Source organism: Brachyhypopomus gauderio, unplaced genomic scaffold (genome assembly GCF_052324685.1).
Source record: "Brachyhypopomus gauderio isolate BG-103 unplaced genomic scaffold, BGAUD_0.2 sc90, whole genome shotgun sequence".
In the NCBI taxonomy this organism is placed as follows: Eukaryota; Metazoa; Chordata; class Actinopteri; order Gymnotiformes; family Hypopomidae; genus Brachyhypopomus; species Brachyhypopomus gauderio.
The window spans coordinates 738,467-873,426 of record NW_027506911.1 but is presented as its reverse complement, the minus strand read 5'-3'; the positions used below and the strand labels follow the sequence as shown (position 1 = coordinate 873,426).

Below are 134,960 nucleotides of genomic sequence, written 5' to 3'. Positions count from 1 at the left end.
GTCTATAAGGTGGGGATACTGCGATATCGCCCACGCGAGATAGGACTTAGCCAAGCGCCCGTCAGTCTGGCCAGAGATCCAGCTGGGCAGAAGCGCACTGATTAGATGTAGTCCAGTGTCGGCTAGCTCCGGAGCGGCAGAGATATCCGATAGGGGCGGGGGGAACTGTTTGCTACGTTGGTATGCAGAGCGGATCTAAATTTTGAGGACTTTTTCTGACGTGTTTAATTGATTGGACCTCTCACAAAAAAAAAAAAAAAAAAAAAAAAAAGTGTGAAGGGATTATCTCTGGGATTATTTAGAATCATGGGTAAAACACAAAGTAAACCACAAAGTAAACCATTACTTAGAATTATGGGTAAAACACAAAATAAACCTTCGGAGGCTCAGACCCATAGTAGTATTACCTATCAAATGACAAGAGATTATGGGGAAGATATAACTCGACATGTGGGTTTTTGGACTAAGCATTATGGTTTTGGTTTAAAGGGAACATTGAGTATAGACTATCTACGCCGACTAGTTGAGAGAGTTAAAACAGAGCCCAAAGGCGCAGATAGAAAAACACGCAAGTATTTTGTTAAACATAAAGCAGATATGGAAGAAAAAGCAAAATGTTGGCTTGAAGAAGCAGAGAAAAGGCAAGCACGACAGGTAGGGATTAAAAAGTGTAGTAACAAAGACTCTCAGTGTGTCGTAACCGATCCAGATCTAGACTCCGCCCCGCCGAAGCCAGTCATCACAGCACAGCAGCTGCACGCTCAGGTGCCACCACAGCCACAACCTCTGCCTGCTGCACTTCCACCAGTCCAACAGCTACCACCGTACCCAGGTCCATCAGCCCCATATGAAGAAGCCCGCCAGGTGATGGAAAGCGCCACCTTCCAAATACCACCACCACCTCCGCCACATTTCTCACCCGTGGCAGCACACACAAGAAGTCGTGAGCTGAGGGAGAAGTCTACCACAGAAAGCAAAGGTCAGGTGATGCTTGAAATAACCACCCCAGGGGGTGCAGCGACCTTCCCAATGGTTGAGGTCGCAGGCCCTGAAGGAGTCATCATGGTCCACCGTCACTGGACAGGAGATGACATCATGAAGGCGGCGGAGGGTCTGGGTAAACCGACAGAGATGGGAGGTAAGCGCTTCGCTGAAGAACTAACAGCTTTTGTTCAGTCTTGTCGTCCAACGCAGTCAGAGCTGAGACGTCTGCTGATGATGAAGTTGGGGCCCCAGTACAACAAGATAGACAGAGACTGGACACCAGGCGACATCCGACTCCACAACACTGAGTGGGAACCACCTGCAGCTGGACAAGAAGATCCAAACTGGCCGTACAGAGAGATGATAGGACGCCTGGTCGCAAGGCTGGAGGCTGCATACCCAGCCACTATCAACACATCTAAAATAGCTGCATGCAAGCAAGAAGACGGAGAGCCTGTCAGCGACTTCCTTGTGAGACTGACCAGAGTTCACAACGACTACAGCGGTCTTGTAGCACCAGCACAACGAGCTAATGGACCGGCGGATGTCACTCCGTGGGAAGCCCACCTGAGAAACAGCTTCCTGATGAGTATGAGAAGAGACATCAGTGACCTCATCAGAGCCCAGTGCATCGGGTACAACAGCGCCACCCTGCAAACCATAGAAGATCATGCCAAACACCACGAGGCACAGCTGGCACAGAGAATGAACAAGAAAATCCAGAAGCAAGCTGAGACGCAAAACCAGGCTCTGCTGACCATGGTGCAAACAACCCAGCACGTGCTCACTCACAGAGAACGCGGGAGGGGCCGCGCTAGAGGCAGAGGACGAGGTGGAGAGGGACGAGAGAATTACCCCAGAGGCAGAGGTGGTGAATGTTACAACTGTGGAAAACTAGGACACTTTGCAAGAGATTGTCCTGAGAATGAAGAAAATGCTGAGCAGAGAAACAGAAATTTTAGGGATTGACGGGCAGCGGAGGGGCTGGACGGTACAAAAACACTGGAAGACAGCAAAAGGAAAGTAACTGGTTTAAATTCTCATTTAAATTATCAACGCTTGCAGAAGATTAGTGAAGGGCCAAAGGGCCTACCTAACATAACATTGACTGTAAACGGCACTAAAATAAAGTTTTTGGTTGATAGCGGTGCCACCCATTCAGTTATTAAAAAAGGGATTGTTAAATGTGATGTTAATTCAGGAAAGGGAATAATTGTTGTGGGGGTAGGAGGTAGCCCTATTAAAGAAAAAGTGTCTGAGCCTCTCCGATGTGAATTAAATGATATCATATTTGATCATGAATTTTTTATCTCAACAACATGTCCATAAAATTTAATGGGTCGTGATTTAATGTGTAAATTGGGGTGTAACATCAGTAGAAGGCCTGAGGGGTTATTTGTAGAATGGGAGCCAGCTATGTTGGTTCAGTTATCAGCAGGAGTTCCACTGTATGTATATGTGCTGCAGAGCGCAGGGGGAGAGTGTTGGGGGCACTTCATGCGTGAAGTGCGTAGTGTGTTGCCAGGTGATTTAATGTTGAGACCGCAGGGGTCACTGCACTGCACACTGCATGTGAGTGAGGGCCCCGATAGAGGTTTTGAGGATAGATTTGATGTTGGAAAACATGATTGCTTGGTTGTCACTGCTATTGTGTGGGATTGTATGTGGGCTGCGGCAATGGTGCAAGCCACATTAGAACAGGAAGACCTGTTCTTAGTTCCTCGATCTAAACCACACGTGTCACTAGCAAGCGTGTGCGAGGAGCCACAATGGCAGGACATCTGTGAATGGATGACAGAGATGTCTGACATTACTGATTGGGAGAGAGTTCCTGGCAGGAACACCATGCTTAGCCCTAGCAGGAGGGCGTGGATGCAGCCAGCACCGTATCGGCTCCCCTGCAGGCGGGGAGTGGAATTGATTGACCCCTTTGGTATTTTTTTAGCAGCCTCCCTTACCCTCTCAGAGGAAGAGGAACTTAGAACTGTTCCTGCAGTTTTATGGGCACAAGGTAAAAGCGATGTCGGGCTCATCCGTGGGTGTGAGCCCATACACATCACCCCAAAATCTGATTATAGGCCAAAGCAACATCAGTACCCTTAGAAGCCTGAGGCGCTTGAGGGCATTAGACCAGTTTTTCAATCACTTAGGCGAGCTGGAGTGATCGTACCGTGCCCTGACTCACCCGTGCGCACTCCAATTTTTCCAGTTAAGAAACCAGGGCGGGAAGAATGGCGGTTTGTGTAGGATTTGCAGGCTGTCAATGCGGCAGTTCATGCTAGAGCCCCAGAAGTACCGAATCCTCACACCATTCTCTCTCAGATTCCCCCAGATAGCCAGTGGTTCAGTGTAGTGAACCTAGCAAATGCATTCTTTAGTGTCCCTGTACATCCAGATAGCCAGTACTGGTTTGCATTTTCCTTCGAAGGAAAAACATACACATTTACCCGTTTGTGTCAAGGCTATTGTGAGTCGCCTACCATCTACAATGCAGCGCTGCGAGACAGCCTGGCCTCTCTGGAGCTCCCAGAGGGGACTGCACTGTTGCAATACGTTGACGATATTCTTATTTGTGGGAACACAAAAAAAGGGTGCAAAGAGGCCACAGTGGCATTGCTACATCATCTAGCAAGGGAAGGCCACAAGGTCCCTAAGCAAAAATTGCAATACTGTCGACAAAAAGTGCACTTCTTGGGTCATGACATTTCAAAAGAAACTCGCTCTCTGTTTAGAGATCGGATAGAGGCTATTTTAAAGATACCTAGACCTATAACTAAAAAACAACTCTTATCCTTTTTAGGTATGTGCTCATATTGCCGAACGTTCATCCCGTCATATGCTGAACATGAGGGCCCACTAAGACAGATTTTGCCCACAAAAGAGTCTAATTCAACTAGGTTAAAATGGACTGAGGAGGCCCATTCAGCATTTGAATCACTTAACACTAGAGCTCCTAGAGAAGTGAAAAATTTCACAGGGCTTGGTAGGGTCCATGTAGCCCACTCCCCTGCTGTGAAGGGATTAACGCCCATTGTCTTGGTAATGCGGTGGAAGCGGCTCACCCCCAGCTCATACGTCTGCCAGAGCACAAGCTGGCTCACCCCCAAGCTCATATGACCAAAACACCAAACGTGATACTTCACGAAAAAGTTGAAGTTACAAGCAGACTGTATGTTACCGATACTACAACAAACGGCAGAAAATTTGTAGACTCGTGTTTCAAAAGTTACAATTCAATCGCACGTAGAGACGACAGTTTCTCTAATGAGTCCCGTCAAACAATAAAAATAAATAAAAATGTTTGAATCTTGCTCTTTGTATATTTCATATACTATACTATATAATATTTGTTGTAATCAAACACTTTCTGTTTCCGCGTTTGAATTCGCGTTTGAAAAGCTAAGAAATTATATGGCGCAATTAGCTTGATGCTAATGTTATATAGGAAATCCCATATCATTGCTAGCGAAAATTAGCATGGTCGCGTTGCATCACTGCATCACTGATAAATGTTGTGATCTAAACAGCAGGCTGGAAAAGGAGAGGAAAAGACAGGAAAACAAATTCATGTGCTCTCTATCTATCTATCTATCTATCTATCTATCTATCTATCTATCTATCTATCTATCTATCTATATATATTTGTTAGAAGCATTTGATAGAAGCATTTGTGTTTCTGCTTGTTTGTGATCTAAACAGCAGGCTTGAATCTTGCTCTTTGTACATTTCTTATACTATCTATCTATCTATCTATCTATCTATCTATCTATCTATCTATCTATCTATCTATCTATATTTGTGTTAGAAGCATTTGATAGAAGCATTTGTGTTTCTGCTTGTTTGTGATCTAAACAGCAGGCTTGAATCTTGCTCTTTGTACATTTCTTATACTATCTATCTATCTATCTATCTATCTATCTATCTATCTATCTATCTATATTTGTGTTAGAAGCATTTGATAGAAGCATTTGTGTTTCTGCTTGTTTATGATCTAAACAGCAGGCTTGAATCTTGCTCTTTGTACATTTCTTATACTATCTATCTATCTATCTATCTATCTATCTATCTATCTATCTATCTATCTATCTATCTATCTATATTTGTGTTAGAAGCATTTGATAGAAGCATTTGTGTTTCTGCTTGTTTGTGATGTGTGATCTCTGTGATCAGAGACTTTCTGGGTGAGGCTGCTGCCTCAGTCTTGCTCTGTGAATTAACATAATAAAGGGTGATGTTTGGCTTTGCTAATTGCTGGCAAGAAGGTGAAGAAGGAGGGGTGATGTCCTCAGAATCCTGAATTCTCAGGAGCTCTAGTGTTAAAGAATTACTTCAGGTCATGCCTGCTCTGGGGATACCAGACCCCCAAAAGCCATTTGAACAGACAGTTGATGTAAAGGGAGCATACATGACAAGCGTTTTGACTCAAGCTCACGGTGACAGGCAAAGGCCTGTAGCCTACTTTTCAGGGAAATTAGACCCCGTGGCAGCTGGGCTGCCCCTTTGTGTGTGTGCGATAGCTGCTGCAGAAAAAGCACTGATAGCATCTAGAGACATTGTGGGGTATGCTCAACTCACATTATTGGTCCCTCATGCTGTTTCTCGAATCTTACAGGACCAGAGAGTAGCACATTTATCCACACAGAGGTGGTTAAGGTATCACACAGCATTACTGGACATGCCAAACATTACTGTGAAGCGGTGTACAATTTTAAACCCGTCCACTCTACTTCCCACAGAGGAGGAGGGAGAGCCTTATGACTGCCAGCAGGTGCTGGAAACAGCTGTGACACCACGAATAGATCTTAAAGAGGAGCCTTTGCACAATGCTGAGTTAGAACTGTTTGTTGACGGCTCTGCTAAGAGAGACGATCAAGGTGTTAACGGAGTAGCCTATGCTATAGTCACACACACAGAGGTTTTGGAAACAAATTTGCTCCCCTCTCACTACTCCGCACAAGCAGCTGAACTGATAGCCCTCACTAGAGCGTGTCGGCTAGCTGAGGGGCAAACTGTAAACATCTGGACCGACTCCAGGTATGCATGGGGGGTAGTGCATGATTTTGGAGCCATTTGGAAGCATAGGCAGTTCCTGACCAGCTCAGGGTCAAATATAAAAAACCACCAATTAGTCTCAGACCTGTTAGAGGCCGTGCAACTACCATCACAAATTGCTATTATTAAATGTGCCGCACACACCAGAACAGGCGACACAGTAGCAAGGGGCAATGCCCTTGCTGATGCTACAGCTCAACACACAGCCTCACAGGCTCCACACACACAAATGATGGTGGCAGATCACAGCGATGCTGAAGACACACCTCTCACAACTAGAGCTATTCAAACACAAGCTACAGTAAAAGAGAAGCAAAAGTGGGCAAAGGGAGGGTGCAAAACAGTGGGGGGAGTGTGGATACACACAGGAACAGGTAAGCCGTGTCTCCCTACAGCCTACATGAGAGGCCTGATTGAAATTGCACATGGGAGAGCTCACATGTGCAAGGGAGGGATTGTATCACTGATAACGAGACATTGGCACGCACCAGGAATAACCTCACTAACCCAAAATTTTTGTTCACGATGTCTGGTTTGTGCAGAGAACACTCCACAGAGGGATAACAGGACGAAGCATGCACCTGCCGGACACCCGCCTCCCACCGAACCGTTTCAACACTGGCAAATTGATTTTGTTGAACTAACACCTGTTGAAGGGAAGAAATACATGCTTGTGTGTGTGTATGTTTAGCAAATGGACGGAGGCTTTCCCCACTTCGAAGCAGGATTCAGAAACTGTAGCAAGGTTGTTACTGAGAGAAATTATTCCACGCTGGGGTTTACCCAGGAGGGTGTCAAGTGACAATGGCACTCCTTTCGTACACGAAGGGTTAAAAGAATTAACTAAGTACTTGGGTGTAGACATGAGAAAGCATTGCAGTTATCACCCATCTACGCAGGTGCAGTGGAGAGAGCTAATGGCACAATTAAAATGGGGCTTTCTAAATTAACTCAGGAAACAGGGTTGAACTGGGTAAAGTGTCTGCCCCTGGTTTTGTGGCAGAACCGCACTAGGCCCCAAGTTCGCACAGGCTTATCAGCCTTTGAGATTGTGTTTGGAAGGCCTCCAAACACGGGGGTTGGGCCGCCCGACTGGGACACACACTTGATAAATGAGCCACTGCTGCAGTACTGTGTGATTCTGCACAAGTCTCTTTCTGATGTGTCTAAGCAGGTGAAGGCGGTGCTGCCTGAGGTGTCAGAGAACCCACTGCTCGAGTTCCAGCCGGGAGACTGGGTGCTGATCAAAGACTTCCGCCGACGGAGGTGGAACCAACCCAGGTGGCTGGGACCCTTCCAAGTGTTGCTAACAACCAATACAGCTGTGAAGACCAGCGAGCGACGTGGACACATTACACCCACTGCAAAAGAGCTCCAGAACAGCCACCAGAATTAATGTTATGCTGTTGTTTTTGTACATGTTGTTTTTCTCAACAGGAGAGTCAACTGTCATCTTCCCCACACCGGAGGAGAGGTGTGAGGAAAACTTAGCATGTGCGATGTCCGTTGTCACTGCTGCTGCAGTGAAACCGAACCAGCCTAGTCTGGTTTGCCATCCTTTCCATGTGCCGTGGACACCAACACCGATCACTTATGAAATGGCTACAATGTTAATTAACAGGCCCATATGTGAGATTGACAGGTTAACAGGTCAATTTTACAACATGTCTTACACTATCATTCATAGTGGTAAGGTTCCAGCTTGGGTAGGTGATAATGTTGCAAGTATAGATCATAGGAATGACAACTGTGAACCGAATGATGAGGTGTCACGAGCCGGCATTCGCAACATGACATTTGACACCACCCCTGTTGAGGGAGAGTGGTGCCTCTGCTCAGAGGGGGCTTTGAAAGGTGATCCATGGATAGGACACACCAAGTGTCAGGTTGATTTTGTAGCGACATCCAGAGATGGATCAACATGTACCATTAGATTAAATAACTCCTCTGCAAAATGGAGTTTCACCTCTTGTAATGGCATCGTAAACCCAGTAACAGAAGGGGCGATGATGTGGGCATGCGGAGAGAAGACCTATTCTGCTCTACCTGAGAGAAGATATCATTCAACAGGAGTCAGTTTTCAGTTCGCCTGGGGAGGGTGTTGTACTCCTGTTTTTCTTACTCCCCCAGTGTTAATTTATAGTATGCCAAATCGTGTCCCACGGGATGCCTCACTGGAGGGGATCCCTGGTAAGTTTAAAGGTTACACGTTAGCAGACCCGTGGTCTACCCCAGCGGTTGCTGTGGGTTGGTCATTGTTCCTTGGGGAAGGATCTGCTGCGACTATAAATAGGGTCAATGGACTTGCATGGCAAGTTCTGACTTTGGCTTCTCGTACTGAGACAGACTGAGGATGTTTAATGAAGATAACTGGGATGACCTGGTGCCTGGATGGCCTTGAGCAGCTTAACTGACTCTAGGACCTGACTTAAGTTGATATTCTATAGAATTGATGATTTATTCTCTCTTTTTGATGATTACACAGAATCAAAGGGGGGAAGTGTGACAGAAATTATTGATTATTGATTAATTATCATTGATTAGATTATGTTTAGAGATTATTATAATACTTATGAGTTAGTATTTGTCCATTTTGGTTAAGCAGAAGGACTACATACTGACTTAGTGTGATTCAGTGTAACCAGGTTTAGCTCATGTGTTCCATACTATGGCCAAGGTCAGGCAAAGTGCAGAAGGTCAGAGCACTTTGTCAACTGAGTGTCACTAGTCCACTATCCTGGGATTCAGCTGTCTTTGCATTCTATTGATACACCAGTTTCTTCCACTAACTCTAGGAGAGTCCATATTAGGAGATACACACACGTTAGGTAAAAGTAGCCTGCTGGATACCTGTGTTTTGGTACATGCTGTGCTAATAATAACTTGCCTGTTAGAACTGTTGAACTGTGTATAAAAGGGAAGAGGACTGCCCTCTTCCTTCAGAGTGTCATGCTTGAATGAGACTCTCATGTCTGCGTGATTTTTGTCTTATTAAATCAATCATTTTAACCACGTCTGAGTCCTCATCCATTTATTAGAAAATTTCCACGACACGCCTCATCCAACAAACAAAAAGAACGTGGTGGTGGCACGCAATCGTAAGTGAATAAAAAAAACTTGTTTGTAGTTTTCCACGGAATAGGCGTCCCTGCCTGCATTGAAATAGGAAAGGAATATTACTCTGGGAGTAATAAAGAGCCTATTAAGAGAATAGGCCTATTTAGACGCCTAACTAGAGAAAAGGCCATTCTTGTAGACGTACATTAACGTATAAGGACCCGGGTTGATTCAGTGCGAGGCTATAGGAGGGACCTATTCACGGCCATTGTTGGAACTAAATTGAGATCCAATATATGTTAAGCAGTAAATAAGTGTTTTTGATAGCAATTTGTATTTTTAATAGCAATTTGTATTTTGATTATTTAAAGGATGGGTTTAAGTAACAGTAAAAAATATGCCTTTGATGTCAGCCAACATCCCAATAGCATTTTTGAACAGATGAATAGACTTTATGGTACTGACTGCTGCAAACATGTTCCATACTGGATAGAAAATTGTGGGTTTGCGCCAAGTGGCTCACTGAGTGTGGTGTATTTGGGAAAGTTGATACAAAGGGTTCAAGAGAGACCTAAAAAGGATAATAAGAAAGTATTTTGATGACAATAAAGAAGATATGTTGCACAAGGCAAAGTGTTGGTTAGAGGAGGCTCAAAAGAGAGCTAATATGCAAAAGAAGGTTATGCAGGTAGGGCTTGGAGAAAATACTAATAAGGTGTCCCAGTGTGTCTCCTTAGCTGATCCTGACCTCGATGCCACCCCAACGAGATGTCGCCCACCACCCGGAGTACCTGGGGGAGAGGGAGCCGCTGCAGCTGCACCACTCCCACACCCGCCTCACAACAGATACCCACCGTTGTGGATACCCGCCGCCAATCAGACAGCCCACCAGATGATGATAACCACGCCCGAACCAGTGGTCACACAGTTCCCGATGGTAAAAGTCTCCGGCCTGGACGGAGTTATCATGGTGCACAGACACTGGACTTCTGATGACATCATGAAAGCAGGCGAGGGTATGGGCAAACCATCTGACATAGGAGGACGGCGCTTTGGAGAAGAACTTGTGGCTTTTGTTCGGTCCTGTAGACCGACCCAATCAGAACTGAAACGTACTGGTGGTCAAACTCGGACCTCAGTTCAACAAGATCGAACATAACTGGAATCCAGGTGATGTCCGTCTCCACCTACCTGAGTGGGACGCCCCTGATGGAGGGGGAGCTGATCTGAACGGACCATACAGAGACATGATAAGACGTCTGGTGGAAAGAGTGGAAGCTGCCTATCCAGTCTCCGTCAACACAGACAAGATAGCAGTTTGCAAACAAGAAGATGGAGAGTCTATCAGTGGCTTCCTCGTTCGACTGACCAGAGTCCATACAGACCACTGCGGAATCGAAGCACCAGCACAACGTGCCAACGGCCCGGCAGACGTTGGCTCGTGGGAAGCCCATCTGAGAAACACTTTCCTGGAGAACATGACAAAAGACATCAGCAACCTCATCAGAGCCAACTGCATTGCATACAACAGAGCTCCTCTGTCGGTGATAGAAGATCACTCTAAATACCACGAGGCACAGCTCATAAATAAGGAGAAGAAGAAAACTCAGAAACAGAGCGACATACAGCAGCAAGCTATGCTGACTATGGTCCAGACCAGCCAAGATTACATCAGTAGCAGAGGAAGAGGCCGAGGCAGAGGCGGAGAAGATGGAGGAGGTGGTGGACAGAGAAACAAAGACAAAGACACATGCTACAATTGCGGCAAACAAGGACATTTTGCTAGAGACTGTCCAGAGTCCAAAGATGGCCATCTGACCACTGAGGAAAGAGGCCAGGACTGACGGGTGGCGGGGAGGCAGGACAGCGACGGGCCACTGAGGGTAGAATACAGCAAAAGGAAAGTACCAAATTTAGATTACTCTTTTGTCCAGCTAATTAGTAAAAACCCAGCAGCACTCCCACAGGTAGAAATAATGGTTGAAAAACGAAAACTTAAATTTTTGGTAGACAGTGGAGCAACACACTCCGTTATAATGGTTGACCAGATAAATTGTGAAATGAAGCATGATAAAACTGTCAGAGTAATGGGTGTGGGAGGGCTAACTGTCTTAGAGAGAGTGTCTGTGTTTATACAGTGTAATGTAGATAATAATGATTTGAACATAGCTTCCTGATCTCCGCTACGTGCCCAGCTAATGTAATGTTTTGAGATTTGATGTGTAAATTGCAATACACACTCCAAAGTGGCCAGAATGGGCTATTTTTGTTTTGGGGAGAGCCCCAATTAATTCAATTGGCATCAGGACAACCAGGTTATGCCTATAAATGGCAGTACAGGGGCACCGAAGGGGGAATCAGAAAGCATTTCATGGCATAAGTGACTTATGTGTTACCAGCAGATTTTTTACATTAAACCAAGTGACACATTTCATTGCACATACATATCTGACGGACCAGATACAGAGTATGAGACCAGGTTCTATGCAGAGCTGCATGACTTTATGACCATGACTGACTTGAACGACACATGAGCAGCAGGCCTAGTGAGATTGAGTGAAGGACAAATGAATCTCTATTGTGTTCCATGGGCCACGCCCCACATATCACTACCTAACACACTGGAATTATTTGACCAAAATGACAAAACACAAACAAAGGCCATACGTATGACACACCTCCCAGCGGAAGAATTAGAATTGGCAAAAGTTCCGCAAGCTCTGTTGGTTAAGGGAAAGAACGATGTGGGCCTCATTAAAAGATGTGTGCATCGTTCCCAAATCTGATTACAGACCCAAATAACACCCATACCCATTGAAACCTGAAGCCATGAAAGGCATCAGGTCCGTTTTCCAATTACTACGAGAGGCTGGCGTGATAGTGCCATGCAAAACCTCACCAGTAAGAATTCCCAGTTTTCCCAGTTAAGAAGCCAGGGCGAGAGGAATGGAGGTTTGTTCAGGATTTGCAAGCTGTCAAGTGGCAGCACACCCTAGATCTCCAGAAGTCCCAAATCCTTAGGCTACACCATTCTCTCTCAGGTTCCCCCAGACAGCTAGTGGTTCAGTGTAGTGGATCTTGCCAATGCATTTTTCTTTTTTTTAGCATTCCAGTTCATCCAGATAGCCAGATTGGTTTGCCTTTTCAAAAAAAAAAAAATGATTGGGGAGTAGTGCACGATTTTGGCGCCATATAGAAAGACAGAGATTTCCTAACTAGTTCTGGCAGCAAAATTAAGAACCACAAACTAGTAGCGCAACTACTAGATGCTGTCCAGCTACCAGCGCAAGTAGCAATCATTAAATGCACAGCGCACACCTCATCCCAAGATGAGGTAGCGAGAGGTGATGCTTTTACAGATGCCACTGCAAAAGCCACAGCGCATGCGACGCCTAACTTACAAGCCACCCAACAAGAACATGCATTCACCCCAATAACTACAATTGATATCCAACAAATGGCCTCCTCAGAGGAGAAGGCCCAGTGGAAACGGGCGGGCTGTGTTAAAACAGGAGGCGTGTGGGTACACCCTGATACTGCTAGACCTTGCCTACCAAAGGCTTACATGCGAGGCCTAGTTAGGATTGCTCATGGGAGGAGTCACATGAGCAAAGGGGGAATAGACCAGGTATCACTACTTATACTCAAAAGTTTTGTTAAAAATGTTTGATCTGTACACAGAACTCCACTAGAAGAGACACCAACACAATACCAGCCCCATCAGGACACCTGACAGAACCGTTTCAAAATTGGCAAATAGACTTTGTGGAACTAACACCATCTGAAGGAAAGAAGTTCCTTCTAGTATGTGTATGCATGTTCAGTAAGTGGGTGGAAGCTTTTCCAACAGGGAAACAGGACAGTGATGCGGTTTCTAAGGTGTTCCTGAGAGAGATCATTCCCCGGTGGGGTCTGCCACAGAGAATTTCCAGTGATAACGGGGCACCCTTTGTCCACGCAGGACTTCAAAATCAGACTAAATATGTAGGTATAGACATGCGCAAGCATTACAGCTACCACCCTGCAGGCGCAGTGCAAAGAGCAAACTGCACAATAAAAGCAGGTCTTGTCAAGACCAGCCAGGAAACAAAGATGTTCTGGACAAAATGTTTGCCATTAGTGTTGTGGCAGTGTAGGACCAGACCACAAGCTAAGACAGAGCTGTCAGCATTTGAAATTGTCTTTGGCAGGCCTCCCAACACAGGTCTCGGACCAGCAGAGCTGGAGATGCACCTGTTGAATAAACAACTAATTCAAAAGTTTGTCTTTGTACAAGTCTATGTACTGTGTCTAAGCAGGTGAAAGCAGTGTTGCTAGAACCAGCAGACCATCTGCTCCACTCCTTCATTCCTGGCGACTGGGTTGCAGAACCAGATGATTCCTAAAGCTTTCTGAAAGAATGACTACTGAAAGAATGATATTGATTATATTCATGTGTGATTCATGTTAATCATGTCCATGCAGACACTATAGCACGGTCTGTGTGAAAAGTACTGCTTAGTAATTAACTGTAACCATATTGAAGATGTTTTTCTGTAAGACTGAAGTTTTCTGTGCAGCAGCAGAGTTGGTGATAATATTGCTTATCCGTTTCTAAGCACCCAAGGTTGAATCCCAGGGAAACTGATAACTGCTCCTGGGAAGCAGGCATCCTTAGTTTTTTCTACACACACACTTTGACTATAAGAATCTGGACTGAGAGAGACAGTTCAGAGTTACTGCATGAAGTGTAAGCTTCACATCATACTTTTATACTTTTATATTTTGTAACTCTCTTGCTATCAAATAAATACTGCTTAATATATTATAAGACCTCAAATTCTGTGCCATCAATTCCACCACACACTACAGGAAAAGGACATTTTAACATATTAGTTCATTACGTTTTCCTGTTTCTGTAACTGTTGTATAGTGTTATATAAAATTATATGTATATAAATGAATGTATATAAATTAAACATTCATTCATTCATATGTACTTGAATGCTTACTTGACTGACATGTTACACTATCACCATCTCTTGGTAACCAGTATCACTCTTTTTTAGCTAATGTTCCACTTACACATTCCAGTTCAGAACGAATAAAGTGTGATTTAAAGCCCAAGACATTCCTTTCAATGGGACAAAATCTGTCTATTCAGTGACTAAATGAGAAAAACATCAGCTGGGAAACGTTAGAGTCTTTACAGATTCAACTGAAAAATCTTAAAATCGACATGTGTGACGACCTTCTCATTAATTCCGTATAGAATTAAAATAAGGGTGGTAGGGTACGTTACCTGTTGCTTTTTTTTTTCGTACTGTTTGTTGATAAAGACAGAAAGAAATAGCACAAATAGCACACTCAAGAGAAAAAAACTAACTTATGAACAGAACAGAGAAGAAAATTCTAGGGGGATCAAGATCATAAGAAAACATTCAAAGCCGTACATTCCTCAATGGTTCGAAGTGCCTTTTGTGTGTCTGAGTCTTTGATTGTCCGAATGTATTGCTTGATCTCATTGTGAAAAGCAATAAAATCACATTGCGGTCCCCGACCCCTTTTGGGCGTGTGTTTACGTTGTCTGCGTCTACTCGTCGGATATGGAGGGAGCAACACCCCTCTCCTTCCCGGGACCTCTTGCCCCTGAGGGTTGGCTCGCTCAAACTCTGCTCCATGGAGAAGACCCCTGAGAGTGAGTTTGAGGGGAAGGAATCAGAGGGCGAGGAGGAAGAGGAGACCGAGGACTATCCCCCCTCTGTATGCTCCGCTCCAGTACCAGTACCAGTACTATGGTGAGGGCGAGGAGGAAGAAGAGGGCGAGGAGGATGAAGATCAGGCTCCCTCGGTTTGTTCCGCCCCACCGTTGACTACGGTGAGGGTGAAGGGGAAGAAGAGGAAGCTTATCCCCCCTCTATGCTCCGCCCCCACCGAGTACTACGGTGAGGGCGAGGAGGAAGAAGACCATCCACCTTGGGTCTGAATGGGTCTGAGTGGGTCTGAGGACACTCACTCTCCTCTCTCCTCGACCCCTCTCGGGAAACTCCACCTCCTCCTGGCGCTCGCCCCACGGACCTGGCAGTGGGAGCGTCTTCCTCGACCTCCATCTCCTCCTCGCTGCCCAGGCTCCAGCTCAGGCTCCATTTGTAGAATTCTGGGACCAGCCCTTCAGTGCCAGGTGACTTATTATTTTTTAATTGATTGATTGCATCTATAACCTCCTCAAGTCTAATAGGACCATCACACAGAGCCATCTCATCTTCGGAGATGTAGTCTAAACCAATGTAGTCTATGTAGACCATGTAGTCTAAACCAAGTGTGAAACGTGAGGTAGTGTTGGGTAGTCAAGGTTACAGATGTCTCTATACTGTGTTGTGAGTTTTGAGGTTCAGAGTTCTGTCCAAAACCTGGTTGCTGTAATTCTACCTGCATGTTCCATACACTGAAAAAAATGTGGAGTAGGGTTTACTTAAAAAAACTTAGGAAAGTTTTTCCACGTAAGAACAGCAAGTAACAAAGCATATAATTCAAGTAACTCATAATTTTCAGTGTATTTAACTACAAATGTTTCAGTAAATGTTGCAACACATTATGTACACTAATTATACAATTAGATTTTACTACAACAATGTAGCAACACATTCTCCCATGGCCTTTATTATTTACGTAATAGTAGTCATTTTTTTAGTTCTTTAGTAATGTTCCCATCTTATGTTACTTAGTATCTGTTAATCATAGTAGACACATACTTAGAGATGTGATTCATAAATGTGTTAACCATATAGAAGGGACACTGAACCTGTTTGGTGTCCCATACGTCTTAGTAAGGCCTTAGAAAACTGTATTGTCCACCATGGACGTCCTCGGCCCATTCCGGGACTGAGGTGTACCTAAACCGACCTCGCTGGAGACGCCAGATGGCCTCCTAGTCTCAACATGGAAGTGGTCATGTCGGCTCTCAGACCATCATGAGAACAACAAGCGTGGAGGGGGCGTGTGGGGAGGAGCCAATATACAATTGTCAAATCATGTGTGTATTCATGTTCATCCAATCATATGCTTTAATCACCTCATGTTCACCTCATGGATATCTTTTGTGCTTATGAACTAGATGTAGTGTGTGGCAGAAACCAGGAAGTAACTTCGACTATGCCACCCCCAGGGGTATAAGCTCCCGAGGGAAAGTGAAGTTATGGTCACAAACACCTCAAATTGATCCCAATTACCAGGGTTCCCACTCAATTAGGTTCGTGCAATCAAGACAGAGACAAGGTTATCATAGAAATGTTTATTTACTATAAAATATATTCGATTGTATTTTTTTATCAATCTTCTAGTAAAATGGTTGCACCGACACACTCACACCTACTCACTCGCTCACTCACACAAACTGTGGGTATGGTCAGGATAGACCCACAAAATAACAACCAACCTTACACAAATACAAAGAAATGAATCAAAACAGACAAGGAATGGTTTACCAGAGGTAGGACCATCGCCACGGTTCAACAGAACCACACGTAATATATGCTGCCTTCATACCCCGGTGACATTAGAAATATAATTATTGGCCTTGTACAATACCCCCAAAGAATGGCTGAGCACACCAGGCCAGCAGTAAGACAATTCCCAAAATACAGTGATCACACACACACGTGAAGTTGTACACCCAACTAAAATATCACATCCCAGAGGGCACAGCAAATATTGCATTCCCAAGAAGGGCACCACAAACGCCCCAACCACCCCCCCAGGAGGAATCCAAGGCCCAAAGAAACCAAATGAAACAAGAGAAATATCTAACCAACTCAAAACACAAACAAGGAAATAAACAAACCAAATAACCAAACAATAAATTCAATAACAAGGAATTAATACCAGTGGTGGACTGGGGAGAAAAAGTGGCCCGAATACTCAAAACAAACATGGGAAAACGCATACAAACTAGGATAACCAGGTACAGAGCACACGAATGACTAAGCAGGAAACTTACAGATCAGGAACACTAAACAAAACAACCGATACAGACATGGGAGACACAGGGACTAATATACATGGAACTAAACTAGACACAGGTGAGGACGATGATAACGAGGCGTGGCAGACAGACAGAAACCGGGGCAACAGACAAGCAAGGCGGGGCTAACGGGCAAGCAACAACAGAGACACAAGGAACAGAGACACTGGAGTGACCGTGAGGAGAGGGGGGCGGATCCCTACGTGACATATATATATATATATTATATATATATACATAATGTGTAACGAATCAAGGGGGCAGGTGTGACGCAAAAGCAAGCGCTCAAATAATTTATTCAATAAAACAGGCAACAGACTACACTCAGTAGTCTATCAGTGAGCTCCAACTGCTGAACCCGCCCACAGATCTTTTTAATGGATATTTCAAAGTACAGATTTGGCACGTCACGTGGTTAATATACTGCCACAATTTTACAATACTGTCATCATACTGCCCAATCCTAATAGGTGCTATTATTAGCTAAGCTCAGCAAGTTTTAAAATAAATATATATTAAAACACACATATGCTCCTCTGTTCATTGCAGATGCACTTTTGAAATAATAACAATGTTGCAGTAGGCAAATTGCCCTGATTTGCACTGGTGGTAGTTGTTGTTTTTATTTTTTTAAATTTATTATTAATATTTAAAAGTTGTTCTCTACACTACTTTATGTAAAATATGCCCTGCAAATCAGGGCAATTTGCCTGATCAATCAACCCCGAGAGGTAACAGTGCCACCTGCTCCATTTTTAAGTAAACCTCTCCAATGAATGAATTCACTTCAGCATTTTATATGAATGAACGATGAATTAACTTGTAGCCTAACTTGAAAAAGGATATGGATCAGTCCATTTGTTTTTATTGATTCATCAGGCCTCATAGTCTTTCAGCCATTCGGGAGGCCTCCGCTCTCTGGCCAGATGCACTCGGTCAGCAGGCTGGTTCCTCTCAGGTGCACCTGCTTCAGCTGCTGCAGTCGTAGTTGCTCTGAAGACGTTGTCACAGTGTCCTTGTTATCGGTGTGCTGATCTGGTGGCTTCACAGCTGCATCAGGCACTCGTGTAAGCTGAGAAGAATACCTGTTCTTTCCGTCTGCAAGTTTGAACGTTCATGGTCCCACTGGTTTTTGTATTTGAACTGGTTGAGTGAATTTGGGATGACCTTTGGGAACATGAGTCTGTTTTCTCACCCGAACTTTGTCTCCTACTTTGAAGGCCGGTGTGTGCGCCCCCGTCTTTTCATCACAGTATGTCTTCACCTGTGACTGGCGGTTTGACACCCGGTGGTGCACTTCCCCATCCTGGTCAGAGCAGGGCGGCAGTGGCATGACGGCCATCTTGGTACGCATCTTACCACGAAACATCAGTTCAAAAGGTGACACACCTGACATGGCATGTGGTGTTGAACAGTAAGTGTGCAGAAAGTTTGTCACTGTCGCTTTCCATTGTGCATTTTGGACAATTGCAGCTTGCACCACACTTTTCAGCACTCGATTAAATCTTTCCACAGCACCATTGGATGCAGGGTGGTACACAGACACTCTGGTGTGTTTGATGTTGCGTTCAACAAGGAATGTAGACAGTGCAGTGGAGATCAGTTGTGGACCGTTGTCTGTCACTACATACTCAGGGTTGCCATAGCGACTAAAGGTTGTATTGAGAAAGCTAATCACAGTCTCTGTAGTGATAGAGGGTGTGAATGCAACTTCTGGCCATTTTGTGTAATAGTCAGTTAAGGTGATGGCATATCTGCAGTCCCATGTGGCTGTTTCGAATGGTCCCACGATATCAAGGCCTAACTTGATCCACAGAGGGGAAGGTAGAGATACAGGCTGTAGTGGTGTGGTGAAGGTCTTTGCTGTACGATCCAGGCTCTGGCAGAGTGTGCATGCAGACATGTAGGATTGGGTCAGTGCATCCATTCCAGGGAACCAATACAACTCACGCAGCTGTTGTTTTGTTCACACTCTGCCCTGGTGGTTCTCATGTGCAGCACAACTAGTGTTTTCCACAGGGAACGAGGCAGCAGGAAGCGAGAGCCACGGAGCACTAGGTACCATGTACGCTCAGTTCATAGTGCATTTTGAAGCAGGGCTGAAGGTCAGAGCTCAGGGCTTTTTGCCACGCAGCCTTTTTGAATTTGTAAGCGTAAGGCTGAGAGCTCTGTGCATGACACGGAAGCAGACTGGAACTCAGCAGGTGTGACGGTTGCTCTGGCTGTGGAGAGTAGGGCAACAACCTCAGGCTCTGTCTCAGGTTCATCAGCATCAGGTGTAGACAAGGGTAAGAACCACAGACAGTCTGCAGTTTGGTTCTGTGCACCAGCGCGGTAGACAACGTTGTAATTGAAGCAGAGCAGTCGTGCTGACCACCTGGTGATGCTCATTCCAGCCCTGTCAGTGTCTTTGGTGCAGAGGAGTGTAGTGAGGGCCTGATGGTGGGTGCGTAGGGTGAACTATGACCCCACAGGTACCTTCTCCATTTCTCCACCCAAACACACGCTAAGGCTTCTTTCTCCACAGTCACATACTTCCTTTCAGCCTGTGTAAGTGTCCTAGACGCAAAAGCAACAGTGCGCTCACTGTCATCAGGGTGAATCTGTGTAAACACAGCGCCTGTGCCGTAGTCAGAGGCATCTGTAGAAATGACACAGGGCAGCACAGGGTCGTACAGGGCAAGTGCAGAGCTGTGCACCAGCAGTTGTTTCACCTCATTAAAGCATTTGTCAGCCTCGTCAGTCCAGCTGTACTCTGTGTCAGTGCACAAGCACGCAGTGTCTCCACCACGGTAGCGTAGTTGGGTATGAATTTGTTGTACCATGAAAGCATCCCAAGGAATGAACGTAAGGTAGCTGCATCATTTGGTGGAGGTGCTTGTTTGATGGCTTGGACGTGTTCTTTGTCCGGCTCAATGCCCTTTGCAGTCACTAAGTGTCCCAAGAAGCGCAGGCTGGTCTGTCTGAACTGGCACTTTTTCTCGTTCACGCGCAGGTCTACCTTCCTCAGACGCTGCAACACTGTATCCAGTGCAGCATCACGCTCGGCTTGTGTGCGCCCATGACATATGACATCATCTAGGTAGTTCTGAACGTTGGACACTCCCGCCAGCACAGTAGACATCATCTTTTGAAATGCAGCAGGAGCAGAAGCCGCCTGTAGGGCACACGGCAGTACCTGAATAAGCCTTCGTGGGTTATGAAGGCGGTGAGATCCCTGCTGTCTGGGTGTAGTGGTAACTGGTGATAGGCACTTTCCAGGTCGATTGTTGAGAAGTGTGTCGATCCGGCGAGTGTTGTGAGTAGTTCCTCCATGTGCGGTAGAGGATGACTGTCCACCACTATGGCTTTGTTGGGCTCTCGTAGATCAGCACACATCCTGATGCCACCCGTCTTCTTTTGTGTCACTACAATGTTTGACACCCAGGGTGACGCGTCAACTCACTCGATCACCCCTGCGGAGAGCAATCGTTTCAGTTCATCAGACACCACAGATCGTACGGCGAGGGGTAGACGGTGCAGCTTCTGATGAACAACTACATAACTGCTGCTTACATTTTCTTAGTCCTGCTTTGAGTCTGATCTTCCCTGCATGATCCACCCTAAAAAATTCTGAAGGCTCTGTCCTGAGAGAAATAGATTAAATTAGATTAGATTCAACTTTATTGTCATTATGCAGAGTACAAGTACAGAGCCAATGAAATGCAGTTAGCATCCAACCAGAAGTGCAAAGGGAAAACAGTGTTATATACATAAAGTGCAGAGTAAGCGCAGCATGGATGCTGTAGATACAATATATGTGGCAATATGTATGTATATATATATATATATATATATGTGATGAGATAGATATAGTGTGTACACTATACACAGTACAACATATAGTGTAATATAATATATGATATTCGGGGGGGGGGGGGGGGGGGTATAAAAAAGAATGTAAATGAGTGTAGGAGTATTTGCAGTATGCCCGGTAAATTAAATTAGTGCAAAAGAAAGTTCAGTGTGTAAAGTACATAGAGTGCAGGTGCAGTTAAGTCTCTATGAGGAATTCAGCAGTATCACAGCTTCAGGGAAGAAGCTCTTCCTGAATCTGCTGGTGCGTGTACGGAGGCTCCTGTAGCGCCTACCGGATGGGAGGAGTGTGAAAAGATTGTGATTGGGGTGAGAAGTGTCCTTTATAATGTTACCAGCCCTGCTCAGGCAGCGCTTATGGTAGATGTCCTCAATACTGGGTAGCTGAGTGCCTGTGATGCGTTGGGCGGTTTTAACCACCCGCTGGAGAGCTTTGCGGTCTAATGCAGAGCAGTTGCCGTACCACACGGAGATGCAGTTTGTCAGTACGCTCTCAATGGTGCTACGGTAGAAGTCCACCAATATCCTTGGACAAAGAAAAGCTTTCCTGAGTCTCCGCAGGAAGTAGAGACGCTGTTGTGCCTTTTTCACTATCCTGGAGGTGTTCAGAGACCAGGTGAGATCGTCCGAGATGTTGATACCAAGGAACTTAAAATCCAATACACTTTCAACTGCAGATCCACAGATGAGGATGGGGGCGTGTGTCTGGTCTTTGTGCTTCCTGAAGTCAATGATGATCTCCTTGGTTTTCTGCGTGTTGAGCACCAGGTTGTTGTCATCACACCATACAGCCAGGCGCTGCACCTCGTCCCTATAGGCTGTCTCACAGTGTTAATTTCGTTGACGAATAATTTTCGTCATAGTTTTCGTCAACGAACCTTTTTTCATGACGAAAACGAGACGATAACTAAATTAAAACTATACGAAGGGATAAAAACGATGACGAAATTAAAGGACATTTTCGTCAACGAATAAAAACGAGACGAAAATATTGGCCAGCGACGACATTCAATCAGACCTGATTTATTTTTGTGAAAGGTAGGGATAAGTTAAGAAGAGATCCAACCGTAACTACTTTAGCGTACACGGAGAGGCGGGACAAACCGGGTAACCATCCAATCAGAACTAACGTCTTCACATCGCGCAGAACCCGTTAGGACAAAACTAGCCCGTGAACTGTGGTCACTCATGAAATTAAACTCGACGTTAACTCGACAATGTCAGCAGGGAGATAGATGAGCGGCGATATATGGACACATTTCTCCTTTGACTTTGAGAAAAACAAGATGCTGTGTAAACCATGAGGAATGATGATGTCGGGACAAATACGACAAATGAAACGACATCTGCGGGCTATGGCATTGTTTTACGGCGCACAGTTTTATATAGAATCTAATATGCATTGTTCATAAACTCCATATGTTTTCAGGTAGAGCGGACCTACTGGTCATCAATGTTTTGTTATTGTTATGCTCAATAACTATAAGTTCAGGTCAATAGAGTTGTTTGGAAATTTGTTTTTGTATATATTGCACATACAAAAAATAATATTCTGTAACTGGTTAATAAATGTTTCATTTTGTGCAAGTGTATATAATGACTACTACACCATTTATATTTTAGTCAACTAAATTATTTTGATATTATTCGACTAAATTCTAATGATAATTAGTCGACTAAAACTAGACTAAGACTAAAAACAAATCAATGACTAAATTATGACTAAAACTAAATTACATTTTAGTCAAAAGACTAAGACTAAAACTAAATCAAAAATTTCTGTCAAAATTAACACTGCTGTCTCATCATCACCGCTGATCAGACCTATCACCGAGATATCATCTGCAAACTTAATAACGGAGTTACATCCGTGAGTGGGAATGCAGTCATGGGTGAACAGGGAATAGAGAAGGGGGCTCAACACACAGCCTTGTGGCACACCAGTGTTCAGGGTGATGGAGGAAGAGGACGCCGCGCCTATCTTGACGGACTGAGGTCTGCCAATCAGGAAGTCCCTGATCCAGTTGCAGAGAGATGTGCTGATGCCAAGTTGGAGGAGCTTGGAGATCAACTTTGAAGGATTCACAGTGTTAAATGCTGAACTGAAGTCTATGAACAGCATTCTAACGTATGAGTTGCGACAGTCCAGGTGTGACAGGGTAGTATGAAGTGCAGTAGAGATAGCATCCTCTGTTGATCTGTTGAGGCGATAAGCAAATTGGTGTGGGTCAAGTGACACAGGGAGGCAGGACTTCAAATGAGAGAGCACTAGTCTTTCAAAGCACTTGGAGATGACAGGTGTGAGTGCAACAGGACGGAAGTCATTCAGGTCTGAGGCAGATGGATGTTTAGGCACTGGCACAATGGTTGCAGTCTTAAAGATGGTAGGGACAACTGCTTGTGTCATTGACAGGTTGAAAATGTCAGTGAAGACCCCTGCCAACTGCTTAGCACAGGCTCTGAGCACCCGACCAGGTACTCCATCAGGGCCAGCTGCTTTCCTCGGATTCACCTTGCTCAGTGTATGATATACATCCATGATGGAAAACGCAAGTGGCTGTTGACCAAAAGGTGTGACTGGTCTCGTGAGGGGGTACACGTTGATGTTCCCATCAAAGCGAGCATAGAAATGATTGAGCTTGTCTGGAAGTGAGGCATGGTTGGTAGTTGGTAGCAGTACTGCGAGGTTTGAAGTCAGTGAGTGAGCGTAAACCACACCACATGCGCCGGGGGTCGGAGGAGTTGAAGTGCTCTTCAATCCGGAGTTTGTAATTGTATTTAGCTTTAGCAATGCCCTTCCTGAGGTTGGATCTAGCAGAGCTGTAAGCTGTCTGGTCGCCAGACCTGAAGGCAGAATCTCTAGTTTTGAGTAGGAGGCGAACCTCTCTATTCATCCAGGGCTTCTGGTTGGGGAAGGTTTTTATTGTCCTGTGCATGGTCACGCTATCCACGCAGCTGTTGATGTGGTCCAAAACAGATTTGGTATAGGTGTCGATATTGATCTGGGAGTCTGTGGTGGCCTGGGCTGCAAATACACTCCAGTCTGTGTGCTGGAACTCATGCTGAAGAGAAGAGTCAGCCCCTTCTGACCAGATCTTGACTGTCTTAGTTGTGGGTTTAGAACGTTTGATGACTGGGATATACATGGGGAGCAGGAACAAAGAAAGGTGATCAGAAAGTCCTAGGTGGGGGAGGGGGGTGGCTCTGTAAGCATTAGCCACACTGGTGTAAACCTGGTCTAAAGTTCTTTGTTCTCTTGTAGTGCAGAAAACGTTTAGATGAAACTTAGGAAGCACAGATCTCAGTTTGCAGTGATTAAAGTCCCCAGCAATAATAAAGCATCCATCCGGGTGTACTGATTGCAGTTTGCTAACAGCAGCAGCAAGCTCTTTCATAGCTACAGGAATACAGGAAAATATAGGAATAGAGGAAGAAAACTCTATTACTCACACACACAACTCTCAACTTCCCTCCCTCTGTCTGTCTCTCTCACACATGCACCAAGGTAACAGAACTGTCTTTTTTTGGAGACACACACACACACCTAGATAACAGGACTGTCTCTCTAACACACACATGGACCTAGATAACAGGCCTGTCTGTCTGTCTTTCTCTCTCTCACACACACCCACACACATGCACCTAGATAACAGGTTTGTCTGTCACACACACACACACACACACACACACACACACACACACACACACACACACACACACACACACCTATATAACAGGACTCTGTCTCTCTTTCGCTCCCTCTCTCTCCCTCAATAAGCATTGTAACACTAACATCAGATCAGCTGTTATTTAGGATCTCTGTCGTCCAACATGCCTGATGTCTTTCTCTTCCTTGTAACTGTGGTTAAGTTGGTTTCATGTTCACATATTCAGAATTAGACACGTTATTTAAATGTACCGGTGCTACTGTCACCATCTACAAATTACCTTAACATGGACTGTGGTCGTAAAGGCCCCAGAGCACTGCGCACTCTCTTTTTCTGCAATAATTTAAATTGTTTTTAAATTATCCTTCATAAGAGCATAAACAAGTTATAGTACATTAAGTGCATCCTAATCAACAACCTTGTTTTGTGGACTTATGATGGACCGTTTAAAAGCTATTGAAATATTTGACAACTGACCACCACAAATTGGTGCAAGGTATAAATACCCATCTTTTAGTTGTAGGTTGTTATTTAGGATCCACTTAATGTAATACAATTTCTTTGGTGGTCTTAGATGGAGCGTTTACAAGTTATTAAAATTATTGCAAAAAACGCAGAGTGCGCAAATCTCTGGGGCCTTTACAACCACCACTTGCGTCCGTGTTAAGGTCATTTGTAGACGGTGCCTTAGACGTTGCAGCGGTGACAGCAGTATATTTAAAAGAATACGTTTTTAAAATACATCTATTCCTGTTTTGGTTGGTTTTGGTTGACGTAAACAAAGTTGTAGGTGTTTGTTTTGGTTGCTAGAAATAAGAATTTGCATATTTTGGCACTTTTAACTTGAAGAAAGAATTCCGATTATGCGAACGGAAAACGAACTTTACCAAGTTTCCTAGTATGCATATGAGTGACCTTTGATCCTATTAAAATTAACTTAAAACTATGTAGTTATAAAGGAGTGTGTCCTCTTATGGTCCGACAGAGATGTAGACTGTGTGAATATATTTTTCGCTTCACTATTTTCAACAAGCTAACGCTTAGTGCGAAAGTTTAAGGTCGGCTCTGCTGCTTTGCGAGTCACACGATCAGATTCCCGCATTTGTTGATGGGCAGAGACGAACATGTGAGTGGGAGATGCAGCATAGCCTATCGTTTAACTTTTAAAATACAAACTCAAAAGAAAATGGTGGATATTTTTCCAATGACAAAAAATCCTCACCCATAAAAAAATAATGTTGTTGTATCACCTGTCGCCACAGGCGAGTGAAATAATTATATTACTCGCAAATTAATATTCATGATCGCGATTGAGAATCACTCGTGAGGTGAACATGAGGTGATTAAAGCATATGATTGGATGAACATGACATAAATCACACATGATTTGACAAATGTATATTGGCCTCTCCCCTCACGCCCAATCCTCACACTCAGTAGGCTACATGGTCCAGAAGAGATTGAGGTTATGAAAGCCAGAGCAGTTCAGGAGATGTAATCTTATCTGTCAGAGCAGAGTGGCACCTCTGACTTTGAAACACCTCAGCAAGCTTCAGCATCAGCAGAAGACACAGCAAGTGATGCAAAGAGACTAAAGAAGACTCTTGGAAGCTTTTCAAGAGGACAGTCCCTGACAAGGGAGTACACACAATGTAAGCAGAGCTAAACAGCTACTTACAGTGTTCTCCAGCAGACAGTGAAAGCGATCCTCTTGCATGGTGGACGCTGCATGAAATTAACTTTCCTCGGGTTAATCGTTTAGCAAGAAAATACCAGCTACCAGTGCAGCCTCGGAAAGGCTTTTTAGCACAGGAGGCAATATTGTAACATGCCAGCGGTCAGCACTGAAGGCTGCTACAGTGAACATGCTGGTCTTTTTAACAAAGAACTGAATTATTTCAGAAATTAGGGTGAACATTTGCATATGTTTGTGGAAGAACGCTGGAGTGAGCAGGTAATTCTTCATCTTCCACCTTTCTCTGATCCTTGGTCTTCAGTGGTGTCTGTATCAGTTACTGGGACACAATGTCCTGCTCTTCTTTTATCTGTTGTTCTGTCTTGGTCAGTGTGTCCACTGTAAAGAAGACATGAGGATATAACGAGGATCCAGCAGTGTCACTAGCACCAAACATTTTCTCTCCTCCATCCCTGCAAACCTTTTCTGCAGCAGGTTTCCCTGAGTGTTTCCATCCTCCTCGTGTTATGACCCTCTGCCTGAAGCTCCATCTTCAGCACAGCAATGCTTGGGATGACACTGGAGATGGAGCCTCTGAACTGTTGATCTCAAGAGGAACTTCCTCAACAGGTTCCAGCATGTCAATCAAACTGGAAATTATGTCCCATTGATCAGCAGTTGGTGTAGCAAATGTTCCCTAATCACCAGTGTAGATGTTAAGTGTTTCTGTTCCAGCATTTCTGCATCATCGCTGGTCTGACCAATCAGACGCTATACTGCAGGACTGTTTCGAGCATGTGGATTGGGAAATGTTCTGTGATTGGTCGAGCAGCGTTGACGAGTACGCAGACACAGTCTCCGCCTTCATACGCAAGTGTGCCCTGTTGACAAGTCCACGTATTGCCCAATCAGAAGCCCTGGCTGAACTGTGAGGTCCGCTAGGCCCTTAGCACACGCAGCGCTGCTTTCACATATGGAAATACGCAAGAGTACAAGAAAACCAACTACGCTCTGCGTAAATCCATCAGATCAGCTAAACGGGTGTACAGGGAGAAAGTGGAAGCACAGTTTAACACCAACAATACACTGAGTTTATGGCGGGGACTAAACACAATCACGGACTATAAATCTGCCTCTCACACTCTGCCTATTAACAGCAGTGATTTACCGGATGAGCTAAACCACTTCTACGCTCGTTTTGATAGTAACCTCACTGCCCCGCTGGAGAACGCCCCGCCCACCATTGATCCCAACCCCCCCTCCGTCAGTGATGTGCGCAGAGCCTTCAGACGGGTGAACCTGCGCAAGGCAGCAGGACCAGACGGCACACCAGGTAGAGTGCTGAAAGCTTGCTACAGGGTTGCCAACTTTTGACGTTCGCTTGGAGTGAGATTTTAACGAAACGAAAGCTGTTGAGCGGGGGGGGCGAACGTAAAATGGACACAGATTCAGTGTTATATCGCCGGTGGATGGCGCCAGAGCTAGCGAACTAGTAACATATTGAATCATATATGTGGATCTGAGGTAAATAAACTGGATATTTTTTTTCGGCATGAGATATCGGAAGTGTGGCGTGAGAGCATGTGAAAACGGTCAAATGCATGTGTCTCACGCTCAATGCGTGAGAGTTGGCAACCCTGCTGCTACAGAAAATTAGCAGGTGTTTATGCAGACATCTACAACACCTCACTGTCTCTCTCTATCGTGCCAGCTAGCTTCAAACTAGCCACCATTGTGCCAGTCCCAAAGTCATCCAGCATTACCTGTCTGAATGACTGGCGACCTGTTGCCCTGACCTCCATCATGACCTCAATGCTTTGAGACGCTGGTCAAAGACATCATCTGTTCCTCACTGCCTGCCACCCTGGACCCTCTGTAATTTGCGTATAGGAGAAATAGATCCACTGATGATGCAATCGCGCTGACGCTGCACACTGTCCTCTCCCACCTGGACAAGAAGGACACGTATGTGAGAATGCTGTTTGTAGACTACAGTTCAGCATTCAACACCATCGTTCCTTCGAAGCTCGACAGCAAACTCCGGGATCTGGGTCTGAACAGCACACTGTGCAGCTGGATCCTGAACTTCCTGACGGACCGACGGCAGGTGGTAAGGATGGGCAGCATCACATCCTCCTCTCTGACCCTCAACATCGGAGTCCCCCAGGGTTGTGTGCTCAGCCCGCTCCTGTACTCTCTGTACACCCACCACTGCACTGCTACACACAGCTCCAATGACATCATAAAGTTTGCTGACGACACAACGGTTGTGGGCCTGATCTCCAATAATGATGAATCGGCCTACAGGGAGGAGGTAAAAATCCTGGAAGACTGGTGCTGGGAGAATAACCTCTCTCTAAACGTCAGTAAGACCAAGGAGCTCATCGTGGACTACAGGAGGCGGGAGAGAGTACACCCAGAGATCCACATCAATGGGACTGCGGTAGAGAGGGTCAGCAGCTTTAAGTTTCTGGGTGTTAACATCAGCGAGGACCTAACATGGGCAGTGCACACCACACAGGTACTGAAGAAGGCCCAGCAGCACCTCTACTTCCTCAGAAGGCTGAGGAGGTTTGGTCTGAAGCCCAGCATCCTCAAGACCTTCTACACCTGCACTGTGGAAAGCATTCTGACTGGCAGCATTACCACCTGGTACGGGAACTGCACTGATCTTGAGAGGAAATCTCTGCAGAGAGTAGTACGAACAGCACAGTCCATCACCGGGGTTCAGCTCCCTAACCTGCTGGACTTATACACCAGCTGCTGCCTGAGGAAGTCCAGAATGATCATAAAGGACCCCTCCCATCCTAGCAGGACCCCTCCCATCCTAGCTGGACTCCTCCCATCCTAGCTGGACTCCTCCCATCCTAGCTGGACTCCTCCCATCCTAGCCACTGTCTGTTCTCTCAGCTGCCGAGTGGTAGGAGGCTCAGAAGCTTTAAAGCCAGAACCAGTGGGCTCAGAGACAGCTTCTTCCCCCATGCCACCAGGCTCCTGAACAGCCAGTAATCTCGGCTCTGACCAACCCACACCCTCCATTACATGAATGAGCACCAAAGCACTTTATTTCACACTACACCTCTGCACTGCTGGACTATTGGACTTAATAATACCAACCCGAGACAATACTCCACCCCTGCGCTCCCATATACTCACTCCATACCTTAATAATACCAACCCGAGACAATACTCTAGCCCTGCGCTCCCATATACTCACTCCATACCTTGCTCTGACATCAATACAGCATCATACTCACTGGGATTACAGGCACCTCTATACAACAGTATAATCTCCATAACCTGTTACATTCATCTCCATTTTCTGTGCAATATCACATGTATATTTAATATATTGTAGATATCAAAAATTGGAACAATACTTATTTTTAAGACATACAGAGTAAGCTTTAAATGTACATAGTTTAAATTGTTTGTAATTTATACATCTTTGTAATATTGTTGCTGCAAATTGTGGAACATGCACACAAGTTTTTCACTCACCGGGGTACCTGTACTCTGGTGATGTGACAATAAATCTGATTTTGATTTGATTTTGATTCATGTGGTGCGTGGAGCTCCAGTGAGTGGGTTCAGACTGAATGATGTTGTGCTGGAGGAGGCCAAGTTCTTTTACAACTGTTCTCAGATTCTGCTTTGCAAGCACAAAGTGGTTGAAATGTTTATCAATGTTCTTTAGCTTGGCATTAATGTCCAAATGACGTTAAAATTCAAATAAAATGTCTGTGTGGTAGTTTTAGAAGTGAGCAAAAAACTGAAAAGTGCACTGAAAACAGAGAATCAAGCAAAAACAAACGTGTGCTTAAAACAGTGAAACAAACACACTTAACTGTGTGATTCTTGTTTCTCTGCTCTCACTGTCACTGGTTTTGCTCGGTTGTTTTGCTCAGTGTGTCTTACTTGCTCAATTGAACCTCATCTTTGCTCTCTTGTATTAAAGACAGTAATCTCACTCCATAGGACTGGAGTAAATTTCAGTGTTTCTCTTTAATGGACAGAAGTATGCAAATGTACATCACACCAAAACATAAAACACTTTACATAAGTTGCAATTTAACCAACAAAATCACACACAAAATCCTATACTTTGCCCAGTTATGATACTGTATATCAATATGTGGTTGTCTGCTACCATCTACTGGACACATACCGGAACTGCAGGGAAATTTCTGCATAAATGTAAAATACTGGATAAAACAGTAAAATGTAGAAGCAGGTTCTACACTGCACGGTTAACTACTCTGTATGTAATCACAGGACTTTATTTACCCCTAAACCTAGAAATGCAGAGAAGACTGTTGAGGCAAGAAAAAGAGGAGGGAGAGAGAGAGAGAGAGAGAGAGAGAGAGAGAGATTTTGTTCTCCAGTTGTGTGTAGAGGAGTGTGTGTTTCCATGGAGACCCAGGTGTTGCTCCGGTACACAGGAGGTTATTCTAGCTCACACACACACACTGAGGAGTCAAAATAATAAAACCTAAACCCTGCATAGAGGGGCTCAGTGAATGTGGAGTGGAGTGTGTGTAAGTGTGTGAGTGTGTGTGTGTGAGAGGAGACGCTGTAGAAGGACAGAGTGCCGGCCGGCCAGTCCAGATACACTCCTACTCTGTTGGAGCTGGAGGGGGGGGCAGAGATGTGAGTGTAGTTATTATTGTGATAGACAGAGTATCTGTTATTAGTGCAGCGCAGCTTCCAGGACTTTATATTACGTCCAAACACACAGTCATCACTGTCTCCTTTCCTGCTGATTCCTTTATATGTCACTGCTATATCAGCATCTCCACTCCACTCAACCTCCCAGTAACAGCGTCCAGTCAGACTCTCTCTACACATCACCTGATACCAGTAATCAAATCTCTCTGGATGATCAGGATACGTCTGCTGCTCCTCCACAAACGTCACCTTTCTGTTCCCCTCAGACAGAGAGAGATGTGTGTGTGCTGTGTTTGGGTCCAGTGTGAGCTCACACGCATCTGCACACAAGAAGAGACATTAGAGGAGACCACACAAATACTGTGTGTGTGTGTGTGTGTGTGTGTGTGTGTGTGTGTGTGTGTGTGTGTGTGTGTGTGTGTGTGTGTGTGTGTGTGTGTGTGTGTGTGTGTGTGTGTGTGTGTGTGTGCGTGCGTGCGTGTGCATCTGTGTATATGTATCTGTGTGTGTGTGTGTGTGTATATATAGATATACATGCTGGTTATATTTTCTGTGTGTGTGTGTGTATATCTGTGTGTGTGTGTGTGTATATATATCTGTGCATATCTGTGTGTGTGTGGGTGTGTGTGTGTGTGTAACTACATAACTGCTTACATTTTCTTAGTCCTGGTTTGAGACTGATCTTTCCTGCATGATCCACCCTAAAGAACACACACACACACACACACACACACACACACACACACACACACACACACACACACACACACACACACACACACACACAGAGTTATTTTTTATTCGGAAGGCTCTGTCCTGAGAGAAATATAGAAATTGAGGAAGAAAGCTCTATTACTCACACACACACATGCACCTAGATAACTGAACTGTCTGTCCCACACACACACACACACACACACACACACACACACCTCTATAGGGTCTAGACTTCACAGATTACATTCACTGCCTTGTGTATGGAGTCAAACCCTTTAAAGAATATTCCAGGATCAATAATTAACTATACTGATAGGCTACTGATAAAAGTAGGTGTGTCCAGGGTGCAGCTCTCTGTCCCGCAGCAAACTTTAAGGCAACCAATTAAAGAGCTTCTCCAGATCACATGCTTGCCAAAAGTTTAAGGACCTACATAGATACCCATTAGTCCAGCGCCCCACACACAGGAAGTATACGGTACACATGTAATGTCACAGACATTCAGTGGACAAAAGGAGAAGGTGAGACTCCACTTCGAACTGAGAGACTCCACGGACCCGGCAATTCGAGCTGCCAACCCTCAGATTCGCACTGGACGGAAGTGGAATGCATCCCAAGCAGTTGACCAGGCAGTGGAACGGCTGAAGCACCAGGAGATCGTTGGTGCTACACAGTTGGGCAGATCTGGTCTGGGATGGGCAGTAGCACCAAAGAGCTGGTCCAAAGCGACCAGGAAGGAGAGGAAGGATCTTGTGATCTCTGAAGTTGCCAAGATGGAGGAGGAAACATACAAGATTACAGCAGTGAGCCAGCAACAGCAAGGCAGATGGACTACTTGGGAGGCTGTGCTAAATAGAACCATCACTTGGGCCGATTTGTGGAGAACTCCCCAGGCAAGACTGAGCTTTCGGATTAGGGCCACATACGACACCTTACCGAGCCCCCGGAACCTTCTCACCTGGTTTGGCACAGAAGAACGCTGCCATCTCTGTAGTTTCCCAAGTCCAACCCTAAAGCACATCCTCTCCGGATGCAAGACAGCGCTGTCACAGGGAAGGTACAGGTGGCGGCATGACAAGGTCGTGCGCAAGCTCACAGAGATCCTGGAAGCCCGCAGACAGCAGGTAAACCGGTCAGCAAGCCTACCCACCTCCCCGATGTGGATCCAGTTTACCAGGCCAGGGACGACAGCACGGTGCAGCACGGGGACAGAGCGGTCGCTCCTGTCGCTAGGAAGTGAGTGGCAGTTGGCAGCCGACCTCAGCCGCCAACTGAAATTCCCAGCAGAGATTACTATAACATCCTTGCGCCCAGACATCGTGCTCTGGTCAGCACCTGCCAAAGCCGTCATCATGGCAGAGCTGACAGTCCCATGGGAGGAGCACATGGAGTCCTCGTACGAACGGAAGAAGGACAAGTACACAGAGCTGGCAGCAACGTGCTCACAAGCTGGGTGGAGACCATTCATCTTCCCAGTGGAGGTCAGATGCAGGGGCTTCACTGGGACATCCACACAGAGGCTACTGAAAACTCTGGGTGTCACAGGCCCTAACAGGAGGCGAGCTTTTCGCAACCCTGCAGAGGAGGCGGAGGAAGGGAGCTTCTGGCTGTGGCTCAGAAAGAAGGATGGCACATGGGGGAAAGAAGCTCTTGAGGGAGACGTTCTGGTATGTGGTCAGTACTTGTGCTTGATTCAGGGAGATGGACGTCCCTGACATGCACAGTCCCCTGCGACTCATTCCACACACAACAATAATAACGCTGGGGTCAGAGAGTGGGGTGAATACAGATCCTTCAGCAGGCTGCAGGGGGCGGCAGGGAGACGTCCCTGTCGCTGCTCCACCACCCAGAGATGTTCTGGGGGATAATGGAGCGAAACATCAGTGAAGGGTGCCCCCCCCCCAGCTGACGACCCTGCAGCCCACACAATGGCACCGTCGGAGGTGTGTCAGGCAGCAATGCCAAGCAGGTGTGACCACCTGTGCTTACATCTAGATAGAATTATTGATCTTTTTTTAAATGTACGATAATTGTCAGTATTACTAGTTTCATAATACTTTTGCAATATATAATTTACATAAGTTCATATGTCTAAGTAAAATTTTTTTCTCTGGATAATTTGATGAGGGTGGCACCCCAGCGGCCCCTACTGACGAGCTGCCACTGAGGTCATGTATGATACTGTATGTATTTTAGGAATAAGACCATGTGTGTGTCATGTGTGCTGTTTCCATGTATGACACTGTTCTTCTCACATTTGGAGTGTGTGTTCACACACAGGGTGTTTAAGGGGATTCCTACATACCTGAGTGTGTCCAGTCTGCAGTGGGGATCCTCCAGTCTAGCAGAGAGCAGCTTCACTCCTGAGTCTCCTGGGTGGTTGTAAGTCAGATCCAGTTCTTTCAGGTGGGAGGGGTTTGAACTCAGAGCTGAAGCCAGAGAAGAACAGCCTTCCTCTGTGACCAAACAACCAGACAATCTGCAGAAAGGAGGAAAAAGAGGGAGAAAGACACTGTCCTCACTGCATTTGCAGAGCAGCCAGTATGGGGCGCTAGAGAGGCCAGTAACTAGTGGAGGCTTCACCCTGTGCTTTATAATAAACTACTGTCATGGTGAGGTTTCATATCCATTCCTCACATATGATCCTACACCACCAAACACCCTCCACAATATTAAACCTAATAATCCTAAACTGCTTAGCTCTGAACTTTGATATAATGTTGTCAAATGTGTGTGCACAAGCACTGAAAAGGTGGTTTTTTCATTACATGTCATTGGGGTATTGGGGTATTTATCATATGTGTAAATGAAATCAAAAGATATTGCCACATTTTCTTTCACAGTAGTGTAGATGTCTGGATTTGGAACATTAATAACACACTTGGGGCAGAGCTGTTTTACAACCTGCGTGTTTGTCGCTTCTATGCAGGTGTGTGTGTGTGTGTGTGTGTGTGTGTGTGTGTGTGTGTGTGTGTGTGTGTGTGTGTGTGTTCAGCTCTGTGTAGGAGTGTGAACGTTTCCATAAATACCCACATACATTTGAACAAGGGCTCATCTGAGTCTCTTTAGAGTGTTACATTTCTCTTCTAGGAGATTATGTAAATCTACTTATGCATCACACATTTTTCTTTCTCTCCACAATGTGGTCAGTCAATGAAATGTAGTTCATGTAGATAATTTTAACAGAAAATATTTGAAATTAATAAAGAACGAAAACCTCATAAAATAAAGAATGAAATTGTCTTGCATTGCATTGTGGTAGATGTATTTATACTGTACTCAAAGGAGTTTTATTATTTTAAAAAAGGAAATTTACTTTTAAAAGTACATAAATATTTATCTTAATATTTATTAAAACCCTGTAGTGTCACCACACTTCACTGTTTCCATTCCAGATTAAATTGACAGAAAACTCACCTGAGAATCTCCAGTTTACAGTTTGAACTCTTCAGTCCAGCACAGAGCTGCTCCACTCCTGAATCTTGTAGGTCATTATTATTAATCTCCAGCTCTTTCAGTGAGTTTTCTGTTTGTAGAACTGATGTGAGAGATTTGCAAGACTCCTCAGTGAGACCACAGCCAGACAGTCTGTAAAGGAGGAGTAAATACAGTACAAAATACAGATTAGGGATGCAAATTATCGATTAATTCATTAATCGTTAGTTGATTGATCTTATCGATCGACTTTCGATTAATCGATAAGCGGCGTTTTCCACCTGAATTTCAGTGTTTCAATAGGGCTTTTAAAAATATTAGCTAAATATACTGCTCAAAAAAATTAAGGGAACACTAAAATAACACATCCTAGATCTCAATTAATAAAAATCTTTGAAATCAGTTGAAAATCTCTCATTTCTACCCGTTGTCTGTTCCATTTGCACAAGAGCAGTTGAAATTGATTCACAATCAGTGTTGTTTCCTATCTGAACACGAAGTGTGGATGACTTGGAGTTACATTGTGTTGTTTAAGTGTTCCCTTTATTTTTTTGAGCAGTGTAGTTAAAACACTTTGGTCAAAAAGTATATATTATATTATGATAATTATATTGTATTATATGATATATTGCTCAAGTAATTATGCATTAGGAATTTTTTATGGTATAACAAAATACATTCTTTCATTTAAAAAAGGAATAAATTAAGGACTGGCTCCGTTCTTGCATTTGAAACATTAGACATTTTAAAAAATGTAAAAAAAAAAAAATTTAAAGAAGAAATTAAATAGAGAGCCAAACAGAATCTTATTGAGCCCATGTTTGGACAATGTTTCTAGCTTTGTAGTGAACACATGCTGTAACGCGACCGGAGAGTGCCCAAGTCTCCACAACATCATTGAGCTTGTCAGCTAAATTGTCAGCGGTGTGTCTGTCCGACATGTTCGTCGTAATCAGCACTGCAGATTTTAGCTGCCAGTTCTCGTTAGTGTAGTGGCACGTCACGGTAATGTAACTTTATGTTGTTAGAGTCGTCCAACAATCTGTTGTAAGGGCTACAGCAGTAGTGGTAGCTAGCTTTGTTTTAGCTCACTCTTCATTTTTCATAGCGAGCTTCGAAAACGCTCGCCTTCCCAGTGTAGCTGTGATTTTAGGTTGACCAGGTGCACTGGTGATATGCAGGACAGCTGCATGCACAGTGTTCAAATGATAATTGAGTGAGCTAGTGGAACTGTTGTACTTCAATACCGCATTACACAGAGAACATTTGACTTCTTAGCCTAAATTAACAATGTTGAAATTGTAGCGACTACTACTCCTCGCAGCGAGTTCCCTAACAGACAGGCACTTGGCCCTTTAAGTGACACTGGGAGAGCGGCGCCTGCGCGCGCCAGGGGAGGGGAAGAGAACAGTGCTGTTGTTTGAGTTGCGTGGAAAATAAAGTTTCCCTCCTCGGGATTTTCTGGATTACGCAGTTTCTGCCTCGTTTCCCGAACCCGCTTCAAAATGGTCCCACACCGCACGTCTTTTCGCCCGCTTCATTTTGTTTTCCACTCTGGTCTTTCGCGACACGTGTTCACCTCTCGTTCTTACACTCTGTTCAAGTTACTACAGGAACGCTCTCTAACGATTAATCGTGATTAATACATTTTGATCGAGTAACGTCTTAATCGACAATTAATCAAAAGTCGATTAATCATTTGCATCCCTAATACAGATCAATCAGATGATGCTGGATTCCAGAATCTGAACTGCTGATTAAATTATCCTCTGTATCTGTTATGCAGCTCAACCCTGGAGACTGCAACTCCCAGAATGCCCCACGTCATCTGACCCGTTCCTCCTCCCCTCAGTACTAGTTCACAACTGATTCTCATCATAGGCTATTATTTATATCACGACACTCAATAAACTCTTTGTGAAGTATTGCCGACATTTTGAAAGCATACCAAGAGTTTTTCCTGTATTCTATTCTCTTTGTGGTTCGACCCAGTTTGGCTAGTTCACTGCTCTCCTGGATTCTCCCTTTTTGTACCTCTGTCTGTTTTTTCTTCTTTTTGTGTGTACCTGACCTGGACTGCTTTTTTGGCATTGACTTTGAATTACGTCTGGATCCCTCTCCCCAGTTGTTTCCTCCATCCATCCATCCATCCATCCATCCATCCATCCATCCATCCATTATCTGAACCGCATAATCCCGCTAGTCGGGGTCACGGGGGGGCTGGAGCCAATCCCAACATCTCCGGGCGAAGGCAGGGTACACCATGGGCAGGTCGCCAGTCCACCGCATGGCCAACACACACGCACGCACACACACGGGCAATTTAGCATGATCAATCAACCTAACACGCATGTCTTTGGACTGTGGGAGGAAACCGGAGTACCCGGAGGAACCACACCACCGTGCCGCCCCTGTTTCCTCCATTTACTTCAATAAACAAAGTGTGTTTAAGTCTGTGTACGTTTGTGACTAATATGTACCCCACATCACAGTATCTTGTAAAATAGGATGAAATTAATTACATTAACAGATTTAAAAGTATCAAAGCAGAGGCCAGTAACTGTAGTGGAGGCTTCACCCTGTGCTTTATAATAATCTACTGACATGGTGAGGTCTCATATCTCATATGTTCATGTAGTTAACTTTAACAGAAAATATTTGGAATGAATTAATAAAACTTCCTCCACACCCCCCAATCTTTGGAGGACAACTTTGTTTTTATGTACAGATCAAATGATAACAATTCTGTATAATACAGTGCAATAGTGATAACAATTATTGGGGTTAGGTGGACCATAAGAAGATAGAATATAGAAAAGAGGGGGAGAGAAAATAAAAAGGGAAAAGACAGAAAAAAGGGGAGAAGTAACCACAGGGGAGCAGCCGGGAGAGGACCGGGCACGACAAGCCCCAGACCCAGAACCAGCTGTCCTCACACATACACTCAAACTCATATTTACATTCACCCCCATGTATACACCCCTACATACATACACACACCCCCTTATATACACCCTCATTATGTATACACCTACACCCATCCTTATACACACACACACACACACTCACACTCACACTCACACTCACCCTCATATATAGACCCTCACACATATATACAACTACACAAACATACACTCCCACACACATTCACCCACACCCATATACACTCTTACGGACATGTATACATCCACAAACATACTTACACATTCATCCCAATATATACACACACACACCCATATACCCCCCCCCCCCCAACATGTACTCATTCACCCACCTATACAAAAAGAGACAAGGACAAAGACACATTCATCCAAACTAACACACCCTCCATGGCGGGGGCAAATGGCTGGACCAGCAAGGATCGGCAGCAGCTCCAGGATGCCACCAGTCCAGCCCCGCGCTAGCGACCCATCCCTGTCCCGGCAGGGAGCAGGAAACGGGTGAAGGAAGACATTCCCACCCCTCCACCCCCAGTGCTGTGTAGTGTGTAGGTGTTGGTGTATATGCATGTATGGTAGTGTGTGATACTATGGTGTAGTTAAAATTGAGGGGACAGGTGCTGGGACAAACGTGGGCAAAGCCCCGGGCCACTGGTCAGTGTTTGTCCACACCGTCCCCTCAAAAGCCCTCAATGTGTAAAGTGCAGTAAAAACTGAGGGACAGACAGTGGTGAGGAGACGGGTGAGGTCATGACAGCAGGTCCACCTCATTGACCTCTGGGTAACATGCCTGCCCCCCAGGATCCTAAATGTATGAGTACTGTATGTGTACTAGTCATCTAGTTAGGAAAAAGCCAGCTAGAAAAAGCCAGCTAGTTAGACACCGTGTTTCACACATTCATCCTATATATACACCCACACACATTCATCCTATATATATACCCACACACATACATCCTATATATACACCCACACACATATACACCCACACACCTTCATCCCATAAGCACAACACCCAGGCAACACCCTGCTGAGGGCCAGCACCCCCCCCCATAGACCTTCTGATTCAGGAGCATCCAGTGCTATGTCACTGTGAATCTCTGAATGAAAATACTCACATGACTTTTCTGGATGCTTTGACCACTGGCAGCAGTCTCAGTAGACATTCCTCTGATGGGTCATATTTATTCAGGTCAAATTTACCCAGCTCCTCTTCTGAGTTCAACATCACAAACACCAGAGCTGACCACTGAGCAGGAGAGAGGCAGGCTCCACGCAGACGAGTGTCACCTCCTCTGCTCAGGTATGTTTGGACTTCCTGTACTAGAGAATGATCATTCAGTTCATTCAGACAGTGGAACAGATTGATGGATTTCTCTGGAGAGGGATTCTCCCTGATCTTCTCCTTGATGTACATGACTGTTTTCTCTTTGCTGTGAGAGCTGCTTCCTGTCTGTGTCAGTAGTCCTCGTAAGAGAGTCTGATTGGACTTCAGTGAGAGACCCAGAAGGAAGCGGAGGAAAAGGTCCAGATGTCCATTCTGACTCTGTAAGGCCTTGTCCACTGCACTGATGAGGGAGTCAGACAATGTGTTTTTGACCAATCCCGGTTGTTGCTGTTCCAGCACATTTGTGTTGGTGGAGATGAAGGTAATGAACACATATAAAGCAGCCAGAAACTCCTGAACACTCAGATGTACAAAGCTGAACACCTTCCCCAGCTGTAGACCAAACTCCTCTCTGAAGATCTGAGTGCACATTCCTGAATACACTGACATTTCTCGGACATCAATGCCACTGTTTCTCAGGTCTTCCTCGTAGAAGATCAGGTTGCCTTTTTCCAGCTCTTGGAAAGCCAGTTTTCCCAGTGCCAAAACATGTTTTCTAGGTTGTTGAGTGTCAGTATCACTTTTCTGATCATACTTTTGGTTCTTGTGTTTGATGTGAAATATCAGGAAGTGTGTGAACATCTGAGTCAGAGTCTTGGGGATCTCTCCACTCTCTTTTTCACCCAACATCCTCTCTAGAACAGTGGCTGCAATCCAACAGAAGACTGGAATGTGGCACATGATGTAGAGACTTCTTGATGACTTCATGTGTGAGATGATTCTGTTGGCCAGACTCTGGTCTCTGATTCTCTTCCTGAAGTACTCCTCTCTCTGAGGGCCACTGAACCCTCGTACCTCTGTTACCTGATCAACATTCTCAGGAGGGATCTGATTGGCTGCTGCTGGTCGAGAGGTTATCCAGAGGAGAGCAGAGGGAAGCAGATTCCCCTTGATGAGGTTTGTCAGCAGCACATCCACTGAGGTCGACACTGTTACATCCCACACGCTGTCATTGTTCTGGAAATCTAGAGGAAGACGACACTCATCCAGACCATCAAAGATGAACAGAATTTTGTAGTATGTATAGTGAGTTGGTTTTAATTCACGTGTTTCTGGAAAAAAGCAATGAAGAAGCTGCACCAGACTGAGCTTTTTCTCCTTCATCAAATTCAGCTCCCTAAAAGGAAGTGGAAATATGAAGAGAACATCCTGATTTACATTTCCTTCAGACCAGTCCAGTATGAACTTCTGCACTGAGACTGTTTTACCAATTCCAGCCACTCCTTTAGTCAGCACAGTTCTGATGGCTTTGTCTTGTCCTGGTAAGGGTCTAAAGATGTCACTGCATTTGATGGGTGTCTCCTGTGTTGCTGGTCTCCTGGATGCTGTCTCAATCTGTCTCACCTCATGTTCATTATTCACCTCTCCACTCCCTCCCTCTGTGATGTAGAGCTCTGTGTAGATCTCATTCAGAAGTGCTGTGGTTCCATGCTGTGAAATTCCTTCATTAATTTTCTGACATTTTTCCCTCAGTTTGGATTTGAGTTTTCTGTAGCAAGCAGGGGCCAGTTCTGATGAAGAGGAAGACAACAGCACACATGTTAATGTCTTTAGGATTAATCATAACAGACTCATCACAGGAAATACAAGAAAAGACATCATTATTACAGTCCCCCAGGGGGCTGTGGATTCCTGTGGAGAGTACACTTCTCGCTGATGTGTGATTGGTTGTGTAAGACTTGTGTTAAAATTGTAAAGCGACCTTGAGTATCTTGAAAGGCGCTATATAAATTGAACATTAATTCATCACTATGAATAGATAATTAGTCCCCATAGAATGGCCATGATACATTCAGGAAATTGAAGTACTGTAAGTGTTAAATTAGAGGATGGTTAGAGTGTCTGGGTATCAATAACACTGAATGATCAGCAGTTTGACATGGAGAACACATGGGTTCATGGAGGAAGCCATTAGACCAGCTGAAGTTCCACCACACACACTGGTAACTGTCACCTGACTGAGGAGACCTACAACTAGCAGACTGGACATCTGAGAGACAATGGAGGGAAATAGAAAACACACCTGTGTATGATATCATGAGACAGTGACCTGTGGTCAAATCTGATTGGTCAAATCTCAGTTCTAAAGAATAACAATGTATCCTCAAAACTCCAACATTCCACAGTCACATGACAACAGTGATAAATGTAGGAGAGTGTTGAGTCTGCACCTGAGCAGACTACACTGAAGGGAGGTCAACTGAGGACAGACCAACACTGATTTAAGATCCTCATTGTGAACTGAGATTCACCAACAGTGTCCTCCCTCTGAAGTAATAAAGTGATGTTATGATGTCATGACCCAGAGCTCTTACTGGTCTCTAGTGTGTTAGCGAGGTCTGTCTGGTTCATGTTCCTCAGGACGTGCAGTGTGATCTTCATCGCCCCCTCTCTGACACTGCTGTGATCCTCCTCATCCTCCACCTGTCTCTCAGTGCATGCTGGGTAATCTGGACTCAGTAGATTCTTGAATCTCTTAAGCTCATTTTTTACCAGAGAGATGATTTTGTGCTCCAGCTCCTGAATAAACAGTATCAGTAAAACTACAGTGTTACAGACAGATGATTATAACACAGGATAATCCATTAAACATAAGAGAGGACTGAACTGAGAGGGACTGGGTGGTCCTGTGGACATTATGGTTTATTACAAAAGTTAAAGTACAAAAGTTTAATATTTAAGTTTCAAGAATACAGTTTGAAGTTTTAGTATTAAGTTTAAGAATACAACCACAGAACTCAAACAAGCCAGAACATACCGGTAATACAATATCTCCCAATATAAGAACTACCACAGAACAAGAGAATTAACAGAGCTTAAATCATGGGCAGTCATGGCCTGGCGGTTAGGGAACTGGACTTGTGACTGGAGGGTCGTGGGTTCGATTCCCAGACAGGCCATGACTGAGGTGTCCTTGAGCAAGGCACCTAACCCCAACTGCTCCCCGGGCGCCGGGCTAGGGCTGCCCACCGCTCTGGGCACGTGTGATCCACAGCCCCCTAGTAATCACTAGTGTGTGTGTGTGTGTTCTGACTGCACAGATGGGTTAAAAGCGGAGGACAAATTTCGATTGGGGTGTAAAAATCACAATTGACAAAATATGGCACATTTCATTTCATTTTTTTTTTAAAATAGGACAGACTAACAAGAGAAGGGACAGAGATTAAATAGGACAGACTAACAAGAGAAGTCAACTGTGAAGAGGTGGGACTGATAATCACAGGGTGGAGTTACTGAATGGAAGGAGGGACAGACAGTCATGAAAAACACATGGGAAGTATAAACAGGGAAAGGCTGGGCGGGGCTAGAGGGACCAAACAGGCAGATTGACAGGAGAGGGTGGAGCTCAGCATGACACCCTACACACACACACACACACACACACACACACACACACACACACGCACACACACACGCACGCACGCACGCACACACACACACACACACACACATATGCATGCACACACACACACACAACATAATCAAGGAGGTAGACAATTTTAGATGTGTTCGGGGACAATGGCTAATTCTGGCACTTTTATAGTTATGTTTATTAATGTACACTGTCCCTGTCAAAAAAACGAATAAAAAAATAAAAGAAAATAAAAATACAAACACACACACACACACACACACACGCGCGCACGCACACACACACACACACACACACACACACACGCACACACACACACACCTTGAATACTGACTCCAGTTTGTCTTTAGAAATCTTTACAGGTTTCTTTTGGACACTGTGGACAAACAGAACAACAACTTTAATTAAAAAAATAGACATATAGACAAAATAGACATGTTTATAGACATGAATTCATATATATGTTACATTCATGAATACACATTACATTCATGAATACATGTTATATTCAGGTACATGATGATGATGATAATGATGATGTGATGTGATACATGTGGAATAACCCAACACATCTGAACATGTGACGGTTCACTGGGCTCCCAGACTGAGGGACACTGAACCCAAATGCTGTAGTGACAGTAGAACAAACACAGAGAACCTGCACCTGACTTTAACTCTGGTGATGTAGAATAATGTTTATGTGAATAGTGCCTCACTTTATTAGAAACACCTTGTACTGGTACACACTAGACACTTTATTAGAAACACCTTGTACCGGTACACACTAGACACTTTATTAGAAACACTTTGTACCGGTACACACTAGACACTTTATTAGAAACACCTTGTACTGGTACACACTAGACACTTTATTAGAAAAAACGTACAGTTCTGAATCAGTCTAGTTCTTGTATTTCTCATTGTGTTTACTCTCATAATGATGATTCAAATTGTAATCCTGTTCTTCACAAACTAAATACACAGCTTTACCATTGACTTCAATAAATACACATTTAGAAGTGAATGTTTTGTTAAAAACTGTCACTAATGTATCACTCACTGTAGGTCAGAGGTCACAGGTCCACTGCTAAAGTTAAGAGGCTCATCCTTGGACATGTTACTCTTCATAGACACAGAGCTAGTCATGATGATTGGACATAATGGTGGTAGAATCTAAAGGGGATATGTAAATAGAGTAGGAGGGGCAATGTGTATCTGATTAGAATATGTCACGGTAGGCCGGTCCGGCTCCTCAGGGGATCCGCCCACTTCACAACACTCCACCTCCCGTTCACTCCATAGATCACAAGCCCCGCCTACTGATCAGTTCTCTTCATTCCATGCACCTGTCACTCATTTCCAGTTGCCCTCTTTATCCGTTAAAGGTCAAGATTGAGTGACTCTCTTCAGAGTTCAGAGTGCTATCCGCTCCTCTGATCCCTTGTATTTAAACTGCATTTAACTGCTTTGAGTTGTGCTGTGTCTATGATGGAAATGGACATTAAAGTCGACCCAGCACCACCTCCTGTGTCTGCTGCATCTGTCACCTCGTTACAGAATATACCATATGAATAAACATTAGTGCTCCTCTGAGCCCTGGAGACTTTCATGTTGGGGAGAGACTCAACTGTACACCAACGTTGATCTATAATAAAGTGGGACCTGTCATTCTCATCAAGTGATCTTGGAGACTGTCTTCTTTATTTTATTACTCTGTTCCTTATTTGTTTAAGGATAATTCAGTGGTACTTGCTTTAATGTGGGACTAAGGAACCACAAATATTTACTCCCTCCACACAAAGGCAAGAACTGAGGAGGGAGAGAGAGAGGAAAATGTGGAGAATGAAGACTTAAAATACTTTCAGTCTGATTAAAGAATCTCTGTGTGTAATGTGTCACTCACTGTGGGTCAGGGGTCACAGGCCCACTACTGAAGGCAGGAGGCTCATCCATGGACCTGTCACTCTTCATAGACACACAGCTGGGTACTGGAGATGATTCACTCTTCATTAACACACAGCTGGGTACTGGAGACGCTGCTCTCTTCACCCTGATGAAGATGAGGAAAGTGTTGAGTAATTTTGTTCTTCACTACATCTCATTTATCCTGAATATTCCCTCTTCCTGTTTCCTCAGATTAAGTCCTGATGTAAAGCTCCTCACTTTGGGTCAGAGGTTCCTCCTCCACTGCTGGAGTTATGAGGCTCCATCATGGAGTTGTTCCTCTTCACACACACACAGCTGGACACTGGAGATGCTGCTCTCTGCTCCCTGTCAACAGTTCATCATAAAGAGGAGGAGCAGGACACTGAAACACTGATTATAATGAACCTGATGTCACGGCAGTGTGACTCCGCCCCCAAACACAATCCCAGTAACACTGGACACACTGGAAAAGGACATTTTAACAGATATGTTATATACAGTATTCTGTTATAACTGTTATATACAGTATTCTACATATACGTGAACGCTTGCTAAACACTTAAATGCAATTACACGCTACTTTAGCGCCATCTTTTGGCAACTTATATTAATGAATATTGACGATGTTTTTTTCTTTTTTTTACCAATGTTCCGCCTAAGATCGTCTAGTTTAGAACAAATAAAAATGTGATTTAAAGGCAAAGAGTTCTTCCAGTGTGACAATATCAGTGACTATACAGTGGCCTCTCTTGAAAAATGCTAAATAATATTTGAATCCATATTTAATTTTAAACTTGTATCTAAATAGTTATATTTAGGTATCATGAGTATCTCTAACTACAGTGACTCTTTGACGATGATCCTTAAATACAGATTCTCCTGAACAATGTTAAATACGACATGTGTGTTCACCTTCTCCGTGTCAGTAATCTACATTTCCGGAGTGACTGAAGTTCAAAAAGTTCGCCGTTTTGTCACAGATCGTTTCGTACAGATTCAGACTGGATTACGTCCTTTATCGTTAGAACATTAAACCAGTATATTTTGTACATAATGTAACATTTCAAACATTTCTGTAAGTGTTAATAAACTCACCGTCGTATGTCCCAGACGTGCGTTCATAAGGTGATTTTTATTTGGCGTTTACTTTCGGTTTCGTCTCATCTCATTTGGCCACACCTATGACGTAGTTTCCGTGCGAACACTAGGGGGCGCACAGACACAGAGCGAAAAACACGTGAACGTCATGGCCAGAAGTTTTGAGAATGATACAAATATTAATTTGAAAAAGCTTCAGTTTTTATAATGGCAATTTGCATATACCCCAGAATGTTATAAAGAGTGATCAGCTTAACAGCAATTAATTGCAAAGTAAATATTTGCCTAGAAAATGAACTTTATCCCCCAAAACACATTTCAACTTCATTGCAGCCCTGCCTTAAAAGGATCAGCTAACATCGTTTCAGTGATTGCTCCATGAACACAGGTGTGGGTGTTGATGAGGACAGGGCTGGAGATCAATCTGTCATGATTAAGTAAGAATGACACCACTGGACACTTTAAAAGGAGGCTGGTGCTTGGCATCATTGTTTCTCTTCTGTTAACCATGGTCATCTCTAAAGAAACACGTGCAGTCATCATTGCACTGCACAAAAATGGCCTAACAGGGAAGAGTATCGCAGCTAGAAAGATTGCACCTCAGTCAACAATCTATCACATCATCAAGAACTACAAGGAGAGAGGTTCCATTGTTGCCAAAAAAGCTCCAGGGCGCCCAAGAAAGACCAGCAAGCACCAAGACCGTCTCTTAAAAGTGTTTCAGCTGCGGGATCGGGCTACCAGCAGTTCAGAGCTTGCTCAGGAATGGCAGCAGGCAGGTGTGAGTCCATCTGCACGCACTGTGAGGCGGAGACTCTTGGAGCAAGGCCTGGTCTCAAGGAGGGCAGCAAAGAAGCCACTTCTCTCCAGAAAAAACATCAGGGACAGACTGATGTTCTGCAGAAGGTACAGGGAGTGGACTGCTGAGGACTGGGGTAAAGTCATTTTCTCTGATGAATCCCCTTTCCGATTGTTTGGGACATCTGGAAAACAGCTTGTTCAGAGAAGACGAGGTGAGCGCTACCACCAGTCTTGTCTCATGCCAACTGTACTATGTGAAAATATAATATTTGTGTCATTCTCAAAACTTTTGGCCATGACTGTACATTTGTATTTCATATGTATACATATAGGCCATAATGTGAACCAACAAAAAGTGCTTAGAAAGTGATTTTTGTTCCCACGTCTGGGCACTACTTTTTAAAAGTGTTTTTGAAAAGACAATACCCTTATTGACCTTGAGTTAAAAGTTCTCCGTAAAATATCCTGCAGTTTTTTGTCACAGTGCATAAATGAATATATATGTGAATAAAAAAAAAACAAAATTTCTATGCTGCTGGTTTTGCTTGTAACTTAATTCATCTCCATTTTCACAACCTAAAATATATCTCAAACTGACCTATACATGTACCTAAACATATAAGAGAAGTATTAATGCTTTAGTACACTCAAGTGTGAATTTACATTATGGAATATTGCAAATTTGCAGATTTCTTTCTTAAACTTCAGAAATTGACACCACACAAAATAAAGCATAAACACAATATGAAGTTGTATACACTGGTGTTTTATATATCAATTTTCAGTAGATACTGTGTAATCACAGACAGCAAAAAAGTACAGACTTGAGTCAATGGTGGCTGAAATAAATCAAAACGTTACTGCACCCCCTTTTGTTTTAAATAATGAATAAAATAATAAACACTACAATAAATGCAATATACAGCTACAAATATGTTTATACACAGTACAGAATGGTGTCTTAAGGTCACAGCATGGTTCATTCTAGCATTGAATACATTACTGTCCCTCGATCCCAAATACAAATACAAAGTTCTTTTCTTACTCATTACTATTATTCATCAATTTCACTGTCATCATCAGAGTCATCATCCCATGGAGCAATGTGCTCTGTTTCTTTTAAAGTATTTCCACAATTTTGGCATCTACATAAATCTGTACAACACGGGCTGGCAGACATACAGGAACATCTCCCTGTCTCACATTTGCCCTGCTTACAACTGCAGTGAACTACCTGCAACACACTTTCAGGGGCGGGTTTTAGTCATCCAGGTCACCGTTAACTCTCCATCCTCAAGGTGCATCCATTGCCAATGGGTGAAGGGGCACACATATTACTTTTCAGAGTGTGTCTCGTTATTGCTGCTTGGTAGTTTGTCCTTTTGCAATGCTGATACAGGGCATCACTTCTTGGGGCATGGATAGTTCTGGCAAAGCTGAGGTTGACATGCAGAATGTTTTGTATCTGGCATCGTTCACATCTGCCAAGAATGTCTGACCATACAGTTGGCACACATATTTGCAAAGCAGTTCAAAGGTCGACTGATCCAGGTTAAAACTACTGCCCAAATCTGTAAATGCAGTCAGGTATTCCTTTTTCTCTGAGACAAAAGAAAATGTCTTTCTTTTGCCCTTGCCCTGAAAGGCACTTGTAGAGTCACATCCTGAGAATGTATGGATCCCAATAAGTGCTGAACACACACGGGTGCCAAGAGCTGATGACACCTTGGCTATGTCAATGATTCTTGTTCTGTTGGTAAATCCAGTGAAAAAATACAACCTACAAGGTAAAGCTCTGTGCAAACTTACAGCAATTACTGCCACATCAGTATTAGGGCTCTTGATGACTACAGTCTTATGTTCCTGTGCAGCATGTTGTGCATGTAAAAACAACCTGGAATATCAACATAGCCAGCGTTGGTTCCTCAGTTGCACCCACAATCCAGGAAATCAGATTATACAATTTGAGAGGGACAACAGATTTTGTTTCAGTTACATTTAAGTCATCTGATGTGGGTGGCCATGGGCATGTCATCCCAGAAGCGTCACGCAAAAGCTTTTGTAAAATCAGTGCTGCACTATAAAGTGTCCTTGTGTCCTCTGTAGTGTCACTGAGGCACCTACACTTCACTGTTCCTGACCAGCTGTTGTATTTGGGGTTTTTTCACAGTCACTTTCAGTTTGTCTTACCTCAGTTGACTCTGTTGTTGTTCCTGTGTCTAATGGGTGAGGTTGCCTGTCTAGCAAAGTATCTGCAGATAACGTCTCGACAAAAACCACCTGACACATGTTGCGCTTGCTGGGAGAGTAAAACACCAGCTGGGGGAAGTCACGGGCTAACCGCCTCTTCAAATGATCCTGCAACATAAAAACAGTAAAAGAAGATCACAAAATGAGTGTGAGTGTGTGAGTGTGTGTGTGTGTATATATATATATATATATATATATATATATATATATATATATATATATATATATATATATATATATATATATATATATATACACATGTCATCCGCCATAGAATTGCAGTGGGGAACCGTCAGGGCCCTCTACGCCCTCTCAGAGGGCCTAAAATATTCTTAAAACAAATTTATATAATTTATCCAGTTTTTTTAATCTACTTACAGTTTGACAATCGACATCTAAAAAACTACAGAAATATAAGCAAAAAAATTATTCACCCGTGTCTATTCAATCTGTGTTGGAAGGTGAGGGGTTAAGTGGAAGCCTGTGAGCCTGTGTCTCCCCCTATCAGGACTGTAATGCCCGCTGAGGGCCTGGCAGTTACAATTCAGGCAATACCAGTTTCAAATGACAGCAAAATTGACCAATCATATCTTCCCTCTTAGTGGGCGAGCTTAACTGTGTGATAATTTCCGCCCGCTGTGGCGACGCTAGCTGTCTTTAGCGTACCACCGCTAGCTAGATTCGATTCATCCCTTTGACGTCCTCGTTGTTTACATATTCCGCTCCCGAGAAACACGAAGCTGTGAACCTTATTTTGCAGAAGTTATCTAGTACAGATATTATTGTTTATTGTGTTTCTAAAGCTGTACTGTCGTCTCAGCTTTTTATGTTTTACTTATTGCAGTTAATTAGGAAAGGAAACAAATTTTTTTCGGGGGGTGGGGGGTGGGGGATGGGAGCGGATTCCCCAGATTTATGAAGATCCTTCTTAGCTGGATCATTGTAAGTATCTCTTGGTTTACAATTATTCTATGGCGGATGACTTTTTCACAGAAGATCTTGTAGCTGGCATCATAAGTTGACTAATTTCTGCAAAAAATAAATAAACAGTGTGACTAAGGGCAGATAATTATTAGTTGATGCAATATGAAATATAGCAACTTACTGTTCTTCTTCTGGGGTCCCAGTCACTGCAGTGGACTTTGACAAGAATCTGGTGTACTGTCTGTAACAGGACTTACTGACCTCCAGGGACACACAGTCTTTGTCCTGAATATGAACAAGTATGCTAGTGTCTTCCTTCATCGTGGCAGCTTTCAGCAATTGGCCTTTAAAAATAAAAGAAAGAAGATATTTCATTTCCACAACAGGGACAAACAGTGGCAAATGGTGCTCTTTAATATGCTAATATGCTACCTTTCAGAACTCTCTCTTTTATACATGCACACACATACACACACCATATATATATATATATATATATATATATATTACACTTATATACTTTTGCATAATTTGTATAAATTATTTTACTTCTTAGCCTTCCACATGTTATTAATATCAATGAATACATTTTTTATAACTGTATTTTTTTTACTTACCTGCTGAAAACGTTTCTGCCTGTGACAGATGGTCCTTCTGGCGTTTGCCTCCAACAGATAGATACTTTTTCTTTCATATTTTTATAATGCAGGAAGCACAGGACCAACACAAGGACAAGCCCGTCCTGGACCCAAGTTTCTTTGTTGGGGGAGATGTAGAAGGACAATGTTTACAATGTTTACAATGTTTAAATGTTTCTGCTGTCCTCTGTCTCTCACCCTTTAAACCAAGCCACCGTTTGACGCTATTCCTGAATGTGTCCCACCGCGTTCATGAAAATGCATTTGCCTCTTCTTTCTTTAAAGATGCAAGATGCATATAACATTGTTTTGCACCCTTTTAAGCACTTTTGAAGCCAGTGTTGTCGTAAATTCTTCATCTCCACTACTCTGTGTTGACAAAACGGGCGCAGACATGTTGGATTTCAGCTCCAAAATGCAGCCACCTGATTGGTCTAGAGGGAAGTAAGTCCGCGAATCCGTATCACTCATGAAGAAAAGACTACTACGCGAGGAAGGAACTATAGCCGATTTAAAACACGAATAAAAAAACTGCAGGATTATACATGGAGAACTTTTACTATTGCGCTCTGCACCAATAGTTCATTTTATTAAAGAAAGAATTATTTAGTGCCCCATATATGGACACGGGATTAAACGAAAAACGTCTTCACCTTATGGCCTACAATGTATTATTTCATTATTCAGTATTCTCCAATGTCATGATTTCAGGTAAGATTAATTTCTCTGTACGTAACCAAGTTTATTTTCTAATCTGTATCTTCAGACAGTACGACGCGCACTTTTGCAGACGTAACCTGTCTTCGTGAACCATCTTCGAATTGCGCTGGTTTAAGATTTAGGAAATAAAAAAATGAAGTTAGCGGTTTAAACTAGTCAGTGTGGATATGGGACACCCCTCTGCCTTACATGTTTCTGTGGATTTTGAGTGGTTTTGTATAAGCAACGTTGAGAATTCTTAGCCTTAGAATTCTTAGAATATACGGTGTTGTGTGTAGAAACATGTATACAGTTTAAAGTGATCTATTTCAAATATAAACATGTTTAAGAGCACATAGAATTACATGAACAACATTACTGCATAAAAGTTTTGTATTTGATTGAACCAAACAGGTTAAGATTTGATTTAAACAGGTTACATTTAAATAAGTTTTATATAGCCTACGTTTCCAAAATATGGAACCAATATCACTGCAGCATTGCAACCAATCGTCTTTAAGCAGTCTATAAAAGAAAGAGTCTCTCTAGAATAGTTAAGTCTGTCTGTCTGTCTTTTGCTTGCCCCCCTCCCCCCTCTGGTGCACTTTATACTGTCAGCTAGTCAGGAGAAGTGTCTCTGTTTAGTTATATATGCAGGCCCGTTGACAGTCTTGCTGGGGCCCGGGACAAGAAAGTTTCATGTGCCCCCCCCCCGCGCACGTCATTTGAATTTTCTCTGTAGCAGACAATCCTTGAATTATGGCATATAGTATATAATATAGCCACACATCAAAGCTGTTTCTGACAGCTGACTCTGGTTCGCGCGAAAATGACGTAATCGCAGTCGCACCGCCGTGCGCGAGGGCCTCACGCGCTGTTGATTCGCGAGATCGTGCGCCTCTCGAATTTTGTAACTTCGCGTGCGCCGCGCCTCAGCGCAATGAACAAAGTCATATTTGCAGGGTTCATACACCTTTATAAGGTGGAATTCAAGCACTTGTACGTCACTTTCAAGGTCCATTTCAATATTTTCCAGCACGTTAAACTTAATTAAGTTAAATATTTATACATATAATCGAAATGATTGGAAATAATTCGCAGTATTTATCACAGTATTTAATGGATGTTTATTTTCAAAACGCCCTCAAATCTTAACGTCTTCACGAGAACTGTTCAGTCAGACAGCTATTTGTTGTGAAACGATGTAGTTACAATTTCAAACATTTTCAAGTACTTTAGCCTAAATTCCAGCACTTTTCAAACGTGGAACACAATGCAACATTAAAATTCGTTAGGTAAATATTTTTCCTTTCTTTTCTGCACTCCAGATTTCTGTATTTACTTTAACTATCCACCACTGTTTCCCGCTGTTGGGCGGGTACCAGCCGGTTACGGTCGGTGCTGGATCAAACCATTTTCCAGTGGGAGGCGGGGGTGTATGCACTTAATGGAAAATATACAGATAGGTAAAAAAAAACATATATATTTTAGCCATTGAGCTTATTTTGAGTACAGAATTATTTTATATTAATGAAAGATTTCAAGATTATTTAAAAATTATAGACTTTAAATAAAAAATAAATTGCTGGGCTCTTTGATGGGCCCCCCTGGCCCTGGGGCCCGGGACAACAGACCCGGTTGTCCCCCCCTGTCGACGGGGCTGTATATATGAGATATGAGACTGATTGTGTCGCGTATTGATTCAATAAAAGACTGCCATATTTAAATACATAATCTCTACTGTATAAAAGCGTTCACCAGCTTACACGCAGAATGCAGTCTACTCATTGAAAAAATAAACTGTTAAATTGTCATTGAATAGCATTTTGAAAAATTGAAAATTCTAAACTAAAAACTCTAAAATAAAAAAAATAAGACTTTCATTTTTACATAGTTTCTATATTTACATTTATTTAAATGTTTTCATATACTCTTACATTGACAGCCACACTACTGAGATGGGTTTGGATGTTTCTGCTTCTCACTCTGTCATGCATCCCTTGGGGAGTAAGTTTCTTTATTACTTCAAAACTACGATCAGCATATGTGGGACCTTATATTCTACTGACTGTACTGTCTCTGACTGTACTCACTGTACTGGGTTGACATCCCACATAGGAACTACAGTGGTACCTCGAGATACGAGCTGCTCTATATACGAGCGATCCAAGATACGAGCACCGAGACTATGGCGTTAAATTAGTATCTTTAATATGAGAGCGCAAAAATAATGTTAAATCGAGCAAGTCAGACACATTGAGCACGCAAAATCAAGGAAACCGAGCAAAAACAGTGACAACGAGAGCAGAGAATCAAGAATTGCATGGTTAAGCGCGCTCGTTTCTCGCAGCCACGCGAGCGCTTCACTGTTTTCAGCGCGCGTTTCAGTTTTTTGCTCGCTTCTAAAACTTCTGCTCGCTTCGTAATTACAAGCGGGGATACGTCACAGATTGACGATGATCCAGGCTTGGTAGAAGATTACCGGAATCATCGATCGAAATTGCCAGTGAGCCTTATGGAACAGGTAAATTCAGAGTGCAATGTGTTTTTTGTTTTTAATTGATATGTTATTTCAAAGTAGGTTTCAGTGTGTATTTTATTGTCAGTGTTGGTTGGTGTTATATATCACATTATAGTTAATTATTCAGCACCCCCAGCTCTCACTTTTTGTTTGAATGTAGTTGATTCTAGCTCAAAATCATTGTAGCCATATAGACACAACCAACCAGCTTTACAGATGCAAAACCATAACTTTAATATAAAATGTATATGCATGTCAGTTAGAAAATACAGAATAATAATTTTATAATTATATCTCAGTATTAAATATAACAGGATGCACTGCTGTCAGGCCTCGTCGTCAGTACATGGTTTTTCTAACAGAAACAAGCACAGCACTCACATACAACACAGTATGTGTCGAACACAGGACATAACTATCCAATCAAAACATTACTTCGTAAACTCTTTAATATGCCAACGTTTTGTAAAATCATTTAAAAGTCACTGCCTTTTGGTAATCACATCGCTGAAACCATCGTTTTTGTACATTATGCAAAACTACATTTTCCCGTGTAATCGTAGTATAAAGCAACATTGAGTTCTTTTCTGTAAATCAGCGATTTTCATCAACGTTAACTGAAAAGTAAGATATTTTTCTCTCGCTATTTTTAGCGATATCGAAGCGGATTGTATTCGTTTTCGAAAGCAGACCGTACTGTGCACGTTCACGAGAAGGGGATGCATTTCACGGCGGGGGTGCTGAATAATTAACTATAATGTGATATATAACACCAACCAACACTGACAATAAAATACACACTGAAACCTACTTTGAAATAACATATCAATATATGTCTGACTTATATCATATAGACATATATGTCTGACTTGCTCGATTTAACATTATCTTTGCGCTCTCATATTAAAGATACTAATTTAACGCCATATGCCTGGCCATGGCATAAACGCGTTCCTCATATCGCGCATGCTCGTTTGTGTGCAAAACAATGGCTGACACCAGCGTTTAGTGCAAGTTGAAATACCTCGTTTTTGTACACAAACGAATCTTACATTCCAGTCTTGTATTGGCAGTGAATATGTTCATAAAGTTACTTTGTGGAAAGGAAAACTTTTAAGAATAGCCTGTTAAGTTATCTGCATTGTAAACTTAGCATGGGAACAATGTACATCCTAAATTCTGCAATGTGTGATACTGTGAAAGTAAATAGATAATAACAGTGGAAGGAGATGTATATTTATATATATATATATTTATATATATATACATGTATATTTATATATATGTATATTTTATCCAAAATTTTAGAGAAGGTGGTGGCAAACCAACTGATTACAGTTTTAGAAAATCACAATTGCTACGACTCTTTACAATCTGGGTTTCGGAAGAGGCATTCTACAGAGACTGCTCTCCTGAGGGTCTCAAATGATCTTTTAATGTCTGCTGATGTTGGTGACTGCTCTGTGTTGGTGCTGCTGGATCTCAGTTCTGCGTTTGATACCATTGATCATGAAATACTGATAAATAGGTTACGTGACTGGGTGGGCATATCTGGAACAGCACTTGATTGGTTTATTTCTTATCTCACTGGGAGAAGTTTCTCAGTTACGATGGGAAATTGCACGTCTGAGGCAACCCCATTAACCTGTGGGGTTCCACAGGGTTCAGTTTTAGGGCCTTTGTTGTTTTCTTTGTATATGTTACCTTTGGGGCAGATTTTAAATAGTTTTAATATTTCCTATCATTTATTTGCTGATGATATTCAGCTTTATTTCTCTTTTAAACCAAGTGAGGTTCATAGTTTGTCTAGGCTATTAGATTGTCTTCAATCAATCAGAGAATGGACCTCAAATAACTTCCTACAGCTAAATGATAACAAGACTGAGGTATTGATCATTGCTCCTGATAGGCTTAGTCAAACGATTAAGCAAAATCTTGGACTTCTTTCCTCTGCTGTCCACACTAGCCTCCGAAATCTGGGAGTTATCTTCGATCAGTCTTTAGCATTTGATTCTCATGTTAAACAGCTGTCAAGATCCTGTTTCTTCCACTTGAGAAATATCAGTAAACTGAGATCTATGGTTTCAACAGCAGATCTAGAGATGCTGATCCATGCGTTTATTTCATCTCGCATAGACTACTGTAATGCCTTGTTTTCATCTCTCAGTGTATCAGCTCGTGGTCGTTTACAGATAATTCAAAACGCTGCAGCGAGGTTACTGACCAAGTCAAGCAGACGGTCTCACATAACACCCATTTTAAAATCCTTACACTGGCTTCCTGTAAAATTCAGGATCCAGTTCAAGATTTTAACTTTAACATACAGAGCACTACACAACACAGCTCCTGTGTATGTCGCTGACCTGCTTCACCCCTACACTTCATCACGATTACTCAGGTCAAACAACCTGAGTTTACTGTCTGTGCCACGCTCATGTCTAAAGACTCGTGGAGACCGAGCATTTAAGGTGGTTGCTCCAAAACTGTGGAACACACTTTCTCCACATTTAAGATCAGCTGACACTGTAGATACTTTTAAAAAACAGCTAAAGACTTTCCTTTTTACGCAGGCGTTTGGTTAGTGGTGGAGGTTGCAGCCGTTGACCTTGTACACTGTATTTTATTTCTGTTTTATAGTGTGTGTTTTGTGTCTTTGTTTTATTTTATTTTATTTTCCGTTGTAAAGCACTTTGTGGCTTGTGCCTGTGAAAAGTGCTATATAAATGTATTTTACTTACTTTTACTTACTTACTTATTAATTTAATTAATTTAGTAATGCTGCTTGATCATTTATATATATATATATATAACTACCATCAATCTGCTTGTCTCATCTAATTTTAATTTTAATAAAATAAATAAAATAAAATAAAAATTTCGTCTATAATGGGTTAACCTATTATAGTTGTGTAATATTTTATTGTTTGGACAGAAGCCTGGCATTATGAGGATGAGCAAAGTGATGTAATGGACCCTTTCGTGTTTGGCTTTGAATCTGTGCAAGACATGCACCATTTTATGGCAGAGGTGCTTGACAACTTGTGAATACCAATCAACTGTAAATTGAACAGTGTTTAAAGAGGGTAAGCCATGGGGCTTTTGCAAAAATAAAGTTCTAAATGGAAATCTTTTGTTTGTGTTTTCATGTATTTCTACCTGAATTTTATCTGCAAAACATTAAGTTTAATGTGCATTGAAGTTTTCAAATCCTTTGCAAACATCCTTATAATGCCATATGGGATGTTTCGTAAATACAAAGAGTGAAGGTATAACTAGTATATGTAGTTATTTATGTAGAAACGGTAAATGTGCTAAAAAATATATATATATATATAATACAATTTTAAGCTTCTCATTTATTACTTTTATTTTGAAATTCCTATCAAATTACGCGATACTATAACGGAACTTCACCAGCGCGGTGCAGCCAGGATGAGAGAGCCATGGTGAGAGAGTCTCCCAGTCTCGCGCCGTATACTATTGGAGGAAATCCCGCTCAAAATTGCTGTATTATCATTCACAGCAAAATTATATTTACTGTAGAATTCACCCGCCACTGAATTTTGACCATGATGCTTTGCAGATTTACAGTAACATGCTGTAAACAGATTCTACAGTAAGAATTTGATCATTTACAGTAATAATGCTGTGAAAACTACAGTAACATGCTGTAAACAGGTTCTACAGTAAGAATTTGATCATTTACAGTAATAATGCTGTGAAAACTACATAAATTTATTACAGTGTAGGTTCAAAAACACAAACATACCTGTATGTGCGGAGATGAGGTCATTTAGCGCGTTCTAGCAGCCAATAGCGTTTTTTAAATTCTTGAGGTGTTGGTAAGGTCGACTCCTGTACCCGGTCATCACAGCCATTCGCACGTGTGCTTTGCAACGAGTAACAGTACGTACGGTCAATTGAATGATTGCTGTTGACGCCGGATCTTGCTCACACACGCTGCATCACAGTACATTCACTTTCACTGGTGTGTTTGTGAATGTTGTCTATGTAAGGGCTGTAGTTTAGCCCCTCACACGGGAATTGTGCTGTGGCACTTTCAAACACAGCTGAGCCAGCCAGTGCTGTCTTTCTGGTTTCATACTGGAACCAGACCAAGAATCCTTTCTCTCGCTCACTGTCTCTCTCAGAGTGCACGGTCTACAGATTTCTGTCTCTTTTTATCTCCGTCTCTCTCTGACTCTCTCCGTCTATTTCTCTCTGCCTCTCTTTCTCTCAGTCTCACTGTCTCTCACTCTGACTGTGTCTCGGACTCCGTGAGTCCTCTGACCTAACCTTGGTGCTGTTTGGTGCCGTGTCTACGTGCTCCATCATGGGGGTCTCACTGTTTCATGTCTCCTACTGTTTCAAACACCTTCTCTCATACTTTAACTGTCTCCCTCTGTCTCATGTGAAAGGTTGGTAGAGACTCTCCATGTGACCAATGTGTCCAATCAGGGAACAGAGTGAGGTTTATGCAGATTAGCATCTCATTAAACATGACTTAATGAGGTGCTCAACTTAACGAGAGAAAACTGAGTAAATGAATGCAGTCGACACACCCGGCGATTATCTTAAAGTACATTTGAATCAGCAGCCACATTTTATGGGTTCTGATGGATTTCAGTGTGGCATAAAAAAGCGGCAGGGATACAGTGTGTGTGTGTGTGTGTGTGTGTGTGTCATGTGTGTGTGTGTGTGTGTGTGTGTGGAGGTCGTGGTAAGGAATGTCGCCTAGACCCTAATCTCTGAGTGCAGAAGCCCTAAGGACCACACTCCTGACGAGTCCGCCACTTTTGCCCTGAGCCAGAAATCACCTTGGTGATTCGGCCCCTCCCCCTGGCCAAGGCCTCGCCCCTGCTGCCCAGGCAGTCCTACTCAAGTGCAGTGCGAGGGCTGCTAGTGTCCGGGTCCTCAGATCCGTGCCCAAACCTCATCCGAGCATCAGTGGGGCTTGTGTGCGTGTACATTTGACAAGTAGGTGTTTGTGGGTAATCATGTAAATATGTATATAGTAATGTAAGAATGTGCATATATCATGGGTTAAAGTTCTCCGTCACTACGACGGATTTCCGTCATTTGATTTTTTTGGGGAAAAAATCCGTCAAATCATAATAAACAACACACGCGCGTGCTATCTGTTTTGTGGCCGAAATATGATTCTCACTGGCGCTCATCAGCGCTGGATGGATGACGGCGGTGTCATTTGATTGACTTGCGGTTCATTCCGCCTTCAGATTTGCGGATGTTACGTAGAAAAGTTTTTACCCCCCTCCTGCCTGGCGTGATCGTAGCGCGCGACTCTGTACACCTGCGCGAACGGCGGAGGCTACTTGCTGCGTCACATTCTTTTTGCAGTGTAGTCCGAAGCAATATGTGGTAGTATAAAGAAACACCCCTCAAAACAGGGGAATGAACATTTACCTGACCAATTGTAATGTTGCATTAGTGCTGGAATTTAGGCTAAAGTACTTTAAAATGCTTGAAAATGTAACTACTTCGTTTCACAACAAATATCTGTCTGACTGAACAGTTATTACGTTAACAAATACGAGCCTCTTGTAATTCCAGGACGAAACATGAGAGAACGTGAAGTCGTTAAGATTGGGCGTTTTGAAAATAAACCACCATTAAATAATGTGATAAAAAGCCAATTATTTCGAGTCATTTCGAGTATATGTATAAATATTTAACTTAAATTTAACGTTGAGAACGCGTTGAAATGGACCTTGAAAGTGACGTACAAGTGCTTTAATTCCACCTTATAAAGGTGTATGAACCCGGCAAACATGACTTGGTTCACTGCGCTGAAGCGCTGTGCGCGCGAAGTTACAAAACTGCGAGGCTCTCGCGCACGGGTGGAGCCACCGCGATTACGTCATTTTCGGCGTGCGGACCCTCGCGCTGCTCACGCCACTCGTGCTGCGTCAAGTATAAAGGCTTAAACCAGGCTTAACATGGATGGTGTTGTTCTGTTTGTATTTAAAAGCTCTATCCAGTGGTGTTAATTTTTTGTAACATACCTACTTAAAGCATGTAATCTTACGGCTTATGTTTTTGCGATGGTGAATCTGATAAAAACAAGAGAGCTTCATACCTCTCACCAGGATTCACTAAATTTGACTTGATCTTTAAATAATTTTCTGGAAGAGGACCCCCAGATAACTCCATTATATAAACATTTATGTACATTTATTGCTCAGGTGTTCATTCTCTCTTCTCTCCTTACACAGGCTGTTTAGATAAATATACTTTATAAATGTGTTTATTGTGTAGAATTAGGCAAAAGAGGCCGTGTCCCAACTACACTACATTTTCAGTAATTGCTGGCATTGTCTTTTGCCAGGAAAAATTTTTCAGTCAAATGAAAATTTCTTGCTTTAACCCATGGCATATATATATATACACCGTAGGGTGTGAATGGGGGCGCTTCCTCCGCCCCGGGCCACGCTTATCTTAGTGCGCGCTTGATCGTTCCCCACACCAAGCGCATAAAGGCCCATTCACACCCTACGGTAATTACGGATACGGACCCTTTCGTCCGGTTCCGGAGGTCGTTTCATCCGTAAGTGGGTCCGTTGCCAGAGCACTTACGAATCCGTAGTAACGGAGCAATATAAACCGGAAATCAGGAGACAGTAGAGAGTCAGAAGCATCGGACGTACACCAATTCGGGAAAATCAATGAAGAAGAGTACTGGACTTAAAAAAATGACGCTTGAGTTAGAAGAAGAAACTTTGCGAGTTGGTTAGAGGCTACATTCTGCTACGGTGCCAGGTCATCGCGATAAACAGCGATGCAAAAACAGCTGGGAGGAGATTGCTGGTGCGCCGGTGCCGGAAATTTGACTATACTGCCCTCTAGAGGATGTATTAAAAAAATCATAACAACGTTGGAAACGGAAAGAGGTATAGTGGCCCCCTACGGAGGCTACGTTTGGTACGGACGGACGAAATTCGTCCGTGTCCGGAGGTATAAAGCAGGCCCATTCACACCCTACGGTAATTACGGATACGGACCCTTTCGTCCGGTTCCGGAGGTCGTTTCATCCGTCAGTGGGTCCATTGCCAGAGCGCTTACGAATCCGTAGTAACGGAGCAATATAAAGCGCAAATCAGGGGGCAGTAGAGAGTCAGAAGCATCGGACGTACACCAATTCGGGAAAATCAATGAAGAAGAGTACTGGACTTTAAAAAATGACGCTCGAGTTAGAAGAGAAACTTTGCGAGTTGGTTAGAGGCTACATTCTGCTACGGTGCCAGGTCATCGCGATAAACAGCGATGCAAAACAGCTGGGAGGAGATTGCTGGTGCGCCGGTGCCGGAAATTTGACTATACTGCCCTCTAGAGGATGTATTTAAAAAAATCATAACAACGTTGGAACCGGAAAGAGGTATAGTGGCCCCCTACGGAGGCTACGTTTGGTACGGACGGACAAAATTCGTCCGTGTCCGCAGGTATAAAGCAGGGAAAGGGGCCATTAGACCTCAGCTGTGCATATGCCCTATAAACATCACTCTGGAGGAAGAATCAAAAGGAACAGCCCCAGAATATCGGTATTATGTAACTAAATTATTTAATTTAGTAGGCCTACATCTGACATTTCTCTTTCCCCGCTGAAATACTTTGCTTAAAATAAAGCTGTCCACCATTTGAAAACGCCGGTTTCCATTTACACGAAGAAACATTTAATTGTGTATGGACCATTAAAGCCGTTCAAAATAGTTTGTAGTAATTAAGTCGCAGTTTTCTGGGGTGCTTCTAACGACTGCGAGCTCCTTTCGTGTCCAACAATGACACTTAATCGAAATCTTGTGGCAAAACAGACCGAAAGAAAGACGGAAAACAACTTTAGAGCATGTGTTTCTTATGAGAGATCGCTGATGCCTCCTGGATCCTGGACGTTGGTGCTGGTACAGCACATGTGCCGGTATTAAACTCCAGGAACATTTCGGACTCCGCGGGAGAGGGAACGTGCCATCAGATCCGAGCAGGACCCAAACGCACTGACATAACGCTGCCCAGGGAGCTTTTTACTTTAATGTTCGGTATTTTGATTGTTTTTTTGTTTCGTTTCGCTTTTATTTGAAGTGTTAATCGTGTTAATCTCGGTTTCTAAATATAGGGGAAGTGATACTACTCACATCATGTACGATATTTTGGACTTTCACTACTAATTTCTCCAGATAGGCTTCGTGAGAACGGAAACAGTTGCGCACTGAGCGCATTAATCAGAACACACCCAAAGCAACATTTAAAGTCTTTAGCACAAACCTTAAACTAACGTATGAATGACAAACTCGACTGTGTTTAAACCACAATGAAAACCACAAAATGAAAACCTTCAACCGAGACTTTTACATTTCCAAACCATAAACATAACAGATTGAATCAACATATAAAACAAGAACTAGACAAAGTCTACACCAATTATTTAAAAAATGTATGCGTTACGATGACAGCTGAGAACATGTGCGAGGAGTTTCCTGGACATGGAGGTTCCTGCTGCCTGCCTGATGCCAGCGGAGATTGCAACATAACGTCATCACACGCTCGACTTAGAGAGGCTGCGTTATTCACGTTAACTATGACGTAAGGCCATGCCCTGCGTGAGAAGTAGAGGTAGAGTAGAGCCTCTGTAAATAGAGCTGTCCCTACTTCTAACTAACCTCACAGCGAAGTGTACAGATTAGATAAGCCGCGATGGCTGATAACACACTGCGACGCATCGAATCTAAACAGGGAATCTGTAATGTCCCCATAATCTGGTACAAATACTTTGGCTAAATAGTAATTACCTTACACTGAGAATGCGTTGGCCATGCAGAGAAGATCCGATTTTCGCTTCCGTTTCTTAGTTGCTAAAAATAATGTTGCAGGGTATTTTCAGCAACTATTGCCATTGGTTCGGACACCAATGCATTTGCAGGATAACTAACTAAGTCAGAACGGATCGTTCCCATTTTACATATCCAGATCGTTACAGCTAGTATTGAAAGCCAAAGAAAACAATATGTATTTGATTTTATTCACATTTGATACTAATTTGAGGCTCGTACATGAGCTCTAAAATCTACTGAAATCATCCTGGAAAGAAATGAGACTTCACTGCTCCAGTGGAACCTAAAACAGTGACATCATTGGACCTCCCAATTGATCAGATTCTCCTCGGTGTCAGTTACATCGTTCTGGCTGTTTTGATTCGCCATCGTCCGCAACAATCATTGTCAGCCTAACAGCCATGAAACCGGCCCCATGCATCTGGACCATTGCCAGGGGTGGGAAGTCAGTCCCATAGGACAGAATGATGCACACATCTAATGCTCTTCAGACATCAACAGACTAGCGTGGAGCCCTCTTTGGTTTGAGACATTGTCTTCGGCAGCAAGGGTGCCAGTTGAGGCTGTCCTGCGTTCAGGACTGGGCTGGCTTATTTATACCAGAGAGATATTAGATGGACCCACACAGAGACTGTAATAGATTTCATGTGGATCTGTACCTTGCTAAAGACCAGTACGTACACACACACACACACACACACACACACAAGGTGGAATAGGTTGACAGGGATTGATTGATTGATTGATTGATAAAACTTTATTGTCCATTAAAATTACATAAAATGGAAAATTATCTTTGGCAGTCTGGCAAACATATACATAGTTACACAAGTACACACAAAAATATTTACGTAAATACAATTCCCACTATGTACGGGCTTTATGTGTAATTCCATTGTTCAAAATAGTCACAGCAGAAGGAACAAATGATTTTTTGTACCCATTCTTCTTAGCTAATGGAACTTTAAGTCTCCTACCTGAAGGCAGTAACTGAAATGATGAGTTAAGGGGATGGGTATGATCATTGTAGACCCGAGTTGCCCTGTTTAATAAAGATCGACTGTATAAGTTTTCTAAGGACAACAGTTTGTCTCCAATGACCAGCTTATTCCTGTACTTCACTGATAGGTTTCCATACCAAGACACAATGTTAAAACTCAGAACACTTTCAACAAGTGACCTATAAACCATGATCAGAGTGTGTTTACTGGTATTGAAACATCTCAACTTCCTAAGAAGAGAGAGTCTCTGCCTCGCCTTTTTATAGAGGTTATCCGCATTAACCTGAAAGCTAAGTCTATTGTCAATGTAAGTCCCAAGGTATTTAAAGTGCTCTACTTGTTCCACTTCTTCCCCTCTCATAATAACTGGTTTGAAGACAGACCCTGTGCCTGCCATCCTTCCTCCAAAGCACAGCTCCTTTGTCTTATTAACATTGAGATCAAGAAAGCTGGTGTCAAACCAGGTGGCTAATTGGCTGATGGACAGAGTGTAGGAGGAGCTTATAGGGTCCTCCAAGCAAGCAACCAGGGCCATATCGTCAGCATATTTTATAAGGGAGATATTTTTGCTATTGTATTTAATCTCGTTTGTATATATTGAGAAAAGAAGGGGTGATAAAACACACCCCTGTGGGACACCAGTGTTCAAGACAAGGCAGTTAGAAAAGCTGCTACCCCCACACACACGCTGGGGCCTCCTCCTCAGAAACTCTCTAATCCACAATACAATGCCACTGCTAACCTTCAGGTCACATAAACGTTGTAAGAGAAGATGGGGCTGGACTGTATTAAAAGCCGAGGAGAAATCCATAAAAAGCACCCGAACATATGTGTTAGGCTTGTCTAAATGACCAAGTACCTTATCTAAGAGAACCAGAGTGGCATCTTCCACTCCTCTACCAGCTTGATAGGCAAATTGCATGGGGTCCATGAGCTTAGCTATTTGTGATATTAGCTCCTTGCAAACTAGACGCTCCATGCATTTACCTAATACTGATGTAAGTGCAATGGGTCTATAATCATTTAATGATTTGATACGACTGGTTTTTGGTACTGGAATAATTGTTGCCATTTTCCACGCCTGAGGGACAAAACTAGTATTAAAAAACATCTGGAACAATTGAGAAAAAACAGGTCCCAGTTGGATGGCACATTCCTTCAGGACCCTTCCCTTGAGTCCATCTGGCCCACTAGTTTTATGAGGGTTGACTTTTTGGAAGATCGAAACAACGTCCTCATCCTTAAATGTCACAGAGGCAAAGGTCAGTCCCTCACAAACAGAATCACCATCTTTACTAAAATCATGCTTATCAAATCTAGAGTAAAACATATTTAGATCATTTGAAAGCTGAATAGGGTCTTCACACTGTGGGGCTAAACTACGTTTTCTTCCCATCATTATATCTAAGATATAGAAGGGAGGTTGTGAACTGACCAATCAGCGATTCATGTTAATGTGTGTGTGTGTGTGTGTGTGTGTGTAAGACATGCATGGACATAATGCCATATGGAGCTATCAGAAGTGTCAGTCTTTGGGGTGCCACTGTCTGCCGAGAGGACTAACAACTGCCTTAATCAATTAGGGGTGCGCTCATGCAGAAACGAATTAACAAACCTGACAGCCAATCAGATGTCGTACTGTCATAACGGCACAACATACTGACAAACACAAGAGCGTGTGCTACAAAACTGCGCCTGTGTGTGTGTACGTGCATGTGCGTGCGTGTGTGTATGTGTGTGTGTGTGTGTGTGTGTGTGTGTGTGTGTATTTCCACCTAATGGCATTATTTGTTTCCTTCTCTCTCTGTTGCTTCATCTGCCTTCAGGAAGTAGAGGTTTGTACTAACATACCTCTGTTTTTCTTCTTTTAATTAAACCACTAAAGCTTGAAGATCTAACTTCCATCACTTCACATTACCGTGTACAGATGAGCCTTGACCAACACATTGTGACGGGCAGGGTGAGCAACTCAAAAAGGAAGCGATCACGCCAAGTCTCAGGGAAAGAGGATGGTTTAATAGAAAGTGTGCAAACCAAAAACCCGTGCATTGTTCCAAATGAAGGAAATAATAACCAGCAGTCAACTGGTACAAAGAAAAGACGTATATAGACGAACAAACGACCCTCAGGTGAGACGGATCACGGGTCCCGCCCACCTGAAGGACGAACATCACGTGACAAAACAGGACCGCTGCCGCTGTAACTGGGGGCGACCGGTAGGCCCCCCCCCCCCACAACGTGACAAACCCCTCCACCAAAGCCGCACTCCCCTCCGGATGTGCGGCTTACAGCGGCAGCACACAAAACACAAAGGGGCGGGAGGGCGGGGACAAGACAGGGACCCGTTCCCTGCCGTCCTGAGCTGAAACACAAAACACAAAACACATAAGCTCCTCGTCACAGGACGCAGACCAGGCAGGGACCCGTTCCCTGCAGTCCTGGAGCTGAAACATAAAAACAGACAAGTTAGCTCGCCTCCTGGGCGGGACCCTGGACCGACCGGGCCGTCAACAAGACGATAACCACGCCCCGGTCGGTCACAGGGCCCTCGCGCCCTAACCGGCCTTAGGCCGCTTAAGCCCCACTGCTGTGTGCGCACCGGGAGCACATGGCCCAACACACGTCACAGGTGTGGATGTGTGCAGGCCGCCACACTGGGGTGCGGCCACGGCTTACACCAACACCTCCCGAACCTACCTCCTCGCTCGGAGCTGACCCCTGCCCTTTTCGCTAGGAGTCACCCCAGACTCCTGGGGAGTGAACCCCTCCCGGGGCCCCTCATCTCAAGGTGGACTCCTCCACCCAACCCAGGAGCGCCAGAGACCAGGGCCCTGGCAATCCGCAACAGGGACACGCTGGTCACCCCGAGCTCGAAGGGGAGGGTCTCCGCCTGGAGACCCCACTAGGTCCGGGAGTGCCGCAGTCCACCTCCAGGAGGGACCTGCAACACATCACACACACACGCACACAGACAACACATAACACAAAATGCGCACTGCTCCGACCACTGACCCCCCTTTTACACAGGGGGGAAGGGACCCCTTCTTGGCATGAGGAGACACCCTGTCCTTACAACCCAGGCATCCTCCGCCTACAAAGGGGTACAGGGGCTCCTCTTTGCTCAGGGGTCCCTCCCAACCGGTCAGGTCTCCTGAAGGAGCAGTGCCTTCTGAGCCACCTGTCGTGGCTCAGGAACCCCATAGCTCCCCCCGAAAAACATATTTAGGGGGGGGCCCTCTGGGGAATAACAAAACAAAAAACACAGACACAACATACAACATACACGCACCCAGGATGCCCTCCGTGCCACATCCAGTGGCACGGGACCTCTAATGGGCCCCTCCCCACACACCGTGAAGAGGGGTGCAAGAGAGGAATTACATAAAACAAAGCACGCTACACTCTAGGACAAAATGAACACGCAAAGACAGAACACAAACAAACGGACAGGACCCACCGATGCGCGCGCTCTGCGGAGCGTGACGCGCCTACTCCAGCTCTCTCTCTCTCTCTCACCGTTTTCCCCACGGGATCCGCAGATCTTTGGAGAGAGAGAGAGCTATACGCGAGCGGCTTGCTCGTCACGCCCACAGCGACGCGTCTCTCGGGCGCAGTCGCTCACCCCCGTCACCACGGGATATCGGGTGAGCAAGGCAAAAGGCACCGAGAGACCCTCGCGTCTAACGCGGTCTAGCGTGCGGCACGCACCGGTGGACCCGACTACATACACACACGAACACCACCAGCGAAACACACACCACGGCACACTCACACACTCGCTCACGTCCGCGTCGTTATTAAAACAAAACACTACAACGTACATACACACACACACAGAGACGATAACGGACAACGGACGTGCGCAATGAGGCACCGGTAGTTTCGCTGGGCGAGAGCGGAGTCTACCGGTCCCCAGCTCTAGTCACCGCCGTGTGAATTACGGGTTTAAACACAAACAACGTTTAAACACGGCGGGACGAGTGGGGACAGACTCAACACTCTCTCAGACAATACACGACAAACACACAGCACGTAGACAAACACTTACCACGAGACATGACCACGAACGAAGGAGAAAGCAAAGGAGACTGGCGGCTTCCGAAGGGTGGCTGGTTATTCTGTGACGGGCAGGGTGAGCAACTCAAAAAGGAAGCGATCACGCCAAGTCTCAGGGAAAGAGGATGGTTTAATAGAAAGTGTGCAAACCAAAAACCCGTGCATTGTTCCAAATGAAGGAAATAATAACCAGCAGTCAACTGGTACAAAGACAAGACGTATATAGACGAACAAACGACCCTCAGGTGAGACGGATCACGGGTCCCGCCCACCTGAGGAACGAACATCACGTGACCAAAAACAGGCCCGCTGCCGCTGTAACCGGGGGCGACCGGTAGGGGGACCCCCCCCACAACGTGACACACATCTTACAGATTTATTGTGCTATAGTAATGAATCTTATTAATATATGTTACAGGAACCTGGATCATGGAACCCTGGAAAACCATTTGATCAAGGTACGTGTAGACCGGATGGTTAATATCATGTGTCATGTATGAACTATTAACGTAAAAGCATTGTGCATATTTTTTAAAGTTGGGTAATGACATCAAAATAACTTCTATTAGCTTTGGTGTCAAGTGATTAAAATATTAACTTATCACTGGCGCAGTTTCTTTACATTTTTAACGGCTCAACCTCAGTCAAGTTCAGCATATTTTGAGCTAATTTACATCATTTTAAAATACATTTCTTATGTTAAGCACATGCAGCTGTACTCCCCAGATGCTGTCAGATTATAGTAAATATTATAAGTATAATCCTGTTCCAACATAGAGGGACATTAATCTGGATAAATGCGCATAAATTAAGAAGCAGCTAATTTGACTACAGCTCATTTTACTACAGCTAATTTGACTGCATATTACTTCATCCAGTATTCACATCTATCTTGCTTTGTTTGTTTTGGTTTTTTGTTCCAAGCGGACTGTGCGACTTCTACGTGCTTTTCTGAAGCAGTGCGGGGCACTGAGTTGCGTGATAAAGTGCGCCTGCCGGTAAAAAGGATGTTTGTTAGATTGCTATTCAAATGCGCATAACTGTCTAAATTTACTAAATTTAAAATGACTTTGCCAGTGAGGCTCTTGGAAGGGCAAAGCTGAAGTGTCGCATTTTGTGCTGTGTTGTGTGTGGTGTGCGTGCAACACACAAACTCACACACACACACACACACACACACACACACACCCACACACACACAAATATATATATATGAAGAGGGAGAGAGAGATACATATATACTGTCTGTATATAGATATATACATACATACTGTATATATACGAGAGAGAGAGAGAGAGAGAGAGAGAGAGAGAGAGAGAGAGGGAGAGACAGGGATTTTCAAGTTTGTAGTGAAGTACACAAAGTTTCCAGAGAAGCAGGACGTTTCAGAAAGAGGTCCTTCCTCAGCTGTGTAAGCAAAGTGCTTCTGGGTTTGTAGCAGGAGGAACCATTATATTTATGAAAAAGTAGATGAGGTTTTAAAGTTCCACGAGTTTCCTAATATAATTGTCTCCAAAGCAACAACTGGCAGTGCAAATACATACGCCATTAATACGATAGGACAAAAGATCCAGTATACTGTTTCTGTATACTACGCCAACCACTTGGTTATGGTGGTTAGCATCTTGCATGCTGCTGTCATGTGCTGGATTGTCTCAGTGGCGTCTTTGGACAGCCTGCATCAGGGCTCCTGCCTGGTGTGGTAGATCCCAGCCTCTGTTGATATTGTGTTCAGAGTTTGTTTCTGTGCTACAGCGATTTAGTGTTTGCGTGCTGCCTTTCAATCCAGCTTTTTACGTTCTAGCCATTGGTGAGATTTCTCTACATCAGCCACTTCAACAGACTGGATGTAGATACTGTGCGAGGGTTTATCTTCCCATGGTGGTTCCTGTTTCTCCTCATGCCCATCCATCTCGCGCTTGTGCTCTCTGGGGAACTCACTAAGCACGTCATCACTTTCTGCCAGCATCCTGGATCTTTGATGTTTCATCCTGGATAGTCGCTGTGAAGCTCATTAGTCCTCGGCCCTCTTCCCTCCGTTTCCTGTCCAGTCTCAGGGTGATGGGTTTAGGATGAAGTCCTCTGTGCATTGTAAGGAGGTTCCTTGTCTTTATGTCAGTGAATTTCATCTCCTTTGGTCATCGTATTATTCCAGCGGGGTATCTGATGACTGATCATCAGGTTTTGATAGCCCAGATCTTCCCGTTCAGCTGACTTGCCTCACTCTTTGTAAATATTCGGCCGTAGGCAATTTCCTTATGGCCTCTTCACAATTTCCGTTTGCCTGTGGGATTCCAAAGCACATGTAGCTGCCCTCAACACTGGTCACATTACCTTCTGTTTAGCATGATCTTCTGGGTTCTAACTACCATCCCCTCCCAGTAGAGGAGATGGCTGATTGTTGCTCCATTCCATTACTGGTGTCTGCTGTCACTCCTGGAGATGATGAGGGGGTTCAGGCCTGTGCAGAACAGCAGTGGGACAGGGCATCTCCTGCGCTAGATGGTGTTTTGTGCTACTAGTGTGAAGCTGGCCTCCAGGGTTGTCTTCCACAGCCAAGTCAAGTTCTTGTTGAAGGTTCTTGTGGTTCTTGTTGAGTCCTGTTGATGTTATCCAGGCCACAAATGTACAAATGTGTGTGTGTGTGTGTGTGTGTGGGGGGGGGGGGGGGGGGGGGGTGAGTTGTTGGCTTTCTTGTAGTAATTGGTGGTGCACAAGTTAGTTTTTTCTTGTAGTAATTGGTGGTGCACAAGTTAGTTTGTCTGGTCTCAAGTGTTTTATCCACTAGAAGCTCCTCTGGTGTTCCTGCCAATGTCTTCATGGCCCATGCACATGTATTTGTTTCATCCATTACCAGATGGTTCATCTGCACTGGAGCAGTCATGAAGTTGGAGCCTGTAGCTCTCCAGCTCTACATACTTCACTCCCATCTTCTTCAGCGTGATGGTTACTGGACCCTGTTCAGGGAGATATATGCACGTGTGTGTGTGTGTGTGTGTGTGTGTGTGTGTGAGAGAGAGAGAGAGAGAGAGAGAGAGAGAGAGACATGGCCTTCAGCGACACTTCTCTTGGGTCAGTTGGCATAGCTACTCCTCCCATGACATTTTGTCTTTGTTTTGAACTGTGTCCGCAGTGACTGGTGCGAGTGACGTCCTTTGTGGGTCTTTCTGAATTCAAGCCTCAGTCTGAAATTAGTGGAGCCTGTATATCCTTGATAACAGATAAACTAAGGAATCAGTCACACTTAGATGTTGCACACACACACACACACACACACACACACACACACACACACACACGCGCACACACACACAGTCACACACACACAAGCGCACACACACACACACACACACATATACACACACACACACACACACACACAGAGTCACACACACACAAGCGCACACACACACAGTCACACACACACAAGCGCGCGCGCACACACACACACACACACACACACACACACACACACACACACACAGACACATACACACACACACAAGCGCACACATACTCAGAATTGTTTTTTGTTTCTTCTACAGTTATGCAGCTAAAAATAAGAAAAATGTTTGTAGCATTTAACTCATATAACTCGAAGCGCATATTTTGCAGTTACACCTTCTGAGTTGAATAACTCAAGAACACCTCCATGCATCAGTATGATATATACATGGTTACACTCAACAGAACATGTAGTCCAGTTTGTAAAATACCTAAAATTGGTGCTACTTCAAAACATGTAATATTCTGCTATTACATCTCACTTACTGTGCTCAATACACTTTTGGCATTTACTTTGAGTTGAGACTTTCTTTTGTGTCTCTTCTTTTGTGTCTTCACTGTCACCGAAAAAAACCTGTTCTATTCTCTACCATTGTTTACTTACCAGTGTTTTTTGACTGCATGATGTTTCAAATAAAAAATTATGTCATTTGATTCACAAACATTAGCCACTGAAGAAGCCTGAGTCTTCAAGCCCAACCAAGGCTAAATGTATTTATACAGCGCTTACAGCACACGTTGTAGCTGTCTGGATCCTAGAAGAGGGAAAATCACTGAAAGTTTTTTTTGCTTCATGCTAATCGTGTATTTTGTCATATTTAAAAACCAAAATCCCAGAATGTAAATTCCAGATTTTCAGTTTTGATGTTTGTACATCCATTTATTCTTTTCTTCTTTTTATTAAAAACAGGTTTGGTAAAATTCTGACCATGAAAAGATGTATTCATGAAGATGTCAAATATCCATTAGAATCTGCCGTCTCATGTCATGACATTTATAGCCAAGAGTCTCCTGAAAATGAGACCACAGGGCACGTCCAGATGCCCCTCATGATATATTTGTAATTGCAGCTAAAATAAATGGTCACTGACAGAAATTGGTTAAAAAAATAAGTCAGATAAGCACAGCGTTGAAAGAGGCAATTAAAGTTAATATGTTTAAGAAAAACTCAGTATGAATTCTAGCCACACTTTGATCTTGTCAGTGTGTCTGTGTGTGTGTGTATGGTACCTTAGCCCTGGATCCTGCCAAAGACCCATGCCTAAAGATTAAATGCGGCCGTCATAAGCGCTGTGTGGCGGAGGACTACAGGACACCCACCTGCATCAGCCTGGGTGCCATGAGGTAAGAGCTCTCGGTACTCCACTCTGCTTTACCGCTCCCCCCTCCTTAGAGCCGTGGCTGTGCACAGAGGAGGATTAAACCAGGATTAGCCCTCAGTACCAACAGAAAAGGCGTCAGCGTGTCTCTGTTTTGTGTTACTCGAAAAACACAATCTTATGTTCCCCCCCAAATTTGCTCCTGAGAGGATCTTTAAAGGTGTTTTTTAGTTTTTTTTTTTGTATATATTATTTAAATATATAAAAAAGTAAATTAAAAAAATTGTTATTGTTTAATGTTTGTTTAAACATTAAACAAAATTGTTTCAAAAGTTTTTCATAAAAGTTTTTTTTTTCAAAATAAGAATATTATGAGCATTATTCCGATCATTTAGTGTTTGTCTTTTTTTACAAATGTTTTTGCGCAGACACATATTCAACAAGTCCTAAATTCATTAACAATCACACTCAAACAGGTGTATTGTTAGCTTGTTATCCTCATATAAAAGTGTTGAACTTCGAAAGAAAGCTGCCAGTTGTCTGCTGTCATTTCATATGGGTTTCTACAAATCACACCTTTGTTGACCTTATCGGGAGTCGACCAGCAGATCGGATTTTATCACGGAAGAGTCTAACAATGACTAACAGTAACTCAGCCAATAATACGCAGCGCATAGCGTGTTGTGTAAATGTCGACCTAGCCGGAACATGACCTTGAGTGCTCATTCGGCGATTATGGATCGGGTTTTGAATGTCGTTCCTAGCTTGAAAACACAGCAGAGCCGTGCATGGTCATCTGTATGGATGCGCTAGTCTGGTTGAAAGAAAGAATGCTATTTATGATGAAAAATTATTGCAGTATGGATTTGATTGGTTACAATTGCAATGTTTCCAGACGCATGCTTGACTATAGCACATGCAATGCTAAGTGGCTCATATGGCAATGTAATCGGTCAATGCAATCGGTCAAAAAAAAAGACCAGTTTCTCCCAACCCAACCTTACCACCAGTGAAATTTGTTACTGGTAACGACAAACGCTGCTCCAAAGCAGTTAAAAGTGTTCGAGTTCAAACGTAATACGTATCAGGTGAACTTGTGCACTGAAGTTTGTGTATGCACGAGAGTGAGACAGCGTGAGAGAGTTTGTGTATGCGCGAAAGTGAGACAGTGTGAGAGAGTTTGTGTATTCGCAAGAGTGAGACAGCATGAGAGAGTTTGTGTATACGCGAGAGTGAGACAGCGTGAGAGAGTTTGTGTATGCACAAAAGTGAAACAGTGTGAGAGTTTGTGTATGCATGAGAGTGAGACAGCGTGAGAGAGTTTGTGTATGCGCGAGAGTGAGACAGCGTGAGAGAGTTTGTGTATGCACGAGAGTGAGACAGTGTGAGAGAGTTTGTGTATGTGCGAGAGTGAGACAGTGTGAGAGTTTGTGTATGCATGAGAGTGAGACAGCGTGAGAGAGTTTGTGTATGCGCGAGAGTGAGACAGTGTGAGAGTTTGTGTATGCACGAGAGTGAGACAGCATGAGAGAGTTTGTGTATGCGTGAGAGTGAGACAGCGTGAGAGAGTTTGTGTATGCGCGAGAGTGAGACAGCGTGAGAGGGTTTGTGTATGCGCGAGAGTGAGACAGCGTGAGAGAGTTTGTGTATGCGCGAGAGTGAGACAGCGTGAGAGAGTTTGTGTATGCGCGAGAGTGAGACAGCGTGAGAGAGTTTGTGTATGCGTGAGAGTGAGACAGCGTGAGAGAGTTTGTGTATGCGCGAGAGTGAGACAGCGTGAGAGAGTTTGTGTATGCGCGAGAGTGAGACAGCGTGAGAGAGTTTGTGTATGCGTGAGAGTGAGACAGCGTGAGAGAGTTTGTGTATGCGCGAGAGTGAGACAGCGTGAGAGAGTTTGTGTATGTGCGAGAACGTGTTGTGAGACTGAGGTGAGAATGAGGGGACGGTCTGTCCCTCTCCTCCCCAAACTACAGTTGTCAACAACGATTGTTGCCATGAAAGTGGAAACGGGAAATGTGCTGAGCATGAGAACAGAGCAGCGCCGGCGACAGGCGCCCGCTAACGATCCGATGAAAGAGAGAGAAGGGTAGAGGAATGAGGGAAAGGGCGAAATGAGGAAGAGAGAGAAAGAGAGGAAGAGGGAGAGAAAGTGAGAGGAAGAGGGAGGGGAGAGAGAGAGAATGAGAGAGAGAGGAAGTGGAAGAGGGAGGGGGAGAGAGAGAAAGAGAGAGAGGAAGAGGGAGAAAGAGCGAGAGAGGAAGAGAGAGAGAGAGAGAGAGAGAGAGAAGTCACATTGCTGCTGGCTAATCTCACAGCTGTCAAGCGTCATTGCGCTTTTTGGGAGATCCAAGCAAGGGTAAAATAAAAAAGAGGAAATGATCTCATTGAAAACGGGCCGCGTCATTCAAGGTTTAATAAATAATGATCTGTTTCTTCCTTGGGCATTAAATAAATTCTTCTATTTATAATACAATTATTCTCAAAGGCCGTCTTCCGGGACTTGAAATTGTGTTTTTGAGCGGGCGGTGTGTGGCGATCAGCCGCTCCGTGTTCACTCAGCTACAGTCAGAAACAGAGGGGCAAAGGGGGAGGAGAGGGGGAGTGGCCCCGCAACGTGGCACGAAGGGGGAGATTAATGGAAGAGACTCGTACGAGGAGCGCAGAGCCCACAGGCCTTGGGGTGTTTTCAGTGTGGCTTTAAATCCGCAAATCCAAAATGGCCTCTTCACAGTTCACAGTCATTAATATGTACGTATCATTAATATGTTTCCTTCCTCTCAAGAGCAGTCACCCCCCCATCTCTCTCTCTCTCTCTCTCTCTCTCTCTCTATGTAAAAATTCATTTTTCATTCATGACACTTTACTGGCATGACTGTCAGCACACAATTTTGCTAAAGTAATGCCAGGAGTGCTGAACAATACATGACTTCAGATGTACTACATCCTGGCCTATGATATAAAGGAACAAATAACTCACACACACTCTCTCTCTCTCTCTCTCTCTCTCTCTCTCTCCTACTTGGTCTGTAGTTTTAAGGGAGTGTCTGGGAGAAACGCAGACCTGCTAAAGTGTGACCGATGCCCAGTAGTGCATCCATCACCTGTCTGTGGTACAGACGGACACACATACTCCACTAAGGTAAGGCACACTTAACACACCGAAATACAAAAAACATATTACAGATGTAAAGCCTTTTGTTTCTGTTGAAGGTATTTACCTGAAAGATTAATTTCTATCTGACAAGATACTACACTGAGCTAACCCTTTGTGTGTGTGTGTGTGTGTGTGTGTGTGTGTGTGTGTGTGTGTGTGTGTGTGTGTGTGTGTGTGTGTGTGTGTGTGTGCTTTAGTGTAAACTAGAGTATCAGGCATGTATCTCTGGGAAGCAGATTTCTGTGAAATGTCCAGGACAGTGTCCTTGCCTATCACATCCAAAAAGTCCTATGCAAAAAAAAGGTAGACGCACAAAGACAAACACTCTCTCTCTCTCTTTCTCTCCCTTGTCTCTTTTTCTCTCACAGCCACACACACACATAGAAAGCTCTCATGGCTTTTAGCCACTGAGAACACGATTATTTTAAGCATTTCAGTTCAGCAAACCATTCCGAAAATCTGTATCCCTTAGAAACCCATTAAGTTTTCTGAATCGGAACCTGGGAGAATAGGAGAGAGGAAGATAAAGAGAAAAGATGGAGAGAAAACAAAAGAGAGAAAGAGAAATGAATCGAGAAAGAAGGATTAAGAGAAAGACAGAAAGACTGAGAGAAAGTAACTTTTAAAACTGCATGATGGATCTTCCATATTTTAGACATCTTTCGCCCAACGCTCACCGAACAGAACACAGAATCCACATTCATCAGGCCGTTCCACCATTAGCAATCTATGAGGTCATAGTGTAAATCCTGGCATGGATCAGCATGGAGCCTCACGAGAAGGTCAGCCAGACGAGGCCGGGTGGGGGTCAGCTAGCTAACGAGCCCCGACACAGAATGGATTCAGTGGCTCAGAGATCCTCAGGTCTCTGGTACAGCACAGAAAGAGTTTGTCGTCCTGTTATTTTAGCACTGTTTAGGACTCGCAGTGTAATCCTTCTCCCTCCATCTACAGTTAATTAGTAGCGTTATTTATGTGAGTATTTGTGTTTTTGACAGCTTTTTCGAAAATAATGCAATTGATGAAAATGTGTAGTTATTCACAACTGCTATGGAAGTATGTTAACAGAGTAGGCTATGCATTTCTGGCAAGAGTAGGTTTTAAAAGTGATTCAAGGAGTGTGTGTGTGTGTGTGTGTGTGTGTGTGTGTGTGTGTGTGTGTGTGTGTGTGTGTGTGTGTGTGTGTGTGTGTGTGTGTGTGTGTGTAGAGTGCAGTGATGCTGAACTGAATGAGGTCATAAGCAGACTGAGAGAGAGGTTCAGAGATGTGCCTGAGAACTGGAACCTCAGCAAGAGGGTCAAGCTCCAGAAACCAGAGAAGAGTGAGTGCCCACACACACACACACACACACACACACACACACACACACACACACACACACACACACACACACACACACACACACACACACACACACACACAAATACATATACACACACGTATACACACATATACATACATATATATACACACATATAGACATAATCTCTCCCTCTCTCTATCTCTCTCTGTCTCTCTCCCTCGCTCCCTCTCCCTCTCTCCCACTCCCTCTCTCTCTCTCCCGCTGTAGGAGTGGACATAAATAGGACGCCCCTTTGTAAGGACCCTCTGGATGGGCTTTTCGCCAGGCTGGACGTGAACTTTGACCAGCAACTCGACCCATCAGAGCTGGTCGCCCTGGTCTCAGAGAGGGACTCGGCCTGCACCAAGGTTTTCCTCAGGTCCTGTGACTCGGGCCGAGACCAGCTCATCTCTGGCCTGGAATGGTGCGCTTGCGTGCAGAAACTGCAGGGTGAGTGCACGTGCACGCTCACACATGCACTAGCGCACGCACACATGCACAGTAACCACAGCGACTTTTCTCTGCGATTTGAACAACCTCCCCCTGTTTCTTCCCTCGAGTTATTAGCGTCATTAATTATCAGCGTGCTGCCTTCTGTAGCCAGAGCCACCGAGGGCCCCGCTCAGCCAATCACGCTGTGAAACCACGCTGGGTTCCTTCCGGAATCCGCCGCCCCGCGTCGGCAACACTGCGGCCCCTCCCCCTCCCCGACGTTTTATACGTTTTCTCGACTGCTGAGCAGCATCGCGGAGTTTCCTTTGGCTGAGGAAAGGATCCCCGCAGAGCAAGCCGGATCCCAAAGTGAGGCGTCTCACAGCGAAGCAGTTTGTGCAGCTTTGCGGAGAGAAGTGTGCGCGTGTGCCCGCGGCATTTAAACAGACGGTCAGAACCTTCCCTCAGAATGACATGCGTGGTGTGTTTATTATTATTATTATTATTCCGAAACGCAGGTGCTGAGCTGCAAACGCGCACCGTGCTGTTGTGTATGCACGTACATCGCCACGTGTCACCTAATCTCTACACCTTTTGCGCCATACGTGTCATCTAATCTGCATTCGGGGCTGCTTCACTCTGGTCAGGAGCTTTATGTGGACTACGCTTTATCGAAAAAAATAACATCCTTCCCTCCTCCCTAAAACCTCGTTGAACCTGACCTGCTAGATTTTAGGTTCTCTCTTGGTGCCTTTCACCGCACAGTAAGAGAGACTGAGGTAAAAATGAGAAGATCCTATGTCCCACCTCCTGCCGCTAAACTACAGTTGTCAACAGCGATTGTTGCCATGAAAGTGGAAACGGGAAATGTGCTGAGCATGAGAACAGAGCAGCGCCGGCATCAGGCGCCCGCTAACGATCCGATGAAAGAGAGAAGGGTAGAGGAACGAGGGACACACACCACTACATAACACCACATGACACTAAACACCACTACATAATACCACATGACACTAAATACCACTACATAACATCACATGACACTAAACACCACAACATAAAACCACATGACACTAAACACCACTACATAACACCACATGACACTAAACACCACTACATAACACCACATGACACTAAACACCACTACATAAAACCACATGACACTAAATGCTGACACATAATACCACATGACACTAAACACCACTACATAACACCACATGACAGTAAACACCACCACACAACACCACATGACACTAAACACTGCCACATAACACCACATGACACTAAACACCACTACATAACACCACATGACACTAAACACTGCCACATAACACTAAACACCACCACATAACACTAAACACAGCCACATAACACAACATAACACTAAACACCACCACATAACACTAAACACTGCCACATAAACACCACTATATAACACCACTATATAACACCACATAACACTAAACACCACCACATAACACTAAACACCACCAAATAACAACACATAACACTGAACACCACCACATAACGCCACATAACACTAAACACTGCCACATAACACTAAACACTGCCACATAACACTAAACATCACCAAATAACAACACATAACACTAAACACCACCACATAACGCACCATAATACTAAGCACTACCACATAACACACCACAAAACTAAACACCACCACATAACACTAAACACTGTCATAAAACATAAAAACACATATCACTGCAGACAACACAATATTATATAGCACCACTTACTACCACATAACACTACACACCACCACAATTTCATATAACACTACATACTGCCACATAAAATTATATAATCCATCAACTTAATGCTCTGAAATATGATCTTTTACCATGGACTCCAGTAAATAAAGTTCTCCACATTTGCTAAGATATCTTTATTGAAACCTTCTACCATCCAAACTGTCAGCACAAGACCTCAAAATAAACACTACTGAGCACGCACTGCACACTGCATCAAAAAAAACTCAGAGTTCAGGAGATGTACAGTAGCTACAGAAGGAAAGTTTATTGTTTATAATATAGTAAATTACAATGTCTGCATGACTGTACAATGTAGAATAGAATTGGAACGTAAACAATCTGATCAGTGTGAATGTAGATTCACACATAGCGAAATCCTAGATTTTTCCACTTCAAGTTTCGTGTACACTTACATCACTGTTGCCACGTTGGAAGACATAGTCAGAGGTGGAAAGGTCAACACTGATTCCTTAAAAATTCACGTTGTCTTCCAACACGTCAGTGCTGTATTTCAGGCAGTGTAGTGGTACTATGAGACTCTTGCTGTAGGACTTCTTGCACATACAATTTTACAAAATGGGAACATGAACTTACTACAATAAATTATACATGCAGTAAAACAGGATTCCCCCCCCCCCCCCACCCCGTCTGCTTTATACCAGTGAAGTGCTGCACTGACACCCCTGTACACAATAAACCTTCAGTGACCCCTAAACACCAACAATCTGTTCTCTTAGTCTCCAGACTACGTCAACCTCGATGAATCTGCTGAGACTGGGTTGGGCTCTGTCCTACGTACCTTGAATGTCATCGGAGATAACTGCTGTTGGGTTTGCTCCTCCTCGTCCTCCTCGTCTTCCTCCTCGATCACTACTTCCAACACGCACTCCTTCTCCTTTGCCTCTCGGAGTGTTTACATCCATCTGTGGCTTTTGTTCGTGTCATGGTGTCATTAGCGACGAGTGTGGCCAGGTTTGAGTCATTGTGTGTAACCTATGATGGCTGATCTTAACAGTGTTTTATTTCTGCCACGTATGCATACCATTATGCATCACAGGTAAAACACAGTGCAGAACGGTGCTTTAATGAGCGAGAACGTGTTCAGGGTCTTTCAAAACGAGTATCAGATCAGGAAACTGTGTCCAGGTTAATAACTGTAGTTATTCGTTTGATAAATTAGTTTTCGGAACTTAACAATTTTGTTCAGAGAATCAAGTTGAATCGGTTCAGAAAGAGTGCAAGGACATTGGTGCAGCAAAGGTTGCCGGGGGTGACCCAGTGTTCCGCGCTGGGTCCGCCGCTATGGAAATGAGGTGATAGACATGTGTTAAAAGGACTGTGTTAAATAGACGCTACTATGGAGACCAACAAGGAGCCCGACTACAAACATTTATTATGTTTCAATACAAGTGTTTTCAGAGGAGCATGGTTGGCTGTGTCTAAGCTGGGCTTTATCTAGCTGATTCATCTCCATTCAGTGCGGCTCAGTTTTATTAGTACGGCGCTTTTTTACAACAGACATCATCAACAAAGCCGCTTTACAGAAATCAGAGGCCAGACACACGTGGAGCGAGCCAAGGGCAGCTGCAGCGGGAGAAAGCCCTCGTGGGCGGCCCCAGGACGCGGCCTTAAGGGCAGACAGACTCGAAAAGGCGACGTTCGCTCTGTTTCGGGCCAACCTGGGTTCTGGAGTGGGTTCTGGTGTGAGGTTTGTGTGAGAGAAAGCATGACCAGGGCCACTGGGTGCCAATACTAATGCGACTCTCTGAGATGCGGTGGGAGAGCGTCCTGGTCGGCCGTGTGTGGGACGGGTTGGCTGGAGGTTTCTCCACGTTTAACGGTCCCCAGGTGACGTCAGGCGTGGCTCCGTTCTCTCGGCGTCGCTCCGTTCTCTCTGCGTCGCTCCGTTCTCTCGGTGTCGCTCTGTTCTCTCTGCGTCGCTCCGTTCTCTCTGCGTCGCTCCGTTCTCTCGGTGTCGCTCCGTTCTCTCGGCGTCGCTCCGTTTTCTCGGCGTCGCTCCGTTCTCTCGGTGTCGCTCCGTTCTCTCGGTGTCGCTCCGTTCTCTCGGCGTCGCTCCGTTCTCTCTGCGTCGCTCCGTTCTCTCTGCGTCGCTCTGTTCTCTCTGCACTGCCAGACGCCTCCTGCTGATCTGAGATTCGTTTTGCTTTTTTGTGTTTTAGAGTCTCCTTGCCAGTCAGAGGTTACCAACATCCACAAAGCCGGGAAAAAACTTTTGGGTGAGTTGATTTCTCTCTCTCTCTCTCTCTCTCTCTCTCTCTCTCTCTCTCTCTCTCTCTCTCTCTCTCTCTCTCCCCCCCCCCCCCCCCCCCCCATTTTTCTCTGTGATTTTGTGAATTACATAGACAAGTTTTTGACCTCTTTTTTGTTGTTATGCTCTTCACTATTAAAGAAAATGGAAATTCGTGAGGGTAGATATCCTCTTCAGCTCCATCATGAGACCTTTAGATTATTTCTGTGTCTTACAGAGATTAGCAAATATCTGAACTTGGGGGGAGTTCTGCTATTTCCTAAGCAGAACAGGATTCAAGTTTTAAATTATACTACCATCAGAGCCCCACAATCAAATGTTATAATGGCACATTTGCATCAATATTACATGGTTATAGATAATATGCTGTCCTCCTCTGCATAAATATGCATGGAAGCGTGATCATGAATATGTAAAATGCACACCTATTATCATAATTGCATATGATGGGGTGAATCTTGCAATCATGCGCACAAAATGAGCGTTGCAGCTAGTCAAGAGAGTCGGAATCCAGCTTACATTTACTGGATCATAAACGAACACCTCTGCATGTCCGGTGTGTAGGAGTTACACTTTCTTCCTATCTCTCTCTCTCTCTCTCTCCCTCTCTCTGTCCCCCTCTCCCTCTCTGTCCCTCTCTCTCTCTCTCTCTGTCCCTCTCTCCCTCTCTTTGTCTCTCTCTCTCTCTCACACGAAGGGTTGTGCACTTCATTTTTAAAATGCACAGAAAAATGACATGAGCATTAGAAATCAGACATGAAAGTGGAAATATTTGTATCCGCAGCTCGAGTGCATCACATGGAGAAGGCTGTGGGCATACAGTTATCACAAAAAAGTGAATAAATAAATAAATAAATAAAAATAATTAAATAAGAACTGCTGAAAGGGTTTGGCAAAATTGCTTCTTTTGAGCAGTTAAGCGAAGATGTTTTGAATCTGAAGTGTGTGTATGTGTGTGGGACGTGCTAGTAGTAGCGATAATATATGTGCTTGTGTGGCTGCATGTGTGTGTGTGTGTGTGTGTGTGTGTGTGTGTGTGTGTGTGTGTGTGTGTGTGTGTGTGTGTGTGTGTGTGTGTGTGTGTGTGTGTGAATAAATGTGTGTGTGTGTGTGTGCGTGTGCGTGTGCGTGTGTGTGTGTGTGTGAATAAATGTGTGTGTGTGTGCGTGTGCGTGTGCGTGTGTGTGTGTGTGTAGGTCAGTACATCCCATCTTGTGATGAGAATGGCTTCTACAGACCTCACCAGTGCCACGGCAGCAGCGGACAGTGCTGGTGTGTGGATCGCTATGGAAACGAGGTTGGCGGTTCACGAAGGATGGGACATGCTGAATGCGGTGGGTGCAGTGTGTGTGTGTGTGTGTATGTGTGTGTGTGTGTGTGTGCGTGAGTGTGTGTGTGTGTGTTTATGACTAACGTGCAGAACAAGAAATGAGAGTGACGCAGGTGCCCAAATCTGCCCTGTACTCTAGGTGGGAGGATCTCCAATGGCAGCCAATCACGGCCGTCCGTTGGGGAACGGCTAGCAGTTTTATCAGCCAATGACTTTGAGGGAGCAGTTCAGCAAAGATGTGGCAGCAGACTTTTATTTAATAATATAAATATAATTATATCTATCTCCTCCTTTCAGTGCCTGTTCATCTCCTTTTCCTCACAGTTAGGCCTTCTGCCAGAGGCCTGGGGATTTGAGGGCACGGTCCAGGATGTTAGCTCTTCTTTGAGGGCACGGTGCAGGATGTTAGCTCTTCTTTGAGGGCATGGTGCAGGATGTTAGCTCTTCTTTGAGGGCACGGTGCAGGATGTTAGCTCTTCTTTGAGGCCACGGTGCAGGATGTTAGCTCTTCTTTGAGGCCACGGTGCAGGATGTTAGCTCTTCTTTGAGGGCACGGTGCAGGATGTTAGCTCTTCTTTGAGGGCACGGTGCAGGATGTTAGCTCTTCTTTGAGGGGCACAGTGCAGGATGTTAGCTCTTCTTTGAGGGGCACAGTGCAGGATGTTAGCTCTTCTTTGAGGGCACAGTGCAGGATGTTAGCTCTTCTTTGAGGGCACGGTGCAGGATGTTAGCTCTTCTTTGAGGGCACGGTGCAGGATGTTTGCTCTTCTTTGGGCTGCGCTCTTCTGGATTGTGATTGATGTTGCCATTCCTGGGATCTGATGGAGTCACTTCTCCAGTATAGGGGTCCCAGCCCAAAGTGCCCCTATCAGCACTAGGACAACTTTGGTCTTAACATTCCACACACTCCTTTTTCTTGCCGAGTCCATTGCATCTCCAACTTCTCATATTTCTTTCTTCTGATGTTCTCATCACTTGGGACTGCATTCTGCGCCTTGTCCACCATCACCATGGCTGGTTGGTTGGCTACTTCTCTGGATCTGGAGGTCCTACGTTGTCCTTGTTGGACTGCACCATCAATTGGTTGCGTCTCTCACTTTCCCTGCCAGCATCTTGCTACTAAGTGCTGGATTGTCTGGATTGAACGGTCTGCATCATGTCTGGCAGACCAAGTGCTGAGTGCTTGATCTCATGCTGCCCAAGTTTGGCACGTCTGTCCTGCTTTTCGGTCGAGTCTTTACCCAGCTGGTGGTACAGATGAGTGAGAGTTCCTCCAAGCTGCTCTTCATCTTGTTCTTGCCTCCTGGTTCCCTTGTGATGGTATCAGTCTCCTTCAGGACTATTACATGGCCTTGCAGTTCAAATCAGCCATCATACCCAAAATTACATTACAGTTTCCCGTAGATCTGGGTCGGGGGGAAGAGCGCGACAGTGTCACTTTCTATCTTGGTGTGCAGGTTAACAACACAGTTCTGTTCTTACTCCCTACAACCAGTGACTCTGTACCTTTCATCCCTCTCTCAGAAGGCTCACAACACTACAGCAGCACAATCAAGGAATCAGACGAGAAACAATCAACAATAGGAAATGTAGGGGTGATCACAATCTTGGATCCACAATCTTGGATCACCAAGCTCACAAGGAAACGCCACTACACTCTTTGTCTTTCCTGCCCAAAACTCTCTCTCTCCTGACTCTCTCTCTTTCCTGTGGGTGCTCCAACCACACACATATAGGACAGTCTGAGTGGTAGGGCGGAGCCAGTAACGAGGTGGAGGGAAGGCTGTGTCCAAAAGTCGGACCGGAACAGACCAGGAAGGGAAGCAGGTGATGAAGGGCATAGCAACAGGAGAAGGTTGATGGGAGTTCTGCGCAGTAATGATGATCTAGCGGAGGAGAATCAGGCCAGTGGAGGATGGATTGTTCCCTTGTTCCAATTGTTTCCTCCTAATCCCCATCTAGGGAGTGTTTCCTTGCCACTGTCTTGCTCATTAGAAATGTGAACCCATGGATTTGTACCCACGTATGTTGTAAAAAGCGAAATATAAATAAACGTGACTTTGACCTATGTGGGACAGCATCATTCCACATGGTCACCAGGGCGGTCCAACAAGCACTGCTCAGAAGGGGGTTGGAATCAACACCAGAGGCTCAAACCATCCCCTTCTGACAGAACCAGCCGTCCCGGCTCAGACCGGCCTACGCCTTTTCTGCACTGACGTTAAGAAAGAATACAACTCACCACCTCAACCCTAGACACTTGAATGTCTGACTGTGTTTAAAGTCAATTATATCATAAGTGGCTTCATCTAGGGAGCCGTGGAGGACAACACTTATGGACTTATAGATATACGTCATGTAGATTAGTCAGAAAAATGCAAGTCTTCCTTAAAGTGGATCTGGCAGATGTTTCTATTTTCTGGTGGTAAAGTACAGAATCTGTTCCACTTAACTAAGTACTTCATTAAGGTAATGATGCATCGCTACAATGCATGATGAGCAATAATGTGCTATTATATTCACACTGTATATGTGTGTGTATGTGTGTGTGTGCGTGTGTGTGTGTGTGTGTGTATGTGTGTGTGTGTGTGTGTGTATGTGTGTGTGTGTGTGTGTGTGTGTGTACGTGTGTGTGTGTGTGTGTACGTGTGTGTGTGTGTGTATACGTGTGTGTGTGTGTGTGTATGTGTGTGTGTGTGTGTGTGTGTGTGTGTGTGTGTGTGTGTGTGTGTGTGTGTGTGTGTGTGTGTGTGTGTGTGTAGTTCCAGTAGTGGAATCTTCCGGAGACTTTGGCAGTGGTGATGCGCTGCTCTCGGATGACGAAGATGATGATGTCCTGAATGACGAAGAAGAGATGGGTGACGACTATGATGATGATGAAGATGACGATGATGATGGATACCTGTCGTAATCGATTTCACTTTCTTTTTTTCTAAAAAAAAGGAGAAACCGAAAGAGAGAGATGTTTTGTCCTAAAGCACGATTTTAGGCAACTCTAACAGAGATCAGTACTAATATTACTAATGGCTTAGAAAAAGGTGTATCTCCCTCTTGCTGTGTAACATTTGTACAAAAATTAATACAGTTATTCATGATTTCTGTTTTACTTTAGTTTTTTTGGTTGTTATCTGAGAACAGGTGATGCACTGTAGCCCCTGACACAGTGTGTAGAAATGATCAGAGGGGTTTGACCAGAGATAATGTATTATGCTTAGAGGTTAGCATGGACACACACACACACACACACACACACACACACACACACACACACACACACACTAGGATAGCCACCTGTTCCGGTTTTCCCAGGACTGTCCCGGTTTTCACGTCGCTGTCCCGGTTTGTCCCGATTTTCCTTCTTTTTAATATTCGGTCCCGGCAAAAAAAAAATTTCATTTAATGTCCCGGTTTTCACTAGGTTAGTTCAAACGACTATTTAGACTGTTTCTCACTGTGTCCATTTTACACCCCCCCCCCCCCCCCCAACAGTTTACGTTCGCCGCCAACAATTTACGTTCGCTTATGACAAAGTGTCCTTGTTTTTTGTCAGACCTAGGTGGCAACCCTAACACACACACACACACACTTAAGCATGTGTCAATGCATAGGAGTCCTACTTTTAGTGAGAAACTCAAAAACTCCCTCTCTAAAGGGATGTACACAGAAAGACAGACACACACACACACACATATACACACACCTGATGGCATGACTGACACTTTATCAAAGTTCCATTTGTTGGTGTGTTTGTGTGTGTGTGTGTTATTTCACTATACCGTGTCGGTACCTTGTAACTGAAATGTTTCACTTTTTTGGTTATGTATTTTAATAAATTCCAAATGAAACCCTTGATGGGAATTTGAGATTAGTTCATTTTTAGATCAAATAAAAAATAAACAGGCAGAAGTGGGAGAGCCATTGTTATGACATATTCATGTGTTGATGGTGTTGTTGAGGACGGGCGTCATAAACGGGGTGATGCTGGGGTTAGACCTTCTCGTAATGCTGAACTAGCTTAGTGACTGGAGACATAAAACATTTAGTTTATCTACAGTTCCTACTTTTTCAGGGGGAGGGGGGGTTGTAAATTGTAGCGAACTATGAGCATTGGAGTTACAAGAAAAAACACACGCACACACAGAGAGACACACAAACACACACGTTCACACATTTCTGTTGCAATCTGTTACCTGTTAGTCTTAGGAAGCGTGGTGCCTTTGAGTAGAAGAGTGTGAGAATGCAAGAGAGAGGGAGAGAGAGAGAGAGAGAGAGAGGGAAAGTGTTAGGATATGTTAAGGGGTTCTAGCATAAGTTAGTGTCTTGTCAGCTCTTCTAGAACAGAGAGAGCTTTGCCTCTCAATATTTCTGTGTTGTTTTGGTTCGCTAGGAGAAAACATATGTGAATAGTTTGTATCTTACCATTCACAACCATGGGCGAAAAAACAAGGTAGTTAAACATGTTCAACCTGGATGTGTCCTGTCCATCGTTTCTTCCCTTCGTCTATGTTTGGCGTTCGTGTCCAGACCTTTAGTTTATGCTCTATAAGTCGTCCATTTTTGCTCAGTGAACACTTCATGTTTCTGTCATGTTCTGCAAAACTGATTCTGCTGCTTGGTCAACCGCACAAGTTTTGAGGGTAAACGTGAGGGGAGAAGGACCCGCCCCTCCCTCTCGTCCCGCGTCCACGTCAGTCCACCTGTCCTCACACAAGTGGGACAAATTATTCTTTCTTTTTTTTACAGTCTATGTAATATTTGCTGAAATAAAGTTCTATTGATCATTGACATTTTTTTCGGATGATTTTGTTGTGTAGTTCACGGTGCACACTGTGTGTGTGTGTGTGTGTGTGTGTGTGTGTGTGTGTGTGTGTGAGTGATGTGGTCAGTGCTGCATTATGTATTACAACCATGTTAATAATTTATACAGCACAGTTTTGCATCAGGCCTCTTTGAGAGCAGCATACACACACAGACATAAGTGCACACACACACACACACTCTCACACACATACTTACATGCATAAGCTTGGACATTTTGATATCATTATAGCCCAATCACTTATCTGTCAATCCCAATGTGTGTGTGTGCGTGTGTGTGTGTGTGTGTGTGTGTGTGTGTGTGTGTGTGTGTGTGCTGGTGGGTGTGTGGGATGGTGAAAACCTGGTACCTGTTCTATCCATTTGTTTATAATGTATTTGTATGTAGTTTTATTTTGTGCACACATGTAGGAAGTAGGAAGTGTACAGTAGTGTGCTGCAATTTCCATCATTCCCTGCTGTGGCCTTAAGCCTAGACGAGTGTATAACAGAATATATAATAAAAGTCCCTTAGGCACATACTGTGTCATCTCTAGTCCTGCCCCTCCTATCAATCAAGATTTTGTCTCTTGTCATTCTGTTTGGCCATTCCCTGTGTTATCCCCTTCAGCTGTGTCTCATTTGTTAATTAGCACCTGCATTTATATTGTTTGTGTTCAGTCTTGGGTTGTGGGTTATTGATGGTGATTGTCACTGTGATTCTGATGGTTATTGTGAATGTGTAGTTTGTTATCTGAGTTTGTTCTAGCGTTCAGGTAAATGTCAGGTTGCTCGTCGAGTCCTGCTAAATAAAGACGTGTGTGTTTAAACGGCTATGTCGTGGTATCAGCATATAGTTCAGCAGGAGCTTAAGTTCTCCCAGTTCTATTCTCTGAACTAGGACATCATGCCCACAATACGTGTCCTTTGAATAGGGAAACCGTATCTAGCTGAAGGGACAGAGCTTGTATCACGCAGACCCAGGACATGTTTGGGTCACGTGTTCTCTCTCTTCTTTCTCCTAAGCGCATCTTCTATAACGTGTCCCTTCACACAGCTTTTATATGGTCTGAGAAGGGCTGCGTGAGTGTGTGTGTGTGTGTGTGTGTGTGTGTGTGTGTGTGTGTGTGTGTGTGTGTGTGTGTCACTATTAGCTATTGTTAGAGAAGCTGACTCTGAGCTGCTGGTAGGTCTTGGATTCTTTTCGGGTCTGCAATGGAAACCTCTCGATGCCCAGCAGCACACGAGTGCAGACATAAGGTTGTTATAGCACTGCTATGACACAGCATAAAGGGTATGAGGATGTCCTCTTGCCAATAGAGCAAAACATGTAATGTGCCACATCATCAAACCAGTGGATGGTGGTGCCTGAACCATAAATGACTTAAACTGATCAAATAAATGAATAAATAAAAGAAGGGATGATCTGGCATGAAACTTCATCTTTGCACGTTTGTTTCTTCATACTGACTTTCTTTCTGTTGAGCCTCTTCCTTTTGAACTTTTATCAGAAAGAGTGGTTCTTTGATATTCTCAGGCTCAGGATATATCTTGGGCCGAGGTCAGCCCAAGGGTCCCTCACGTGCACCAGCACCAGAGAGGACATAGTGAGCCAGGTGTCATGATGTGTGTGTGCAACACACGTCCATGTTGAAGTATGTATGTAACATACGAGGTGGGTTGGAAACATACGGGGTGTGTAGGTAATATACGAGGTGTGTAGGTAATATACGAGGTGTGTTGGAAACATACAAGGTGTGTAGGTAATATACGAGGTGTGTTGGTAATATACAAGGTGTGTAGGTAATATACGAGGTGTGTTGGTAAAATACGAGGTGTGTAGGTAATATACGAGGTGTGTTGGTAACATACGAGGTGTGTAGGTAACATACGAGGTGTGTAGGTAACATACGAGGTGTGTAGGTAACATACGAGGTGTGTAGGTAATATACGAGGTGTGTAGGTAACATTCGAGGTGTGTAGGTAACATACGAGGTGTGTTGGTAACATACGAGGTGTGTAGGTAATATACGAGGTCCAAAACATTGATGAAATAAGAATAGTGTCTCCTAGTCCTCACGGTTGGCGTCTGCATCATTGCTCTTGTCTGTCTTGGATCATGAGGAGAGGATCTTGGGTATTGGCCTCTTTTACAGAACACAAAACTGGTCTCTCTGGGTTCAACCTGCTTTTGCTTGTAGCCACTTACTTGATAAGAGACACACAGAAGTTTATATTAAAGAGTATTAAAGAGTATCCATAATCTTCACTGACTATCTGTACGTTTGGAAACTGGTCAGACAGTAAACGAACACCATTAAACAAAGATCCGCAAACGCTTGCATACCTCTGAAAGCACATGGCACAACCCTGAACGTGTCTTAGTCTTACATTTGCGTTACATTTACATCATACTTAATTTACATTTAAATTTACATTTACAACATTTAGCAGATGGTCCTGCCCAGTGGGAGCCTGATACACACATGTTGGTAGAGATGATGGTAGATCCCTGCACTGCAGCAGGTACAGGACACTTCTGTTTGCTTTCACATAGTAGAGGCAACTAGCTATAGAGAATATATTAGAATATGCTAATTTATGGTAACTATAAGTTCAGTGTACATCAGGCATGAGTACCTGGTTATAAGTCCAACATGGGTTGCTTCAGCTTGCTTCAGTGTAGGGTATATCAGAGTACATATTGGCTTGCATGATAACTGTTACCATATGTAGAGCGTACAACATGTGACAGCAGCATCTATAACTATACTTTGATCTGTACAGGTTTGATTCAAACAATGTCTCAGTGGACAGGCTATAATCTTCTGTGTTTTACCTCCTGTTTAGTTTTATTATTCTGCAACCCTTTTTACGCCAAACACAGAACAGGCACACCTGCCTTCAGTGGGTGTTTTATTTTGTCACACTATAAACTTCAAATTCCAGAGGATTGAAACATCTAGTTTCCTCAAACGCAATTTAATTTTAGCACGCTATAATGGAATTAAACACACCTGGCTTCAGTAAATGCTATTTCTTTTTGTCATGCAACTTCGACTTCAACTTTCCCTTATAAAACTTCTGTTTACCACTTCTGGTGAGTTTAATAATCTGCTTATGTGGAGGTTTATTTATTTATTTGAGAAACTACTTGTGTGTAAATTTAAATATGCCACAACAACACCTCCACCAACAACACAGCACCTCCCTCCATTAAAAAGCAACACAGACCCAATCACTTCAGCACCATGGACAGGGACCAGATATAAACTATACGTTGTATTCAATTATGCCTCTACACTGCTCTCCATTATAAAGCAATACAGAAGCACCACAAACAGGTACAAGGTATAAACAAACACTCTTGTAGTCATGAAACATTGAACTCAGAACTACTGATGCTTGAGTAACAAACATGTTTCTAGCAATTAAAATAAATCTAAATGTCTAAGTCAGTGGTTCTCAAACTTTTTAGACAAAGTACCACCAACTGTCAAACGAAAAACCTCCACGTACCACCTACCTTGTTGACGGGGGGGGGGGGGGGGGGGGGGGCGAACTAGTAACTCATTGAATCATAGATGTGGATCAGAGGTAAATAAACTAGATTTTTTTTGTCGACGTGAGAAATCGGATGTGTGGCGTGTGAAGACGGTCAAATGCGTGTGTCTCACGCATTTGGCAACCCTGCTCATTACACACATATGTTATAATGTCAGGGTTGTCAACTCTCACGCATTGAGCGTGAGACACACGCCATCCACCGGCAATATAACACTGAATCTGTGTCCATTTTACGTTCGGCACCCCCCCCCCGCTCAACAACTTTCGTTCGCCCCCCCCCGCTCAACAAAATACACTCGCCACCCGCTCCAGGTTAAAATCTCACTCCAAGCGAACGTCAAAAGTTGGCAACACTGTAATGTAGTTCTCCTGTAGTTCGTGTTGGTAGTGGTTGGTTTACAGCACAAAAAGTCTTCGTGCGACATGCCCTCATACTCATATCGCACGTAAACGAGCAAGTTGGCTAAATCTGCGACATCTATGGATTCATCTAACTGCAGTGAGAAGCATTTACTCATTTTAATTCTCTCGGTCAATGTTTGTCTGACGTTGTCCACCATTTCATCAATTCTGCGAGTGACCGTGTCGTTTGAAAGATGAACCAAGTCGAACTGTTTAGCGACATTTTCTCCGCACATAATACGAGTAATCCCTTTTAGTTTCTGAATTTCAGGACTTGTCATAATTCTGTTTTAATAAAAAAAAATGTGTTGTGTAAAAAAAAAAAAAAACCTCAAAGCATCTTTTATTTTCCGAGTTCATCTGGCGTACCACCGCGGGGTGCTCTGCGTACCACCAGTGGTACGCGTACCACAGTTTGAGAACCACTGGTCTAAGTCATCAGATCGATTACAAGCAAATATAGTCACCAATTAGCTGGTTGTTGAAATATTTATTGTTTGAGAATCAAGATGTCTTTGTACTAGGCAAGCCAGCAATGTGTCTTTGTGCTCTGTAACAGTCGGAACCCAGTATTTACAGGTCAGTTTACTAACCTCTTGGCTTAGATATCTCCATAAGTATCTGACATCTTACCATGGCTGGCCGTCCTTCATCTAAACCTGAACCCCAGTACTGATCCTGCCGTTTGAAGAAACCCGAATGGTGGCTGTATGACTGGCCACTCAGTTTTCACTGTTTGATCATGTTACTTTCATCACTAGGACATTTATATTTCCTTTGTACATCAGAACCATGTATCCGTTTGATCTGTCCAATATACGATTAGCGGCAATGACCAGTAGTTTTTTGTATTTTTGGAGGCATTTTCACCTTTGAGGAACTGCCTATTGACTTCAACACATTCAGATGAGGCTGCAATCACACGCCAATGCACTTCAAGTTTATAATTTTACCTGTCCTGTATATGTCCTCATACAGAGCTAATTTTCCCTGTTTCATTTCTCCACATGGCTGCCCGCCTGCTTGAGGAATACTGAGATGAGGAGAGACAAGCGATCCATCCTGGGCCGGCCACCTCCTGCCTAACCGGATGCCTACACCATGATGGACATTATTGCATCTTTTACATTCTGTCTACATTCTGTCTATATTGTTGTTGTTGTCATGGTGACCGGTGTCGGCCAGAGGAGGATGGGCTCCCCCCCTGAGTCTTGGTTCCTCTCAAGGTTTCTTCCTCATGCAAAAAAACTAGGGAGTTTTTCCTTGCCACTGTCGCCATTGGCTTGCTCACTGGGGGCTAGGACTCGGCACTTGTAAAGCTGCTTTGTGACAACAACTGTTGTAAAAAGTGCTATATAAATAAAATTTGATTGATTGATTGATTGATTCAAGTACCAAAGTTATCTGTGAGTACAGCTATAGTGAATCACAGCTTCTGGACACATTTGGAAAGTGTCATTTATCCAGCTGTTTAGTAACGTTTAAAGTAAAAAGCTTTATGTTTGCGTAGTAAAGAACAATTGAGGAATAATCAGCTGTGGCTGCTAATACTCCTCTCAGTTGAATTTTCCATGTTCAATTAGTGCACTAGTTTGATGCACTATGTAAACATTCATAAAAGTTTGCCCAGTATTACGTTGCGTATTATTCAACATGTGGTGGAAAACTGCAAACGTGTAGAGCTGGATTGAGGAAAAACTGGGAATACTGGCAATAAAGAGAAATACATATTTGACCTGACATTAGTTTAATCACCAATATAGTGAAAAGTATTTTATATCAGGCAAATATAGACAGTGGAGAAAATATTTAGTATTTCATGACTGAATACGGAGAGACAAGTTGGCACATAAAGAAAAACCCACACCAGAAACAGTTACAGAGTGATGAGTCCCCCCCCCCCCCCCCCCACACACACACACACACACACACACACACACACACAGAACTGCTTAGCATCAGACATCAGACTCACAGTGTTCTGCTGCAAACTGTAACTATAAAAATATTGAGTATGAAATATACAATCACTGATGTTTGTGTGTGTGTATGTGTGTGTGTGTGTGTGTGTGTGTGTGTGTGTGTATGTGTGTGTGTGTGTGTGTGTGTGTGTGTGTGTATGTGTGTGTGTGTGTAAACTTGGAGAAAGGGGGACAACTTCAGGTCAGCGTTATTTTTTGTTTGTTTGTTTTTGTTTACACTGAACGTTCAAATTCATGAAACTCAATATAAAATAAAATACATTAATAATTCAAGGAAAAAACGAACAACAACCAACATTATTTACATAAGCCTCCTCATGTGCAAGAATATCCGTTTGGTTGTAAGGCAATGGTCGTTCCTACGCTCTCTCACACGGGCGCTGCTCGCAACTCCATTGGGCGTCCGTTTCCACGCGCTGTCGAGCAGCACTGCCTCATGGGAACTGTAGTTCCGAGTAGCACCGTTAAGGTTTCCCTCCTGCAGCGACTGCCTTGCCGGGGAGCGTCAGGGCTGGTCGGAGCAAACGCTCCTCCCCCACCCCTTGGAGAGCCAGCCCACTTTCCAGAGTGGGCGGGGCTTCATCGCACTCAAATAATACTCAAACACAGTTCGCTGAAACACAGGTCAGCTTGTGTCGTCTGTAAAACATGGGACAAAGTCTGCAGAACGGCCCTTGGCTGGAGAGCATGAATGAATAAGCAGATACACATCCTCTTCTTTTGGGTTAAGTGCATATTAAGCGCACAGAATTATGGGGGTTGTAGTGAGGGGCTGTGGCCTCTGTAACATATACTTTACGTACAGATTCTCTTCCTGTTTACAGCCTCTTTTGTCTTGTTTTAAAGCATTTGCTAAGTATGTTGAGCCAAACTAATGTCACCCACCCACACAAACAAAACAATGAGAGTTATTCAGTGGATACACATTACTCGTGGTCTTTGTTAAGTAGAATATGTTAAGACGTGAGTCCATCTCTGTTCTGATCGGGAGTACAAACCCATGTTCATGCTCGTTCCAAAACACACAGACGAACCACACTTGCGGTTAAAGTCTTCCCATCGAAAGTGAAAGGACACTGTAGATTTCGTATGGGTATAAGGGTCCTCGTTTTCCATCATCACACGGAGAGGAACGCACACATGTAAACACGCATGTAAACACACATGTAAACATGTCACATCAGCAACACGAAAATGTTTTTTTTTTTTTTTTTTGATTTCATGTTTTATAGGAAACCCCCCCCCACACACACACACACAAACACCCAGACATATACTTAAATGAAAATGTGCACACCAGCACGCATGCAGCACACGCACGTATATAACACACTCACACGCACGTATATAACACACACGCACGCACACATACAACACACACGCACGCACGCACAGTTTAGTTGAGCAGTGGCGATTGCTCTAAGACTGCAAGGGAAGCTCAGCTTCCCCTAAAATGTCAAAAAATAAGTGTCATTTTCATTGACTAAATATGCACTAAAACGCGCTCAACTTTTGTTCAGAATCAGCTTCTTATCGCTGGTAACGACGCGGCTTTCCTCTCACTCAGTCCCGCAGCTTCACAGCGCTTTAAACGGTGTGGACGCTGAGCGTCTACAGAGTTCAATAGCGAAGCAAAGAGTGCAGCGAAACGAAACGAGCCATTGGATAAATGCTGGGCTTTGTCCCGCCCATCGGACGATCAGCGTCTCTGGGGGTCTATGGGGCAGTGGGCTGGCCTCGGCTGGCCCGGACGCTCAGCTTCTGCATGATGATTGGATGATCTGTCTGAGGCTGAATCCCTTTTTGATTGACAGCGAAATGAGCGAATCAGCGATCTTTTGGTGTAAACCTCAGCGGGAGCATTTAATTTTAATTTTTTTTTTGATTTTCATTCTGTTCTGAGTTGAACCGGAGATTTTCCTAATCCTCTTAGCAGCATTTTCTTCGTTAAAAACGACTAGCGACAAATCGAGCTTCTATTTCTGGTGGTTTTTGTTGTAGCTGCTTGTGTTTGGAGACTGACTTCTAACACTCAAGCCGAAATTGAGCTTCCCCTCCTTGAAAGACCAGCATCCGCCACTGTAGTTGAGGTATGGTGCGGCAAAAGCAGCTGTTTTTTGGAACCAGCCTCTTCCGTCGGTGGAGTTCGCCGAGTCATGCGCGTAAACGCGGGCGGGGAAACGTGTGCCTGCTGTCACAGGCGGGGAAACGTGCTGCTCATTTCAGGACCGGCAGCCCTTCTCCACGCAGCGTTGTGAGGACTCTCTCCATGTGAGGACGTTGTGGGTGTCTAAGCTGTGCTACGGAGGCGGGTGATGTGGGACACGTGATTGGAGGTTGGAGTCCGGTGGGTGGCGCTCTCATCATGGCCAGCCACGTGTGAGTGGAAGGAGGCGAGTCCAGTGCGGGGGCGGAGTCTCTGGGGGGTGTAGGAGGCGGGGCTTCTCGCGTGGACGTGGCTTGGCTCCGGCGTTCCGTCGAGCGGGCGGTTGGGATGCAGCGAGTCCCGGGAACGCTACTTACGCACGTGCAGCGTCTCCTGGAACTTGGTGCTGGTGTAGCGAATATGGAAGCCTTTCTTACTGATGGTGTCGTCACTATGGAAGCGGATCAAGACAGCGTCACCCGCTGAGTACAGCTCCTCCCGGGGCGAGAGAGAGAGAGAGAGAGAGAGAGAGAGAGAGAGAGAGAGAGAGAGAGAGAGAGAGAGAGAGAGAGAGAGAGAGAGAGAGGAGATTTTTATTGTGTGACAAAAAACACACACACACACACATTCACAAAAATACATGCACGCATTTACACACAAACACACACACACACACACACACACACACACACACACACACACACAGGGCCTCAGGGCCTCAGCGTTTACCCCAGAGCCACAGAAGCGCCCGAGTCTGGGCGCCTGGGTGTCGCGGCCGTCGTAGAGTTCGATGAAGTCGTAGCCACAGTCGGCCTCCTCCTCCACCTCGAAGGTGGTGAAGGTGAGCTCGATGCTGTAGCTGGCATCCGCCACCAGCAGCCACTCACACTCCGTGTGGCCCGGGTAGTTGGTGTCTCCAAACTGGGTGTGGGAGTACAGGTTCTTCTGCTTGGCCTCTGCTTTCAGCCTGCCTCCACACTCTACACACACACACACACACACACACACACACACACACACACACACACACACACACAGTTGTGCATTGTTAGCAATGAATCATGTAACTACTGGTTATTTACTTAAACCATATCAGTGATTCTTTTACTGCTTGGTTGTAGGCTTATCCCGATCCGATATTTGCAAAAATGCGTATCGGTATCGGATCGGCAGGCACTAGAAAATGCCGATCCAGACTCCATGTCCAGTTTTTTTTTTTGAAAGTCCGATCCGGGTTTCCAGCGCACTCATTTAGATAATCCATTCCAGATTTTGCTGTGTTTTCGCCAGTGAGAGTAAAATCCGGTCCGCATTTTCCAGCCCACCTTCAGCACACGAGCATAGCATCTCTCCAATTTAGCTCAGTTGCATCTCCTAACCATTAAGACGGCCATGTAAATTTGATGTTATCGGTAAAAATGTCAGTTGTGTGGGATTATTTTACCTTAAAGGACGACAAAGACGAAGAGGTAGAGTGCAACATATGCCACAGTAAAGTTATGCGTGGTGGTAAAGCTGTAAGAACTTTTAATACAACCAATCTAAACAAGCATTTAGCGAAATACCACCATAAACAATATGAAGAGTTTCTAAAGAAAACCGAATACAAAAAGATCCTACACCGAATAAAAAAAGGTCCTACACAACTAACACTGGCAGAAAAGTTTGAGAACCGTGACAAACTGCCATTGAACAGTGCCAAAACCCAGGGAATAACAAGTCATTTACAATATTATTTGTACTGCTGATGCCATTTCTGTTTGTTATTTATTATTTAGTCTATTTTGAGTTTATTAATTGCTAAATAAACAGGTCAGTTTCTCCTTACCAACCATTGTGTATTATTCAAACACACCTAATTCAGCTGGCTACTTGTTATCAACAGTAAAACGTTTTTCAAAATGAGTTTGACAACAAAGTAAGTTGGCTAAATAATTTTAATACATGCTCGAATAGGCCGGTATCGGCTGATATCGGTATCGGATCGGAAGTGCAAATGAATATCGGTATCAGTTCGGAAGTTCAAAAAGCTGGATCGGGACATCCCTACTTGGTTGTCCATTATTTCATTTACTATTTATTTGGTCAACACATACCTGGCAGCTTTTCTTCAATATTATTCAAGCACAACACACTAATTCATTGAATGTTGGTTTATGATCATGCCAGGTTAGTTCCAAAGCAGACCTGAATGTACGGTAATGCACAAATCAGCCACTAGAGGGCACTGTATATACAGTTTGGCTTATATGGCTGTAAGGGGAGTAACACTTTTCAGGCTCTCTAACAAGAGGTGTTGAAAATACTGTAATAATACACTGTAATAACTGTTTAACACTGCTGTGGTCTGTCACTAAACTGGTCTTTTCCGGTCTGTTCCGGTCTATGTCTGGATTTCCCCAGCTGACCTGTGGTGTGCGTGGCCTGGAAGCCCTTGCGCTGCACGGAGGCGTCGGAGGTGAAGCGCAGGTGCATGCTGTCGCCCGTGGAGACCAGCGGCTCGGGCACCCGGCTGCCACACAGATGGCTGAGGATGGGTGCGTGGTCCGAGGGGCCGTCGAACGCCTCCAGGTGGTCGTACGCACACTCCTGGTGCTGCTCGATCTCCAACTCGCTGAACACCTGCGTGGGCAGAGAGAGAGAGAGAGAGAGGGAGACAATGAAGGGAGGAAAAGAAAGAATGTCATGCCTCGTGATGTCATGACAGACTGAGTGTCGCCGTAGTCCCTTCCAAGTAGAGATTTGGCGTCCCCAGCGAGGTCAGTTTAGGAACACCAGAGGAACATCAGATTAGGCCTCAGCCGAGGCCAGAGAACACACACACACACACATCTGAGGCCTACTGAAGTCACGAGAATGGCTTCAGTGCCATGATCAACACACGTATATGTAAAAAGATCTCTAACACCTATCCCTAATGTGTTTATTGTATACTAAGAAAGCCTGACATAAATGGAAATCACCAAATTTCCACCACACAACCACGAAAGCTATTTGAGGCGGGAGCCTTTAAACGCTTTTTGTTTCGGAAATCAGTTAATATACAGGCTTTGACTGTTTATATTTTGTCTAAGGAATTAAATATCGCATTGAATTTAAAGTTCTCCTGTTAACCTATAAGGCGTTAAATGGTCTTGCCCCACAATATCTGAGTGAACTCATTGATTACTACAACCCATCTCGCCCTTTGCGCTCCCAAAATGCTGGATTTCTCGTAGTTCCAAAAATTTGTAAAACTACAGCCGGAGGCAGAGCTTTCTCTTTTAAAGCCCCTCAATTATGGAATAGCCTTCCAGCTCCAATCCGAGACTCTGACACAGTTCCAATCTTTAAATCTAGACTTAAGACTCACCTGTTTAGTCAAGCCTTCAGCTAAAATTCCCCTTGTAAGGTGTAGGGGCTTGGGGGCCCCCAGACGTTGAGATTTCTGGTGATCTGAGATGTTGATGCTGTCATCCAGCTGTGTCTTGGCATTACTCTATTTGTGACTATGACTTGACTGGAAAGCAATGTCTCAGTGAGCCCTCATGCCTGTGGTCACCTCTGAACCTCTCCCTTTAGTTATGCTGCTATAGATTAGTCTGCCGGAGCCACATGCTGATCACTGGCACGTGAGCTACGTACATTTAAATCAACGGTGGTTTAAATTCATGTCCACTCAGTCTGTATTATCTATCTTCTTGCATGGCTCTACCCAAGACGATTGGATACAGGCACCTGCAGGCACCTGGGGGATAGTCTGGCTGCTGGTGGATGTGCTGATACCGGGGTTCACCTGGGGAGTAACACTGCAGTCGGAGCCTACAATACCAGCATCACTGCTCCGACACGGAATGAAAGCCTGGCATTCATCAACAGACATTTACAGTGACAATATCAAAACCCAGAACTTTCAATTCTACCTTTTACCTAGTCTGATTGTGTGACTTGTGTATTTGTGTGTTAACGGGCCGCCCAATGGAGGATGGGTTCCCTTTTGAGTCTTGGTTCTCCCGAGGTTTCTTCCTATTCCCCACCATCATAGGGAGTTTTTCCTCGCCACTGTCGCCTTTGGCTTGCTCATTAGGGTTCTGGACCCATAGTATTGTTAACCTTGTAAACCCTGTAAAGCTGCTTTGCGACAACTTGAGTTGTTAAAAGCGCTATACAAATAAACTTTGATTTGATTTGATTTGATTTAAGGAAGCGAAATTAACTATATAACATTACGGCATTTGATTACAGTAACGTGCCTATGAATCCACTCAGCGGGGTGTGTCCACACTCTGGTACTGAATTTTTTTTTGGCCCATCTCCACCCCCCCATCTTTGGAGGACAACTTTGTTTTTATAACAAATAATGGATCAAATAATAACAATTCCATATAATATAGTGTGAAGTGATAATTATTGGGGTTAGGTGGACCATGAGAGGATAGAGTATAGAAAAGAGGGGAGAAGAAAAGAGGGGGAGAGAGAGAATAAAAAAGGAAAGGACAGAAGGGCAGGGAGAAAAAAAAATTATATATATATATATATATATATATATATATATATATATATATATATATATACAAACACACACACACATACACATACATACATATATTCCAATATATACACATACACATACACACACACACACATATATAAAAAAAAAAACAAAAAGTAAATATATATATTTAAAGAAAAAACAATCAGCTCAAATTGCAAAGAAGAGCAAATATTACCCAAGACATATGGCACAAATGACTGATGTATATGTATGTGTGAATGTGTGTCCATGTACAACACAAAAGTGCAACATAGGATAAATGTACGGAATGTAATTGCCAGCGAGGGTAGAAAGCTGCGACAACATTCCCCCAGAGGCCAGAGGTAAGCAGAGAGAGACCCAGGAATCCCACCCGCCCTCGGCCCCCCCAGGAGCTGTGGAGTCCCAGGGCCGCACTTCCCAGTGACCCTCGCATGCCCGCCCCTGCAGGCGGGAGAGGGAGACCCCGGACAGCGCCCCCCCAGCCAAGGAGCGCAGGACCAGGGGAACCAGAGGAAACAGAGCCCACCCCCCTTGGGCCAGCAGCAAAGTCCCAGCGCCACTCGCCCCCGGGAACTACCCCCCACCCAGCAGGGCCCCCCTCCCGCCGAGGAGCTTCGGGTGAACATTTACATATGTTTGTGGAAGAACACTGGAGTGAGCAGGTAATTCTTCATCTTCCACCTTTCTCTGATCCTTGGTCTTCAGTGTGTCTGTATCAGTTACTGGGACACAATGTCCTGCTCTTCTTTTATCTGTTGTTCTGTCTTGGTCAGTGTGTCCACTGTAAAGAAGACATGAGGATATAACGAGGATCCAGCAGTGTCACTAGCACCAAACATTTTCTCTCCTCCATCCCTGCAAACCTTTTCTGCAGCAGGTTTCCCTGAGTGTTTCCATCCTCCTCGTGTTATGACCCTCTGCCTGAAGCTCCATCTTCAGCACAGCAATGCTTGGGATGACACTGGAGATGGAGCCTCTGAACTGTTGATCTCAAGAGGAACTTCCTCAACAGGTTCCAGCATGTCAATCAAACTGGAAATTATGTCCAATTGATCAGCAGTTGGTGTAGCAAATGTTCCCTAATCTCCAGCGTAGATGTTTCCGTTCCAGCATAAGATAAGCCTTTATTAGTCCCGCAATGGGGAAATGCATCTCTGCATCATCGCTGGTCTGACCAATCAGACGCTATACTGCAGGACTGTTTCGAGCATGTGGATTGGGAAATGTTCCGTGATTGGTCGAGCAGCGTTGACGAGTACACAGACACAGTCTCCGCCTTCATACGCAAGTGTGTGGATGACGTAGTGCCCTGCAGACAAGTCCACGTATTGCCCAATCAGAAGCCCTGGCTGAACTGTGAGGTCTGCTCCGCCCTTAGCACACGCAGCGCTGCTTTCAGATCTGGAAATACACAAGAGTACAAGAAAACCAACTACGCTCTGCGTAAATCCATCAGATCAGCTAAACGGGTGTACAGGGAGAAAGTGGAAGCACAGTTTAACACCAACAATACAAAGATTCAAGATTCAAATCTTTATTGTCATATGTACAGTACAATGAAAATTTCATGAAATCTGTACAATGAAATTCTTTTTTTGCTGTCTACACAGGATGTAACAAAGTACAATGTTACAAAAAATACTACTAATAATAATTAAAATATATATATAAAACACCCTGAAATAAAAAAAATTTATATTTACAATGTGCGGTTAGTTAGGCAGGTGTCTCCGGACCCTTCTCTGTGGGCGTGCCGCTACGTTGTCTGCGTGTCGTTATGTCCATGTTTGTACTTCCGTGGGTTGTTTGTGAGCGTGTTCGTTTGTTACACCTGTGCCTTGTCTCGAGGTCACGTGGGTCTGTGTAATTCACCTATTTAATGTGCGTTCGTGCAGTGTCGTGTGCTCGTCTTTGTCCAAAGTTCATGCCCGTGCAAGCATTGCGTCAGCGTGCTTGCTCCGTTTGTGCTGGACTTTACGTGTTTGTGTTTGATTAAACGTTTAGTGTGCAAGACGCTCGTTGTGTCTCCTTCCTCTCACACACCAGCGTCACAGCAGATATGAACAAAAGGTGCAACAAAGTGTAAACATACATAACTAAAGGGAGTTCATGGCGGGGACTAAACACAATCACGGACTATAAATCTGCCTCTCACACTCTGCCCAATAGCAGCACTGATTTACCGGACGAGCTAAACCGCTTCTACGCTCGTTTTGATAGTAACCTCGCTGCCCAGCTGGAGAACGCCCCGCCCACCATTGATCCCAACCCCCCCTCCGTCAGTGATGTGTGCAGAGCCTTCAGACGGGTGAACCCGCGCAAGACAGAAGGACCAGACGGCAAACCAGGTAGAGTGCTGAAAGCCTGCTACAGAGAATTAGCAGGTGTTTATGCAGACATCTACAACACCTCACTGTCTCTCTCTACCGTACCAGCTAGCTTCAAACTAGCCACCATTGTGCCAGTCCCAAAGTCATCCAGCATTACCTGTCTGAATGACTGGCGACGTGTTGCCCTGACCTCCATCGTGAGCAAATGCTTTGAGACCAGGGGCGAGGCTAGGGTATTTTTAGTGGTGCTAGAGCACCACCGTGAGGTTGCTTAGCACCCCCTGGCTCAACACATTTTTAAAATATTATATTGTGCAAAAAACTTGCTCTGCACCTGCGCAATACTTTGGTATTGTGCCTCTGTGAGCACTGGGGGCTGGGCACCCCTAAAGACCAGATCCTAAAATCGCCCGTTTGAGACGCAGGTCAAAGACATCATCTGTTCCTCACTGCCTGCCACCCTGGATCCTCTGCAATTTGCGTATAGGAGAAATAGATCCACTGATGATGCAATCGTGCTGACGCTGCACACTGTCCTCTCCCACCTGGACAAGAAGGACACGTATGTGAGAATGCTGTTTGTAGACTACAGTTCAGCATTCAACACCATCGTTCCTTCGAAGCTCGACAGCAAACTCCAGGATCTGGGTCTGAACAGCACACTGTCCAGCTGGATCCTGAACTTCCTGACGGACCGACGGCAGGTGGTAAGGATGGGCAGCATCACATCCTCCTCTTTGACCCTCAACATCGGAGTCCCCCAGGGTTGTGTGCTCAGCCCGCTCCTGTACTCTCTGTACACCCACCACTGCACTGCTACACACAGTTCCAATGACATCATAAAGTTTGCTGACGACACAACGGTTGTGGGCCTGATCTCCAATAATGATGAATCGGCCTACAGGGAGGAGGTAAAAATCCTGGAAGAATGGTGTCAGGAGAATAACCTCTCTCTAAACGTCAGTAAGACCAAGGAGCTCATCGTGAACTACAGGAGGCGGGAGAGAGTACACCCAGAGATCCACATCAATGGGACTGCGGTAGAGAGGGTCAGCAGTTTTAAGTTTCTGGGTGTTAACATCAGCGAGGACCTGACATGGGCAGTGCACACCACACAGGTACTGAAGAAGGCCCACCAGCGCCTCTACTTCCTCAGAAGGCAGAGGAGGTTTGGTCTGAAGCCCAGCATCCTCAAGACCTTCTACACCTGCACTGTAGAAAGCATTCTGACTGGCAGCATTACCACCTGGTACGGGAACTGCACTGATCTTGAGAGGAAATCTCTGCAGAGAGTAGTACGAACAGCACAGTCCATCACCGGGGTTCAGCTCCCTAACCTGCTGGACTTATACACCAGCTGCTGCCTGAGGAAGTCCAGAATGATCATAAAGGACCCCTCCCATCCTAGCAGGACTCCTCCCATCCTAGCAGGACCCCTCCCATCCTAGCAGGACCCCTCCCATCCTAGCAGGACTCCTCCCATCCTAGTAGGACTCCTCCCATCCTAGCAGGACTCCTCCCATCCTAGCAGGACCCCTCACATCCTAGCAGGACTCATCCCATCCTAGCAGGACTCCTCCCATCCTAGCAGGACTCCTCCCATCCTAGCTGGACCCCTCCCATCCTAGCTGGACCCCTCCCATCCTAGCTGGACTCCTCCCATCCTAGCAGGACTCCTCCCATCCTAGCCACTGTCTGTTCTCTAAGCTGCCGAGTGGGAGGAGGCTCAGAAGCTTTAAAGCCAGAACCAGTGGGCTCAGAGACAGCTTCTTCCCCCATGCCACCAGGCTCCTGAACAGCCAGTAATCTCGGCTCTGACCAACCCACACCCTCCATTACATGCATGAGCACCAAAGCACTTTATTTCACACTGCACCTCTGCACTGCTGGACTATTGGACTTAATAATACCAACCCGAGACAATACTCCACCCCTGCGCTCCCATATACTCACTCCATACCTTAATAATACCAACTCGAGACAATACTCTAGCCCTGCGCTCCCATATACTCACTCCATACCTTGCTCTGACATCAATACAGCATCATACTCACTGGGATTACAGGCACCTCTATACAACAGTATAATCTCCATAACCTGTTACATTCATCTCCATTTTCTGTGCAATATCACATGTATATTTAATATATTGTAGATATCAAAAATTAGAACAATTTTTATCTTAAGACATACAGAGTAAGCTTTAAATGTACATAGTTTAAATTGTTTGTAATTTATACATCTTTGTAATATTGTTGCTGCAAATTGTGGAACATGCACACAAGTTTTTCACTCACCGGGGTACCTGTACTCTGGTGATGTGACAATAAATCTGATTTTGATTTGATTTTGATTCATGTGGTGCGTGGAGCTCCAGTGAGTGGGTTCAGACTGAATGATGTTGTGCTGGAGGAGGCCAAGTTCTTTTACAACTGTTCTCAGATTCTGCTTTGCAAGCACAAAGTGGTTGAAATGTTTATCAGTGTTCTTTAGCTTGGCATTAATGTCCAAATGACGTTAAAATTCAAATAAAATGTCTGTGTGGTAGTTTTAGAAGTGAGCAAAAAACTGAAAAGTGCACTGAAAACAGAGAATCAAGCAAAAACGTGTGCTTAAAACAGTGAAACAAACACACTTAACTGTGTGATTCTTGTTTCTCTGCTCTCACTGTCACTGGTTTTGCTCGGTTGTTTTGCTCAGTGTGTCTTACTTGCTCAATTGAACCTCATCTTTGCTCTCTTGTATTAAAGACAGTAATCTCACTCCACAGGACTGGAGTAAATTTCAGTCTTTCTCTTTAATGGACAGAAGAAAGCAAATGTACATCACATCAAAACATAAAACACTTTACATATGTTGCAATTTAACCAGCAAAATCACACACAAAATCCTATACTTTGCCCAGTTATGATACTGTATATCAATATGTGGTTGTCTGCTACCATCTACTGGACACATACCGGAACTGCAGGGAAATTTCTGCATAAATGTAAAATACTGGATAAAACAGTAAAATGTAGAAGCAGGTTCTACACTCCACGGTTAACTACTCTACATGTAATCACAGGACTTTATTTACCCCTAAACCTAGAAATGCAGAGAAGACAGTAACTGTTGAGGCAAGAAAAAGAGGAGGGAGAGAGAGAGAGAGAGAGAGATTTTGTTCTCCAGTTGTGTGTGTAGAGGAGTGTGTGTTTCCATGGAGACTCAGGTGTTGCTCCAGTACACAGGAGGTTATTCTAGCTCACACACACACACTGAGGAGTCAGAATCCCAAACCCCAAACCCTGCATAGAGGGGCTCAGTGAATGTGGAGTGGAGTGTGTGTAAGTGTGTGACTGTGTGTGTGTGAGAGGAGACGCTGTAGAAGGACAGAGTGCCGGCGGGCCAGTCCAGATACACTCCTACTCTGTTGGAGCTGGAGGGGGCAGAGATGTCAGTGTGGTTCTTATTGTGACAGACAGAGTAACTGTTATTATAGCAGTGCAGCCTCCAGGACTTTATATTGTATCCAAACCAACAGTCATAACTGTGTCCTTTCCTGCTGATTCCTTTATATGTCACTGCTATATCAGCAACTCCACTACACTCAACCTCCCAATAACAGCGTCCAGTCAGACTCTCTCTACACATCACCTGATACCAGTAATCAAATCTCTCTGGATGATCAGGATACGTCTGCTGCTCCTCCACACACGTCACCTTTCTGTTCCCCTCAGACAGAGAGAGACGTGTGTGTGCTGTGTTTGGGTCCAGTGTGAGCTCACACGCATCTGCACACAAGAAGAGACATTAGAGGAGACCACACAAATACTGTGTGTGTGTGCGTGTGTGTGTGTGTGTATGAGTGTGTGTGTGTGCGTGCGTGTGTGTGTGTGCGTGCGTGCGTGCGTGTGCGTGTGTGTGTGTGCGTACGCGTGCGTGTGTGTGTGTGCGTGTGTGTGTGCGTGCGTGCGCGTGTGTATATTTGTGTGTGTGTGTGTGTATATATATATATATACATGCTGGTTATATTTTCTGTGTGTGTGTGTGTGTGTGTGTGTGTGTATATCTGTGTGTGAGTGTGTGTGTGTGTGTGAATATCTGTGTATATCTGTGTGTGTGTGTGTGTGTGTGTGTGTACGTGCGTGCGTGCGTGCGTGCGCGTGTGCGTGTGTATATTTGTGTGTGTGTGTGTGTGTATATATATATACATGCTGGTTATATTTTCTGTGTGTGTGTGTGTGTGTGTATCTGTGTGTGAGTGTGTGAATATCTGTGTATATCTGTGTGTGTGTGTGTGTGTGTGTGTGTGTGTGTGTGTATGTATTAACTACATAACTGCTTACATTTTCTTAGTCCTGGTTTGAGACTGATCTTCCCTGCATGATCCACCCTAAAGACACACACACACACACACACACACACACACACACACACACACACACACACACACACACACACACACACACACACACACACACACACAGTTATTTTTTATTCTGAAGGCTCTGTCCTGAGAGAAATATAGAAATAGAGGAAGAAAGCTCTATTACTCACACACACACATGCACCTAGATAACTGAACAGTCTGTCCACACACACACACACACACACACACACACACACACACACACACACACACACACACACACACACACACACCTCTATAGGGTCTAGACTTCACAGATTACATTCACTGCCTTGTGTGTGGAGTCAAAACCTTTAAAGAATATTCCAGGATCAATAATTAACTATACTGATAGGCTACTGATAAAAGTAGGTGTGTCTGGGGCGCAGCTCTCTGTCCCGCAGCAAACTTTAAGGCAACCAATTAAAGAGCTTCTCCAGATCACATGTATGCCAAAAGTTTAAGGACCTACATAGACACCCATTAGTCCAGCGCCCCACACACAGGAAGTATACGGTACACATGTAATGTCACAGACATTCAGTGGACAAAAGGAGAAGGTGAGACTCCACTTCGAACTGAGAGACTCCACGGACCCGGCAATTCGAGCTGCCAACCCTCAGATTCGCACTGGACGGAAGTGGAATGCATCCCAAGCAGTTGACCAGGCAGTGGAACGGCTGAAGCACCAGGAGATCGTTGGTGCTACACAGTTGGGCAGATCTGGTCTGGGATGGGCAGTAGCACCAAAGAGCTGGTCCAAAGCGACCAGGAAGGAGAGGAAGGATCTTGTGATCTCTGAAGTTGCCAAGATGGAGGAGGAAACATACAAGATTACAGCAGTGAGCCAGCAACAGCAAGGCAGATGGACTACTTGGGAGGCTGTGCTAAACAGAACCATCACTTGGGCCGATTTGTGGAGAACTCCCCAGGCAAGACTGAGCTTTCGGATTAGGGCCACATACGACACCTTACCGAGCCCCCGGAACCTTCTCACCTGGTTTGGCACAGAAGAACACTGCCATCTCTGTAGTTTCCCAAGTCCAACCCTAAAGCACATCCTCTCCGGATGCAAGACAGCGCTGTCACAGGGAAGGTACAGGTGGCGGCATGACAAGGTCCTGCGCAAGTTCACAGAGATCCTGGAAGCCCGCAGACAGCAGGTAAACCGGTCAGCAAGCCTACCCACCTCCCCGATGTGGATCCAGTTTACCAGGCCAGGGACGACAGCACGGTGCAGCACAGGGACAGAGCGGTCGCTCCTGTCGCTAGGAAGTGAGTGGCAGTTGGCAGCCGACCTTAGCCGCCAACTGAAATTCCCAGCAGAGATTACTATAACATCCTTGCGCCCAGACATCGTGCTCTGGTCAGCACCTGCCAAAGCCCTCATCATGGCAGAGCTGACAATCCCATGGGAGGAGCACATGGAGTCCTCGTACGAACGGAAGAAGGACAAGTACGCAGAGCTGGCAGCAACGTGCTCACAAGCTGAGTGGAGACCATTCATCTTCCCAGTGGAGGTCGGATGCAGGGGCTTCACTGGGACATCCACACAGAGGCTACTGAAAACTCTGGGTGTCACAGGCCCTAACAGGAGGTGAGCTATTCGCGACCCTGCAGAGGAGGGTGAGGAAGGGAGCTTCTGGCTGTGGCTCAGAAGGAAGGATGGTACATGGGGGAAAGAAGTTCTTGAGGGAGACGTTCTGGTATGTGGTCAGTACTTGTGCTTGATTCAGGGAGATGGACGTCCCTGACATGCACAGTCCCCTGCGACTCATTCCACACACAACAATAATAACGCTGGGGTCAGAGAGTGGGGTGAATACAGATCCTTCAGCAGGCTGCAGGGGGCGGTAGGGAGACGTCCCTGTCGCTGCTCCACCACCCAGAGATGTTCTGGGGGATAATGGAGCGAAACATCAGTGAAGGGTGCCCCCCCCCAGCTGATGACCCTGCAGCCCACACAATGGCACCGTCGGAGGTGCGTCAGGCAGCAATGCCAAGCAGGTGTGACCACCTGTGCTTACATCTAGATAGAATTATTGATCTTTTTTTAAATGTACGATAATTGCCAGTATTACTAGTTTCATAATACTTTTGCAATATATAATTTACATAAGTTCATATGTCTAAGTAACATTTTTTCTCTGGATAATTTGATGAGGGCGGCACCCCAGCGCCCCCTACTGACGAGCTGCCACTGGTGTCATGTATGATACTGTATGTATTTTAGGAATAAGACCATGTGTGTGTCATGTGTGCTGTTTCTATGTATGACACTGTTCTTCTCACATTTGGAGTGTGTTTTCACACACAGGGTGTTTAAGGGGATTCCTACATACCTGAGTGTGTCCAGTCTGCAGTGGGGATCCTCCAGTCTAGCAGAGAGCAGCTTCACTCCTGAGTCTCCTGGGTGGTTGTAAGTCAGATCCAGTTCTTTCAGGTGGGAGGGGTTTGAACTCAGAGCTGAAGCCAGAGAAGAACAGCCTTCCTCTGTGACCAAACAACCAGACAATCTGCAGAAAGGAGGGAAAAAGAGGGAGAGAGACAGTGCCCTCACTGCATTTGCAAAGCAGCCAGTATGGGGTGCTAGAGAGGCCAGTAACTAGTGGAGGCATCACCCTGTGCTTTATAATAAACTACTGTCATGGTGAGGTCTCATATCCATTCCTCAACTATGATCCTACACCACCAAACACCCTCCACAATATTAAACCTAATAATCCTAAACTGCTTAGCTCTGATCTTTGATATAATGTTGTCAAATGTGTGTGCACAAGCACTAAAAAGGTGGTTTTTTCATTACATGTCATTTTAATATTGGGGTATTTGTCATGTGTATATTAAATTAAAAGATATTGCCACATTTTCTTTCACAGTACTGTGGATGTGGACGTCTGGATTTGGAACATTAATAAGACACTTGGGGCAGAGCTGTTTTACAAGCTGTGTGTTTCAGTCAGGTCTGTGTAGGAGTGTGTCTGTTCAGCGGTGTGTAGGAGTGTGTGTTTCCATAAATACCCACATACATTTGGACAAGGACTCCGTCAATGACATGTAGTTCATGTAGTTAATTTTAACAGGAAATATTTGGAATTAATAAAGAAAGAAAACCTCATAAAATAATAAAGTGTGAAATTGTCTTGCATTGCCTTGTGGTAGGATTTTTTATAGTGTAATCAAAGGAAGTTTATTATTTTAAAAGGAAATTGACATTTTAAAAGTACATAAATATTAATCTTAAAATTGATTAAAACCCTGTAGTGCCACCACACTTTACTGTTTCCATTCCAGATTAAATTGACAGAAAACTCACCTGAGAATCTCCAGTTTACAGTTTGAACTCTTCAGTCCAGCACAGAGCTGCTCCACTCCTGAATCTTGTAGGTCATTATTATTAATTTCCAGTTGTTTCAGTGAGGTTTCTGTTTCTAGAACTGATATGAGAGATTTGCAAGACTCCTCAGTGAGACCACAGAGAGACAGTCTGTAAAGGAGGAGTAAATACAGTACAAAATGTAGATCAATCAGATGATGCTGGATTCCAGAATCTGAACTGCTGATTAAATTATCCTCTGTATCTGTTATGCAGCTCAACCCTGGAGACTGCAACTCCCAGAATGCCCCACGTCGTCTGACCCGTTCCTCCTCCCCTCAGTACTAGTTCACACCTGGTTCTCATCATGGGCTATTATTTATATCACGACACTCACTAAACTCTTTGTGAAGTATTGCCGACATTTTGAAAGCATACATAACGTTTTTTCCTGCATTCTATTCTCTTCGACCCAGTTTGTCTAGTTCACTGCTCTCCTGGATTCTCCCTTTTTGTACCTCTGTCTGTTTTTTCTTCTTTTTGTGTGTACCTGACCTGGACTGTTTTTTTGACATTGACTTTGGATTACGTCTGGATCCCTCTGCCCAGTTGTTTCCTCCATTTACTTCAATAAACAAAGTGTGTTTAAGTCTGTGTACGTTTGTGACTAATATGTACCCCACATCACAGTATCTTGTAAAATAGGATGAAATTAATTACATTAACAGATTAAAAAGTATCAAAGCAGAGGCCAGTAACTGTAGTGGAGGCTTCACCCTGTGCTTTATAATAAACTACTGTCATTGTGAGGTTTCATATCCATTCCTCACATATGATCCTACACCACCAAACACCCTCCACAATATTAAACCTAATAATCCTAACCTGTTTAGCTCTGAACTTTGATATAATGTTGTCAAATGTGTGTGCACAAGCACTGAAAAGGTGGATTTTTCATTACATGTCATTTTAATATTGGGGTATTTGTCATATGTGTAAATGAAATCAAAAGATATTGCCACATTTTCTTTCACAGTAGTGTAGATGTCTGGATTTGGAACATTAATAACACACTTGGGGCAGAGCTGTTTTACAACCTGTGTGTTTGTCGCTTCTATGCAGGTGTGTGTGTGTGTGTGTGTGTGTGTGTGTGTTCAGCTCTGTGTAGGAGTGTGAACGTTTCCATAAATACCCACATACATTTGGACAAGGACTCTGTCAATGACATGTAGTTCATGTAGTTAATTTTAACAGGAAATATTTGGAATTAATAAAGAAAGAAAACCTCATAAAATAATAAATTGTGAAATTGTCTTGCATTGCCTTGTGGTAGGATTTTTTATAGTGTAATCAAAGGAAGTTTATTATTTTTAAAAGGAAATTGACATTTTAAAAGTACATAAATATTAATCTTAAAATTGATTAAAACCCTGTAGTGCCACCACACTTTACTGTTTCCATTCCAGATTAAATTGACAGAAAACTCACCTGAGAATCTCCAGTTTACAGTTTGAACTCTTCAGTCCAGCACAGAGCTGCTCCACTCCTGAATCTTGTAGGTCATTATTATTAATTTCCAGTTGTTTCAGTGAGGTTTCTGTTTGTAGAACTGATGTGAGAGATTTGCAAGACTCCTCAGTGAGACCACAGCCAGACAGTCTGTAAAGGAGGAGTAAATACAGTACAAAATACAGATCAATCAGATGATGCTGGATTCCAGAATCTGAACTGCTGATTAAATTATCCTCTGTATCTGTTATGCAGCTCAACCTTGGAGACTGCAACTCCCAGAATGCCCCACGTCGTCTGACCCGTTCCTCCTCCCCTCAGTACTAGTTCACACCTGGTTCTCATCATAGGTTATTATTTATATCACGACACTCACTAAACTCTTTGTGAAGTATTGCCGACATTTTGAAAGCATACATAACGTTTTTTCCTGCATTCTATTCTCTTTGTGGTTCGACCCAGTTTGTCTAGTTCACTGCTCTCCTGGATTCTCCCTTTTTGTACCTCTGTCTGTTTTTTCTTCTTTTTGTGTGTACCTGACCTGGACTGTTTTTTTGACATTGACTTTGGATTACGTCTGGATCCCTCTGCCCAGTTGTTTCCTCCATTTACTTCAATAAACAAAGTGTGTTTAAGTCTGTGTACGTTTGTGACTAATATGTACCCCACATCACAGTATCTTGTAAAATAGGATGAAATTAATTACATTAACAGATTAAAAAGTATCAAAGCAGAGGCCAGTAACTGTAGTGGAGGCTTCACCCTGTGCTTTATAATAAACTACTGTCATTGTGAGGTTTCATATCCATTCCTCACATATGATCCTACACCACCAAACACCCTCCACAATATTAAACCTAATAATCCTAACCTGTTTAGCTCTGAACTTTGATATAATGTTGTCAAATGTGTGTGCACAAGCACTGAAAAGGTGGATTTTTCATTACATGTCATTTTAATATTGGGGTATTTGTTATATGTGTAAATGAAATCAAAAGATATTGCCACATTTTCTTTCACAGTAGTGTAGATGTCTGGATTTGGAACATTAATAACACACTTGGGGCAGAGCTGTTTTACAACCTGTGTGTTTGTCGCTTCTATGCAGGTGTGTGTGTGTGTGTGTGTGTGTGTGTTCAGCTCTGTGTAGGAGTGTGAACGTTTCCATAAATACCCACATACATTTGGACAAGGACTCTGTCAATGACATGTAGTACATGTAGTTAATTTTAACAGGAAATATTTGGAATTAATAAAGAAAGAAAACCTCATAAAATAATAAATTGTGAAATTGTCTTGCATTGCCTTGTGGTAGGATTTTTTATAGTGTAATCAAAGGAAGTTTATTATTTTTAAAAGGAAATTGACATTTTAAAAGTACATAAATATTAATCTTAAAATTGATTAAAACCCTGTAGTGCCACCACACTTTACTGTTTCCATTCCAGATTAAATTGACAGAAAACTCACCTGAGAATCTCCAGTTTACAGTTTGAACTCTTCAGTCCAGCACAGAGCTGCTCCACTCCTGAATCTTGTAGGTCATTATTATTAATTTCCAGTTGTTTCAGTGAGGTTTCTGTTTGTAGAACTGATGTGAGAGATTTGCAAGACTCCTCAGTGAGACCACAGCCAGACAGTCTGTAAAGGAGTAAATACAGTACAAAATACAGATCAATCAGATGATGCTGGATTCCAGAATCTGAACTGCTGATTAAATTATCCTCTGTATCTGTTATGCAGCTCAACCTTGGAGACTGCAACTCCCAGAATGCCCCACGTCGTCTGATCCTTTCCTCCTCCCCTCAGTACTAGTTCACACCTGGTTCTCATCATAGGTTATTATTTATATCACGACACTCACTAAACTCTTTGTGAAGTATTGCCGACATTTTGAAAGCATACATAACGTTTTTTCCTGCATTCTATTCTCTTTGTGGTTCGACCCAGTTTGTCTAGTTCACTGCTCTCCTGGATTCTCCCTTTTTGTACCTCTGTCTGTTTTTTCTTCTTTTTGTGTGTACCTGACCTGGACTGTTTTTTTGACATTGACTTTGGATTACGTCTGGATCCCTCTGCCCAGTTGTTTCCTCCATTTACTTCAATAAACAAAGTGTGTTTAAGTCTGTGTACGTTTGTGACTAATATGTACCCCACATCACAGTATCTTGTAAAATAGGATGAAATTAATTACATTAACAGATTAAAAAGTATCAAAGCAGAGGCCAGTAACTGTAGTGGAGGCTTCACCCTGTGCTTTATAATAAACTACTGTCATGGTGAGGTTTCATATCCATTCCTCACATATGATCCTACACCACCAAACACCCTCCACAATATTAAACCTAATAATCCTAACCTGTTTAGCTCTGAACTTTGATATAATGTTGTCAAATGTGTGTGCACAAGCACTGAAAAGGTGGATTTTTCATTACATGTCATTTTAATATTGGGGTATTTGTCATATGTGTAAATGAAATCAAAAGATATTGCCACATTTTCTTTTACAGTAGTGTAGATGTCTGGATTTGGAACATTAATAACACACTTGGGGCAGAGCTGTTTTACAACCTGTGTGTTTGTCGCTTCTATGCAGGTGTGTGTGTGTGTGTTCAGCTTTGTGTAGGAGTGTGAACGTTTCCATAAATACCCACATACATTTGAACAAGGACTCATATGAGTCTCTTTAGAGTGTTACATTTCTCTTCTAGGAGATTATGTAAATCTACTTATGCATCACACATTTTTCTTTCTCTCCGCAATGCGGTCAGTCAATGAAATGTAGTTCATGTAGTTAATTTTAACAGAAAATATTTGAAATTAATAAAGAACGAAAACCTCATAAAATAATAAAGAATGAAATTGTCTTGCATTGCATTGTGGTAGATGTTTTTATACTGTACTCAAAGGAGTTTTATTATTTTAAAAAAGGAAATTTACTTTTAAAAGTACATAAATATTTATCTTAATATTTATTAAAACCCTGTAGTGTCACCACACTTCACTGTTTCCATGCCAGATTAAATTGACAGAAAACTCACCTGAGAATCTCCAGTTTACAGTTTGAACTCTTCAGTCCAGCACAGAGCTGCTCCACTCCTGAATCTTGTAGGTCAATATTATTAACCTCCAGCTCTTTCAGTGAGTTTTCTGTTTGTAGAACTGATGTGAGAGATTTGCAAGACTCCTCAGTGAGATCACAGCCAGACAGTCTGTAAAGGAGGAGTAAATACAGTACAAAATACAGATCAATCAGATGATGCTGGATTCCAGAATCTGAACTGCTGATTAAATTATCCTCTGTATCTGTCATGCAGCTCAACCCTGGAGACTGCAACTCCCAGAATGCCCCACGTTGTCTGACCCGTTCCTCCTCCCCTCAGTAATAGTTCACACCTGGTTCTTGTCATAGGCTATTATATATATCAGGACACTCGCAAAACTCTTTGTGAAGTATTGCCGACATTTTGAAAGCATACCAAGAGTTTTTCCTGTATTCGATTCTCTTTGTGGTTCGACCCAGTTTGTCTAGTTCACTGCTCTCCTGGATTCTCCCTTTTTGTACCTCTGTCTGTTTTTTCTTCTTTTTGTGTGTACCTGACCTGGACTGTTTTTTTGGCATTGACTTTGAATTACGTCTGGATTATGTGTGTTTAAGTCTGTGTGTGTCTGCGATTAATATGTAGGCTCTATGTAGGAGTGTGTGTGTGTGTGTGTGTGTGTTCATGTAGTTAACTTTAACAGAAAATATTTGGAATGAATTAATAAAACTTCCTCCACCCCCCCATCTTTGGAGGACAACTTTGTTTTTATGTACAGATCAAATGATAACAATTATGTATAATACAGTGCAATAGTGATAACAATTATTGGGGTTAGGTGGACCATAAGAAGATAGAATATAGAAAAGAGGGGGAGAGAAAATAAAAAGGGAAAAGACAGAAAAAAGGGGAGAAGTAACCACAGGGGAGCAGCCGGGAGAGGACCGGGCACAACAAGCCCCAGACCCAGAACCAGCTGTCCTCACACATACACTCAAACTCATATTTACATTCACCCCCATGTATACACCCCTACATACATACACACACCCCCTTATATACACCCTCATTATGTATACACCTACACCCATCCTTATACACACACACACACACACACACACACACACACACACACACACACACACACACACACTCACCCACACCCATATACACTCTTACGGACATGTATACACCCACAAATATACTTACACATTCATCCCAATATATACACACACACCCATATACCCCCCCCCCCCAACATGTACTCATTCACCCACCTATACAAAAAGAGACAAGGACAAAGACACATTCATCCAAACTAACACACCCTCCATGGCGGGGGCAAATGGCTGGACCAGCAAGGATCGGCAGCAGCTCCAGGACGCCACCAGTCCAGCCCCGCGCTAGCGACCCATCCCTGTCCCGGCAGGGAGCAGGAAACGGGTGAAGGCATTCCCACCCCTCCACCCCCAGTGCTGTGTAGTGTGTAGGTGTTGGTGTAGATGCATGTATGGTAGTGTGTGATACTATGGTGTAGTTAAAATTGAGGGGACAGGTGCTGGGACAAACGTGGGCAAAGCCCCGGGCCACTTTTGTACACACAACACACCGTCCCCTCAAAAGCCCTCAATGTGTAAAGTGCAGTAAAAACTGAGGGACAGACAGTGGTGAGGAGACGGGTGAGGTCATGACAGCAGGTCCACCTCATTGACTTCTGGGTAACATGCCTGCCCCCCAGGATCCTAAATGTATGAGTACTGTATGTGTACTAGTCATCTAGTTAGGAAAAAGCCAGCTAGAAAAAGCCAGCTAGTTAGACACCCTGTTTCACACATTCATCCTATATATACACCCACACACATTCATCCTATATATACACCCACACACATACATCCTATATATACACCCACACACATATACACCCACACACCTTCATCCCATAAGCACAACACCCAGGCAACACCCTGCTGAGGGCCAGCACCCCCCCCCCCCCCCCCCCATAGACCTTCTGATTCAGGAGCATCCAGTGCTATGTCACTGTGAATCTCTGGATGAAAATACTCACATGACTTTTCTGGATGCTTTGACCACTGGCAGCAGTCTCACTAGACATCCCTCTGATGGGTCATATTTCCTCAGGTCAAATTCATCCAGCTCCTCTTCTGAGTTCAGCAACACAAACGCCACAGCTGACCACTGAGCAGGTGAGAGCCTGACTCCACGCAGACGAGTGTCACCTCCTCTGCTCAGGTATGTTTGGACTTCCTGTACTAGAGAATGATCATTCAGTTCATTCAGACAGTGGAACAGATTGATGGATTTCTCTGGAGAGGGATTCTCCCCGATCTTCTCCTTGATGTACTTGACTGTTTTCTCTTTGCTGTGACAGCTGCTTCCTGTCTGTGTCAGTAGTCCGCGTAAGAGAGTCTGATTGGACTCCAGTGAGAGACCCAGAAGGAAGCGGAGGAAAATGTCCAGGTGTCCATTCTGGCTCTGTAAGGCCTTGTCCACTGCACTGTTGAGGAGGTCAGACAATGTGTTTTTGACCAATCCAGGTTGTTGCTGTTTCAGCACATTCGTGTTGGTGGAGATGAAGGTAATAAATACATATAAAGCAGCCAGAAACTCCTGAACACTCAGATGTACAAAGCTGAACACCTTCTCCAGCTGTAGACCAAACTCCTCTCTGAAGATCTGAGTGCACATTCCTGAATACACTGACATTTCTTTTACATCAATGCCACTATTTCTCAGGTCATCCTCGTAGAAGATCAGGTTGCCTTCATCCAGCTGTTGGAAAGCCAGTTTTCCCAGTGCCAAAACATGTTTTCTAGTTTGTTGAGGGTCAGTGTCACTTTTCTGATCATACTTTTGGTCCTTGTGTTTGATGTGAAAGATCAGGAAGTGTGTGTACATCTGAGTCAGAGTCTTGGGGATCTCTCCACTCTCTGCTTCACCCAACATCCTCTGTAGAACAGTGGCTGCAATCCAACAGAAGACTGGAATGTGGCACATGATGTAGAGACTTCTTGATGACTTCATGTGTGAGATGATTATGTTGGCCAGACTCTGGTCTCTGATTCTCTTACTGAAGTACTCCTCTTTCTGAGGGCCACTGAACCCTCGTACCTCTGTTACCTGGTCAACACTCTCAGGAGGGATCTGATTGGCTGCTGCTGGTCGAGAGGTTATCCAGAGGAGAGCAGAGGGAAGCAGATTCCCCTTGATGAGGTTTGTCAGCAGCACATCCACTGAGGTCGACTCTGTTACATCCCACACGCTGTCATTGTTCTGGAAATCTAGAGGAAGACGACACTCATCCAGACCATCAAAGATGAACAGAATTTTGTAGTGTGTATAGTGAGTTGGTTTTAATTCACGTGTTTCTGGAAAAAAGCAATGAAGAAGCTGCACCAGACTGAGCTTTTTCTCCTTCATCAAATTCAGCTCCCTAAAAGGAAGTGGAAATATGAAGATAACATCCTGATTTACATTTCCTTCAGACCAGTCCAGTATGAACTTCTGCACTGAGACTGTTTTACCAATTCCAGCCACTCCTTTAGTCAGCACAGTTCTGATGGCTTTGTCTTGTCCTGGTAAGGGTCTAAAGATGTCACTGCATTTGATGGGTGTCTCCTGTGTTGCTGGTCTCCTGGATGCTGTCTCAATCTGTCTCACCTCATGTTCATTATTCACCTCTCCACTCCCTCCCTCTGTGATGTAGAGCTCTGTGTAGATCTCATTCAGAAGTGTTGTGGTTCCATGTTGTGAGATTCCTTCATTAATTTTCTGACATTTTTCCCTCAGTTTGGATTTGAGTTTTCTATAGCAAGCAGGGGCCAGTTCTGGTAAAGAGGAAGACAACAGCACACATGTTAATGTCTTTAGGATCAATCATAACAGACTCATCACAGGAAATACAAGAAAAGACATCATTATTACAGTCCCCCAGGGGGCTGTGGATTCCTGTGGAGAGTACATTTCTCGCTGGTGTGTGATTGGTTGTGTAAGACTTGTATTAAAACTGTAAAGCGACCTTGAGTATCTTGAAAGGCATATAAAAAAAGTATGTCTTGAAAGTGAGTATATGAATTCATCATTAATTCATCACTATGAATAGATTTTTAGTCCCCATAGATTGGCCATGATACATTACATACTAGGGATGCAAATTATCGATTAATTCATTAATCGTTAGTTGATTGATCTTATCGATCGACTTTCGATTAATCGATAAGCGGCGTTTTCCACCTGAATTTCAGTGTTTCAATAGGGCTTTTAAAAATATTAGCTAAATATACTGCTCAAAAAAATTAAGGGAACACTAAAATAACACATCCTAGATCTCAATTAATAAAAATCTTTGAAATCAGTTGAAAATCTCTCATTTCTACCCGTTGTCTGTTCCATTTGCACAAGAGCAGTTGAAATTGATTCACAATCAGTGTTGTTTCCTATCTGAACACGAAGTGTGGATGACTTGGAGTTACATTGTGTTGTTTAAGTGTTCCCTTTATTTTTTTGAGCAGTGTAGTTAAAACACTTTGGTCAAAAAGTATATATTATGATAATTATATTGTATTATATGATATATTGCTCAAGTAATTATGCATTAGGAATTTTTTATGGTATAACAAAATACATTCTTTCATTTAAAAAAGGAATAAATTAAGGACTGACTCCGTTCTTGCATTTGAAACATTAGACATTTTAAAAAAATGTAAAAAAAAATTTAAAGAAGAAATTAAATAGAGAGCCAAACAGAATATTATTGAGCCTATGCTTGGACAATGTTTCTAGCGTTGTCGTGAACACACGCTGTAACGCGACCGGAGAGTGCCCAAGTCTCCACAACATCATTGAGCTTGTCAGCTAAATTGTCAACGGTGTGTCTGTCCGACATGTTCGTCGTAATCAGCACTGCAGATTTTAGCTGCCAGTTCTCGTCAGTGTAGTGGCACGTCACGGTAATGTAACTTTATGTTGTTAGAGTCGTCCAACAATCTGTTGTAAGGGCTACAGCAGTAGTGGTAGCTAGCTTTGTTTTAGCTCACTCTTCATTTTTCATAGCGAGCTTCGAAAACGCTCGCCTTCCCAGTGTAGCTGTGATTTTAGGTTGACCAGGTGCACTGGTGATATGCAGGACAGCTGCATGCACGGTGTTCAAATGATAATTGAGTGAGCTAGTGGAACTGTTGTACTTCAATACCGCATTACACAGAGAACATTTGACTTCTTAGCCTAAATTAACAATGTTGAAATTGTAGCGACTACTACTCCTCGCAGCGAATTCCCTAACAGACAGGCACTTGGCCCTTTAAGTGACACTGGGAGAGCGGCGCCTGCGTTGCGTGGAAAATAAAGTTTCCCTCCTCGGGATTTTCTGGATTACGCAGTTTCTGCCTCGTTTCCCGAACCCGCTTCAAAATGGTCCCACACCGCACGTCTTTTCGCCCGCTTCATTTTGTTTTCCACTCTGGTCTTTCGCGACACGTGTTCACCTCTCGTTCTTACACTCTGTTCAAGTTACTACAGGAGCGCTCTCTAACGATTAATCGTGATTAATACATTTTGATCGAGTAACGTCTTAATCGACAATTAATCGAAAGTCGATTAATCATTTGCATCCCTATTACATACAGTACACTCAGGAAATTTAAATACTGTAAGAGTTAAATTAGAGGTAGGTTAGAGTGTCTGGGTATCAATAATGACATTGAGAACACATGGGTTCATGGAGGAAGCCATTACACCAGCTGAAGTTCCACCACACACACTGGTAACTGTCACCTGACTGAGGAGACCTACAACTAGCAGACTGGTCATCTGAGAGACAATGGAGGGAAATAGAAAACACACCTGTGTATGACATCATGAGACAGTGACCTGTGGTCAAATCTGATTGGTCAAATCTCAGTTCTAAAGAATAACAATGTATCCTCAAAACTTCACTATTCTACAGTCACATGACAACAGTGATAAATATAGGAGAGTCTTGAGTCTGCACCTGAGCAGACTACACTGAAGGGAGGTCAACTGAGGACAGACCAACACTGATTTAAGATCCTCATTGTGAACTGAGATTCACTAACATTGTCCTCCCTCTGAAGTAATAAAGTGATGTTATGTTGTCATGACCCAGAGCTCTTACTGGTTTGTAGTGTGTTAGCGAGGTCTGTCTGGTTCATGTTCCTCAGGACGTGCAGTGTGATCTTCATCACCCCCTCTCTGACACTGCTCTGATCCTCCTCATCCTCCACCTGTCTCTCAGTGCATGCTGGGTAATCTGGACTCAGTAGATTCTTCTTGAATCTCTTCAGCTCATTTTTCACCAGAGAGATGATTTTGTGCTCCAGCTCCTGAATAAACAGTATCCGTAAAACTACAGTGTTACAGACAGATGATTATAACACAGGATAATCCATTAAACATAAGAGAGGACTGAACTGAGAGGGACTGGGTGGTCCTGTGGACATTATGGTTTATAAGAACGTAATTCTAATATAAAAGTTTCAATTGTACATAGTTTTATAAAGCCATAACACAGCATAACACACAGCTTTATACATTTGACTTTTGTTCATCATCGGCTAAATTACCAATAGGCATTAAAGTAAAACATGAACCAGTAAAGCCACAAAGTCTCATCATGATTTGTAATCTCAACACACACTAATGATAAGACCCTTCACCCACTCACACAATAAACATAATTCAAATATTCAGAATACAACCACAGAGCTCAAGCAAGACAGAACATAATACAATATCTCCCAATACAAGAACCACCACAGAACAAGAGAATCAACAGAGCTTAAATAGGACAGACTATCAAGAGAAGGGACAGAGCTTAAATAGGACAGACTAACGAGAGAAGGGACACACACACATACAGACAAGTACACACTGTGACGGGCAGGGTGAGCAACTAAAAAGGAAGTGATCACGCCAAGTCTCAGGGAAAAAGGATGGTTTAATAGAAAGTGTGCAAACCAAAAACCTGTGCAATATCTCCAAATTAAGGATATAATGACCAGCGGTCAACTGGTACAAAGACAAGACGTATATAGGCAAACAAACAACCCTCAGGTGAGACGAATCACGGGCTCCGCCCACCCGAGGGACGCATACGACGTAACAAAACAACAACAACAACAGCCGCTGTGGACGGAGGCGACCAGTAGGGGGCCGCCTCACCGTGACACACACCTTGAATACTGACTTCAGTTTGTCTTTAGAAATCTTTAAAGGTTTGTTTTGGGCACTGTGGACAAACAGAACAACAACGTTAATGGAAAATCTACATTTTATAGACATGAATACATGTTATATTCGGGCTTCTGTACATGATGATGATGATGATGATGATGATGATGATGATGATGATAATGTGATACATGTGCAATAACCCAACACACTTGAACATGTCACGGTTCTCTGAGCTCCCAGACTGAGGGACACTGAACCCAAATGCTGTAGTGACAACAAACACAGAAAACCTGCACCTGACTTTAACTCTGGTGATAATAATAATAATAATGTTTATGTGCATGGTGCCTTACCAGATACTATATTAGAAACACCTTGTATCTGTACACACTAGGTGAAAATCAAAAAACCCTTCCCAAAAACAAAACCAAATGGATAGGAAATAGACAGTGGGAAGAAAACTTGAGAAAGGCCAGGGAGCAACGCAGGAGGTAAGTACTCGAATAAACAGAGTAAAAGAAAAATAAAAACTCAAGAGAGACCGGGTGGAGAAACAATTAAATGCAATGTAACACAGAGAGCCAGTTGGCAGCAAAGTAGTCAGACAACTCAGCGGTGAGACACTGTATCTGTCTTCCTTATAACACCAGGACAACAGGTACAGGCCATCACCGCTGATTGAGCTGAGGTGGGCTTCTCCTGATGACGACAGAAGGACCAGCCCTGGAGCCAGCCCTGACACCCTTCAAGTGATCTTGGAGTCTGTCTTATTTTTTATTACTCTGTTCCTTGTTTGTTTAAGGATAATTCAGTGGTACTGGCTTTAATGTGGGACTTAGTAACCACAAATATTTACTCCCTCCACACATACGCAAGAACTGAGGAGGAAGAGACAGAGGAAAATGTGGAGAATGAAGACTTAAAATACTTTCAATCTGATTAAAGAATCTTTGTGTGTAATACGTCACTCACTGTGGGTCAGAGGTCACAGGTCCACTACTGAAGTAAGGAGGATCAAACATGGACTTGTTACTCTTCATAGACACACAGCTGGATACTGGAGATGATTCACTCTTCATAGGCACACAGCTGGGTGCTGAAAATGCTGCTCTCTTCATCCTGATGAAGACAATGAAAGTGTTGAGTAATTACGTCCTTCACTACATCTCATTCATCCTGAATATTTCCTCTTCCTGTTTCCTCAGATTAAGTGCTGATGTAAAGCTCCTCACTTTGGGTCAGAGGTTCCTCCTCCACTGCTGGAGATATGAGTCTCCATCATGGAGTTGTTCCTCTTCTCACACACACAGCTGGACACTGGAGATGCTGCTCTCTGCTCCCTGTCAACAGTTCATCATGAAGAGGAGGAGCAGGACACTGAAACACTGATTATAATGAACCTGATGTCACTGCAGTATGAGTCAGTACCTCATAAATATATAAGACTGATGCAACAATGTGTGACATTTGTTGTCATGACATTAAATATTTTAAATGATCAATATTGTCCAGCTCTACAGAGTTAAAACCAGTGCAAATGAAATCTGAATATTCATATAATCTAGTTCAGGATTAACCAAATACATTTGCGTATCCGCAATCAAAACAGAACGAAAGATCATGCGCATGCGCGTATGTGAAACGTAACGTCGAAACATTCAGGCTAAATGCAGCATATCGACGAGACGTTTTACCGATGATATACTTAAAAATAACCATTCAGAAGATCAAATCAAATCAAATCAAATATATTTGTATAGCGCTTTTCACAACACATGTTGTCACAAAGCAGCTTTACATGATTTACAAGATGACCGCATAAGATGAAAACAGAATATCGAGTGTATTTCAGACCCAGACATTTATGTAGTTGGACCAGACACTTCCGTGATGAAACGGGGCGACCCGTAGTCCATCTACATCTGTACACTTTCGCTTTTATGTAACGAGAATAAAACTTTACACCAAACGCGGTTTAAAAAGTAGCATACTCGGTAAAAGTAGTTAAGCCCAAGGTAAATGACTGTCCTTTAATCCGCACGCCAGTAAGTCATATTGAAGGATAATTAACTTACAACGAAACACTCCGTCTGCTCTTCTGTAGCGGCGGGGAGTGACGTACCCGCTTTGTGACGTACTCGCTTTGCTTTAGTTACTTTCGATATCGACTCGTCACAGGAAGTGATGTCATTTAGGTGATGAACCTCTACGGACTCTCTGTGTGTTTATTACTCTGTAGTACCAAGATTTACAGTAATCAAGTGATATTGGATAAAAAAAAACACAAAAACAACTGATAAAATACCTATTGCTAAAACCTATTTCTCTTTTTGGGTGGCGATTCTCATTGATTGTGGGGCTTTCAACAAATAATACGATCTTATTTAGTTTTTTATGACTGCTAACATGCGTTTGTCCAAACAGTTACAATTAGTACAATCCATGTCGTTTCTGCACAAAATCAGTCATTTAACATGTTTCTATAATGCTTACATTTTCTATACACACAAGGTTATCCAATAACAAAATTCTGAATCATTTTGTCTTATTTACAAATGCTTGCACACAGCATGTCAATAATGAAAACCTAAGGTTCAAAACCAAAAATATTTTATAAAATGCAAAGTTCTGCAAAAACAAAGACAGCTGAAAAGCTATTACTGTAATACACATTTTTTTTTGCACATATAGATCAATGAAATAAAATTAAGTACAGTAATGTACCAGGTCAGAGAGGAGCAAATATAACAATTTGTCCTGCAATCTCAAGTGCTGGTTTGGTCCTTCACAAATGCCAGATTGGTCTCTATAACAGTGACCTCCTTCTTTCGTTTTTGAATGAACTCTACCAACAACTGGTTCCAGAAGCAGAAAGGGAACAGGTGGGAGGAAACACGTGATATTTGTGATGGGACAGTGTAGCATTCTGTCATTCTCATGTCATCACAAACTGGTTTATAGACCATCCAAGAGTGATGTCCCTTTTCCTCCTGCACTACTCGCCTTTCTTCAACCCCACTGAGGAACGTTTTTCAGTCTGGAGGTGGAAGGTGTATGATCATCGGCACCATGACCAAATGTCCCTGCTGCATGCAATGGATCCCGGCTGCAGAGACATTTCAGCTGAAGACTGCCAGGGGTGAATAAGGCATACCAAGCTTTTCTATCCCAGGTGCATGGCAAGGGCCAACATCAGATGTGATGTGGATGAAAACATGTGGCCAACTGCTGAAGACCAGTTACATTACACGTAACAAGACTGTTCAGTTTTGTATTCTGTTTTTTTCCTCTTTGTGTGGCTTTTTTTGTATATGTGTATTTTTACACAAATGGGACCATGGCTAATTATGGTAATTATTTTTTAGGTTAGGCCACAATTTGCAGTAATGTCCCTAATACAGTAAAATATACCCTTTACTGCAAAACTGTTACTGACTCCTTTTTTGTCTAATCTACATTCCATATAGTACCTAACAGTAAATATCACTCATTGTGTAGACAGTATTGTCACGGTGGGGAGGCCAGGTCGCCACCAGAGGGCGCGTGTAGCCTCTCGCACCACTTCCTAACACACGCCCCCGTTCACCAGAATACTAACACCTGTTCCTTATTAGGTTGTGCACCTTTTTATTCCTGCAGGTCGTTTGATCCAGTGCTGCACATTGCCCCGCTGGAGCTCGACGCTGGATCTCTCTGTCTTCAGAACCAGCTGTATTGTGGAAGTGCCAAGCTGACTGCTGTGCAGTTATTCTTTTGTTTATTCCCTTATGGATAATAAAGAGCATTTGTTGCAACCCTCGCCTTCGGCTGCCTCTGTCCCAGCGTCACAAGTATGTTGCCGCTGGACCAGGGCTCTCAAGTTTTGGATTCATGTCAGAGTGTGAGAGTTGTTGATGGGGGGGGGTTGGCAAACGTGAGTTGTTTTTGGGTGGGTGGCGGCGAATGTAAGTTTTTGAGCGGGGGGGGGGGGGGGGGGGGGGGTTGTATATCGCGATTGATCGCCAGTGGAGGGCAACATAGATATGGATCGGAGGTAAATAAACTAGATTTTTTTTCTCGCCTTGTGAAATCGGAAGTGTGGCGTGTGAGCGTGTGAAGACGGTCAATTGCGTGTGTCATACGCTCAATGCGTGAGACTTGAGAGCCCTGCGCTGGACATTGCAACAGACAATAACCATGGATTTAGCGGCTTTATTTCACCGGAGCTTCAACTCATTGTCCGCTCCCGCAGCCACCACCACCACCAGGAAGACCCAGACATACCGACCGTGAGTGAGCATGCTGACCCGAGGAGAGCGCTTCGGAGGCAGCGATGCAAGCGAAGCAAGAGGAGAGGGCTGCATGCTAGGCTAAAGGCCCACGCTAGCCGACCACCAGTGCCTAGCGTCTTGCTAGCTAGCATGCAGTCATTGGAGAACAAGCTGGACGAGTTGAGAGCTAGGAAACGAGAGTGCTGCGGGAAACTCAAATCTCAGCGGGAAACGAGAGAGTGCTGCGCTCTGATTTTCACTGAAACATGGCTCTCAGAAAGAGTACTGGACAGCGCTATCCAGCTAGAGACTCACTCTGTGCACCGTGGAGATCGCACAGCAGTCTCCGGTAAGGCTAAGGGTGGAGGGGTGTGTGTGTCTGTAAACAATGCGTGGTAGAGACATACAGACAGTGTATAAGCACTGTTCACCAGACCTTGAGCTTCTGATGTTAAAATGCCGTCCCTACTACCTACCACGGGAAATTTGTGCTGTGTTTTTAGCCGCTGTTTACATTAATCCATGGGCTAACTCTGCGGCAGCGCTCGGCAAACTACATGACGTCATCAGCGCGTTAGAGACGGCTCACCCTGAGGCCGTGTTTATCATTGCCGGTGATTTCAACCAGGGCAACTTACGGACTGTACTTCCAAAATATTTCCAACACGTGGACGTCCCAACCCGTGACAAAAACACCCTGGATCATGTGTGCAGTAACGTACGCGGTGCATACAGGCAGTGGCGGACTTAGAAATTTGGGGGCTCAAGGCGAATTTTGCTAGGGGGCCCATCAACATTAATATGCGAGAAATAAGTCAGCTAATCAGGGGGCCCATACAGTGGGCTGCAGTGGGAGGGGCCCAAGGCAGTTGCCTAGCCACGCCTCTATGCAAAGACCGCCTCTGCATACAGGGCTGCACCCCGCCCCCACTTTGGACACTCAGACCACATCTCCTTGTTTATGTACCCAGCTTACAGACAAATACTGAAACAAACAAATCCGGTTAGCAAAACAGTACAAGTATGGTCTCCGGAGACTGAGAGCATACTGCAGGACTGCTTTGCTACAACAGACTGGGATGTGTTCAAAGTTGCAGCCACTATAGAGGACTCTTCAACATTCAGGAATATGCTGAACATGTGTCGGGTTACATCAGCACGTGTGTGAATAACATCGTGCCCACCACACAAAGGAAGAGGATTCCCAACCAGAAGCCCTGGATTAACAGTCAAGTACGACACATGCTACGTGCACGCTCATGCTACGTGCTCGCTCTCTTGCATACAGATCAGGCAATGAGACGGAGTACAAAGCTGCGAAGTACAGACTGAAGAAAGCCATCACAGCAGCCAAGAGGCAGTACAGGGAGAAACTGGATGGCTTCTACTCCACTGCTGACTCCAGGCAGATGTGGCGGGGCCTACAACACATCACCGACTACAGGACTACCACCAGCAACATCAGCTCCACAGACAGCCTACCTGACGACCTCAACACCTTCTACACCCACTTCGAAACCTCCAGCACTAGCACTGGGAGGTCCACACCTGGACCCCCTGCAGTACGCCTACCGCCACAACAGGTCCACCTCGGACGCAGTCGCTGCTGCCCTTCATTACTCCCTCTCCCACCTGGAAAACAAAGACTCCTACATCAGGATGCTCTTTGTGGACTACAGTTCGGCCTTCAATACGGTCATCACGCGCAGGCTCACACACAAACTCTCCACACTCGGCCTGCACCCCACCCTCTGTGACTGGCTTATGGACTTCCTGACGGGCAGGCCCCAGTCTGTCAAGATTAGCAACAGGACTTCAGCCAGCATCACCACCTACACCGGCACTCCATAGGGCTGCGTCCTCAGCCCTATTCTCTACACCCTGTTCACCCATGACTGCGTCGCCTCCCACAAGGACAACATCATCCTGAAATTTGCTGATGACACCGCAGTGATAAGACGTATCACTGGAGGAGATGAAGCAGCTTACAGGAGGGAGGTGACCAGACTGGTGTCATGGTGTGATGAAAACAACCTTACCCTCAACACGGACAAGACGACGGAGCTGATAGTGGACATGAGGAAAGAGAGGAGAGCTCATCTGTCACTTTTCATCCGGGAGCTCGAGGTGGAGAGGGTGGGCAGCTTTAAGTACCTGGGGGTCCACATCAGTGAGGACCTCACATGGTCACTGAACACCAGGCAGCTAGTCAGGAAGGCTCAACAGCGGCTGTACTTCCTGAGGAGGCTGAAGAAGTTTGGGATGTCTCCTGTGATCCTCACCAACTTCTACAGTTGCATCATTGAGAGCCTCCTAACCAGCTGCATCATCGTGTGGTACGGCAGCCTGACCGAGATGGACCGCAAGTGCTTGCAGAGAGTGGTGAAGACTGCAGAGATCACCACCAATTCTCCACTGCACTCTCTGCAGAGCATCTATAACCACAGAGTCCGAAGGAAAGCTGCCACCATCATCAAAGACCCCATCCACCCCCAGCACGGACTGTTCAAACCTCTGCCCTCAGGCCGGAGGTACAGGAGCATGATGTGCAAGACCTCCAGATTAAAGAACTCCTTCTTCCCCACCACAATCAGAGTTCTGAATCAGAAATGACTCCTCACACTTTAGACTGTCCAGACATGGGTACAGAAGTGTGATGCGTAATCACTGATAAAGAGCTCTTCCTCAGGAATAACTTGCACCTTACTGCCTCATATTGACACTCCACTGTCACAATGTCTACAATCGCACTGTTGCACTTTACAACACATCACTGTAACTTATACATTGTACATTTTGTTTCATTTATTCTCTGGTGTAAATTTAAGATTCTCTATTGTAGTAGCTTAGGTTTATTATTATATTATTATTTTATTTAGTGTATATTTCCTGTGGCATTCTTAGCGAGGAGCAAAGTAAGTTTTTCACTGTATCTAAGGAAACCTGTCCCCTTTGAGCATATGACAATAAACACTTTGAATCTTGAAATGCAGAGTTGGTATTTAGTAAAGAAAATGCACTTTTGAACACAACACAATATTAACTATTTGGCTATTTGTATGAGGTAAATGTGTTGCTGTGTTTAGAGTTTTGAAAATGTATCTCAAGTATTGGGAAACACATGTTAGCAGTCGTAAAAACCTGTAAAAAGACAAGAGGCACGACCCTAAAAAAAAAAAGGTGCCCTGCTTTGTTTGCATAAAAAAAGAAACTTTTAAGCAATCCCGTATAGCCATTTTTTATTAGCTGAAACCAAAAGTAACTGAAATACTCAGTGTACTGAATTTATGTCATGGTAGGCGGGTCTCTGAGCACAGGGGAAACGCCCACACAACGACACACCTCGGCAGCTCCGCCCCCCGTTCAGTCACCAACATACTGACACGCCCCTCTTTAGTTACACACACCTGCTGCACATTACCCATCTGCTTTAAAACCCTCACAGGTCCAGCCGTTCAGTGCTGAGTGTTCTACTGCCCCACGAGTTCCAGTCTGTGTTTCACACTCTGAACAACATCAGAAGCATTTACCGTGTGCTTATTTGAGATTGCTGCTCAGTTACTGTTCTGAAGCTCTCAGCTTTCAAGCTCAGCTTCATTCTGGTGAAGCTTTTGTTCAGTTTTGTTGCTATAGATATTAAAAATGACCTGCCTTACTCTCGCCTCCTGCTGCATCCATGATGTCACAGAATACTCAGCGGACCAGCAGCAGTGTGAACACCACAGAGGTGCCGCCATCTTAGCTGCTCAGCAAGCCGTGATAGGACAGCAGCAGCAAGAGCTGCCTGCAAACGCTCTCCACTCAAACCACACCGGCCAGCTCCACCACCCCCGAGGTAGGACGCTGCCGTATCGCTCCACCCAAGCCGTACGCCGGCCACCCTTGACGTTGTGAAGGATTTGTAGTCCAGTGTGAGCTGCACTTTGCTTATCAGCCAAATCTGTCCGGGCCGCTAAGGTTGCATTTATACTCTCACTTCTCACTGGAAAGGCTTATGGGGAACAGCACTGTACTCCAACTCTTCTCACTGGAAAGACTTACTATCTGCAAGCTGTAAATGCTGCAGTTGTTCCTAGAGCCCCAAATGTGCCCAACCCACATACAATACTGAGTCAAGACTCCTCAACACACATACAATACTGAGTCAAGTCTCCTCAACCCACATACAATACTGAGTCAAGTCTCCTCAACCCACATACAATACTGAGTCAAGTCTCCTTAACCCACATACAATACTGAGTCAAGTCTCCTCAACCCACATACAATACTGAGTCAAGTCTCCTCAACCCACATACAATACTGAGTCAAGTCTCCTCAACCCACATACAATACTAAGTCAAGTCTCCTCAACCCACATACAATACTGAGTCAAGTCTCCTCAGACAACAAATGGTTTTTTGTCATTTATTTATCAAATGCTTTTTTCAGCATTCCTGTGCATCCTGATAGTCAGTACTGGTTTACTTTCATGTTCAACAGACAGCCCTATACATTCACCAGACTGTGTTAAGGCTACTGTGAGTCACCCACTATATGGGTCATTCCACCGAATGGGTGCCATTTGCATGTTGGAACTCTTCCAAATGAAACTTAATTTTGTATCTTTTTTTAAGTCTGGATCTAATAACACATATATTTAACTATTCAAAACATGTATTGGTCAATCTCAGACAGCTGTATTTTATTTTTTACAAGGTTTCTAACCCGAAGATGGTTACATTTTTCTCAGTCCTGTTACCAAAACTTGTGTGACATTTAAAAAGCCTGTTTAAAAGAATGCCAGCTAATTTCTTCGATTTTCCCTCAAGAAAGTGTTTATTTTAAAGAAATGGTCGACTACATGTCCAAATAATTTATATTTATGACTAAAACATCACTATATATGCACACATGTTATATTTTTGGAAAAGATGCAAAGCCATTTTTATCTTTTCAAGAAGACTCAAACCTGAAATTAATATTTTTTTATATCATGTAATGTATTAAACAAATAGATAAATGATGCACCAAACATAATTGGAAAAAAAGTGGTTTATCTTTAATTTTTTTTTTTAAGAATAATCAAGTAACAGGAATGAAGATTGGGTAACAGGAATGAACACTGAGTAACAGGGACATGTGACATGTGTGTGTGTGTGTGAACTTCTCTGGCCTTTTCTAAGACATCTTCTCTAATTCTCAACATGTGTTTCACTTGTATCTATGATGATGCCCGGGTATAGGTCACTCTCGTACTTCACAACACACCATTTGCCAACAACTTCAGGACTTTGCCACTTCAGGACTTTTGCCACTGTCGTCTTGTAAAGGTATGTCTCTTTCTCAGTAGAAAGCACCTTCTTGTGTTCGGCAATGAGCGGAGGGTCACGGAGGATCACCTGAGACTAATCTTCAATTGAGTGTAACACTCTGCAGAGAAGTGTGTGGCAGGGAGCTCCCGGAACAATTGAGGAACAAACAACTCTCTTGGAAATAGGAGGAGTTTATTCACACAGGCAGGCTGTATCTCAAATGTTCAAAGATGAGAGGGCGCTCCTCTCATTTATACATACATAGACCATCCCTGTGCACGTAAGCAGCAGGGTGGGCTCAAGATTGCTATTCTAACATAGGTAATAAATTCTACCCTATATGGAAATAACACCTTCTTCTCACAAGCAAGAAAATTCTGCAGACCGAGCATAATTCTTCTGCATGTCGCATAGTGGACAGGAAGCACAATACCTGAAAGGAAATGATAAGCCTGCGTTGGCATACTAAGACCTTTCACATACAGGGTGAAAGGACCTTTCACATACAGTGACACAGGGGGGGTAAAATAAGGTGACAAGGGTCACAGAGAACATAGGAGAGGACACAATGTTCACAAGGTTTTGAATACATGATGAGTATAAAAGACATAATATTCCTTCAATCCCCTCTTTTGTGATTAAATGCAATAATATCACAACACGTTAATACATTTTGCAAATGCATAGATAATAACTGGTCTGCTAGACTTTCAGGAGCGGACGCTTCATCTCATGGGGTCGAGCTTGTATCAAGGCATCAGCCATAGCCCACATTCTATTCATCAGACACCTGAAAAGACAGGGACCACAGCACAGCAACAGCAAAACAATAACAACAATAGGAATGGCCATAGCAATATATGGAGTCATCCATTGAAACAATGTTCCCCACATAGACCAGGAATTACTACCGGTCTCATCATCCGTCAGATCCCTCGCTACCTGCTTCATTTTCTCAACAGCGGTGGTAATTGATCCGTGCTCATCATCGTTAGCAGGAATATACGTACAACATTGATCACCAACTAAGGCACAAACTCCACCTTGTGCAGCAAGCAAAATATCCAAAGCCATACGATTCTGAATCGTGGTTAGTCTTAAGGCAGTAAGCTCAGCCTTAACTCCTACGACAGCTTGGTTAGTAGCGTTTATATACGTTGCTAGTCGGTAATGAGTTTCTTCTACATGGTTCCAGATTCGGGCCACCCCGACCTGCGGAAAAAAACTGGTCCAGAACCTGGTCATGTACGGCTCAAGCTGATGCTCGGGCGGGGGAAAACCTTGACTGGAATATCGCTTCACTCTTCTACTTCGTTTAGCTGGCTTAAGGGGACTACTAGAGACCATTGTTACTGAGCCTCGTAGTTTTGTGAAGGCACATCGCCCCTCCCAGCTATAGGGGAGGGATAAGTAAACATTATATCCGCAGACCCAGACCCAATCCATATATTTATCTACCCTCATGGTCCCTCGATAGTCGGGGGCTACCGCAGAGCCGTTAACAGAGCAGTTCAACGAACAATCTTCCCTTACAATAATACCGCAATGAGTTTTATGCACTTTACCTACAGGGTTACTACCGTTCCTCTGAAAGCAATACGGGAAGACAGAATTAGGCCCCATCAAGGCCTTAAAAGCTTGAACACGCACGCGGGTACTGTCAGGTGACTGCCAAGTTGTGTACAGTTCAATTTTACGAGCTCTAGTCCTTTTCTGACAAGTCAGCTCATAATTGTTATGTTTACCACACCACAGGGTCGATTCATAATCTAAACAACGATCTGCTAAGCAGCCAGCTTTTACTGCCACAAGTGTGTCAGTTTCAGTGGGGATGTCGGGTCGTACGGAGGATGTGGAAGTACTAGTGGGCATAATGTGGCACACATAACATGACTCATTAGTGGTTTGTCGGGCGGTCCAATTCGCATACTGCCAAAAAACATTATCATGGGGAAAACCAAAAACATTATTACCACAGTTCAAGATAAGGCAGAGCGGGCCCGTGACCGAAATCATAATCGTTAGGGTCAAATGGCATCCCCAGATTGGGGGGCTTCCTAGAGCCATCAGGCAAACAGGGTATACGTACACAGCGTCTGATGCACGTGACCTCTAGAGGGCCTTCCGAGGGAAGGTCTGCCCAATAAAAATATGAAAAATCTACACCTGGTACTTGTGAGGGTTCCAACCTCAGGATACTAGCACCAATGTACAGAAGACTCAGTATCACATCTTTGACATCCTCAGGGACGGGAGCTGGTGGTGGTTCCTCTGTCGGGTAGTCCTCGGCAGTGGATAGAAGGATTTCAGTTCCCGGAGGAAAGGCGACTGTCCATGGGGGAAGAAAAACCCACTCAATCATTAGTACCTGTAAACACAGAAGGATGAGGTGGAACAGAATACAATCATGCAAGCATATATACATGAACCCGAGTGACTTCTACCAGACGGTTAGTAGGTCATTTCAGGAGCTTTCTTCACGCGGGTAGCATGGATCCACTGTGGAAATAATTCAGTTAGAACGGCGGTTCGGGTAACAGCGAGGACAGTAGTGGGCTCGCTATAGATAGCTTCTGAGAAGCATTTTCGCTCGAATTTTTTTACTAGGACTTGTTCTCCTACACGAAATTCGTGAGTGTGTGTCTTAGGTGGATCTGCCATAAGATGGTTAATCTTTTCCCAATAATCATTCAATGTGGTCATGAGCCCATGACTGTACTCACTCAGGTGTACATCTAGGTCCGTCATTCCGACTGAAGCCATCCCTTTTCTCCAAGGGATGGGGAATGGTCTGCCCAAAACAACCTCATACGGCGAGAGATTATCGAGAGATTTTACACCGGTCATTCGAATTTCGGCCAGCACTATGGGAAGGATTTTTACCCAGTCCTGGGTGTTGCAGTTTTGCATTGCCTTCCTCAATTTATTTTTTATGGTTCGATTAGTTCTCTCTACCATTCCGGACGACTGAGGGTGGTATGGGATATGAAATGCCCATTTAATTTGGAGCTCCTTCGCTAAGAGCTGAGTTACTTTGGAAGTAAAGGGAGTTCCTTTATCAGAGTCTATTCCCAAAGGAATGCCATATCTAGGAATGATTTCTTGTTGTAGTTTAGTAACCACAGTTTGTGCATTTTCCTTGGTGCATGGGAATGCTTCAATCCATCCGGAGAACTTATCCACCATGACCAGGAGATACTTGTATGGGCCTCGCTTAGGCATGTGTGTAAAATCAATCTGCCATTCTTGGAATGGAGTTTCTGGTTTAGGTAACGTTTGGTGTGACGCCTTAGGTTTTGTTATGTTATTATGTGCGCAAATCAAACATCTATCCAAAATTATGGACACATCTTCTCTTAGGTTCTTTATGCAAAATAATTTCTCCATATCACTTATCACCCCTCTTCGTTCACGATGAGAAACACCGTGAAAATCGGGAACGAGAAAAGGAACACAGTGTCGCGGAAGACACAAACGACCTGTGTCGTCAGTGATAGGAACAGAAAGCTCACCTGATTTGGCACCCATAGTGGCCCAAAATGAGACATCGTCTGGCGTGGCTGAAGCCTGAACAACAGAAATAGACACGCCAGGCAACAATGCACTAGTAGAGGCCGCCTGTGAAACAGCAGCAACGTTCAAACTGGGGCAGAGGGGCGCGGAGGACGCGGCCTTAGCTGCGCGGTCTGCCAAGTTGTTTCCCCTAGTCTCAAACGCGTCATTAGTCTGGTGTGCACGAACTG

At 44.0% G+C, this 134,960-nt stretch overlaps 4 protein-coding genes across 5 annotated transcripts; 1 reads left to right on the top strand and 3 right to left on the bottom strand.

Moving 5' to 3' along the window:
- Positions 1-30,276: 30,276 nt before the first annotated feature.
- LOC143493624 (NLR family CARD domain-containing protein 3-like) lies at positions 30,277-51,230 on the bottom strand. The gene is made up of 13 exons (XM_076992151.1): positions 50,426-51,230; positions 49,319-50,152; positions 48,825-48,992; positions 45,831-45,939; positions 44,973-45,080; positions 44,713-44,859; positions 43,131-43,185; positions 41,752-41,956; positions 39,168-40,947; positions 35,093-35,263; positions 33,981-34,154; positions 31,613-31,659; positions 30,277-31,278 (listed from the first exon to the last, which is right to left on the bottom strand). The coding sequence occupies exons 5-13, from the start codon at positions 45,020-45,022 to the stop codon at positions 30,737-30,739; spliced, it is 3,171 nt and encodes a 1,056-aa protein (XP_076848266.1). The 5' UTR covers positions 45,023-45,080; positions 45,831-45,939; positions 48,825-48,992; positions 49,319-50,152; positions 50,426-51,230; the 3' UTR covers positions 30,277-30,736.
- On the top strand, positions 51,133-87,256 carry LOC143493636 (testican-3-like). 2 transcript variants are annotated; one of them, XM_076992181.1, is made up of 11 exons: positions 51,133-51,157; positions 53,091-53,152; positions 67,982-68,021; positions 72,085-72,193; positions 75,199-75,307; positions 75,520-75,625; positions 76,531-76,644; positions 76,894-77,115; positions 81,053-81,109; positions 82,338-82,475; positions 85,234-87,256. In XM_076992181.1, the coding sequence occupies exons 1-11, from the start codon at positions 51,148-51,150 to the stop codon at positions 85,380-85,382; spliced, it is 1,116 nt and encodes a 371-aa protein (XP_076848296.1). In that variant the 5' UTR covers positions 51,133-51,147; the 3' UTR covers positions 85,383-87,256. The 2 variants fall into 2 exon arrangements, with proteins under 2 accessions (XP_076848296.1, XP_076848298.1); XM_076992183.1 differs by lacking the exons at positions 51,133-51,157; positions 53,091-53,152 and adding an exon at positions 65,271-65,342.
- An 8,253-nt stretch (positions 87,257-95,509) lies between these two features.
- On the bottom strand, positions 95,510-100,083 carry LOC143493611 (dorsal-ventral patterning tolloid-like protein 1). Its single transcript, XM_076992132.1, has 5 exons — positions 100,075-100,083; positions 97,774-97,987; positions 96,075-96,345; positions 95,747-95,816; positions 95,510-95,638 (listed from the first exon to the last, which is right to left on the bottom strand). The coding sequence occupies exons 1-5, from the start codon at positions 100,081-100,083 to the stop codon at positions 95,510-95,512; spliced, it is 693 nt and encodes a 230-aa protein (XP_076848247.1).
- Positions 100,084-104,989: 4,906 nt separating this feature from the next.
- Positions 104,990-123,879, bottom strand: LOC143493640 (NACHT, LRR and PYD domains-containing protein 3-like). Its single transcript, XM_076992186.1, has 13 exons — positions 123,752-123,879; positions 122,909-123,016; positions 122,649-122,795; positions 121,677-121,731; positions 120,619-120,826; positions 116,533-118,312; positions 114,468-114,638; positions 112,897-113,067; positions 111,406-111,576; positions 109,918-110,088; positions 108,944-109,117; positions 106,540-106,586; positions 104,990-105,984 (listed from the first exon to the last, which is right to left on the bottom strand). The coding sequence occupies exons 2-13, from the start codon at positions 122,956-122,958 to the stop codon at positions 105,446-105,448; spliced, it is 3,684 nt and encodes a 1,227-aa protein (XP_076848301.1). The 5' UTR covers positions 122,959-123,016; positions 123,752-123,879; the 3' UTR covers positions 104,990-105,445.
- Positions 123,880-134,960: the final 11,081 nt, after the last annotated feature.

Coding starts and splice junctions, on each gene's coding strand:
- LOC143493624 (XM_076992151.1), bottom strand. CDS start 45,022: ATGATGGAGCCTCATAACTCCAGCAGTGGAGGAGGAACCTCTGACCCA. Junction 40,948..41,751: donor CGCTAACACACTAGAGACCA/GTAAGAGCTCTG, acceptor CCTCTTCATCAG/AACTGGCCCCTGCTTGCTAC. Junction 31,660..33,980: donor TGCAGACTGGACACACTCAG/GTATGTAGGAAT, acceptor TGTGTTCTTTAG/GGTGGATCATGCAGGAAAGA.
- LOC143493636 (XM_076992181.1), top strand. Junction 77,116..81,052: donor TTGCGTGCAGAAACTGCAGG/GTGAGTGCACGT, acceptor TTTGTGTTTTAG/AGTCTCCTTGCCAGTCAGAG. Junction 82,476..85,233: donor GATGGGACATGCTGAATGCG/GTGGGTGCAGTG, acceptor GTGTGTGTGTAG/TTCCAGTAGTGGAATCTTCC.
- LOC143493611 (XM_076992132.1), bottom strand. Junction 96,346..97,773: donor CCAGGCCACGCACACCACAG/GTCAGCTGGGGA, acceptor GTGTGTGTGTAG/AGTGTGGAGGCAGGCTGAAA. Junction 95,817..96,074: donor GTAAACGCTGAGGCCCTGAG/GCCCTGTGTGTG, acceptor CCGCTTCCATAG/TGACGACACCATCAGTAAGA.
- LOC143493640 (XM_076992186.1), bottom strand. CDS start 122,958: ATGATGGAGACTCATATCTCCAGCAGTGGAGGAGGAACCTCTGACCCA. Junction 121,732..122,648: donor CCTGTGACCTCTGACCCACA/GTGAGTGACGTA, acceptor GTTTGTCCACAG/TGCCCAAAACAAACCTTTAA. Junction 105,985..106,539: donor CAAACCAGGACTAAGAAAAT/GTAAGCAGTTAT, acceptor TCTTGTGTGCAG/ATGCGTGTGAGCTCACACTG.